This window comes from Patiria miniata, unplaced genomic scaffold (genome assembly GCF_015706575.1).
Source record: "Patiria miniata isolate m_02_andy unplaced genomic scaffold, ASM1570657v1 HiC_scaffold_1, whole genome shotgun sequence".
Taxonomy (NCBI): Eukaryota; Metazoa; Echinodermata; class Asteroidea; order Valvatida; family Asterinidae; genus Patiria; species Patiria miniata.
The window spans coordinates 10374475-10518653 of NW_024037047.1; the positions used below are offsets into that span (position 1 = coordinate 10374475).

At 39.4% G+C, this 144179-nt stretch overlaps 1 protein-coding gene and 3 long non-coding RNA genes across 5 annotated transcripts; 3 read left to right on the forward strand and 1 right to left on the reverse strand.

Annotated features, from left to right (window-relative positions):
* The first annotated feature begins 13904 nt into the window (after positions 1-13904).
* LOC119722942 (battenin-like) lies at positions 13905-111615 on the forward strand. Its single transcript, XM_038193361.1, has 12 exons — positions 13905-13968; positions 21296-21370; positions 26176-26228; positions 29166-29200; positions 56877-56983; positions 64065-64116; positions 65130-65284; positions 68354-68547; positions 87095-87211; positions 95765-95875; positions 109560-109725; positions 110751-111615. The coding sequence occupies exons 2-12, from the start codon at positions 21322-21324 to the stop codon at positions 110810-110812; spliced, it is 1101 nt and encodes a 366-aa protein (XP_038049289.1). The 5' UTR covers positions 13905-13968; positions 21296-21321; the 3' UTR covers positions 110813-111615.
* LOC119722958 lies at positions 77116-79223 on the forward strand. Its single transcript, XR_005270501.1, has 2 exons — positions 77116-77971; positions 78611-79223. It is a non-coding gene; the product is annotated as an uncharacterized LOC119722958 (long non-coding RNA).
* Positions 99656-104572, forward strand: LOC119722948. 2 transcript variants are annotated; one of them, XR_005270500.1, is made up of 2 exons: positions 99656-100533; positions 103041-104572. It is a non-coding gene; the product is annotated as an uncharacterized LOC119722948 (long non-coding RNA). The 2 variants fall into 2 exon arrangements; XR_005270499.1 differs by having other exon boundaries at positions 99656-100529.
* Positions 111616-120168: 8553 nt separating the features above from the next.
* Positions 120169-127517, reverse strand: LOC119722961. The gene is made up of 2 exons (XR_005270502.1): positions 127420-127517; positions 120169-122216 (listed from the first exon to the last, which is right to left on the reverse strand). It is a non-coding gene; the product is annotated as an uncharacterized LOC119722961 (long non-coding RNA).
* Positions 127518-144179: the final 16662 nt, after the last annotated feature.

Here is a 144179-nt window from a genome sequence, read left to right on the forward strand (position 1 = left end):
GCCAAATTTTTTCGAGGAAATTCGAAAAGTTTGACATAACTAGATAGTTATTGAAAAAAACAATTTGATAAGTTTGGTAGTAAAAAGAGACCTGTTTGTTCTTAGGGCATGCTCTGACAATGGGGGAACATTTGATCATAGTTCACCGGCGCTGCGCAGGCCGGGATATACCGCTAGGTAGCAATTCTTGATGTTTATTTCTCAATGTCATCATCTACTACATGTACAATTATTTACGGTACAATTTTTTACATAACAAAATAGAGATTCCTCCTTCAAATTGTGCTGTAGTAGATGGAAATTGCAATTGCCGATGACTTTTTCTGTTAGAGACCTGTGCAACCATGTATGATATGAATCTTATGATTGTTTTACAATTTGTCTTGCCGGTGATCTGCCGGTGTTTTATTTACAAAAATAAAATCAAAACTACCTATCCTTGAAATAGAAACTGGACTTAATTAGAAATTTAAAACCAAGACAATTTTTGGAAAAATATAAGGGCCCAAAAAACCTGGAAATTACATGCCAAAAAAAGAAATGCATCGAACGTGCCTCACCTCTCACATTACGATGTATGGTGTTAACACAAATTTCTTTTCTTACTACCTATAAAACTAACCATAAAACTACCGATTATGCATAATATTTTGCGCTTTTCATTACAACGTACAAGTTTACAAACTCTGTTTCATATCGTTGTACATGCCCTTTCGAACTAAATTTACTTTGTAAACTATAACAATGTAACTAAGAGGACAGTCTCTCGTTACGTTGTGAATCCACTGCTGTTCCAGAGGCTCACAGCGCAACATTAGGATTATGCGCATGCCGCAGTTTTTCCGGGCTGTGCCACAGAATGAGTATTCACGAACTCGTTCATAAAAACAAATCGCTGGGAACGGCCTTCCAAAAAAATGCTCATGATGCATGAAATATTTACGGAAACCATCAGAATTGTCCCAAAGTAGGTTCAAGAATAAATACCGGTAACTTGAGGCCAATTCTGGCATGACAGACGGGACAGATTTACACTACCTTTTTTGTCAAAGGCCTGCCACAACCAATATGTAAGGTGTAACCATCTAATTTATGTATAAAGTCAAAGTAAACACTCTACAGGGTGGATACAAACAAACGAAACCGAGATATTATTGCTACTTGGAACAGAAGTAGGGCACATGTGAATCAAAGGGAGATATCCTCTTTAGGGTTGAATCTCCTCTTTAAAGTACCGGTACGGTCAACTTAAGTTAAGACCTACCGTACATGTAGAACAAATTGCAATAGAAACCATTCACGACTTAACATAAATACACAAACAACATGTGAAAAATCTAATTGTTTCTGAAAAATCTAATTGTTTCTGTGGAGTGGAAGGGTGTTTTTTTTTCAAGCATTTTTTCAGATAAAAATTTTGGACATTTTGTCCTTGAACAATTCATCTGGTGACTTGGTGCGATTTACATGTCTATATACATGTAAGCTAATGTTTAGGATTCATGACCACAGGCGAGTGCTGCAGACGACTGTTTCAAATGATAAGTTTATACAGGGCACTACGGATGGAGTGGACAAATTTCCGCCTAAACTTTGCGCAATAAGTCCACAGACAAGATACAATTATTTGCAAACAGGGCTAGGGATGTCTAAACATCATTTTGATCATACACAGATGGAAAATGGTTGGACAGTGCATACATGGACCGTTTTAAAAGTAAAGCGAAAATCTTTAATAAAATATTATTGATTGAGCGCCTGAAAATGATGTGTTGGATTTGGTTTAGAAAATTCAGGAATTACTGTGCTCAGGTTGTGAAGCTTTATACAGTGCATTTTGTTAGTACAGTAAACTCCGGCTAAACTGACATCGTACAACTTGTCAAATCGCTCAAGTCGGCCGTCTGACTAAAGTCCCGATTGTCTGTAATGCATTTCCATTGAATTTTTTTATTTCTAAGTCGGCTTTTAGAAGTCGCCATTTCGCTCAAGTCGTCGTGTTACTCTTGGTCCCCTTTCCATTAAAAGCATTACAAAATCCTGTGTGTAAGTCGGCATTCAACAAATCACGCATTGGCATCGACTTCCTGTACTGCGGTTGGCAAAGTGTCGAGTGAAAAGTGGTTTCGCACGGCCCGTGATCGCTGCATGCATCGGTGTCGAAAAAGGGTGTCCTACTGCATACCACTACGCGACGCTATAGGATCTTTGCTGCATACATCGCATGTATGCATCGTGAGCATATCAATACCAGTACCCCCTCTAGGCTGGACGCATGCGCTCTGTCCATTTTGGGGGTTTTCTTATTGAATGACTACTGCATGCTATGCTGCAGTCAATGCGTGCGTGGTATATACCGGACCACGCACACATTTAATTTGTTACTGTGCACGTACATATGAATCGTGGTCTTCACTATCAATACCCCAAACGTGATGATACAATTCGAGGATTAATTTGCTGGATTCAACTCAAGCATTAAGGAGATAATCCAGGGTAAATCGAAGCCAATTAGTGCAATGAATCATGTGTCCAAAAGACCATTCATGTAAGTCAGCAAAATGACGACTTGTAGCATATATCAGCATTCGCGTAAGTCATCACAAATTCTCGGGTCCCGAGAGTGCCGGTTTAGCCAGAGTTTACTGTACATGAAAATATGAAACAAAACATCTCAAAACACTTGGATCACAAAGAAAAAAAGGTTAATGGGCGAGGTTGATGAGAAACAGATGTAGTTCTGTACATGAGCTTTCTATGTCTTTCATAAGTACGGTACAGTAACTTTTAACAGCTAAATTGAGAAGATCACGATTGAGGTACGAAAATTGATTGAGACATCTGCTTGTACAGTCAAGAGTGAAATGAACTACTCCAGAAAAGCATACTTGAGTGCCGACAAAACGATTCTTTGGATGGAACAGACCCCGCATTGTTATTACTTTTAAAAAAAAATGATCTCATTGGCACGGTTTCTCTCCCCCCCCCCCACCCCTCCCGCCTACGACTTTGATCTTGGAAATTTGTATTATTTGTAGACCTAATACACTTGTCACACTATATTTCTTTTCTCTAAAGTGCAGAATTCAGCTAAAAATTTATTTCACTGCAAAATTTTAATCCCGTTAATTTGCCAGGCTTTTGTAAGGTTTTTTTAGTAAACGTTCATTTTTTTGAACAATTTATATCTTATAAGATGGAATTTTGCGTCGGGGTGATATAAGTCAAATTAGGTTTTGCCCTTCACCGACGTTTTTAAACACTGTATACTCAGTGTGTTACCTCCCGAGTGAAAGTTGGAAAAAATCACTCGGGTGGGACTCGAACCCACGACCTCCTGCTTTCTAGTGCAGATGTCTTACCACTCGACCACCGAGCTAACGGGATCGGTTGGCCGGTTCGAATCTGATGTACATAGCAGCGGGTACCGCATAAACTATTATAAGATGGAATTTTGCGTCGGGGTGATATAAGTCAAATTAGGTTTTGCCCTTCACCGACGTTTTTAAACACTGTATACTCAGTGTGTTACCTCCCGAGTGAAAGTTGGAAAAAAATCACTCGGGTGGGACTCGAACCCACGACCTCCTGCTTTCTAGTGCAGATGTCTTACCACTCAACCACCGAGCTAACGGGATCGGTTGGCCGGTTCGAATCTGATGTACATAGCAGCGGGTACCGCATAAACTATTATAAGATGGAATTTTGCGTCGGGGTGATATAAGTCAAATTAGGTTTTGCCCTTCACCGACATTTTTAAACACTGTATACTCAGTGTGTTACCTCCCGAGTGAAAGTTGGAAAAAATCACTCGGGTGGGACTCGAACCCACGACCTCCTGCTTTCTAGTGCAGATGTCTTACCACTCGACCACCGAGCTAACGGGATCGGTTGGCCGGTTCGAATCTGATGTACATAGCAGCGGGTACCGCATAAACTATTATAAGATGGAATTTTGCGTCGGGGTGATATAAGTCAAATTAGGTTTTGCCCTTCACCGACGTTTTTAAACACTGTATACTCAGTGTGTTACCTCCCGAGTGAAAGTTGGAAAAAATCACTCGGGTGGGACTCGAACCCACGACCTCCTGCTTTCTAGTGCAGATGTCTTACCACTCGACCACCGAGCTAACGGGATCGGTTGGCCGGTTCGAATCTGATGTACATAGCAGCGGGTACCGCATAAACTATTATAAGATGGAATTTTGCGTCGGGGTGATATAAGTTACCTCCCGAGTGAAACTGAGTATACAGTGTTTAAAAACGTCGGTGAAGGGCAAAACCTAATTTGACTTATATCACCCCGACGCAAAATTCCATCTTATAATAGTTTATGCGGTACCCGCTGCTATGTACATCAGATTCGAACCGGCCAACCGATCCCGTTAGCTCGGTGGTCGAGTGGTAAGACATCTGCACTAGAAAGCAGGAGGTCGTGGGTTCGAGTCCCACCCGAGTGATTTTTTCCAACTTTCACTCGGGAGGTAACACACTGAGTATACAGTGTTTAAAAACGTCGGTGAAGGGCAAAACCTAATTTGACTTATATCACCCCGACGCAAAATTCCATCTTATAATAGTTTATGCGGTACCCGCTGCTATGTACATCAGATTCGAACCGGCCAACCGATCCCGTTAGCTCGGTGGTCGAGTGGTAAGACATCTGCACTAGAAAGTAGGAGGTCGTGGGTTCGAGTCCCACCCGAGTGATTTTTTCCAACTTTCACTCGGGAGGTAACACACTGAGTATACAGTGTTTAAAAACGTCGGTGAAGGGCAAAACCTAATTTGAATTTATATCTTATTTATAAGTTATGCCAATGACCTAAATTCAACACAAAAGGAACACACGAATCTCGGATTTCTGATATTTTCCCTAATATTTTAAATTGGACTCCGACCTATTGGCGTAAACACCTGAAATTTAAGTTTAAATGTATCTCTTTGTGTATATCATTTTCCACCCTTTATTCAAGTAGACCTGTTTATGCAAAGATTTTCTATGAAACAAAAGTTTTTGGGGGGCACAAAGTGATTTATTTTAACCAATAAATATTTCACGAAGCAAAAACATCTCAAATTTCTTGATTTTTTTTCAAGAAAATATCCTATTTTATTATGCGGTAGTGTAAATTACAATATATTTTAATAATTGGTGGACATAGAAAAGTCGTCTGCTGTGATCAGTCATGTCTCGCGAAGTCTCTGAACGGATTTTCTGACGAGTAACAGGCGCAAAAGAAAACATACGGCTGTTTATGTATGATGAAAAATTAGTAGTGAAAAAGTGAATAAAAACACTTTTCCACTCTTCTGATGAAATTTGATTTTCAGTATGTTAAATAGTGATATTTCCTTAGCGTGATAGCATTAAAATAAATTCTATTGCAATTTGTTCTAGGTCAGGCCCTGTTTTGTTCTAAATTGACCGGACTATTAAAATGACACCCTGATCATGTCCTTACATTCACGGTTGACTGAGTAGTGACCAATTTTATGAAAGGGTCAATTAAGAGAATTGTGCCACTTTTCAATTGTGGTTTTTGTGGTGTAATTTGTCACAGAGTGAAAGGCTATGGTTGCCAATCAAGGCAGGTGGGGGGAAAAAAAGAGATGTCACCATGAAAAGTGGCGCAATTCTCTTAATAGACCCTTTCATCAAATTGGTCACTGCTCAGTCAACCGTGAATGTAAGGACATGATCAGGGTGTCATTTTAAAGAGGAGATTCAACCCAAACAGAGATATCGCCCTTTGATTCACATGTGCCCTACTTCTGTTCCAATTATCAATAATATCTCAAATTCATTTTTTTTATCCACCTTGTATATTTCACATTAAAAAAACAATCCATCAAACTAGATGATTCAGTGGCTATATAGTGACAAAGTGAAATCAGTGTGACGGACAGGACGGAAACTGCACTCCATATTTTGAAAATGACTTTCGTTGGAAAAAGCTATCTGTTCCCCTGTGAAATTTATTGTTGTTTTTTTCTTTTAAAGTTAATAACTTTTATGCCAATAATCAGTGAACATTTTACTTAGTAATTCAACACATGGAACTGGAAACACCAGGCTCATTAATGTTGTGACAGACGGGACATTTTTATATGAACTGAATAAAGAAGGCACCAGCATTTATTATTTGTAAGGACATGTAATACAGGGTGGTTAAAAGAAAAAGGACACCCACATTTGACAGGAATTTTCACCTATTTTTAAAAATTATTTTTTAACTGTCGATTAGTAGCTATTAAAGTACTGGCCTTTAAGCAAATGTGACGAAAAAATTGTTCCATTTGCACATTTCATCGTTGAGCTATGCCAATTTGAACATTTCATGTGCGAAACCTGTTTGTCGAAGGAGGTATACATTCCCTTCGCTTGACTGAGCTCAGCTATTGGAGCTTTATTTGAAAAGACATGACATTTGATTGTTAAGTTATGTAATGTTATGCAACAATGAACTTAAGCCGACAGCTCATTGAGTAGATGATCTTAACACTGATTTGAATAATTGGACAGCTTCAATGAAAGTTACTAGGGCAAAATCTATTTTGGTGGGAAGGTTTTTTTTAATTTTTATGAACTACGAAAACTTCCAATTTACATTGAATAACCCGTGGACAAGGCTGAGTTTTGGTGACTTGTATTCAAATTAGCATAATATCACTATTTTTGCGACTTTTACTAAGCTTTTTTAACCCATACATGGTTAAAGGACTATATTTTACTATTGTGCGAAAATTTTTTTTACAAAAGTTCAATAAGTAGGTAAAAATTGCTGTCAAAAATGGGTGTCCTTTTTTTTAACCACCCTGTATTTAAAAAAAACCAGAAGAGTCTACAAAAAATGTATGTTTGAACTTTGTTTGAACCTGGAGTTGATTGAAAAAAGTGTGACAGACGGGACAAAAATACTTAACAAATGGGTAAAATGTGACAGACAGGACAGAGTTTGAGATGAAATATCAGATCAACTATACATCAAAGGATATTTTATTTTTTACTTTCCAGGTGAGGTCTTCTTGATAGAAGATAAGAATTCAAGTTTGAACCTAAAAGATATTTTCATTTAAAAAATACACAACTTGTTCATTTTTTTGTGTGACAGACGGGACATTGCAATGTCGTTTTTTTTCAAAATGGTGCAAGGCTGTGATGTTTCATCTTTTGGTTTAAAAATCTATAGTGGTGGATAGGGATGACATGAGACTTCATAGTCAACCAAAAACAACATATTTGAAGCATAAGAACTGTAACAGAGGGGAACTCAAATTTCCATCACAAAACAGAGGAAAATGCTACTTCTGTTTTTCGAAACTTCAATAAAAATATTTTTTTTCTACAATCAAGTAAGTTAAGCAAAGGCCAAAAAAAAAGTCTCTGGTTTTTGGTATGGAGCTTGCCCCAAAAGTTTTTTTTGTCCCCCCTACTTTTTTTTCTTCTTCAAATGACTGCTGATGTTGCAGATGATGCTTCAATCCCCTTAAAACTCTCAAAAATATCCTTCAGAGTGGAGCTTGAGGTGACCTCAGTAAGGCCATATGGCTTGAGAATTCTGCACCCACTTACGATCTCGACCGATACACGACCATCGCTCCGTCAGTCTGGCTTCCAGACGCACAATTACAAAATTACAACACCGTCTGCAAATGGTGCCCAACTAAATTTAGTGCCCAAAGAGGTAACATAAAGCTTATACTCGATCGTAACCCCATCTAAAAACACTTTAAAATTGTGCAGCAGCAGAATTCCAGTCAAACCAGTGACTTTAGCGGTTTTAAGACATCATCTTATATTGAAAAAAAAACTTACTAATTTTGCCGACGCGCACAGCTACGGCTACGCGGGTGCAGACCTGAAACTGGAGACTTTTTTGGGGCCTAATATTAAGACTGCCATGAAAACATCGATTAGACTTTACATTTTGTATTAACGGTGATTTCGAAAGAGAAAACCCCTAAACTCGCCAGCAAATGGATGTGATTTTCGCAAATCAACTGCATAGTATGTATGGGGTTCACAATTCAAACAAGTAGGCCTACCACGCCGACGCGGGATTGGCACGTGCCCCGCGTGTATACAATTCTCAGCGACAGGAATATACATAGTGCCTGCTATTTGGATTTGTGCACATATGGCGCCATTTGTTTACATTCAGTGTATGCATTTAAATAGCTTCGTATGTGGATCCATCGAAGGTTATTGTCTTAAGTCTTCCACAGTGGTATTCTCCTTTAAGTAGCCTTTCCAACGGTAGTTCATTTGATTTGGAGTTAACTTTCCAAGACGACAGAAAATCCCAAGAAACGTGAACATCATTTTCGTTCCGATTGAGACACTGATAAACGTCTCAATCAAAGGGAATTTTACGGAGGTGTTTTCCCATCAAGTGTCTTGCCAAAAAATTCACAGTCCTGTCTGATAATAAATTGTAGTCCTTTTTCTGTCGATTTATTGTTATGTCGAATATCAAAAACTTATTTGTAGCATAAAAAAGTGATTGAAAAGACGTCCTCCGGTGAGCTGTTTTTATGCAAAATGATACTGGATACAATTTAGCCGCAAGAGGGAGTTTTATACGAGCTAAAGCACGGGGAATTTTACGGAGGTGTTTTCCCATCAAGTGTCTTGCCAAAAAATTCACAGTCCTGTCTGATAATAAATTGTAGTCCTTTTTCTGTCGATTTATTGTTATGTCGAATATCAAAAACTTATTTGTAGCATAAAAAAGTGATTGAAAAGACGTCCTCCGGTGAGCTGTTTTTATGCAAAATGATACTGGATACAATTTAGCCGCAAGAGGGAGTTTTATACGAGCTAAAGCACGGACAAGCTAAAGCACGGACAAACCTAAGGTTGCCCTGAAAACAGCGGTGAACCAGGGTACTATTTTCCACTTTCGTCAACAAATGGACAATGATTGATAATGTTTGGACATATGCCTTGTCAGATCTAGAATAATAAGTATTATTAATAAATTAATTAATGGATTATTCTTAATAATCAAAAGAGACCTTGCAGCTAGGGGCCGAATTGTGTTTCTTTTTACAAATCAGTAAAAATATTAAAATTAATATAAATACATGTACATGAATTAAGACATTAAAAAAATGAAAATATAAATAAATGAAATGAAATTAATACACACACACAAATTACAACACTGATAGGAACAATGACAGGCAAATATATCAGGAATCAACATGGACAATGTACAAGCATTTACAAAGACAGCAAGACTAATTGCCAGGAATAAAAGAAAAAAGGTAGGCCCTATCTACTGATTATTTAAGATTGAAGTTAAAACGGGAATAGGACTGTTCTTGTAATAATATTAGCACATACCGGTAGTTTTAATTCTACCTGGATTTGTTTCTGATCTAGCTCAGACATTGATAAGTATGATATGTGATATATGATAATATTTTCATGAGTTGAAAGATTGAATGTACCATTCAACGAGGCGAAACCAAGTTGAATGGAACATTCCCTCTTTCAACGAATGAAAATATTCTCACCATTGCACGAATGCAAAACATTCATTATTTGTTTTATATAACATCCAAGTAGATCTTTGTCATTCGATTGGATAAAACTTTAAGAACAAACAAAACTCACAAAATTGAATCATATCCACTACTTTTTTCAGCTTGTTCAAGGCTAACAAAGGTTTAAAAGTCAAATCATTGACAATGATGACAATTTACATTGTAAGTTCTTAAAACAATGCAAGCAAATCATCAAGGCAACTGCATTAACTTCAAAGGCAAGTTTTGTACTGCTATAATGCATGATATGGTCTAAATAGCGCAACAATCGTATAGAGTACCCAAGTAAATAATAATAATACAGAAGTCTTATATAGCACATGTATGTACCAACAATTAGGTACTCAAGGCGCTGGAAATTATGTCTATTATTAGAGACAGGTAAATGAAGTACATGTACATGAGAATTATGAGAACAATTTTGTGTGTAAAAGACATTTAAGCGGGTGATTCGGCCATAAACCAACAGCCCGCGTACTCCATTCGTTTGCACTTCACTTCCCAGTTCTAAATGACGTCACACTTTGGTACGTCTTAGAGTGCGTGCGGCGTGCAATAGATCAAAAGGGATGGGACATAAATGCACGGTGAATGGAACCAAAAATGCACGGTTATGATGTAGGTCGTGCAATAGTTCGATTAATGTAACACCCAAGTAAATCCTTGTCATTTGATTGCAGGATTGAAGGTCACGTGGCATTCGTTAATTAATGATGATATGTGCAATTTATGTTGGTAAATATTATCACTCATGTTGAAACATGGTCATTTTATCTTCATCACGTTGAATTCCTCATTGGCACCCACATTGTCCGACCCATCTCAGCATTTTATGGCATGATTTTTTGGGGACTAAATTATCATAATTAGTATTTTTCTACCCAATAGGCATCAGAACTACTAAAAACTCTGACTAAAATTTGCATTTTGGATCTCCAATGGCAAGTACTCCAAGATAAAGGTTTTCATCTGACATAATTCTGATACTATTACAGTGCATACTGATCCCCTATCAGGAATGTGATGTTTCCTCTTAAGTCCAGCTGTAATTTTTTTTTTTAACTAATGCTGAGCCATCAGAACAAACCTCTCATGTTCTGAGAGTCTTCTAAAACTTAATGTTATCCAAATATTGAGTGGCTCAGCGTGGAATGGGAGGAATATTATCGCAAGGTAAAATCTGGACTTTTCCATTTCACGAGGCGAAGCCGAGTGAACTGGAAAAGTCCAGATTTTACCGAGCGATAATATTCCTCCCATTTCACAATTTAAAGCCACTCAATATTTGTTTTATATAACTGACATATAGATCCTTGTCATTTTATATATTTGAACTTTTTTTCAATACAAAATTGGAGGAAAATGTATTTCTCTCTTCCAAACCACCCCTTCACGAAAAATGTTTGAACCCAACGCTGTAGCGCTGGCTCTTTGTAACACGCTACGCGCAACGCTGAACGCGCTCACCAACATGCATTTGCACACAAATACCGCGTCATGATCCTAACTGTTGAATAGTATTTCCCATTCCCCATGGGCGGATAGTACTTTTTGAGCCGCGGCATGAATGGGAGCAATAACGAATGCCACGTGATGTGAGTTCCACCAATCAAATGACAAGGATCTGTATGTCGGTTATATAAATGCCACTATAGCACAGAATATTGGGTCCATGGGAAGGCCACACTATCAGAGACCATGATGTGGAGAGTGGGTTCCAGGGAATCCAGGGCATACCAATGTACTGGTAGCTTAGTGTCAAGTGCCTACATGTAATGCAAATTTTGCTTCTGTTCCAAATAAACATTTTAATTTCAATGTAGGGACATACAGGTGTCTTCCTTATTCCATTAAACATCATAAACACTTGATAAAATACTGTAATTAGTTTCAATTTAAAAATTATGCTGTCTCAAAGACCATTTCGCACTATAAACAGGATAAAATATGCTTAAAAGTATTTTTAATGCTTGAGGTTCTTTGGTTTAAGATGAACAGTTATCACCAAAATCAACATCATCAAGCAAAAGTCAGTTTGGGTATAGTTTAAGTGACTTGGGATAATAAACTTTGTTACTCACGTTACATTTTTTGTTACTCACGTTACCAAATTTAGTTGCCTTTTATTTTTAAATGTGTGTATTAGTGTCAACAATGTACTTATATTTATGTCTATGTTCATGCAAAGAATGATAATCCTAAATACCAAACTTTAATTCATTAGAAATGTTGGTGAGAATTTTTTTTTAAATCTTTTCGGTTACTCACGTTACATGGACCAAAAAAAGGTGTAAAATGCTACTTTTTGACATCTAAAAATGGATGACGGCTGTGAATTGACATATGTTTTAGAGATCAAGACTATCATACATGCTAGAAATAAGGTTATGATTGAAATATCTCTAATTGCCTTAATAGCAATCAATGTTTAGACTTTACCAATTTTTTTTTAGTTCTTTGTTGTAAAAAATATTGTTCACTTTACGATACGATTTCTCAAAAAATGCTTGATAAAATTTGGTTTCCTTTGTTAATTTCTCATACTTGAATGTATAATCTGTAATATAAATGTGAAACTGGGTTAAAAAATATAACCTTTTTTTTTCTTAGCCATATCCATCAAACCATGGAATTACCCTACTACTGAACCTGGGTAAAGTGGGAATTACGGGCAATTGTGATGTAATTTGCAATAGATACGGGCTGTAGAAATTACCGACTGCCAATATTCCCACATTGCGCTTCTACTGAACACGGGCAAGTGGGAATAATATTCATAGCTAGTTAGCCGCATTTCTACATTGCTCAAAGTAGGGCAAAGTAAAAAATCTTCAGTCTGTGACTGACAATATTTTCAAGGCTACAAACAGTTTAACGGATGAAAAGAGTAAGCAAAATAATACATTGAGGTGATTGACAATGCAAGTCTGTAGCTTTACAACAGAAGAAAGCAAGGTGCCAACATAAATTTTGTCATAGGCAACATTTGCGCACTCACTTAACCTGATTTAAAAAAATGAAATTTTGCATGAATTACAGTATTTTAGGCCAACATTTTAGCTTTTAACAGGGGTGTTCAATTATCAAAAATATTATCCCTCAGATTCTATGAGAAAGCTTCAAAGTAACATGCATGTGTAAGCATCATTCCCAATGTTACCAATGGGTAATTTTAACATCCCTTATCAGAGCACATTAAATTGACCAAAATTCCTACTGTCCGGGTTCGGTAGTAGCGCAATGTAGTCATATTACCCATGGGTAAATTCCACACCCCTTACCTATAAAAAGTACATCAAATTAACAAAATTCAGCGCTGGTATCAGCAATATGGCTGGAGTTAACCAGCGGCCGTTGTGAGTAACGTTGAGAATGTTGGTGTGCAAGACTGAACTTCTCCGTTTTTCTTAAGAATCATCAACCTTAAAGATATAGTCCATCATTTGTAATTTGTGCATTTTGTTCGTTTGAAGCAACAAAAGTGTTCAGCTCAGCTTCAGCTTCAGCTGTATATTCCGAGAAAAACAGCATTCTAGGATCTCAATTTCAAATCAAAAGTTGCTGAATCATGTTTTGAATTGTTTTGAATTGCAGCTATACGCGATGTCACGCACTGATCCGTCAAATTATAGCAACTGCATGCGCGTGTGCGTCGTGCAAATGCTTGCGCGCGCTTCGCCGAAAAACAAAAAGAACTACTAATTTAAATTTCCTATGGTGCGTCTTAAGACGCACCGCTGGAAAGGCCTTCTTTTGTTTATTACTTCAAAATGACAGCTTGCCAGAAAGAATAATTTCACAGGGAGTTTAATCCCCTTACTATCTTTCAACCAAGTATGTTTTTCAACAAAAATTATGCCAATTACTTTTCGGATGGCTGCAAATGATGGACTATAGCTTTAACTAAATTTCTATATTAATTAAGGCAAGTTTTTGTCTGTCACTTTCGATAGCCTGTGTGATGCAAATGAAATACGTCAGAAATGTCTGCATTGTGAAACGAGCAGTCTCTTGACATCAGAGCTTAACATGAACATTTTGGAGATTACTGGCGCATTGTAATCACTTGCTCCCGCTAATTTGAGCCCTGATACAGGTATAAAAAGTTGTTCTTAGGACATTATCTATCTTTATATTAACATGAAAATACATACTTGCATTGATGCACAGCTACATACCATTAACACATTAAAAAAAAAAAAATGCCGACCAACCCAACCGACCCTTTTTTTTGTTTTGCGATGTTACCGGAAACACAACAGGTTTTTTTGCCTTATGACTAAGTCACCTATAAATGTAAAATTGATGTTCATTTGAACTTTTATCTTCTTTTTTGGGGTTGCAGCTATAATGAAAGCAGTTTTGTGGCAACTGTATATGGAGCTGGAAATGGAGCAACAATAGTGGTCAAAAGTAAGTGATTATCAAGAACTATTGATAACCCTTTGCCTTAATATTTTGTTGCTTGTCCATTTATCAATCGTCCATTTTAATGCATCTACAGAACCATACTTCCTCTTTTCTCTTAGCAGTGCTACGTGACAGACATATATTTACGGAGCTCTTTGTTTGCTAATTCTACCGTAATTTTCGGAATATAAGCCGCACGGAGTATAAGCCGTAGCACGCAAAAATCTGCAAATTAAGATTTGAAGTCGGCGTATAAGCCGCACCAGTGTATAAGCCGCACCGACCGCAGCGATTTCAATTTTGTAAGGCCTCCAAATTCTTGTCAAAATGCTCTGAACCAGTTCCAGTTACACTATGAAACCTATAAAAAAGGGCCACAAAGTTATATCAAATCATTTACAGTCGATACTCTTACAAACAAATATGGAAATTGATGATGAGAAATAAAAAAGGGAATTGCTGCTGGCTGACCCATCCGGTCCCCGGCCCTAAACGTTAGTGCATGGCCCGACAGCCTGCGCCGACGAATGATAACATTTTCCCGCAGCACTTGAGAGAGTATGCAACCCACCGTGTGTCGTCTGACTGGAGCGCTACAAATCCTGCTTTGTGGCAACAGACGCTGATTTGTTTTGTCCCGTTTTTACAACAAAACGTATCAAATTGTTGTGATTACTAACGAGTAGTTTCATCAAAAATTCAAGTTTCGATCGTAACTTTCTTCGAAAACAGTAACCACGATGCTGAAATTTTTATGGACGAATCCATTAATTTTGTTAAGCGTGATTTAGCCCCTGTTTTGAGTTTTACATTGTTTCTTGAATACACTTCAGGAAAACAAATTAAATTGTGACATTGAACAACTGATTATCGAATAAAGAAATGTTTCGAACTCCATAAAAAGAATTTTTTTTTTTTTTCTTTTTTTAAACGGCGGAAATATTGGTAATTATTGTTCCCAAGAAAGTACACAACTTTATTACCACAAATGGTGTGGTCCATGGGGAATGCATGCAGCATGCATGCAGCACTTGTATCACGTACGGCCGATGTCGAAGCATGGTTGAAGAGACAGCTTTCACTCGCCGTACTTTTTACCGTTCGGTACATTTTCGTGGGACGTGCTTTTGCCGGCTTGTTAATGACTTTTTTAATTGATGATTCATTTCAGCAACAGATCTTTTCTTATACCAGTACATTAAAAATACATTTGAATATCATTTTTATTCTTCAAGTCTCGGCGTATAAGCCGCCCTGTGTATAAGCCGCAGTAAACATTTTCATGGACAAATTCAACGTATAAGCCGCGGCTTATATTCCGAAAATTACTGTAAGTCTTTCCTCAACCATTCAAAATAGCTAAGTTCATGATTTTTATTCAAGTACCAGTAGTTATCTGTTGTTGTTCTTACAAGTTCAGTGAGTTTTTGTAACTTTTTGGTCGTTTTTTGGTGATATTTCTTGGTTGTTACGTTTACCTTTCGGGAGTGAGTTCTCGCACAGCACAGATTGCCGGTTCCTCACTCCTGTTACATGGTCCTTACGAGACCGTGTCCATGAGGCTTCACACAGGTTGCAAGTATTTCACGCCATACCAAACTAGTGAGGCTTCGCACAGGCTGTACGTTGCATTGCTAAGCTTATTTACACGACCACTATTTACGTGAGGTTTCGCACAGGCTGCAAGTAGCTCACGTCGTACGGAGCAAGTGAGGCCTTTCACAGGCTGCCGGCTACTCACTATATACGCTCGTTCGTCATAACCGGGATTTCGCTATTATTTAACCAGCAGCTTTTCTTGTCTCACAGCTGTGTTGCTGTGTCAAACGAGTGAGACTTTGCATGGGACGAGCATCGCACTAGTTGCAAGCCGCTCACCCCTTACCTACACTACTAAGTTACCGACCCATCAGCATGATATTTTGCTACTTATCAAATCCCTCAAGCTGCACCGAACGTGTTTGGTGCTTTCACCTTCAAAACGAACACCGTTTTTTAACCAGCAGTTTTATTTTCACATTGGTGTATATTGATCAACGTGCGAGACTTCGCATTGACAGAAAGTTGTTAACTGCCACACCACAACTTACTGACCAGACAGCGTGATATTTCGCTGTTAGCAAAGCTGCACCGAATTTTGGGTGCTTTTGCCTACAAAATGAACACGTTATTTTTACTGGCAGTTTTGTGATCTCACAGCAGTGTATTGACCAATATACAAGTCAGAAACCTTGGCAGCCTTCTCCAAGCAGACTGCTGTGGCTGATCCAGGCTCGTCGTCTCCTTCTCAGCCCCGGCCAGAAACAAACCCTAACATACCCCACACAAATTTCTTCCGTCCTCCCAACGCACCAGTCGTGTTGGTGTTTGCCCATAGTTTTCTCGGCACTCCTACAGACTCGCCGTCTGAATCCCTTGCCCAGGACGTTTCCTCTCCTCTGTCACCTCGTTTGGCCGAACAAGAGGACACAACTATGCCAGCCTCCATGACCACGCTTTATCACCTAGTAGGAGACATGGTGCACGTATTGGGGTTCTGTGAGCCCCACTCCTACTACACAGCCGAGATCGTTAAAACGACTAACTGCTCTTGACTCACTAGTTACCCTCTATCCTATCCCTGGGGTTCCTGTTGATCAGGTTTGTTCTCGGCAGTTCTCAGTAAACTTACTCGAGTTTGCTGTCACGGCATCAGAGGCACGACGGGCAGCCATTCTTGATGCCGTATTTCTACCCTCTGATGGAACTCGCAAATGTCTCGAGTCCCTTCCTTCCAAGGGCGAGACCTCTTTGCCGGCTTTTTGTCAGACTGCTTCTGCTAAGATCACTTTGATGAAGGTTCGTCCAAAACTGTCTTCCCCTCTTCCAAAGCCGTCAAGCAGTGGTTTTCATTCCACTGCTCGTCACCCTGCAAATTCACGGGCCACCATCTGTCCTTCAGCAGCCTCTACCACCGCCTTTCAGCCACAGTTCGGCTGGCAGAAGTGAATATGCCCACAGACAACAACGTCCCCAACCCCCCTCACGGGACCTGTGAGAACCCGTTTGACCCATTTCGAACGGGTACTGGGACCAAATCACTTCAGTCTGGTGGGTACTCGACACCGTCTCACTCGGCTACTGCCTGGAGTTCACGAGTGCCCCCTTGTCAAACACTCTCACCTGCCACACTCATCTGCCAGACTCGGGGTCTTCACCAGAATTGTGAAGACACTGGCCAGTGCCCTCCATCGTCAAGGTTTATAGATAATAATAAACCTCAACGACAGATTTATCATCGACAAATAGCGGGCATTAACGGCTTACGCAGTCCGTCAGACCTGCTCAATCTCCAAAGGTCCTGGATTTTCCATCGATAAGTCCAAATCCCGTCCCAACGGCCCACTTTTTTCGGTGTCGTCCTCGATCTACATGTACAATGGGACACGGCTTACCCATAGAGCTATATTAAATTACTAGAGCGCTAACTCCTCATTCTTGCGCGAAGACGCTTTGAAGCCGCTCCGGGCACAGACAGTTTGAATTTATGTGCGTGTTTGAAGAACACTTTCAAAATAGATGGATTGAATTTTTAAAAGTGTACTCTACATGCAACGCGCAAGTAGAAGATACGCAAACAACTAAAGCACGTCATGACGGTTAAAAAACGTCACAGCGAAAAGCATCTACAGCGGAGGGACGCCCACACGTTGCGCTGTTTGCGTAGAGCAAAAAAAAAAACCCGCTCATTTTGCTGATCGTATGTTTTGGTTTCGGGCGTATCAGCTTCGATGACGCACTGGTATGGAATACAAATGCAGATATGCAAATAGCCGTACAAAAGCCGTACAAAATTTCGAGTTTTCCATAGGTGTGTGCACAAACATGGATGCGCCCATCAGGCGTTACTTTGTACGTGGAGTTAGTAATTTAATACAGTTCTATGGGCTTACCCGACGCAGGGGCTCTCCGCCAATGTTTATCAATGTGCCTCCCCCTTGGCCTACTGGCGAACCTCTTGCACTTGGTCCGCTAAGCTGCCTGTACATGCGCCTGCTTCAACTCTATTTTCTGGTCCCCTTCTGGGGCGCTTGTAGTGCGCTTGAATGGGCAGCACACACCATTTCTTTTGCTCCTACACTTTCTGGATTTCTGGTGGAAATAGTGCTTGTGGATTTGTGATTTTCCTTCAAAGTACTGGATATCATCCATAGACACCGCTGGAACATTTCGGCTGATCCTGGTTGTCAAGTAATGCAGTAATTTTGGATTTTCGATCCAGTTTGCTGGGAATGATGGCAAGTTGACTGTGCAGTTTTACATCACAAGCCATCCGTGGCTTTCTCTGGGCAACAGTCCTATTGTTTGCATTGTTCTCAGTACATAAAGATATAGTCCATCATTTGTAATTTGTGCATTTTGTTCGTTTGAAGCAACAAAAGTGTTCAAAATCTAATGAGGGATACTAAACAACTAACCTGATGAAGTTTCAGCTCAGCTTCAGCTGTATATTCCGAGAAAAACAGCATTCTAGGATCTCAATTTCAAATCATAAGTTGCTGAATCATGTTTTGAATTGGGCCTGAATTCAGCGTCCGAGACACGTTCTCACTGAGCTGATTGTAGCTATACGCGATGTCGCACACTGATCCGACGAATTATAGCAACCACGCCCGCGTGTGCGTCATGCCAATGCTTGCGCACGTTTCGCCGAATAACAAAACGAACTACTAATTTAAATTTTCCTACGGCGCGTCTTAAGACGCACCATTGGAAAGGCCTTCTTTCGTTGATTACTTCAAAATGACAGCTTGCCAGAAAGAATAATTTCACAGGGAGTTTAGTCCCCTTACTATCTTTCAACCAAGTATGTTTTTCAACAATAATTACGCCAGTTACTTTTCGGATGGCTGCAAATGATTAACACATTCCACCAGTCTTTATCATCTGGTTCCATTGTTTGCAACAAAGCCCTGGTGAGCCATTCAACAATGAGCCTAACAAGATTACAATTGCTCCAGCTGAGAGTTCCAATGGAAGTGAGACTGCCCACTGAGGTATGGCACAAAATAAAGGCCCTTGGTTTGCAATCAAAGCAACCCACAAGAAGAGGCAGAAGAGGGGGTAAACACCACCCAAGGCGATTCTTGCAGCCTAGTCAGAACATTTCACTAAAAGAACCCAATGTACATTCGATCCAACCCTTGCAGTCCATTCATCGAGCCATAAAATTCATCAACTCTAATTTTGTTTGTAAAGCGCATTGATCATTAATTTGCAAATGTGCTATATAAGCACCGGTATTATTATTTTTTCTTATTTTGACATGGTTCCATCCTGTTTCCCACGTGATACCGTATTCACAGAATACCCGGCCGCATCCCCGGTGGCGGATCCAACTGGACTAGATCAGTCAGGGTCTTTCCAGCCCATTCATCCGACCATGATGATCACGACAGATACGTCTCAGCTGGGTTGGGGCATGCGGATGGAATCTCACCAAATGGTTGGGCTCTGCACTTCAGCAAAGGCCACCCTCCACATCAATTTTATCAAAATGACAGCAGTCTTATCACCCTTCACCGCGTTTACAGCATGGTGCAGGGTCAATCTGTTGTCACCTGCGGTGACTGTTGTCCAACACAATGTGGCATTTACGGCATCGGTGTCGCCAGCATGCCATCTGTCTCAGAGAGATCCATCTGGTGGGCACGGAAAACACCACAGACGATGCACTCTCCCGGGACTGGATTCGCCCCATGGAATGAACCCTCCGAACCTTGGTCATGCAGACGATCTTATCACAATTTAACCGTCCGCATATCGATCTGTTCACAATATTACTCAACCACCAGCTCCTGGTGTACTGTTCAAGATCCCCGGAGCCAAGGGCGTGGCATGCTAACGCCCTCCCCTTTGCGTGGACCAACTTATTTGCCTACGCTTTTTCCTCGAATCTCCCTACTAACCTGAGTACTTGGGAAGATCGAGCAGGATCCCTGCAAGGCCCCTTGATTACCTCATTTTGGCTCCGACAGCCGTGGTTTTCATGACTTGTCCGCCTTGTCTACCATTCCTTTGCCTTCTCAAGAGGCTGCCTCCATTGCAGCCCATGGTTGGCGTCAGTCAACTCAAATTGTTTGCGACAGCCAATTATGTCATTTCTATAAATGGTCCGTACGGCGTACGGTAGATCCCTTGGCTACAACCAAAGTTGGCAATTATTTTTTTCTCTTCTACTAATCGGGTTCTTGTGGTTCTCATTGTCCAGAGCTATCGCTCTGCAATTGCAACTGTACATTGAGGTTTTGGGATGGTCCTTCTCCATCACAGAGGACAACCTCTGGTGTCCTGTCTGGACCCTCAAGTGGTAATATGTACCTCCATCAGACTGCACTGATCCGCGGTAACCACCAGGATCTGTTTATAACCACGGTTTTACTGCATCGCCCCTCAACCCATGATATAATCGCTCGCCGGGTTGTGACGGCCATACAACTCCCATCATCAGACTGGCCTATCCTGGACAGAGTACATGCTTACAAAATTCGCAGCATGGCGACCTCTTGGGCCATTTTTCAAAGGAGTACCCCTTGCAGATATCATGCAAGGGGCACGTTGGAAATCCTCCAACACCTTCATCTGCTGTTATGTCAGGAATGTGCTGCAAGTTGATGGCAGAACCGTGTGTAGTCCTCCCTACTGCCCCAGCGGCGCAACCGGATCTGGTTCCTCCTCCACTGGCGCCCGCTGTACCGACCAGTGACGGCTTACCTGATTATAGTAATAGCTGATTCCTCTGGTTTACTTTAGTGGGTTTAATCTTGTTGGCTTTGGGCTCAGGCTTCCATGCGGCCCACTTTCCACATCATACACTCTTGTGTCCTAATACAGTGCTACTCTGCATATGTAGTAATACTCTACGGGTAAGTAGAGCGTAGTAGAATCCCCCCCCCCCCCCCCCACCAAGCTGTGGGCCAGTTCTACTAGCGAATACTTACCCTAGAGTGCCCACCCCCTCCCCACTCTCATGTACGCGTTCACTTATGCACCTTACGCTCGAGAAAAGAGGAAGTATGGCGGGCGGGCCGCAAGGTACTGTGGGTAATAAATCTTAGTGAATGGCTAGCACCCTCTAGGGAATAATGCATATGTAGAAATACTCTACAGGTAATTATTCGGTAGTAGAATCGCCCCCCCCCCCCCCCCCTGGGGGGGGAATTTTGATGGTTGCCAAACTTTTCTGATCTGTCTATTTTGGGGGGAATTCACAAATGTGAAGAAGTTTGGAGCAATACATTTATTTGTACCGTTTGCTTGAATATTTGTTTGTTGTTCCTTCTTTTTGCAGATATAAATGCCTTTCTATTGTTCAACATGCCTTATGGTGCTCGATTCTTTGCAAACAGTGTCATTATGCTTTCAGGTAAGTGTAGTGTCAGGACTTGTACAAGTACATGATTTAATTATTCAAATCTGAATTCAAATTGTTTCCACATTTATCTGGTTTAATTGAATGACACATGATTACATGAGACACATACAGGCAAATGACATACATAGTGTAATGCACTGGTGTCTGATTTTAGGTCAAAAAGTCAAAAATTTACAAAATTCCAACAATTTTGTTCAACAATTTTTCATCATGTTTTGTGAAACACCCCTCTTTCCATGTCTATGGTATGAGCCTTGCCCGCATAGTGCTAAAATCTGATTATATGGAGATTGGTGTGTGTGGTGCGTACTGCGCGATATGACGCAGAACGCAGTGGTGTTTTACCGGGGTCTCGACCAATAGGAATGGGTAAACTGTTTCAGGTATTTATGAATTCTAACTAAAACAACGCAATATTTTAGGCTAACAGAATCAACTTAAAATGAAGGATATTCAAGTCATGTACATGTACATTAAAAAAACAATGACAACAAAATGTATGCTGCAAGTTGTCACCATTCGTGAATTCGGGAATGAACATTCAAAATCTGACTTTTCAGCCTGAAATAAATACATGAAATCAGAAAAAAATATGGACACAGAAAAACAATTTCAATTTTGTGACATTACTTGCTGAAATCTTCAGTTTTAGATTGTTTCAATAACATCTGGGTGACACATTTCACATTGTTGTCGTTGAATTACGAGCTTGTTCCCGGTCCTCACACCGTTCCTCACACCGTTCCAGTTATTATTTGGCTGGAAACAGTTTAGACAAGTACTCAAGGACTTGGAGGCCCAAAACTTGCAGTTAACATCGACGTCCAACATTGGCGAAAATGCTTTTTAGCATTTGGTTTGGCAATGATTCATGTTCTCTCAATCATCATCCATACCAAATCAGTCATTTTGACAGTTTTCCCGTCCAAGTGTTGTTGAGAAGCGATTTTGATAAAACACTCTAATTTTGAATGTTCACTTCGAATATGTATAAAATACATATTTTTTTGTGCTGTATTAAAAAGCAGCAGCAGTGTGGTGTGGCTGGGTTTGTTCTGGCACGTCAATAGGTCCTGCAAAGAGCTTCTAAAAGTGTGTGTTTATGTATCCAGATGATAACGTGTGAACGTCCGCAGCAACTTTAGTTGTTTTGACATTCCAATTTATTGGTTGACCTAATCCTCAGTTAGGCATGTGCAACACTACCAATGAGTGTATTTCATAGTCCTACATGTAAATTCACACTGCACTGGAACAGCTGCATTCTGTGCCACTCGTGCAGTACACGCAATGTGCACCCTAATCTCCATATAAGTAGTTTACGACTACTTGCGAGAGGCATATATACCATAACATAGCTAGTGGGGTGTTTGAACAAAGTTGTTGGAAATTAATAATTTTTGACTTTTTTTGACTGTTTGACTGAAAAGGTATTTTTGAATGGGAATAAATTAAATAAATTTAAGACCGGTTTTGAGTCTGGGGTCTGATAATGACCCTGGCCTTCAACTCTGTCTGTCTATCTGTCCGGCTATGCATTTCGCGTGCATTTTGTGTGCCGTAGAGAGTTGAAACTTCTCACACTGAGAGTTCACATCATCCACTCATTAATTAATTGGATGCTCGCACTTTACATTCTGAAGCATACAGAGATATGCACAGCCACTGATCAACTAAAATGTGCTGCCTGACACTGATAAACTACATTTAATTAGTGCTGACTGTGCAATGAAATGCAGACAAAATTGGGAAATTTTATTACCCAGATTCAGTACAGACATTCCTAGCAGCCACAACAATGCACAGATGATGCAAACAATTCATTTTATCACTGAAAGATAAGATACATTATTCTCCACAAACACACGGTTGAGTCCCAAACTCTATTTTATCAGCTGATGGTTGCTATGGTGTAGGAAAGTAAACAAAAGTAAACATATCGATTGGTCTAATTGCAGCTGGCCGCCCTTTGATGACATGAAGCCAAAAAACGATGTTCAAAGGCTTAAAAATTGGTACTTTTTCTAGGGTGATGCAAATGTAATAAGTTCACGCGCGTGCACAGACGTGCTACGTGCATATGGGGCAAGAAAAACCAGTTCGGCTTAGTTTTTTTAGACCGCCACATCAAAAATAAACCCCCTTCTCCCCTTCACCCTCCATGTTTTATGAATTTATAAATGGCAGGAATTGGCTGGGAGCAACTGGCAGTGCCTCAATTCAAACTAAATAAATAAGTTGGGTAAAAAGTTCTTAAGTAAGACTTTGAATTTGGACGTTAAATATTTACCAGGTTGTGTTTACTCTTTGTAAAAAAGTATGCCAAGCACCCATTTGTACTGATGGGCATGCCAACCGTCTCTACGAGTGGTGGGACAAATCGGCTACCTTTCCAATTTATTAAGTAATTATTGCATATATATTCGAGTCACGTGACAAAATTAAAAACACTTTGGCTAGCACCCGTTTATTCTGGTGGGGCTAGTGAATGGTTGGCAAGCGTGCCAAGGTTTTGGGCCCAGTGATGCCAAGCATGGCAAGGAGGGGCAAGCGTGCCCAGTTTAATGGCAAGCGTGCCAAAATGTTTAAGCAAATAACTTTAAGTAAATCAAAACTTAATTTTAATTGTTCCGTTATAGTTTATCAAGGTATTCACTGATATTTAATCAAGTTAAACATTGACCAAGGACAAATAAAATAGTAGCTCAAAAACTATGCCAAAAAGTCAAGTCATTGCTTCAATGTGTTGTTTTTTGAGTTGTCTGAGAATAATACTCAGATACTGCAAACAGTACTCAGATAATGTTTCAACAGCACATCTTCAAGAATGGTTCAACGTCACTTTTTTGGCACGGACATTCTTTTCAACAAAATGCTATTCTATCATTTAGTAAACAGTTGAAAGACTCTGTTCAGAATATCGATGCAGCAGCTGACAATTCAAAACCTAATCATTATTATTCCAGTGCCTTTTCAGAGTGCTTATATTTCACTTCCCTTGCATAGCATTGGCTTTATTCTAGTTGGAATTAAACTTTGTACATGTACATGTCAAAGAACAATGCAATATAATCCCCCCCCCCCAAAAAAAGGGACGTCTTGATGATATTATTTTTTTTCTCTTTTTATGACATCGTGAATATATTAATTTGGCAATTATTGTGTACATTATATGTCAACGAGACAATAAGTCATGATCACAATAAACTTTTATGACATTGCACTGAAATTGTGAAAAGGTGCATGTATACTGCAATTTAAAAGAAAACAACATGATCTTCACTTCCGGTGTTACTGGAAATGTAAAATAAAATCATTTAGTGGGCCTTTTCTTTGGTAACTGTGTGACATAAAATTGGGCTTGTCTGATTTTTGAAGCTTTACCCCTTATTAACTACATCTGACTATTACTTTCAATGATTCATCAGGTTAATACATTTTACTCCGTACCTCATTGTATATTTTTGACTTTCACAAATTGTGTCAAAATATTAGGAGGGGTCATTGATGTTTGGTCATGTGTGTGACATCAGACGTAAAAATGTTATCTGGCCCATACCAGAAATTCAAGCTTTTCTCCAAAGTTCTAAAGGCCCTATCACACTGTCAAGTTCAGGCATGGAGTTCGTACCGCGACCAAGAAACTTGAGTAAAATGCAATGGCAACGCAGATGACGGCGTGAGGACTCATTGATACTGGTTTGGGACTTCAGAGGGACTCCAAGGACTTCGCTGAACGCCAAACTGCCACGTTCATTTTGGAAATGCACAAAACAAACGCCACACCTCGGCGTTTTGACCAGAATGCGGTCAGGACTCTGCGCTAACTCCTCGCGAATGGCCGTGACGTACTGGCAATGCGCAGGCAGACAGAAACGACGTCGTGAGAACTCCACGGATGTGCGTGCATCAGGACAGTGCGTCACCTCCAAGTCTCCTGCGTCTTTGCTGTTCAAAATGTGAAGACTCAATGACAAATGCCCATTTTGGCCCAAGTTAATATACATGCCGCACTTCTGGCTGCTGACGTCACACGTACGTTTTAAGGTCGCATCGAGCGCGCGATAAGGACTCCAAGAACGTCGTACGAACTTATTGGACGCCATGAGCACACAGCGAAGAATGCAGGACGCTGCGCAGAATTCTAATTTGTCTTCAATGGAACCGCTTTAGTTTGGATCAGTCGTGTGTGTGACATTTTGTAATTTAAATTATGCAAATTTATGCACAGAAAGGCCAACGTATGAAACATCTTAAGAAATTTGCATCTTTACTTACATGTGCTAGCAACACTTTGGTGAACAGTAATCATTTGTATTATATGTGTACATCACATTAAAAAAAATCTCTTTTCCCCCAAAATTAAGTTGGTTTCAATTTCCGGAGAATTGCCCTAATCACTAAATCTCAAGAATGATTAATCTGATCGGGTTGAAACTTCACATCAGTTTTTACTAACAATCGCCATTTTGTAACAATAATGTCATGTCCATCATTGTTCTCTTGTTATGACATACTGAATGTATGTACATGTATAATGAGGAACATGTATTCTTGCATACACCATACATGCACATGTGTACCAAGAATGCAATGATGCTTGTATGGATAAGATCAGATCAAAATATTAGACCAAAAATGTGTGCGAGAACAAATAATAGTCATTCAAGACTGAATTGCATGCAAGACCAATATTGTATTCCTGTCTCTGAACATTCTGCAACAAGACAATTCAAACTGATATTGAGTATCCTCTTTATTTTTTTTTTTTTTTTTTTTTTTTTTTTGCACCACAGGAATATCTGGATTAGCGTTTTCCAAGTCATTTGCTCTTGCTATACTGTCCATTGTAAGTAATTCAGTGTTAAGGGGAACTGAATGTGATTATAAAGTCACTGTTTGGCAACCTGTTAGGGGAAATGGGTTGATTTTATCCCAAAACAATGATACATCAACATTTGGGATGATGCATTGTAATTTATGATTGCTGCTGTAAACATGTCAAGAAATGTGTTAATTGGTCAAAGTCATTGTGAATTTCATAGAAGCTCATTATAAAGTGAGTTTTATATTATGACAGTTATAAAAGTAACGTATCTATCACTTCACAGAACACATTGAACCGTACCGCACATAGGTACGGTACAATGTACTTCTCACACCAGCATGCAGTTTCTCTTTGCTCAAACTCTTTGCTTGATAAGCAATGCACAAAGAAGAAGGGAGCCTGTTGCTGGACATTACACCAAAAAAACCCAGTTGTTGCGTTGCCCTCATTTGAAAAATATCAGGAGGGTCGGTCAGTTGGGGATTGTTGTTTTTTTTGGGGGGGGAGGGTATTCATAGTTCACATATAGGCCTACCCTTCTATTCTATTCGGTTACCAGTTCCTCTCTACCAATGTACACGACACGTTAAGGCTACATGTACTGCACATGCCAACTATACTGAGTACAGTGTATGTATGTATACAATGTATGCAGTACATCTCACCACATGCCCCAAATGGTAAATTTGAACTGTGCTACCATTCAAGTATGTATGTTTTGTAACGAAATGCAAAATTATGGAATGGCAAAGAAACAGTAACTGTCAAGGTTAAAAAAAAAAAAAAAATTCTAATGAAAAAAATAATAAATCCATATTTTTGGGTCGGTCAGATGAGGGCAACACAATTTTGTTGGTTTTGGCCTTACATTCCTAAAACTCCCTCTAGCAGTACAGTACAAGGTATTTTCCCAGATACCCACTACCTGACCGGAAATTGCTGGTACCAGGTTGCATATATTGTGACATAACCATTCTGTGATTCAAGACAACTTTTTGATTAGTTGCTGATTGAAATTTAAAAATAAAAAGTGCTTAAATGCATCCAAAAATACTTGACGCGCAGTTGTTGTCTAAGGCACTTGATTAACCAATAAACTCTCAGACTTCAGTCCCTATCCTGAATCCTGATGATGACAGTGTCTATAATATCAGTAATGATTCAGCCTCATTTGGCCCCTGGCAGCATCAGCTGTCCATTCACTGAGGAGTTTCCCCTTGAAGATCATTGTTTCTTGTGACACCTCAGTTCAGAAGACTTTGGGGCCGTCCATAAAGTATGTACGCACGAAATGCCAACGTTTTAGACCCCCCCCCCCATCCCCTGTAGTATGGCGTACGCAGTGGTTCCAAACCCCCTCCCCCCTCTACGCACATTACATGTATATCACAAAGCATTACATATACGCTATGCTTGCCTGCTAATTGAAGCAGTGTTTTTATTTGCGATTGTGGGCATGGGTGGCTAGTGCGTAAAGCATTCGCCTCTCACCACTGTGGCCCTGGTTTGTTCCCGGCTAGGACCATTCGTAAGTAGAGTTGTGCGTTGGTTCTCTCCTGTGGCACAAGGGTTTTTTCTCTTGTTTCCTCCCTCTGAAAAAAAATCAAACAGTTTTGATCTCCGACTGTACTCTGTGATCATATATGGGTCGTATGGCTGGCTGCCAAAGGTGCCTTTACATGCCTGCGGCTCGACCATGTGGTAGCCGCATCCTTTGCATTTGCAATTCAGCTTCTCTGCTCGGAGTAAGGATAATCAGCCTCCCAAAGTATTATTATGTTTTTATGCCCCACGGCGAAGCCGAAGGGGCATACTGTTTCCGCCTTGTCCTTCCGTGGGTGGGTGGGTGGGTGTATGGGTGTGTGTGTGGGTGGGTGGGTGCGTGGGTGTGTGTGTGTGTCCGGACAAATCTTGTCGGCGCGATAACTTGAGAAATACTTAACATATGAACTTCAAATTTGGTTTGTGTATTGTTCTTAATAATCCTAAGAACCCTTTTGCATTTGGGGCCGAAAGGTCAAGGGTCAAGGTCACAGTGACTAAAACAAAAGAAATTTTGTCAGCCTATTGCATTTGGGGCCAAAAGGTCAAGGGTCAAGGTCACAGTGGTTAAAACAAAAGAAATTTTGTCAGCGCGATAACTTGAGAAATACTTTACATGTGAACTTCATATTTGGTTTGTGGATCGTTCTTGGTAATCCAAATAGGCCTTTCGCATTGGGGGTCGAAAGGTCAAGGGTCAAGGTCACAGTGGCTAAAACAATAAAAATCTTGTATTTATTCTGAGATCATAGGGATTAGGGATTAATTCATATAAAACCTACAGAAGACACTAATGCTGTCAATGAACGTTCCATGTGACCAAGGTACATAAGTTGATGTTAGAGTGGCGTTATGTCATGGGAACAGTCACAGTTGCGGGGCATTTGTGTTTGTAAACACACCTGACTTGTTTATTATTATTATTATGATAATTCCCTATGCCATGCCATGTAAAATAGGCTAGAATGTGAGAGGCCGGTCATCATGCTAAAAAGGTAATCTAAAAAGTAACTGTGTTACTGAACAATCTTGATGGAGAAAAGGGTTTTAAAACCTAACTTTGGATTCCACCAATACAGGCACTGACAATGGTATAAAAAATGATTGGGGGAAAAAAACATCATTGAAGACAGCAGAACGGCTGTAGATTCTTCTGAAAATGTTGCCTTTTTTTTTCCATCAGAGGTTAAATCAAGAATGACTAACTTCCTGCATGCTGTCTCCATACCATTGCTACATGTCAGAACTTTCCACCAATGAATGATGCTATTAATACGTTTAGCATGTGACAACCGCATTAGGGATCTTCTAAAACAAATTCAAGATATGCACACATCCATAAAGTACATTTCAACTGTCCTGTACATTTTACATGTAAATAGATTAACCTCAAGTTTTAAATGTCTCACTTGACAGGTACTTGTTGGTGCATCAAATGCTTTTGGAGAAAAGTAAGTTTTTGTTATTTTTCTTTATCATAAATGAATCAGGTTAACCGTTTGAGTACCACATTGTTTATTGACTAAGCTATCCCAATGGACCACGAGTCGACAAGTCACTTTTTCAACCTAGATTTTAACTTTCAAGGAATGATTGAAATCGAGAGTGTTGTGCATAAACTTTGTTTCTTGAACTTTACACTTTCGTGCAGTGTAAAACTCAAGGTCATATGAGCAAAATAAGCAAGTTAAGTTCAGTGGTTACTTTACCGGCTAAACTCTTCCCAGTATTAAAATTGACCAGGCCAATTTTCCCGAGATGGAAAGTCACATGCAAACAGTGTGAGTCGGTAAACCAATAATGTAGTACATTTGGGACATAGCATGAAGGTCACACTGCATAGGAACACCTCCCTTATGCTCCACGTGATTTTTTAGGTTATGATGTAGGCCGTGCAATGGTTCAATTAATGAATGCCGCGTGACCTACAAATCATCCAATCAAATGACAAGGATTTACTTGGGTGTTATATCATCACTGGTAGTAGAGAGCAGCATTCAATTTGTCATACTTAATGACAAACAAGGATGGGATCACAAATTTGTGAACAGTATCTTCCCAGCTCAATCAATTTAACCACAGTCTCGGTAAAAGTCAAATTCAAAGTAAAAGTACCAAGTGCTGACACTTATCAAGATTTACCCATTAAAGCTTTTTGCCATCTTCGCAGTTTAACTTTACAAGTAACAAATGTGGATATTGAAATTGAGAACGATCAAGGTGTTGTACGTAAGGTACAAGAAGTGTTATGATCGTAATCAATTGTGAAATTTCATTGGCTGAAAACTGTTCATGAAACACGTAAAACGTTCACGTAAAAGTGAATGTGTGACAACTAGGTAATGCTGTCTTCAGATATACAGTGGAACACCGCTATACCGAAAACCGCTATACCGAACATCATCCTTGGCTTCCGGTTTTTATGTTCAAAATGTACCAAACAAAAAAAAAACAGAATAACAAAAAGCCTACCGGTTATATTAAACGCTATTCGGGCCATTTTTAATTCCCGAATGTCAAACGACCCATGGTTACATCGTGTTTGAATGTTGAAGAGTGATAAGTGGCTATTATTTTCCCAAGGAATAGAAGGGAAAAGCCACCCGCTGCTGAAGTTTTGTGAAGACTCCGCGTGTGGGCGCAGGATGTGAGAAATGGCAGTTCACTATTGGTCAAAAGAGGGCGCTGCTGATGTGTGAAAACATGTACCACCATAGTAGGGGTTTATTTTTCCAAAGCTTAGATTTTGAAAACTAAAGGTTAAAAGGCTAAATCAATTAATAAGAAAAATAAATTATATGTCATTACATTGTTAATCCGACAAACATGCGAAAACTTAAATATATTAAATATAACAATATTTTTACTAGTCTCTTACGAAATTCTAAAAAGCAATATTATGTTTGTCAGTTTGAGAAGGAAAAGAACAATATTCATAACACGTGGAAGGTCATAAATTCAGTCCTTAATAATAAGTTATCCTCTCAACATATTAGTAGTATCATGTACGAAGGCAAGTTAATCAATGATTTTACTCATATTGCAAATTGCTTTAATGATTATTTTGTTAATTTAGGCCCTAATTTCGCTAAAACTATTCCAAGTTCACATGATTCATTTGTTGATTTTCTTAATGATCCGAACCCAAGGTCTTTGTTTTTACAACCAGTAGTTGAACAGGAAGTGATTGATATCGTCAACAACTTACAGAACAAAACAAGCTCTGGTCACGACCTTATAAATTCTTCTATTATTAAAAGCACTATAACTGCCATTAGTAGACCCATTATATATATCAATTATAGACCCATTTCTATTTTGACCTGTTTTCAAAGACTTTTTAAAAATGTGTTTATGTCCGTATTATTCAATTTCTTACTAAATGTAATATTTTAACCGACTGTCAATACGGATTTAGAAGTAATCATTCAACTACACATGCAATACTTGATTTTGTTGATAAAGTAACAACTGCTGTAGATAACTCTGAACACACTCTGGGGATATTCCTCGATCTTTCAAAAGCTTTTGATACCATTGATCATGACATTTTGCTATATAAGCTTTCTTATTATGGTGTTATGGAGGAGTAGCGTTAGAGTGGTTCAGAAGTTTCCTTTCAGACAGACAACAGTATGTTTCTATAGGCGGTTCAAATTCAACTTGTAAGGCCCTAAAATGTGGTGTTCCACAGGGGTCAATTTTGGGCCCATTGCTTTTTCTGATCTATATTAATGACTTTTGTAACCAGGTCGGGTTGTCGTTAACACTTTTACCCGACAGGTTCCCTACTCCATCATGCATCACATGTCATAACTTACAACTTACAGTGACATACAAGTAAATTACTTGTATGTCACTTTGTCAGCCATGAGCGTTACGTTATGATCGATCATCTTTTTGCCTAGCGTCCTCTTGCGGCGAACTAAACTTTTTTTAGCACAGCGCGCGCCTCCTAGAATTTTGCCCGCTACTTTTTCAACTATGAAATGGGCGTAGCGACCAGGCGAGTTTAACATTCCACGCGCTTTGTTCAAATTAGAAAGCTGGCATTCCGGGTGTTTCGTATAGTTTTCTTGTAGGGCTAGGTCCAAAATATTGTTGATTCCGTTCCAACTCTGCTTTGGGTTGACATCTATCTGCCTGGTTGCTCCTGCTTTGCGACCAGCATTTATAACGAGCATTACACTCTCCACTTTTACTGCAAATTGTGGGTGCGGCTCCCCGTCGTAGCAGCAAAATAATGTTATATTCGGCGTTGCCGGCACTGCAGTTTTCTGCACTATTTTCGTCTATTTTGCTGCCGATCTTCGATTTTAACATTGAGCACGGAGAGGAAGGCATGAACGCAGATCATCCCAAGTGGTGAGTAAATCCCAGGTGTGTTATTTAACTCTTTTATGCCTGAAGCTGTTTATGCCCGAATCTTTTTATGCAACAGTCATTTTTATGCAACATTTTGTTCACTGACTAATGTATTTATAAAAAAAAGTATTATTTGATTTAAAAATAAGGAAAACAGTGTTTCCCCAAATTAATTTGAATTTATTGTCTTCAACAATGTACTTTGATCTGAAAGTGTTCCCATAATTCATTAGTGATTTATTGTTTTTATGCATTTCAGATCCTTGGAGTGACAGTTCAGCTTATATACTTTCCCTTTTGACTGTCGTTCTTATATACCAAACAAAGTTCTTTTTATATCAAAGTTCTATATACCCAAAGTTCTTATATACTATCATTCAATTGTAAATACCTGATAATATGTATATATATATTGTCTCATTTTGTGTTGTAAATAAAATATTTTGATATTGTTGAGACAAACAGAAAACTTCGCTTCACCCAAATTATTTTAAATTAGTGGAACCACTCGGTTGGGAGGAGAGTGAGCCATTTAAATTAAAATATCGCTCTCCCAGGTTACACTTGGCGTAGTCGACAGGATTTTAACTTATTTATTTCACTCTCCCCGGTTACACTTTGTTAAATCATCTGATGTATTTTCATTTATTTTATTTGCTGATGACTCCAATTTATTTATCTCGAATAGCAATTTGACTACTCTCACTAACACAGTTAATTATGAGTTAAACTCTATCTGTAATTGGTTTGCAGTTAATAAGTTGTCACTTAACATTAAGAAAACCAACTATATGTTATTTAGTAAAACTTCCAGTAATCTCCCTTCCAACATATTAGTCCACTTCAGGGACTCCCTTACCTGTTATTGTTAAACCAACAATTGGCATATTTCTCTAAGCTTTAGGCTTTCACGCTAGATTTTAATACCACACAACACAGTGGTTTAAAACCATATGTGACCCAGACATCGGTATATTCCAGGACTTTAAACAGTCAAATGTCCTATGAAATACATCAAGCATGTTTAAATACCATATCTGGGTACAGAAAACTAGGCTGGCAATTATCTAAAAATGTAACCCACCGAAATTGTCAAATATTGGAGCTTAATTTCAAAAGAGGGCGCTAGTTATCAGTGCGCCCTCTTGTGACGATTTTTGCATTAACGTTAATTACACGTCGATCGCTTCTCATGACCGTGCATTTTTTATTTTGTTTATTTTAGATTTACTATGTTAAATAAAGATTAAACCAGCTTGCAAATGCAAGTTTTCAAGGTGAATACTTTATTATTTTTAAATTTATATTCCCTGTGATAAGGCTATTTATTTGCAAAATGTTATCATTAATCTTACTATTATTTCCTGTTGTATTTTACCGTGGAAATCCGAAAATGGTGTTCTTAAGTGGTGCAGCGGGTATTTGTGCCTTCTAGTTAAGAGAAAACCTGTAATTATTGAGACTTATTTGTAAAAACAGATAAAATCATATCTTGGACCGTACCACTGCTCTTACAAAAAATGGCTTTCCTCAATTCATCTAATATCCGGTGCCCGTTCTTCTGCTGCTGGCGCGGTCCCACTTCATCTAAAGGATTAATTCTCGGGCGATCAAGCTCAGCTTTGGTAACATCAGCTTCATCCCCTTTTGACATATATGTAATTGTGAAATCCATAGCCTCTGCAACAGTAATTGATAAAGTGTCGAGCATTTGTTTTTGAGACGGCTATTTTTAAAAACTTATAATATTGTTCATAAAAGAAAATGTGGTTGGTTTTTGAGAGAGTAGCTGCGGTGGTGATCTATTAAATTCGGCTCATATCTAATTCTCCCTAAGTTTTCTTAATCGCTTAGCAATGTTCAGTGTAATATGTAACTTTCTCCTGTGTCGGTTGTAGTCTACTATACGTTCTTATATCATCCGGCCTCTTGTTCCGGCTGACCCTTCTCTTTAGATATTTATTCCACGTCTCATTTAGAGGGTGGCGTATTTGTTTGTCCGATCTTCTTGTCCATTGCTAAATGGAACTGAAAAAAATGTGTGACCATGCACAATGTAGTGGAGGAGTCCTTATCATAAGAAGAAAATGGGGGACGTAAGGGCTTGGTTTCAGAAAAGTCATACAGAAAAATAAGAATAAAATTATCAGAAAACATTAGTGTTTACATTTAAGTCATTGTCGATACTTTACATCACAATGACAGCTCTGGTCAGGAATTGTGGCTGGACATTATTATCAACAAATTATTCTCAGACTGATATAAAACACACAACACACAATCATTTTTGTTTTTATGTAATTTGCCACAGCTATTTATTCAACACAACATTGCCAGATACCATGGGCAAACTGGCAAAGAAATACAATATAGTGGGATACACCAGATCCCCTGGGTTGACCAGACCCAGCCATGAAAAGGGCACACCAGGCCCACGAAATATAGGTCACACAAAATCCTGAAATTATGGCACACCAGGCCTATCATATATAGGTCACACCATACCTAGGTCACACAATATCCTGAAATTCGGGAAATTAAACCAGACCCTGGTACATAGGGCACCAGACCCAGCCATGAATAGGGCACACCAGGCCCACCATATATAAGTCACACCAGACCCTAATAAAGAGGGCACACCAGACCTAGTTACATAATGGAAGAAAATCTTGAATACAAATACCAAAATTGAACTATTAATAAACAATTCAGGCACAGGATGTTCCCCCGCTTAACGCAAGGAGCTACGGGAGGAATGGCCCCTAGTGAACCTCCAGGGAGCCATTACAGTGCCTGTCACAACAAATGTAAACTGTCATAGTATATTTACATTGTATGATAGGGCAATTAATAGTGAATGTAATAAAGTTATTGGCCGTTATGATAGGGCAATGAAAATGTTTAACCTGTGTCTGTCTAATTTCCACCAGAAAATCTTCCCCCGACTGAACCAACGGGAGGAATAATCACCTCTTGGTACACATCCAAGAAAGGCATAAGACGTTTATTCCTACTGCAACAGCAGAAAAGCTAAAAAAGATTTTTGTCCCACACGAGTACCCTACGACTGGAGGTGATGGGGTGGAGGTGGGCAATTTGAAAGAAAATTATACTCATTGTGCATCACACAATGGGCTGTGACAAAGTGAGCCTAAAGTTGCACTTTCTTTTCCCACCAAAGTCAACCAGTAATATAAGAAGCTGCCCCATTGGCTGAAAGTTTGATGTAACATGAGTTCTCATTGGTCTAATCCTTCTGTTTTGATTGGCTGACACAGTATGCATAAATTAACACAGGATCCTGTTTACAATCCTGTGTTTTTCACAAAAAGTAAAATGGCATTTTAAGTAGGAAATCCTAAACCAAATCTGAACATACATGCATGGAAAGAAAGCTGTTAAAAAGTACTTTACATACATGAGAAAAGTTCTCCACTTGAGAAGCTGATACTGTGCAGAATCTGTTATTTTCCATCCCATTTGTAATGTCATTTGTGCAAGTCAACATATTTACCCATCCTCACACTCTGTCCTTTACAGAATTGCTACAAATTTATTGATCTTTCAGTGAGGCAAAAACACACAGCTAAAGATACAATGGTTTTCTGTGTCACAAAGTGCAATGTCCTTTTATAAGTGGACCTTCACTCAAAGCTTAACACACACACACACAGCCTACAAGTAGAAATGCATATTCATGAAAAAGTTTGCCAACTCAGCAGCTGATTGGCTGCTCAAGATAGCTCACTATCCTGTGTTGCCACAAGGTTTGCAATGGCATTTTGTGCAGTAAATCTTTACGCAGATATATGCATGCATGCATGCATGCCTGCACAGTGTGTTTCCAAATAGTGGAATTCTACTGTGGGACTTCGATAGCAAAGATAATTAGTAAATCGTACATGTATGTAACACAGCTGATTTCTTATTGTGAATGGCATGTACACAGCAGTAGTAGGGAAGGTGGGGGAACCGGAGCAAAATGGAAAAAATCTGCGGCAAGCCTGGACACGCCGCTCTCGATTCTAAAAATAGTTGGGGAAAAATATAGGGGAATCCCCCGCGGCAAATTTTTTAGAAATCTGACGTCAGGTTCGGGAGCAAAATAGAAAAATGTGTGCCAAGTCAGGGCCTGTCGCTCTGGTGTTAAAAAATAAATCTGTCGTCGCTAAAATGAGGTGATGTCACCACCACGTGACCTTGAAACTCGAGACAAAAAAATTAGCTCCTCTACCTGTGAAAAGGTAGAGAAGCTGTTTTTATATAAAAAATGGAGAGTAATATGTTCAGACCGACGAGTACTTGAAAAATTAATAAAAAATAATATCGGTTTTTATTAAATATATCAATGACTTTTTTTCAGAGTGAAAACCTTGTGCTATCTGATCAAACAGATCAATGCGATCATCATATAATCATCGAGAATGGTTATTTAGTTTGTGAAACGTGCGGTGAAATAGTCTCACGTTACTTTGATTTTTCGGCAGAAAATGCGCAAGAAGATCGTATCAATTGGTCAATTTTAAAAAGAAACACTAGAAAAACTGTGGAGAAACTTATTTTGTCTGTGTCTCCAGAGCAAGACTCAGAAGATGTCCAAGAAACAATCAATAAATATAACGAGCTCGTTAATTACAAAACATTGAGGGGAAATGGTTGCGTCAAACGCTCGTTAATAGCCGCGAGTTTTCATCACGTCGTTGGATTAGACAAAGAACGAGTTAGAGATTTATTTAAAGTGACTCAAAATCAATTTAATAAGGCACTAAAAAGATACGATGACCACTACAATAAAGGCGGGGCCGAGGGCGTGACCCTAACAGGTGAAATAGAGGTATAACTCTTTACACCCGAATGCATTTATTTTAAAGTCTTTTTATATTAAAACTGAAACTAAAATAATGACTGCTTTTATGTTGTTAAAAAAGCAAATACAAACGATAGCCGATCAGGTAACGAAACAAGTAAATCAAAATGTAGCCAAGGCAACCGAGCCAAAGTGTCAAGCAGCATCACAAAGAAAGTTTTTAAACAGCACTAAACCCAGTGAACTGGAGGTCATAGTTAATAATACCAACGGGTTTTTAACCTTGTTTCCCGACTTAACCTCGGACTATAAATTGCCTCACGTTGAGACGGATGAGGATGTAGATCGTTGGAAATCACACCCCATGTCGTTTTATCAAAATCAGTTAAATTTTGCGATCTACTGCGCTACTACGGGGTGCGGTATTGGATTTGATCTTTTAAACTCGAGCAACCGTTACGTTCGGGCCATCTTTAACTTTCATTTATATTTTACGGTTAGAAAGATCCTGTACGACTTTGCCGCTCCTTTACCGGGAGATGACGCATTTAACGCTCTAGACAACAGTTATAATCACAGAGCATTTACCGATAACTGTTTGTTGTTTGGCATAGATCAAAACAAGTCTTTTAAACAGACGAGAGACACAAAATCTAACGGTTTGGGTACCTCGTACAGCTTTAATAAGGGCAAGTTTTTGGCGGTTGGCGAATACGATAGAGCATTACCAAACAAACCCAACGTTATTTACGGCGGCTACCACGGTCTAGATAGTCCTAAAAAGAGTGGAAGCAGTTACGTATCTTGGACGGTTATTTACATCGAACAAAATGAATCGGTACAAAAGGCTTGGTTAGATTTTATACCCGACAAAAGTTCGTTTACCCCCGCGGGAATCATAAAGATCAACGAATCGATCAGATCTTACGTGTACGCTTTACTCGGTGCGCAGGCTCAAACAAAAACGAGCGTATTATCACCGGGCACCGGATTAGACGCTCAGAGACAATTTAACGTCATCGTTGAAGATATCATCAATGCAGTAGACGACATGGAAACGAGTATCAATCAATTTCAAGACTCTTTGCAGTATGCCAAAACGCCTTTAAATTTTGTCGTGAAACCGGGGTTGTATTTAATTCCATCGGATATGAACTTGAGGGTTGGAACGCACGACGGCTATAACAACAATCTTCAAATCGCTACCCAGAGTATGAACACTGGTTTGGTGCCAGATTTAAACTCACAACCTCAACCGGACGACTCTTTTGATGACACCGATGACGTCGCGCCACCAACACCCCCAGAGCCTATGACGAACGATGTTGTATCACCAACACCAGCACCAACCGCGCCAACACCAACACCAGCACCAGCACCAACCGCGCCAACACCAACACCAGCACCAACCGCGCCAACACCAACACCAGCACCAGCACCAACACCATCGCCTACAGTTTTAACCCAAGAGCCCACGAAACTACGAGCTCACCAAGACGAAAAATTATCGTTGACGGTAGGAATATTAGCCATCGTTGGTATGGGTATTTTGGCTTACGAGGCAACGCGATAAGTCACACTCTAATCACACCAAAAAAAAGCCTTACCAACTTTGTGCTGGTAAGGCTTATTTTTTTGTTTAAACTTGATAACTATTACTACCATCGTTTTTGCAGGTACGCAAACACCAAGGCCCCCACACCCAAAAACAAAGCCCACACGTGTTCGGCCAACCACGATACGGACTTACTCAGCGCGTTAAATATCCAACTCAGTACGCTGCCTATGATACCTGGCAGAGCACCCAACGCGCTCACTTCGAGTTTTTTAAGAGCAGATGCAAAATTAGCGAGTTGTTTTGAAATCCACTCTTTGATACCGCCTTTTGGTGTTGGTGTTGGTGTTGGCGATGGCGCGGTTGGGGCACCCACACCTCTCACGCTAGCGACGATGCTACTCACTATGGTGCTGATGGCTAAACTAAAAGCGGCTAAAATACTCACTACGGTCACACCTTGTTCTCTAAACAGAGTTCTAATCTTTTCCGCCAGAGTCGTGTCGTCGCCTAATATTTTATTAATCGTTTCTTTGATTCTAGCGATCTGACTTTTGAGCCCTCGTTCGTTGGTTTTTGCGGCTTCTAATCTGGCGGATCTTTCAACGTTCAAGTTGCTCAATTTATCGTTTAACTCTCGTCGACCCTCCTCGCTGTGAGATTCGTCGAGTTCTTGTCTCGCGTCTGCTATCTCTCGGTCTAGTTCTGTGAGACGCGATAAATTAAGTTCTAGGTTACCTCTCAACGTCTGAAGAGTTTTGTCTAAACCCTGGAGTTCTCTGTAATTCCATCCTTCCGTTTGAGCGTCGGTGTCGCGTTGAAAATCTTCTATAATCTCGGTTACCTCATCGGTGATGCTTGGTAGTTCTGTCATGGGGATACTCTCGGGTTGTACTTGTTCGAGCGGGTTAAGTTTATAATCCTTAAAACCCAATCCTTTTCTAATGAAATCTCTACCTGGAAGATCTAACCTCTTTGCATTATTCTCTATACTCGGTAGACCCAAGAATTTTGTGGGGTTTCTTTTATCCGTTAACCTTACTAAGGCTTTATCAGTTGCTTGGAAAAATAACCCATCTTTATTGCCGACAAAATTTTCGTATCGCGGAGCTAATGGTCCGTCACCTCTGCTAAAATTCTTGTAAAAATCATCGACGCGATCACTTGTGACCATGCTTCTTCCTCGATATAAAACCTCATCTATGTCGGTAGTTGGGATGGGTGTATCAGGAGTATCAAAAGTATTGTCCCAATCCAGATCGGTCTCTGCTACATCATCATCATTGTTATCATCTGTTCTTTCATAGTCTGGATCGTAAAATCCTCCCTCATCCATTTATTTAATACTCCTATTTAAATTAAGCCGTTTTCATTATACTGCCCGGTGGTATACCCTGGGTCACCAACCAATTTTGCGTGGCCAGAGCTCCACTTATAATGCCCGTCAATTTAGCCGCATCTTCTACACTTAGTTTGCTTAAATCCGGCGCTATAGCCCCCCACATCGCCCAAGAGTTGTAGTCTGGTGAGCTCGTAGCTTCGTCCGATGTTACGTCCATTTTTGCTAATTTTAATTTCATCTGTCTATTGTGCTCGGCTAAAGCTTTACCCTGCTGAATTCGTTTAGGATTTTTAGTCTTGGTCACTCTCGTTACCGTCGGTGACGACGTTGTTTTTATCGGTTGGGGCGTCTCTGTCTCTGCTGGTTGAGCTGCAGGCGTTGCTGTCGCTGCTTTCTGATCTTCCATTTATTATATTAGGTTTATTAAATTTCAAACGTTTTGTTGTGATAATCGTAGCAACTAGGGGTGATATTAAAGTTCCGTACTTGTAACCAACGTCGCTCAACATACCAGCCATACTCGCGCTTATAATAGGATCAGAACTCAAGTCGTTGGTGAGTTCTTCTTCAGAATCTATAGTGACGTTATAGCCTAAAACTTGTACGGGTGTAACAACAGCTAACACTCTCGAAAGTAGACTTAAAGTGTATTTACCAACAGTTTGAACAATTTCATTTCCAAATTTAGTTTCGTACAGATGATATAATTTGTCGAGTTCTTTGCTGTCAAGAGCTTCGATATGTTTAACGGTGTATTCCTTTCCCAAGTACTTTCTAGAGTTTCCGGCTGCTATGACACCGCACAAACGATCTTTATGTTCTGCGTTGTGATCTTGTTTGTTGTTAAAGTAAGTTTTAGGTCCTCCATTTAATTAGAAACAAATTTAATTTTGTTGTAGCTTTTGCAACTTTGTTACAAAAGCAAAGGTATTCGTAGGTGTAAAACGATAGATTAATCGATATGACGATAATAGCCAAAAACTGCAAATACTCGAATATTGCTATCATTTACTTACAACAAAATGTATTTTGTTGACGTTTGTTGATTAACAAATTGTAATACATGTATAGCTTGTTAAATAGGTTGCTACTCACCTAGTTATTAATTGTTACTCACCTAGTTATTAATTGTTACTCACCTAGTTATTAATTGTTACTAACCTAGTTATTAATTGTTACTAACCTAGCTACTCAAATAGCTCGTAACTAACTGGAGGTTCGGTGTATACGACCAATTTACTATATTTCACATCTCTCAAACGTCGTTTTATATAATCTCGTTCTTCAATCGGTACGACGTCATTTTCGTCTAACGCTTGATCAAACGATGTTTTATCTTTGCAGTAAAATAACGCCAACCAAGCCGTGTTTTCTCTATAATCTTTTAAAACGCTGTTGTACTTTTGGGTCAGTAACCAACAGCTGTGATTTACGTGTCTTCCGCTAAATGCCATCTTGCTTAGCGCGCATGTCTTTTTACGATATTTAATCTCTTGATACGAAGAGCAATCGTCCACGATAAACAGCGTAGCAACACCTTCGAATATTTTCCTGTAAAAATCGATCGCTTCGTTGAGCGTCATCTTGTACAATTCTGGATCGCAGAGATATACCTCGGGATCTGCTTGAATCCACTTTCTTTCGATGTACGTTTTGTTTTTAAATATGGTAGGGCAAATGATGACTATCGCTTCAAATGTATTTTTATAGTCTGACTCTAACAGATCCAAAATCCATTTGGTTTTACCCGAATTTGTTTTGCCGACGATTAAAGCGCAATGCGGTTGTGTCATTTTAACTTAACAGAGATTTAAAATTTCCGTTCCAAAGCGTGTCCGATTTGTTGACGGATCTAACTTCTAGCGAGTGGATTTTATCAAACAGATATTGCATTAACCCCTTGTGTTTATTTCTGATGGTGATAGCTAGGTCTCTGTTGGTCACCACTTCGTATTCGAGAGACAAGTCTGAGATAGAATACATCGCCGCCGTATCTGAACTGTTGACTACTTTATCGTGATCGTTAAACTTTATCTCGTACATCAGAGGTTGTTTTAAACCGCTGGGGTAAAAAGGGTGATGCGAAGTCAGTATGTCAATGTCTAGGGGAATACAATATCTATTACCATAGGCATCCGCGACAGCTTGATCCTTACCGTTGTTGGCACCCGCGTTAGCATCATTTGCCCCCGTTCTTAGTTTAGACACGTTTTCTTTTTCTATGCCCGAGTACGCCATGTTTCGAGTTGCCGAGCTGTTGATCCAATTGTCTTTAAAGTTGTGATACACGTCGGCGTTACGATAACTTATAATTTCGTGACCTTGAAGTCTGACGCTGATGTCACTGACTAAATTTCTGGCCAAATTGCTAAAAATGGTTCTATTGTTGTCACCTCCACCTTCGAGTTCTAAACTAAAAGCTAGTTTACAAGTGCCGGGTACGATCACGTCGTCTACGCCCAATTGAGGAAACTTGACCCTCAGCGTTTGCCCCGCCGATATACCACTAGGATTGTGGGTAATGACCACCTCTTTTCTCTCGCCCTTGATAGATTTGGGTACTTTTAATAGCCTGCTGGGATTGAGCTTTTTTCCATACGCATTCATTTTATTTATACGAGTTTTAAATTTAAAGATATCTGTAAGCCAAGAAACCCACCAAAAGAGTTCCCCCCGCGATAAACACCAGTTCTCTTTCTATTTGTTGGTCGCTAGGCTCGTAAAAATCTTCTAGTTTGGGTTCGCGTTGCAGTCCTACGGGTAGTTCGGTAGATTGACCACTCACCTCGTTGTAGTAACGCAACGCTCGGTCTACGTTGGAAAATGTTTCTTTAGAAACATTTTGTTTTCTGATACGTTCGTTGAGAAAATCTAGATATTTCGTTCGTTCTCGTTGCCACTTATCTCTGGCGGCCGCGAGTTGTTCTATCGCTAAATCGTGTCTCTTACGCTCCTCGTCGCTCTGTTTCAGACTTGAAAAGAAAAAGTTTGAACCCATAAAAGCTAAAGCGTTGACGATCGCACCTCCTACCATCATAGCAACGCTAACCATATTATTATAAACGTCTTTTATATTAAATAATATGCAAACATTATCTAAACTGTATTACAGCCCGAGCGGTTATTGGAGAGGTGAAAGCGCCGTCGACCATTTATACGATAAAACCAAAATCGATAAAAAGGTAATCAGAGATTGGCTTAAAAAACAAGCGATCTGGCAAATTTATCTACCGGGTCCTGCGTATGTACCCAGGCCTACGAGTACTTCGCGAGAGTTTGAAACACCAAACGACTTTCACCAAATGGATGTGCTATACCTACCCTATGATAAAGTAAAACGCAAGACTTATAAATACGCTTTGACGGTTGTCGACGTTGCGAGTCGATACCACGAAGCAGAACCTTTGGTTTCTAAAACGGCGGATTCCACGCGGGATGCTATCGTCAAGATTTACGCGAGGTCGCCTTTGAGTTACCCTAAAACGTTGAGAGTAGATGCCGGTACCGAATTTAAAGGCGCGTTTAAAAAATGGATGGCTTCAAAAAACGTCGAGATTATTGTTGGCGAACCCCGGAAACCACCGATCGCAAGGTATCGTAGAAAGATTTAATCGAACGCTAGCCGAGAGACTGTTTGGTCATCAGTACGCTCAAGAAATGTTAAATCCCGAGAGTAGAAACACGCAATGGGTCGAGCGATTACCCAGCGTGATCAAGGCAATAAATGACGAAACGACAAGATTAATAGCTAAAGCACCGTCAGAGGCGGTTAAACTAGAACAGGTCCGGCAATCGCCGGCTAACCCCGTTAAAACAAAAGAGCAACAATTACCGCAAGACGCCATGGTTAGATATTTATATTACCCGGGCGAGCAAGAGGGTGGAACCTCGAGAAGAGCCGCGGATCCCATTTGGAGCGTAGACATCTTCAACGTGGAAAAAAGAACGAGTCAATTTAAAATGATTAACGGTAAAAAGTCACGACGGGTCCTACTCTTTATTACCTGCAAGACGGCCCAAAAAGGAGTTTTGTGAGACAAGAGCTTCAAGTCGTACCCGAGGACACGCAATTACCGCCTAATTAATATCTAGATTACGGTGACCATAAGCGAGCGTGTGTATTCCATCTGGTAAAATGTACCTCTTTGTGTCCAACGGACTCAACGATAGTTTATTTTGAGATACGGTGTAAAGGATGTGATTTTCCGATCGAATTTGAGTCATCGTTTCTGTTTTAGATTTATTTTTAAAGATGCAGTCGTAGTAGTGCCGGTGTTTTAATTTTTTGTCAGTGACCGATTTTGTGACCCCCTTGGCTTTTTTTAAGAGTGATGTTGTTGTCATCCGCTAAAATCGAGTACATCTTAGGTCTTACGCAAACTGCTTCTTGAATGACCTTACCTCAAAACTCGTCTTTAAATTTACCGATCACTTTCTTATTGGTTGGATCGTATAACTTGTGATCCAGATTGTAATTCGAAAAGTCGTAGTGTCGCCCGTGAGATTGCATGTCTTTGTATATGTCATCCGTGTAAACGACAATCAACAGACTGTCTGTATCCGTATACATCAACCTGATTTGATCTCCGTACTTGTCCTTCAATCGGTTGTAATAAAAATCGTACATCAGCGTCTTTGAGAGATCTAAGATGCTCACTCCGCAGTAAATGGGTTTGTTTAACACGGTTGTCGTTTTATATGTTTCGACAAATGACAGGTCACATTCTGGAAACGGCGTTGTTGTTTTATAGCTCGGTTTTTGAATTATTTTTTTGTATTTTTCTTGATCGCTCTCGTTATTGTCTCTCAGTAGATAACCGTCTATTCGATTTCTAACGTTTTCCATCGTCTTACCAAACACGCTGTTATTCATCAGTTTAAAAAAGTCTTTCTCAAAATCAGAGGTGGCTTTTGTTCGGAGTTGCGTGTTTTTGTCGATGTAAGATTTCATCCAAGGCGCTTGTTTAAATTTTAACACGCGATGCACCTTTTTTAGTTTCAAACCGAGATCGAGGTATGACTGCAACGTAACGTAGTGCAACACGTATTTTTGTTTTGGATTAAGCGTACACGTTAATTTTTGTACGTCGCTACTAGGTTCGGTATCCAATAATTCATTTTGATAATCAGACATCCAAGCTTAGGGTATGACCATATTTTCGGGTGCTAGGGGATAATCGTTATGCTTGGTGTGTAGATCGTGCGGGTAATCGAGGTCTACTTCAAAAAAGTAACCGGTGTTGGACGTTTTCTTAAGCGTTAATATTCTTTCTTCGGTAAACGGTTTCGAGGGTGTCCATTTAAAATCGTTGTACGGTAGATATTGACTCATAGCCCAACCGTACAGATTGTTGGCATCCAGATAAGCGATATAACTCGAGGGCTTGTTTGAATCGTAGTCATCGAGATATTGATTATTGGCTTTGTGATGTCTCATTCCACCCACGCTAGATATGCCTCCTCGTTTTGCTTTTTCAAAAAATAAATGTTTGTCTACGTCTTGCAACAGTTCGAGTTTAACTTCCGAGTGTTTCAATAGAGCATCCCACGACAATCCGGGTGCGGTGTAATAATTGGCTGGATCTAGCCCGTAGTTTGTAATGCACGTTCTTCTAAAGTTTTCAAATACGCCTGCAAGTAATAACGTATCGGTAGTCACGTACAAGTCGTGATATTCTCCTAGATTTTGTATATTAAACTCGTTCCACACGCGTTGAGCTCTGTCCGTAGTCTTGTTGCGATATATTTTCGTCTTTTAGTCTGCTGTAAAACTTGTCGATGGGTGGTAGGCTGGTCTCTTGAAACTTATCAAACGAGTTCATATATTCGTAGGGATAAATTCCTTTTTGTAATAACATGTCAGGATGTTTAAAATGCTTTTTGAGTAGATGAAACGACTCTTTTGGACAAGCTTTCACTAATTTATCCAACGACGATGCCATAAAACTAAACAAGTCTAAAAATCGTAGATTTCCTATCGAAAACGAAATATACTTTTCTGAATTTTTAGCGATCACTTGTATTTCTGTTTGGCTATCGTATTCTGTCATTCCCTGCATGATTAAATGCGCATCGTAATTTTGTAAATTGTGAAAAAAGACCGGTATCGGTGTACAACCGGGTTTAATTTGTAGTTTGAGGTTACAATAAGCGTGTGCGGCACCCCTATATTTACCAGTGACGTGACAGTGATCTCTCACCTTTCTAAATTTATTAATGTTCTTTTTGCAGTCGAGACATTTAGACTCGATAAATCCCTTACTATTTTTGTACTGATATTCTTTCTTTTGTTTTATCGTCTTGGGTTCTCTGGGTTTCTGGCACTGACAGTTGCTCGAGTAATTGGGATAAATTGGTTTTTCGCAAATGCAACACGCGTTTGTTTTATCATGATGGTCTTTAGCTCGCTCGTTAAATTTCATGGTTTGGGGTTTTTCAAATAGACAATTAATATCGCTTTGTAATTGTAACAACGTTGTTATAAATCTAGTTGAAGCGTCTTTACCTCTATAAGTCTCTTGATACACATTTTTACCGTCGCATTGGACGACAACTAGCGAATAACCGCTAGCTTTGTGAACGTTAATCTTTTTTGTGTTTGTCTCTTTGTCTGAGTGAGTAGGTTTAGATGTTAGTGCTTGTGTGGGTGTTGTTGTTGTTTGTAGTATAGATTCAAAGTCAGCATAAATGACAAATGGTGCTTTTTGTTTGTGTCTATAGTTTTTAAATTCTAATATCGGTACGTCTCTTTCGCCTGGTTGCCCGTCTATGTATTTTGGTTTACCCATAGGAAATACAATCTTTGATGGGTGTGCATCTATACCCTTACAATCGGCGATATGTCTGTCTAATTTGTTTTGATTGGTAAAATGACATAGACATCTTTGACAAAAATATTTCTTACATTTATGTTTCGTAACGTAGTACATCAACCTCGTAAAATATTTTATCAAACAATAGTGATGCTTGTCACCTTTAGAAATCAAAAGCAGATCAATCTCTCGTGACCCGTAGTTTTTAGACACGTATAATGGATATATTTCACCCTCATAACCGTATACGTTTATCGATAAATTATTTTGTCTTTCTATCTTGGGTATCTGATCGACCAGTGTCGGAAAGTCAACGCCTTTAAATTTGAGTCCGTCGTCTTTGATGAAAATCGACGGTCTGCTTTCGTTGATTTTATATTTAGGATTATTTCTTATTTGATTTTTTACTTTGTCCGTGTATAACCCCAAGGCAGATCTCAAACACCATCTCAAACACTCGTCGTCTTTGTTTTGTACGTTGATCATCGCCTGTTTAATTTTAAGATGTTCTGGTAGGTTTATGTAAGAACTACCTCTTGCTGGATTATATCTGTTGATGTTGATGTATAACGCGAGTATTGTATCGACTACCCAACCCGATCCTTGATTCGTATACCTTTCATCCTTTTTGAATAGCTCTTCGATCTCTTCTTTTAAAACCTGTTTTATTTGACTTTGATTTAAAACGGCTTTCGGCTTGCTATAATGAATAGCTTCGATCGTTTCGATGATATCGTTCGGTTTGATTTTTCGATACCTTATTTTTAGTACAAGCTCTACTTTTAAACCTCTGAGCTCTCTCAATTCAGACTTTATTTTATTGACTATTTGTTCCTTGTGTGAATCAAAAAACTTGATTAAATCATGGTTATAAAGTCTGGGGTTTAATTCCCAGTTTCTGTAGTAATTTCTAAACCTTCTCGTTTCTCTAAAAGCTGACTCTGTAAAGTATTCGGGTTGTCTGTATGTTTTAATTGCCGAGATTAGATCTTTTTTCAAAAATCGTCCTTTATAACCCGTCGGTACGTATTCTAGATTTTGTTCATCTACAATCTGTTTGAGCTCATGTAGTGTCTTTTTCCTCAAGTTTTTAAATTGACTTTCATAATTTTTTATCCCCTCGATGTAGACTTTACGAGTAAGAGAAACATTTTCATTGTGCGGTATATTATACCCCTGCACGTAATCACGCAGCGTGGCTTTGTTCCATTTAGAATATCCTTTGACGGTCGGTCTGAACATATTACTCTCCATTTTATTATAAGAAATATAATATTTTTTTTCTCATTTTTTTTGGAGGGCGATCAATTATTTTATAATCCATGAGAGCTTGACTGTAGTAAAAATTCCCAAGGTCACGTGTTGGTGACACACATTTTTCAAGGTCACATTGTTTACGCCAAATTTCTATCGTGCCTCAACACGTTTCAAGGCCACGTGGTTTACATCGAGTTTCAAGGTCACGTGGTGGTGACATCACCTCATTTTAGCGACGACAGATTTATTTTTTAACACCAGAGCGACAGGCCCTGACTTGGCACACATTTTTCTATTTTGCTCCCGAACCTGACGTCAGATTTCTAAAAAATTTGCCACGGGGGATTCCCCTATATTTTTCCCCAACTATTTTTAGAATCGAGAGCGGCGTGTCCAGGCTTGCCGCAGATTTTTTCCATTTTGCTCCGGTTCCCCCACCTTCCCTACTACTACAGCAGTTAATTAATTTGATGTGTGATATACAAGTGTGCTTCTGTGGCAATTTCCTAAGCATTTTGTCACACATGCGTAAGTAAAAAACACCAACTGAGAAATTCTGATAATAAAGCATTTGATCATTTATTCAAATGATAAAATGTCTTAGTGCTTGAAAGTATCTGGTTTCCGTGGGGAAAACACGTTTGGTTGGCTGAAATCACTAACACCAGGAACATGATGTTGTCGTTTGGCTGACCGCGCCCAGTACGTGTGGGCCTACACCAAAACATTGTGCAAAAAATAAAATCTTTTCATCTCTAATTCTATCTACATTTTCCATGAAAAAGAAAACCATTAACAGCTCAATTTCTTCAATAATGGTTAACTGTAAATCCCACACGAGCCCTAAGATTTGAACCTTCTTACACAAATTTCCGAGTGCCATCGACGACACCGAGCCCAACACAGCGATCACGCTAGACAAATTTCAACAATAATGTTCACTTTGTCGCCAGCGACAGTGTTTTACGCTAAATCTCAGCTGAGGACTGCTTACAAAGTTAATTTTCTTCGACACAACGATGCATTGCGCGACTTTTCCGGTTGATTATATTTGTAGCCAAATAATCAGAGTACCAATTTATGAAGAAAATAGACAATTTTACCCAGGCCGTTTATGGCCGATTGTAAAAATGTATCAGCAAACATAACTTGAGTTTGTTTTGCTTTTTTTTGATACTTCTCAATAATTTACCGTAAGTAGTCCCCGCAAATTTCTGCACTTTCTGAAACACTTTTCATAACAAATGTTATATTAGCTGAAAGGGTACTAAACAAGCTACAGGATGGTGCACAGTTTTCTATCTGAAGATGTAATTTCGGTATAGAAAAACAGGTTTTGTTATTGTTGCACTAATGTGCCTACTGTAATAAGACTAACCCTCTTAGTTTTGTGAAGTTATGTACTTGAGTGATATAAACGGTAAAGATGTTGGAAAAAATATTTTTATCTGCTATAAATTAACTCATTAGATACAACTAAACTAAATTAAGGCATAATATTGGGGATATTTTTTTTTTGAAATGTCTGGGTCTTAAACCACTGTGCACAAGGACGCCCTCCATCGCCCTCCATCGCCCTACGGCCAACTCGTCCTCTTTTCTCTAGCGTTCATGGAAGACGGACGTGTTTTCGAATCTCCTACGAATGTATCCTCTGCTAGAGTGTTTTTTTTTGTACATTTTGAAAGAAATTTGTGAGTTATTTCTTTCGTGAGTTATACTACAAGATTCAGTGCTTCTGGTAGAGTGCCAGGTTTTGTTTTTGTTACGTTTACAGGTTAGTGTACGGAGTACATTTGCAGTTGATTTGTTAATAAAGAAGTCAAACACGAGGTGTGTCGTTTTCTTCTTGTTTTATATACCGCATGGTGTGCTTGAGTTGTTTTGTATAATACGTTCAGAATAAAATAATACGTACAGAGTACGCTGGTTATCTGTTTATTAATAAAAGAAATACACAGGTGTGTCAGGTTTTCTTTGGGGTTGTTTTGTGAATCTACAGTTTATTTTCACGATAGTAATGGCGGACACACGACATGAGATGTCAATCCTCGTCTCGGATAATTTACCGACCTGTGGAGTGTGTCAGATAGGGACCCACGCCGGGTTTCGGCAGCGGTAGCGGTCCCCAGTACCGAACAACCCTCAGGGAATGAGGAAACTTTTCCCTCGAGACAAAAACGTGATCGCCGGGAACAGCCCCCAAGGAGGGAGGGTGATTCCTCGGTGGATTCGGATGAATCATCCTACCAATCCACGACCGACCAGCGATTGCGCGTGGTCATGAAGGATATGGTACGGGTGCTACATATACCGTCGAAGGACGAAGAAGAACCGGTAGAGGGTGCTAGACTATCGTTAAGCGCCGGACCGCGCCGGTCGAACCGAAGGAAGTTTTTCCGGTTCTTCCGATTGTTCGGCTGTGCGCCGATCGCATGAGCGCACTTTCGGAGGTTAAAAAAATACATCCATTCGTGCACCGTGAAACTCGCCCGTTCAGAGTACCTCAGGGGGATACATTTTTATCAGTGCCGCCCATGCCCGCTACGGTACGTGATAAAATCGCGGCGGATTCTGGTGGCCGAAGTTCGGTGAAATCACCTTTTCCATCAAAAAAAAAGAATGTTTTTGAAGAGTCATTACTGAAGATTGACACAGCTTCACGTGCAGGAATTCGAGTGGCATGTTTTCTACAACTCCTCTCAGAATACTTGGTGTGTTCTTGTGAGGCAGACTCGCCGGTGTCACCAGAGGCAACTGAGACAGCGTTTCGTTGCCTTGACGACGGGCTACGGCTGTGCATGGACCAGTTTATGCGGGTGTCCTTGATGACAATCAACGCCCGCCGAGCTAACGTGTTGGATACAATCTTTGTTCCCTCTGATGGTTTGAGGTCCAGCCTGGAATCTCTCCCCCGACTGAGTTCCGACTTGTTTGGAGGGAAATTCCAAGAGATCATGCAAGCTGAAGCGAAGCGGATAAAAGCTACGAACAAGATCAATCTCAATAGACAGCCTAGTCCGAAGGGCAGCTCTCGTCCGGCCAGAGGTGGCAGTGCAACGACTAGGGGCAAGACATTCCCCCGTAAACCGTTGAAGCCGTTTGCCTCCAACCCATCAGGCTCGTCTTACAAGGCCACTACAACACTGGGACAGAGTCAGGCCTTTGGGTCGCATACCCGGGGTAGAGTTGGCTTCACCCCCCGCTCCAAAGCTTCGCACGGAGGTTACTGGGCCGGCGGGTGGCGCCAGTGACGGCACCCTTCCCACGGCCCCCTATCCAGGGCCCGTAGGGGGTCGACTCATATGTTTCGCAAGGACTTGGGCCCTTTTGTGCAACGACGGGTGGGTACTCAAAACAGTAACTTGCAATTATGCGCTGCAGCACCTAGCAAAAAGGTGCTACATAATGGGTCTCATAATGTTCATATACTTCATTTACCTGGCTTTGGTTGCATTCTCCCCCAGCGCTTTGTATCCTCTGGCAAAAAGCGCTATATAAATACAGTAATTATTATTAACTTCCGGCTACAAAATAGAGTTCACGAGTACTCCACCGTCTGCATACCTACCGAGAGTAACACCAATTCCATCCGACAAGACCAAGCGTCACGCTCTGGAGTCAGAGATATCCGCCCTCTTAAAGAAAGGGGCAATACGCAGAGTGCCGACAGAGGATGCGGCTCGAGGATTTTTCTCGACATTCTTTCTAGCGCCAAAGAAAAAACCGGGAGAATGGCGACCGATTTTGAACCTTCGGCCCAAACGGTTCTGGATGGAGTCGCTGAGGACAGTTTTGGACCCATTCCAACTTGGGCGGTGTCGATCGATCTCAAAGACGCCTATCTACATGTACTGCTGTGGAACGAACATCGGGCATTCCTTCGTTTTCGTTACAGTCAGCGGACTTCGGCCTTTCCACTGCCCCGAGGGTATTCACGCGACTGGCGAAGGTCGTAGCTGGAATCCTCCGACAACGCCAGGTGCAAATCTTTGTTTACCTGGACGATTGGCTCATTGTGGGGGAGACAAAGGAGAAAACGAGTTGGGCACTCGAACTCACTTGCAACAACATTTCAGAGTTGGGGTTCCTGGTCAACGTCGAAAAATCCCAACCAAACCCAACGATGCACCCAGTTTTCTTAGGAGCAAAGTTGGACCTCCAGCGAGGGCTGGCTTTCCCGACCGAGGAAGGGGACGAGGAGTGAGTCCAAAATCTTGTGGACTGCATCGCCCTGTTCCAGACTGCCAGCGTGGCCCCGGCAATAGCCTGGCTTCGGCTATTGGGCCTAATGGCAAGCATGGTGGATGTGCTTCCATGATGCAGGATGCGGATGAGCCCACTACAATTACATCTACTTGCCCACTACCGACCGTGCATTCACCAAATCCAATGGCCAGTGCCAATCCCAAACATGATTCGCCCCCATCTGGACTGGTGGTCTCAGCGAACAAACGTCAAGGCGGGACTGATTTTTCCACGACCACAACCTTCTGTGACTCTGGTGACGGATGCCTCCAACACAGGTTGGGGGGCACATATTGGAATAGAATCAGCAGCAGGGTCTCGGTCCCAGGCGGACAGACAGTGCCACATCAATATCCTGGAACTGCTTGCGGAACTGCTTGCGGACGGGTGACAGGGGAAGTAGTCCACATAAAATCGGACAACTCAACCGTCGTGTCTTACATAAACCGCCAGGGCGGGACACGGTCCCCGCAGTTGTGCATGCACACGTGGGAGCTCCTGCTGTGGTGTCAAGCGAGACAGGTTACGCTTACAGCGGTCCACCTGGCGAGGAAACTGAATATCATGGCGGACGCTCTGTCCCGGGGGAAGGTCCTTCCAACGGAGTGGACTCTTCACCCGACAGTAGTTCAGTCGATCTTCCAAGTATTGGATCGTCCTCACATCAATCTTTTTGCATCGGCACTGAACCATCAGTTACCGGTGTATTGCGCACGCAACCAGGACCCAAAGGCATGGACTGCAGACGCGTTTTCCATCAGTTGGAAGGGCATGCTGGCATACGCTTTTCCACCAATCTCGCTCCTGCCAAGAGTATTGACAAAGGTCGAGACAGAGGAGTGCAGAGTCATTCTCATCACTCCCTTTTGGCCGCGCCAGCCTTGGTTTCAGAAAATCGTTAGGCTGTTGTGCAACCCACCGATAATTCTTCTGGGGCGACCAGACCTGCTGCGTCAGCCGCGGCCTCTGATTCCGCACCCAGGGATAGAGTCGCTTCACTTAACATCTTGGATGCTGTCGAGCAGTCACTGCGATCAGCAGGCCTTTCAGCAGACGCTGCCTCATTGGCAGCCCAAGGCCGCAGACTGTCTACCCGTCGAACTTACGACAGCCGATTACGACATTATCATAGGTGGTGTGAAGAACAAACTCATGATCCATGCACAACACCTTTAGCAGTGGTAGGAGACTTCCTTATGCACCTGTTCCATGAGGATATAACGGTATCCACTATTCGGGGCTACAGATCAGCCATAGCAGCTGTCCATAAGGGATTCCCGGATGGATCTACGGTGTCGGATAATGCTAGCCTGACTCAGCTCATGCGGGCGATGTTCGTTGAGAGGCCTCCAACTAAGAAGCTGGTTCCGTCTTGGGATCTGGCACAGGTCCTTCAGGTCTTGGCGGGACCGCCATATGAACCTATGTCCAACGCCTCTTTGTTCGACTTATCCGTCAAAACGGTCTTCCTGTTAGCCACGGCCACGGCTAGACGAAGAAGCGAGATTCATGCCCTTTCGGTGGAACCGGGGCATATCCGATGGGAACCCAACGGGGTACGACTGGTGCCTCGTCATGGGTTTTTAACAAAGAATCAATCTCCATCCTTCTTCCCCCCACCGATTTTTGTTCCGGATCTTAAAGGGTTTTCCTCCGTCCCACAAGATAAATTATGGTGTCCAGTTCGAGCACTGAAATGGTACTTGGCTCGAACAAAAACCTGAAGAGGAGAAACCACCCAACTATTCATTTCAACAAATAAACCACACGGGGCGGTGTCGGCAGACTCTATTTCCCGGTGGATTGTTACGGCTATCCAAGCGTCAGTCAAAGACTGGCCGAAGTCACCAACCAATCCGGTCAAAGCACATGACACGAGAGCCATGACAACGTCATGGGCTTACTTCAAGGGGGTCCCTATTGTGGACAGTTTACAGGCAGCCGCCTGGAAAACACCGTCAACTTTCACGGCCTGCTACCTGCGGGATGTTCTCCAAGCAGAAGGACGGACAGGCCGTACAGCCATCTCAGTAGGTGCAGCCAGGGGAGGTTCTACCCGGGAGTGATGGGATGTTCCCTCAGGGTCAGGAGAGAACACCAGTTACTGGTGAGTTCTGTAAGTTGCCATGTACACCACTGGTTAGGGAGAACGTGAAGGGACAAGGTTTAGGTTTCCCGAAGCGTGGTTTTTGGATAGGCTCGCTCTGAAGCCCACCATCCATTTTTCGGTGCTAGTCTATGCAAATTGTAGGTTTAACAGGTAAGGGAGTCCCTGAAGTGGACTCCCCCAAATCAAAGGTGATTTGGGAGTCCGCGAAGGGACGATACTTAACTGTTAAACCTCCCCCCCCCCCCTCCTTCCCCACGGTGGCTTGCCCTAAGGTTAGATACTAGAGAAAAGAGGACGAGTTGGCCGTAGGCGGGAGCGGGGGCGGGCGCCCTTGTGTGGTATTAAAATCTAGCGTGGAAGCCTAAGGCCTAGAGAAATATGCAAATTGTAGGTTTAACAGGTAAGTATCGTCCTTTCGCGGACTCCCAAATCACCTTTGATTTGGGGGAATTAATGACATGGTCACCGAAAAAGCTGATTGTCTTAAATTTCTTGGATTATAGATTCTAAATTAACATGGACTAATCATATAGATTATTTATGTAAAATCATGCATTGCGAGAAACAGGTGTTATCAACAAGATCAAATACTTTATCCCTCCCACAATTTTAGTTTCCCTGTATAATACATTAATATTGTCGTACCTCAGTAATGGTATTCTAGCTTGGGGAGCATGTTCCCTCGGTAATCTCAACAGGCTCTTCAAATAATTAATTTTACTGATTTCAATCTGCTTCTGGCACCTCACCATCTTCCATTCATTCAGTCTTTGTCCGGAATTTGGATGTTCATTCCCATTATACTCGTCAAGTCTCTAATTTTCATCTCCCATTGACTCGCACATCTTTAGCCAAAAATTCTATTAGATATGAGGGACCCAGGCTGTGGAACTCATTTACCGAGAACCTGAAAACATCTAAATATTTGTCTACTTTGAAACGGAAATATATATCGACCCTGTTGCATAATTATTTTTGTCGTGTGTAACCCATTAACTTCGAGATTGCTCATGCTACAAATCTTATCCTGCTTGTTAACTGGCATGTAAAGTTCGTGTATTGTCCTTGTCTATTGTTTATCCTGTGTTTTATGCATTAAAAGCAACTTTAAATGTGTATACAAGCGGCCAACGATTACAAGCTTAGCTTCTTAGTAGGTTCCTCTACAGTGTCACCATCTGTCTATAAAGTACCTTTTTGTATTAACTACTATAATTAAAAAATGTGACACTGTGGAAAATAAATGAACAATGAACAATGAACACAACAAAAAGTAAAAGGTAAAAAATAGAAAACATACCTTTATCCCAGCCATTCCTTTCCCTTTTGCAGACGCCTCTCTTCTTCTCAGTGATGTTTATATTTATTGTGTTGATTTTACTTTGCACACTTTACAACCATAAATTGCATAAATAAAGCCTTATAAATGAAAAAAAAATTATATAAACTTTCCAGCAATTTCTTAAAAACATATTACTTCAAATAAAATTAAAAAGTACAAAATGTACATTTTAAGAAACCTTTTTGCACATCGAAATTTCAAAAAAGGGAAAATAAATAAACACAACAAATCCAGTCAAAAGAGAGCGCACTTCAAGTAGGGCACACGAGGGAGCTATTTAAAGGGAATATACAACATTTGCAAACATCGAAAAATAAAACTACCAAGTTTTTGCAAAATACCTTAATAGGATGTTGGTAAATGACAGTCTAAAGCATCCTGTAAAATTATGGCACCTGGTATACTGTCATTTTCAAGAAAAGTGGTATTTTTGTATCAATTTCCAACGCTGATCGGCCGATCAGCGTTGGAAACAACTGGCTTTTTTTTCAAATACTGGTCCCAATTGACCATTGCACTTGATTGCAATCGATTACAAACCTATGAACGGGTACGAGCCAGCTAGACTGGTTCCCTGACCTTACAATTCCCAAATGTATGTAAACTGCTCTGTTTCTTCTTATATGGAGTCAGGGAACCAGACTACAGGAAAATGATCGTTTTTCTTGGTTTTTATAGCATTTTCGAACCCAAAACCTCCAAAAAGTTAGTGTAACTATATTTGCTTGATATTTCAAACCCCCCAATTCAATCCATTTCTGAAAATTACAGCAAAAGCAAATGATGTATATTCCCTTTAAACAGAAACGCCATTTAAGTACCGGCAGCTCAAAATTGCTACCTGTACACTGAATGATCATTATAAGGAACGTTTTCTGTGGATCCCGTGATGTTCATTATATAGCGGCATTCCACTGTATCACCCAAGACTATTGAACATTTTTGTCCCTGCTGCTTTGGACAACTCCGCTAGAATAGACCCTGTGTGCAAGTTACCTGGGGCGTGTGCACTTGTCAATGCAGACTTATCAAATGCACACGCCCATTTCAATAAAGACCAAAGCATTAGACTCTTTAACTAAAATGCATCGGTAGGGATGTCCAAAAAATATATATCAGTACTTACAAAAGACGAAAAAAATTACAAAAAGTCAAAAAACAATACAACCATGGTATAACAAAACAATCATTGGCTGTTGTGATAATAGACCATTATCAGGAGTTGACTTTTTAATTTCCATATACAAAATGAAAGAATTAATTCAGAACATGATTTTTTTTTTCTTTAGTGTTGCACTAGGCTATCTATCAAGGTTTGACAGCCACAATGTGACAGCTTGGGCCAGTGGCTATGGCTTAGCAGGGCTTCTGGGAGCGTTTTTGTATGTTCTTTTTGGTAAGTTTCTTCAAAATTAAAATGTATAAATTAATAAATACAGCAACATGTTCTGAAAGCAACTTGGAACTTCCTATCTTTTTCCAATGCCAAATATCTACAAGAATTAATAATAAACTAGAAATGTGTTTGTCACGTGGCTAAGCACTAGGCTTGAGCAGTTCCAATCTTCCTGGAGCCGGTTCCGGTTCCCAAAAAAGAGCCGGTTCCGAGTCGGAATCGGCTCCCGGAAAATTCAATGAACAACATAAGCTCTAGAAACTACATGTAAAGAATAACTGTGTCACCTTGTACATGTTATTCTACTATGTTTGTTTTCAAAAAGTTTCCTGTGAAACTGCGAGATTATTACTTTATTCTCTGTTCCTTTCCCATGATTTTATTTACCGCGGCGAACACCATCATCATGCCGCCGAGACTAAACGATTCACTGCACAGCACAAGCACACGCACTCGCTACGTATACACTGGTACCTTGCTTTCAATGAACATGGAACCCCGGTCGAGTGCTGGAATCCGTGTACAAATTTACCCTGGCTGATTCGAACGAGTCGTGGGCGGTTGGCTTTATTATCTAGCAGGTAAAGCAGCCTATTTTTCACCATGTGCGCCGATATCAGAAAGAAGTTTTAGAAATGAAGCATAGGAATCATTTTCATGCAACGGTAGATTCGAGACTCGTATGGAGCTGGGGATTTTTTACATGTACCCCGGCCCACTGCTCACGAAATCCAAATCTCAAAACTGTGCTGTACCCATTGGTGCACCAGTACACGAGTACGGGTCCGTGCGCAGAGCCGATTCCCGCGGCACTCATCGGAGCCGGGGACATCAGAGCCGATTCCAGCACTCAGAGCCGGTGTGACAAAAAAATTGACTTATGTGAACAACGGACTCCTTTTTTGTGATTATTCATTTTTCTAATTATCTATGCAGGAGCATGCGCAATACCACCATGGGGTCCGTATTTTATAAACCTAAATTCACGTTACACTGATTGTCCAAACAGACTAGTATTGGGCATGCATGCACGCCTCGTGGCCCGACCGCAAACATTGTAGGGCGGATTGTCTCCGATCTCCGGCGATGTATTTGGAGTCTGTGGTTTTTCCTCGCCGTTGTTTTGACTAGCAAGATTGAATGATGTCCCTGTGTTGAATTCCTACATGACATGTAGCCGATTCTTGGCTCTGGGTTTTGTGCACAGAGAATGGGTTATTTAATCTGGAACTGATTCTTTTGGAGCTGGAACCGAGAATAGCGGGTTCCCAGTTTTTGAAAAAAAATGGACTTGCGTTTCCAGTTCTCGTATTGGAACCGGGTAGAACCAGGGAACCGAGGGAACCGAGGGAACCTCGCAATACTACTAAGCACAGCAGTTTTGTTTGTCTTTGTGCCAAGATTCAGATTAATCTGAATCCAGGAAATGTATTGAAATTTTGTCAGTAAAAGAAAATATAAAATCTTTCAAAATGCATCAAAAATGATTTATAGATGCAGGTCTATGTGTGTGGCAAGTATAAATGCTGTCGGATTGAAGTGCCAGGCACTATGGACAGGTGTCTGAGAAAGAAACAAATCTTGATGAAGACTAATAGGCGAGCGGCGGAATCCAAATTTTGGTCGACTTAAATGCCCTAATATGTTTTCTTTCAGATTAGGCATGATGTGGAGTTTGGAAATTGGGAGAAATGTGGTTTTGGGGGCCATTTTGGTCTAAAAGTCACTGTTTTGGTCAAAAATATGATTTACAAATTTAGTATTACATATATCTGTGGGACCAGCCTGAACCATCGAGGCAAGTTTTAGACCAAATTGACGTTTTATAAATTCACGATTACCATATTAAGATTACAAATAACTATAGGCAGTATTGAGTGAAAATGTGCATTTTTCTCAAAATCGTGTTTCTAAGAGCAGCACTAAGGTAAAATGTTTGTTATTTGTCCATTGCCCAACACCACACACACCTACACCATACATCATTAGAAAGCCTAATATGTCTAATTTAAGACTAGGTACCGCCATGATGCGGAGCTACCTAATTGGAAAAATGTGTTTCACGGCCCATTTTGGTCTAAAAGTCTCATTTTTTGTCAAACATTTGATTTTTAAGATATTTGTGTTTTTTATATCTGGATCATCAGCTTCATCCATGAAGGCAATTTTTGGACAAAATTGAGTCTAATTTAAGACTAGGTACTGGCATGATGCAGAGCTACCTAATTGGGAAAAATATGTTTCACGACCCGTTTTGGTCTAAAAGTCTCATTTTTTGTCAAACATTTGATTTTTAAGATATTTGTGTTTTTTATATCTGGATCATCAGCCTCATCCACGAAGGCAATTTTTGGACAAAATTGAGTTGCTATAAGTCCATAATTACCCTTCTAAGATTACAAAATGTACAGTAACTATAGGCAGTATTGAGTGCAAATGTGCATTTTTTTCACAATCGTATTTCTAGAAAAACAACATGAAGGTAACGTTTTTGTTATTTACTAAACTTTTGTGCCTGTGTTCCGAGCTAAATAAAAATGTGAATATGGTTGATATATCATTTACATTCATAATTACTCTAGTGTGAAGCTGCAAAATTCGGCCAAGTGTATTTTCTGGCTAGTTTTGTGAACAAGTGGTTCGCAGACCGCATGTGATGAACCCGCTTACAATAAAGGAACACTCCATACAATTAAGTTACGTGAAAATCCATCACATTCTGTTGACAAAGAAAATTTGAAGCATATTTGAACAATGACCTAAAATGACCCCTGCATAACCTTTGACCTCAGTAATCCGATGAAGAATTGTGTCTTTATATCCAAGGGTCACTGTTTCCAAGTTGCATCAAAGCCATTAATAGCATGTAGAAGTTGACATCTTTTTAAAAACTGAACCAAAACTTTTTCGAATTGCATCATAATTGACCTCATTTGACCTGTGATCTATGACCTTTGACCTTAAATATATTCCACATTATCTTCATTACCCTTCACGCTCTGGTCATACGGCTTTTGCCACTAACTATTTTATTACTGCATTTATTGGCACCTTTTCCTCCTTTTCTGCCGGTTTGGAGAGATCTGCAAAGCACTTACACTGTACCCTTGGCCTTCAGAATATTCAAAACCTTCTTGCCAAATCCAAATGGGGAAGACTTTATATCCGATCAGTGAACAGCAGGAAGAATAAGGCAGAAGTTAGAATCCAGTGATTCCATTCTGGGAAAGTAGTTGGCTGCGAGAACCGTGTGTCCAGGGACTTGATGATTGAGGATGAAACATGCAGACACATTCTGGTATCATCTTCTTCTGTCTTGTGAACTAAACAGACCTGCCACATCTTCAACACTGCTACAAGTGATGGACTTTTTCAGATTTATATCAGAGAACCTCCAGCACTGATAAGAGTTCATGCCAGAAAAAAAATCATATTCTTGTCAAAATAATTTCACTCATCAGTTCCATCTCATGCCTAAATAAAACATTTGAGCAGTTCTACTTTTACTTTGCTTTTAGAAATACGATGTTGAGAAAACTACTTTGACTCAATAGTGCCTTCAGTTACTGTACATTTTGTAACCTTAAGATGCCTGTCATAAACATTTAGCTGTAAAACTTGCTTCCATAGATGGGACTTGCTCCATAGATGTCTACAATTATTAAGTCCAATGGCCAGAAAATAAACTCAGCCGTACTCAAGATATTGTGCAAATCATCTGTCATCCATTTTCACATTTACTTTGCTCACAAAAAGGCATGATTTTGCTAAATAACCAAATTTCACCAGTTGTGTTGCCTTTAGGAACACGATTTTGAAACAAAATGCACATTTTTACAAAATGTTGCCTATATATACCGTAAATTTTGTTATCTTAAAATGGTAATTGTGAATTAATGGAGCCTCAATTTGGTCTAAAACTTGCTTTCAAGGATAAGGATTTTTCCACAGATATACAAAAATACTAATGTCTTAAAGATCATATTGTGGACCAAAAATGAGTATTTTTTACCAAATAATGGCCCAATAATACATTCGACCGAACTTTGCAGCTTCACAGTATGTACCATTATTATGAATGAGAAAGATCTATCTACTATTTTCACATTCATAAAGTTCAAAAACGAGCATGAGTTCAGTAATAAAGCAAAAGTTTACCTTAATAGTGCTTTCAGAAACACAATTGTGAGAAAAGTGTACAATTCCACTCAATACTGCCTATAGTTACTGTACATTTTGAAATCCTGGTATGGTAATTGTGAATTTATGGAACATCAATTTGGTATAAAAATTGCCTTCGTGGATGAGCCTGGTCTTACAGATATAAAAAATAACAAAATCATATTTTGACCCAAAATGAGACTTTTAGACCAAAAAGGGTAAAAAAAATACACCACAGTCCTCCCAATTGGACAGCTCCACATCATACCTATTCTTAAAGCAGACATATTAAGCTTTCCAATGATGTATGGTGTAGGTGTGTGTGGTGTTGGGCAATGGACAAATAACAAACATTTGTGACCCGCTCTGCAAAAATGAGTCTGATGTCGCATAGCTTGAATTCCAGCTTTTACCACTTTTAAATGGAAACAGTGAAAATTTGCTCAAAATTTGGATTTTTTTGTTTTTGTTTTATTTTGGTTGTTTGATAGTTTTAGTTCAGATATCTTACACAGACATTTGAATATTGTAAGAAAAAGACTAACAAATTTATGATTTTTGGTGCTTTTCTTGGTTAGTTACAGTGTATTTGTAATTTTTAAACCCTTTTTTCTTCATTGAGACATTTCTTGCTTTGCAAAAACTTGACAGAATTAAAAAAGGCACAACAGTGCAACCAAATGTCCTAGAGAGGCCCATGATATACCAAATGAAAGCTTATTTCATTCCCATTTTATTAATGTAGTTAACTCAAAATTTCTGTTTTGCCACAACAGACTCATTTTTGTGGAGCGGGTCACATTTTACCTTAGTGTTGCTTTTAAAAAACACTATTTTGAGAAATATGCACATTTTCACTCAATACTGCCTATAGTTACTGTACATTTTGTAATCTTAATATGGGTAGTTGTGAATTTATTGAACGTCAATTTGGTCTAAAACTTTCCTCGATGGTTCGGGCTGGTCCCATAGGTATATAAAATACCAAATTTGTAAAATCATATTTTTTTTTAAATGTGACTTTTAGACCAAAATGAGCCATAAAAACACAATTCTCCCAGTTTTACAGCTCCACATCATGCCTAATCTGAAAGTAGACATGTTAAGCTTTCTAATGATGTATGATGTAGGTGTGTTTGGTGTTGGGCAATTGGCTAATAACCAAAATTGTACCTTCATGTTGCTCGTAGAAAAACGATTCTGAGAAAAGTGCACATTTTCACTCAATATTGCCAATAGTTACTGTATATTTTGTAATCTGTAGATGGCTATTTTGAAGTTATGGAACGTCGATTTGGTCTCAAACTTGCCTCGATGGTTGAGGCTGGTTTCACAGATATCAAAAATACCACATTTTGAAAATCATATTTTTGACCACAAATGTGACTTTTTAGACCCAAATGAGCCAAAAACACATTTCTCCCAATTTCCAAGCTCCACATCATGCCTTAGTAGACACATTAAGCTTTCTAATGATGTATGGTGTAGGTGTGTGTAGGCTGGGGCATTTAAACTCCTGAAATAAGCCTCTTTTCAAAGGTTCGCCCGCTCGCCTAAAAGGCAGCCAGTGATACTGATTAAAGGTAGAGTACATCATTTGTCATTTGTGCTTTTTTTGTAAGTAATCAAAATCTAAAGAAGGGTGCTTGACAACTTACCGGAAGAAGTTTTTGCTCCGTGAATGCTTTACATTCAAAGAAAAAAAATATTCTAGGATCTCAGTTTCAATTCAATGTTGCTTTGTCATGTTTTGAATGGCGCCCGAATTCAGCGTCCAGGACACATGCTCATTCAGCCAATTGCAGCTACATAATGTCACGCACTGAACCGACAAATTATAGCAACTGCGCATGCATCAACGCTTGCATGCACACATTCTCGGCTTCACTGAATTAAAAACAAACTAGTAATGAAATTTCCACCCAAAAAACATCTTTAGACGCATCTTTTGAATTGACCTTCTTGTATTTTTTTTTTTCAATACGACAGCATGCAAGAAAGAATAATTTCTTACGGAAATTATTAGTGCCATTACAATCTTTAAGGGGCCGTTCACAATTATCAACATTTTCACAAGTGTACAAAGAGTACACTTTTTCAAGACCCCCTCCCCCCTAAAAGTGTACGAAAAAAATGTTGATTTTTTTTTCACACAAGTCTATATATAGACACTTGCAAGGGTTTTTGTAACTTTTGTAGATCAAGTTTTTGGCCATGACATGTGACACCGGCCGTTAAAAACACGCAGTGGATACGGACTATACATGTACATACAAAGTACATTTTCATGTACGTGTGTAGGACAATGCCGCGCATGCTGTACACAATACGTTCATGGGATGCAATGCGGGGCCTGGCGCGGGGCGCGATCGGCTCGGCAAGTGCTCGATCGGCATCGATTGCGGCTGTCGGCTGTGGCGACGGGCGAGAAAACAGATCGACATTAAACAAAAAAAAAACCAGCGTTTATAGGCGGGCATTAACGGGCGAGAAAACATATCGACATTTACAAAAAAGAAAAAAGCGTACGGCGGCCATTAACCCCCTCCCCCCCAGCGTACGGTTTGTACGCTCGTGAAAATGTTGATAATTGTGAACGGCCCCTAAACCAAGTACGCTTTTCAACAATAATTTCTGCAGTTACTTTTTGGATAGCTGCAAATAATATACTCTTCCTTTAAAGAAAGGAGATTTTTATTTTTTGTTTTTACAATTAAAAAATGCATATTATTAGCATGATGTTTTTTAAATAAACGAAAATGCCTCGGGAAAACAGAACATTCCATGGATCACCTTTGGAGGCTAGTTTTACCACACCACTCGAAGCAGTCAATATTTAAATACTAGAAGCCTACCGTGTCCCAACAAGCACTTTAAAAATATTTTGAAGCCATTTAATAAATCATTTTTATTTCACTAGGTTGCTTTATTAATGGTGAGGAACATTCCCAAGATATGCGGAACCTGGATAAGTAAGTCACAGATTATTTATGGTCATTTTCTTAAATTTCTGATTTGAACTTTTGCGCCCATATGCTTGGTTGACATGACAGTGATGCAGATAATGCCTGTTCATCATGCAGCACAGTGTTTGCCTTATTAATGTAAAAAAAAAAAAAAAAAAAAAAAGTCTAAAGTCAATTACACATTTAAAAGTGCCAAAGTGTAGAGTTGGAAGAAAAACATGTACAAACCCTATGAAGAAAAAATGCACCTTTAATGTGAGTAACTTGACACCTGATGACGTCATCCTGACAAATCTTCGGCATACATCTAAGGGTGGTTGTGTATGAGTGTGCCAAGTTTGAAGTCGATCGGATTTACGAAAGTGCCAAGTGTATGGGTAGAAGAAAACCGTGGACAAAACCTACATTGAGGAGTCTGAAAAAGAAAAAAAAAAGGGAAAACAAATCTTAAACAAAAACAAGAGGTGTTTCAGAGTTGGTACTCTGAAACAGCTAAAAAAAATACTAATAATAACGAATTGTGTGACATCAAGTCCTCATCAAAGGGGCAATGTTGCTTTTCTTTGCAATAAAGACAAGGTCCAATCCTCAGACCTGCCAACTAATACAATTCTGCCGTATTTCGTACGGGAATTTGTTGAAAATACGACTGTACGTTTTTTCCCCATAAAATACGGGTTTTGACCAATTTGACACGCCTGGAAAAATTGGCTGAACCAACGTAAATTGCAAGCAGCCAAGCAACCGATGTATATACTGCATGCAAGAAATGAATCTGGTTTCGCTATTCCCACTGTACGATGTTTACATGGTATCACAAACTAGAACCAGTCCATTCCCAGAATGTGCCGATACTTCAAGCAGCGGCACCCCCTAGATATCTCAAACAAACTCGATAACTGCGATAACGGAAACATAATGACCAACACAAAAGAGGAGGTGGTCCCTCCCCTCTTGTTTCTAAGGGATTCAACATGTGATATGTAATGAATGAGATGGTTTTCTTGGCAATTATTCAGGTGGGCATTCATCAGTATTGTACCAGCAGTGGTTGTATACCTTGCAGTATCATTACGTCTAATCAAAGAGCGTGCTAAACCTGCTAAGCAAAGACAAATATGCAACAGATCCTCAGTTGATGACCAGACAACTCCACTGTTGATAAATACCACAGGTATGTCTTTCTGCATCACAAGTTAAAGTTACTTGGGATCATTTGTTTTGTGTGCTTGTTCCCCCTTTGAAGCACCAAAAATTGATCCAAATCTGAAGATGGGTGCATAACAACTAGCATGTGGAAGTTTTAACTCAATTCAATTTAATTCAGTTCAATAGCAACATTTATTTCCATACTTTCTACAAGCAGTTCAACTTAAGTTTGTCAATAAAACCAATATAAACCTTGGCTTGTAGAGAACAACTTTACACAGACACAGACACCCGGGACAGTTTACACAGACAATAGGAGTAAACACCAAAAAACAAACAAACAAAAACAAAACAAAAAACACGAGACCGGACACTGAAGATGGAGACAAAAAGAATAATTACAATGAGGATTAGATCAATAATAGAGATGACACCTTATATGAAAACCGTGTGACTAATGAAAGAGTGAAGCTAAGGAGTGTGACTAAGGAGGGAAAGCTATGTTTCATATTGTGATAGGAGCGCCCTTTTGTATAAGGATTAAAATGGCCCAAGGACAGCATTGTTCTACTGGGTTATTTCATTGTCAATGGTGTTCCACAAACAGCCACTATAGCTCAGTGTCAACTATACATTTTGGAGAAAACAGAGACAGCATTTGCAGACATTTTCGGGTCTTGTAACCGGATTCCTTTGCAAAAGCACATACAAAAGTGTGCCCATGTTTTAAAACCACCTTCAATTATTGTTTTCTTATAAACGATACCATTTCAGGTGAACTAATTTCACGGGGTACTTAGAACCATCCCTGTCTTCATTTTGAGGCAGATTTTCTCATGAAATCAGTAGCTGCTTTTCCACATTTTGACCAATGTTCCTACATGTCTTTTAACTCAAAAGACAGAATTTTGAAGAAAAAAAAATCACACATTATGAGGGAAATCAAATAATAAAAACCAGTTTGTTGTAACCAAATGTTCCTGAGGTTACCACAAACCAACTGGCCAGCCAACTCGGCAAGATCGATGGTTGAGTGGTAAGAAGTCTGCACTAGTAATCAGGAGGTCATGGGTTCGAGTCCTACCTGAGTGATTTTTTTCTCACAATTACTCGGGACAACACAGAGTATACAGTGTTTGTAAAATACATCAGTGAAGGGCAAAACCCAATATTTAAGTTCCTGCGGTTCTCTAACATTTTGCTGTCTACGTCACTCATCTTACCTGCAGAGCAATCTACTTCTTTGCATATTTCCCTAGACCAGTAGGTATTTACGCTAAGAGTTTACACAATAGTGCCCTCTGGTGCCCTACCCATAGTGCCCCGCAGCATGTATGCCACGTGAGCGTCCTCTTTTCTCTAAGCGGCAGGTCGGTTAGGACATGTTTATAATATGCTCGTATCATTACTCTTTTTTTTTTCTACTGCCCTTTATCGCTTAAGAGAAGTTTTTGATATAAGAGTTTGAAGATGAGTTGTAGTGTAGTGTAGTGTGGTAGTGAGATTATTTTAACTGGCCTGTCACAACTGGGAGAAGGGAATCTCCCCTGGGACAGACCAAGTTCTCGGGGGACTCTGCCGGTAATGCTGCGCCGTTATCGCTAGTGCTGCAGCTGAACCGCCGAACCGAACTAAAAGTAACAGAACTTGGCCTTCCGAACCGAACCGAATCCAAAAGTCTGTTCGGAAGAGTTCGGTAAAAAATTGTTGATGGCGCTAAGAATCCTAAGGCTTGCAATGAAAGGGCAAAATTAACGTGCACGGATGATTGAATTTACCATGTTGAAAAGTCTCAGCATTCATCTTCATTATTTACGATGTTCTAGACAGGCATACAAGAGAATAATGGGCCGATACACCTTGAAAAAATCGTACGTACCTGCAATTCTCTCAATGGAATGGGGCAGGAGACCATTTGCGGTGGAGGGTGCGCTTTCCTCGGCACAAGTTACCAGCATTTTCATTTTCTTTACCTTGTCAACATTTAAAAATACTTTTTATGGAGTCGGAATTCTTTCCCATGTTCAGTATAAGTTCTTAATTTTCACAATATATTTTTTTTTGTAAAGAATGTATACGAAAAACGATGTAATCTCCCAAAAGAGGGTGAAACACCCCTTTACAAAATTATTGGATCCGTCCACAGAATGAATATTCATGGGTGAATCGAAAAGGTTATGGTAGCTACTTGTCAGCTTGTTGATAAAATAATTATGATTTCAAAAGTTTGGCACAGTAAAAGGACCTGTTTGTTCTTAGATCAAAACTAATCAGCAATTATTGTCACGAAGCAAGTTTTTAGTGCTCTCAGGGCATGCTCGGACGGGACGGAACTCGTCGGGAAAACCGTCAGCATGTGTGCGGGGAAAATTTTATCATAGTTCCCGGGTCGGATAGGGCTGCGATGGGTAACACGGTAGCAATTTATGATGTTCATTTCTCAACGTCATCAACTAAAATTATAACGGTATTTTGTTTACACAACAAAAATAAGATTCCATCCGTCAACTTGTGTTGTAAAGCATGTGGAAATTGTTGTGCCTATTTCTGTCAGACGTGCGCGTTGCACACGTGTTTGTTCGAACAGGGGAACGGCCTATATGCTTTTCATTGTAGCCCAGTACATTGTACCATGGACATGTACATTACGCACTTCCAAAGCCGAACCGAACCAAAGTTCGGAGAAAAAAAATCGAACCACAACCGAACGGAAGCGAACCGAACTTTGAGGATCAGTTGCAGCACTTGTTACCGCGTCAGCAGCTCCGTTGGCCGAGTAGGGGACCTCAAACAGTCTCCATCTCCGGCCAGCTTAGTCGGAACAACCAAACAGAAAGGGCTGCTCTGGCAAAGTTATTAAATTACACTCCTGTGCCAGAGCCAAACCTAAGAAGGGTCGGCAAGGTAAACGTAGTCCAGACATGGGCTGCACTACACCCTCCATCCTATCACCGAACACGGGGCAGTGGGTTTGAATTACCCGTGTCCCCCAGCACAGTCGAGAACGCCACAGGGTGCCGCACAGTGGCGAACGCCACATGGTGCCGGGACTGACTTTTTTTACTCAATGTGTTATCGTTGTCTCTATTTTTAGATATTTTACGAGTGCAGCGAGAGGTGCTCAGTGAAACATCATCACACAGTCAAAGCAGCAGTCAAAGCAGCAGGGATGCATTGTTGACCACTGACAAAGATGAAGAAATCGTTTTACCTCTTTCAGCAAAAATCAAGGAATTTTTCCTGCAAATCAGAAGATGCTTCAGACTTGTTGCATGGTTAGCATTCAATGTAAGTATTACTACAAAAGGCTGTTATAAAAGCAGTTTGCAATTAACATGTCTATTTCACAAGTCACACCCAGAAAACAGTTTAAGGTTATTTTCTTAAATTTTGTTAGACCTAGTGAGCTACATGTAGGTTGGCATAAGCAACAAAAGTTATTATTGATGGGGCATGTGATTTTCCTTGTCAGTTTAATACATGTACTTCAAACAGTGTATTCATAAATACCTAAGACAGTTTACCATTCCTATTGGTCGAGAGCCCGTCATGTGGCCGGTCTTAAATGGATGATAAAGACATGGCTGGCTGTTCTTAATCACATGAAATTTGGACTCCTAAAAATCCAGTGCCTCTTACCGTTGTATTGGTTGAACGTTCACAATCCTCACGTAGGCATGCGCAATACTACCAGTGAGTCAGTATTTTATAGTCCTAAATTCACAACGCAATGCCCCAGGTGCATTCTGTGCGACATCGCGCTATACGCACGCGCCAATCTCCTTATAAGGTAAGGAGTTGTAGAGGAACATTCCATATTATAGTCTGAGGGGTGTTTCATAAAACATGAAGTAAAATTGTTGAACAAAATGGTTGGCAACGTCTAGTGTTTGGCTTGTTTTGATTTTTGGACCAAAAAGATTTTTTTTTTGGACCACAAATGTATTTATGAATGGGAATAAATATGTTTTTGGTCGGTATTAAACACTCTGTTTAAGACCGGACTCCAAAAACAGAGTGTTATATTACCTCCAAAACACACATTTATTCCCTTAATAAAACCTGAATCTCTGTAAGACATCTTCATTTTGTCACTATACAGTGCAATAGAAGGAGCTATCTTCAGATTTAATCTAAAGGCCATTCTCAGAAGGCAGAATATCAAATCAGGTTAAAAAGTGTATTTTGAGGTCAATTTCTTATGATAATGCCCTCTTTTATCTGATATATATGGTCTTTAAAGGGAAAATACAACATTTGCAAACATCAAAAAATAAAACTACCAAATCATTTTGAAATACCTTGCTGGACTGTTCGTGAATGACAGTGTAAAGCATCCTGTAAAATCATGGCACCTGGTATACTGTCATTTTCAAGAAAAGTGGTATTTTTGTATCAATTTCCAACGCTGGTCGGCCGATCAGCGTTGGAAAAAAACTGGCTTTTTTTTTCAAATACTGGCCCCAATTGACCATCGCACTTGTTTGCAATCGATTACACACCTATGAACGGGTACAAGCCAGCTAGACTGGTTCCCTGACCTTACAATTCCCCAATGTATGTAAACTGCTCTGTTTCTTCTTATATGGAGTCAGGGAACCAGACTACAGGAAAATGATTGTTTTTCTTGGTTTTTATAGCATTTTTGAACCCAAAACCTCAAAAAGTCAGTGTAACTATATTTGCTATATATTTCCAACCCCCCAATTCCATCCATTTCTGAAAATTACAGCAAAAGCAAATGATGTATATTCCCTTTAATGGGTTTGTATGAAGCCCGGGAAGGAACAGGGTGGAATTTTTTTTGGGATTTTGCTAATTCGTTCGCACGAATTGCTAATTCGTTCGCACAAATTGTTATTTCGTTTGCACAAATAGTTATTTCGTTCGCACGAATTGCTATTTCGTTTGCACGAATTAATAATTCGTTCCCACGAATTACTAACGCGTCCCGGATACACAAATTATAGTTGAGTATATATGGCCCCCCCCCCCCCCGATAACTTTCACCAATTTTTTGGGGTGCCTTTAACCCTATCATTACCACATTGTTTATTGACTTGGCTCTCCCCGGGACCAAATTGTTTGCTCAGTCATGCAGAAATCACTAGAGCGTGAACAAAATGACCACAAGTCCAAATCTCACCTTTTTCAACCCAGATTTTCACTGCAAAGGAGTGATTTAAATCATAGGTGTCGTGTGTAAAGTTTGTTCCTTGAACCTTACTCTTGTATGTGATGTAAAAATGAAGTCCATATGTGTAAATATAAGAAAGTTATGCCTTTTTGTTCATCTGGTCCCATTTATCAAACTGCAAGCCATTTCACCACATGACCAAATGGCACTCCATACCTCAATTTGTGCGTGGATACTTCTGAAGCACTTTTCTCATTTTTTTGTAATGGCTTCACTATGAATAAACTACACCATTAGAATGATCCGAAAATGCTCTTTCAGCTGATATATGGTTGATGCATGGACGGCCAAACATATCAACATGCCACCTTTCTGAAAAGTAGTGAATTTATCAGTGTTGAGGGTGTTCTGTGTGTGGTTTCCTGGTCGACTAAAGTCGCCCATGGGAACCAGCAGGGGGGTTCTTCTTGTCGACAAAAGTCGCCCATGGTAAGGAAAGGGATAAGGGTCTTCAAACACATTTTGGATGTTAACAGAAGAAGAAAAAAACGATGCGAAGGCTATATCCAAGATGGCGGCCAGTATGGCTGCCAAAATTGGTAAAAACAGGGGAAAAGGGTATATATCAACCAAATAATGTGATAAAACGTCGCATATCTGACGAAGTGACGAATGGGCCATTTTGGTGTTTTTTTATTTAGTTGAGTTTTAGGATTCAAAATATTTGAATTGTCATATTTTTAGGTTTTTAATTCATGAAAACACTTCATTTTTGTTGTTCCGAAACCCACTAAGTGACGAATCGGCACATGTTGAAAAAATTGTTTCTTGCACACTGACGAATAATTTATTCAACGCTTGGTATATCAGGACAGTGCACATCTATCATCTGATGAAGTTAGGAATAATCAGGTTATTGGTTACCCACAAACTCGTCTTAATAATTGAATGGCCCTTTAGGGAACCGGGGATCTTCTGTTTCGCGCGCTTTCCGTCAGCTTTCAAAACAAACTAACGGCACTGCAACATTATAATGATGACTAAAAAGAGATAACCGAAACTACTTCACCTTTATGTATTTTTATGTGTGTGGAGTTATAATTGTTAAAATGAACGGAGTACTAGGCTAGGTCTGCGCGGCGTATATATAAGCCTAAACAGACTGGGATTTATTTAAAACGTGCGATATATTTTCCTTCAAAACCAGCGTTTTATAGGAATTCCACAATAGGCCTACGGCATTTCGAGATATTCTCGAAGACGGAGTCCCTTCAAGCAGCAGCTAATTAGAGCAGATGACCGTATTGGAAAAAAACCCATACTGAAATGAAGTGGGTAAAAATAAGGATTATTAAATAAAAATATTATTTATTCAAAACATGTGCGGTACATTTTCTTTAAAAACTACGTTCTATGGGAGACCCGAAATACTGCATTTCAAGATATTCTTGAAAACGGAGCCCATTTAAGTGGCTAATTAGAGCAAAAAACCTCATTGGAATGAGCCTATACTGAAATAAAGTGTGCCCTGGAGAGTGATGATTAGGATCATAATAAAATAAAAATATGAACCATTTCAAACATGTGCGGTACACTTTCTTTAAAAGACGACGGTCTACAGGATACCAAAAACACTGCATTTCGAGATACAATAAAGTTTGTATTCTTGGAAACGGAGCCCTTTAAGCGGCTAATTATAGCAAAATGTCTAATGGTAATAAGCCTGCACTGCGATTATTATGCCTGGGAAGATAAAAAGTATGGGATTATGAAACAAAACTATGATTGTTTTTAAAACAATTGCTGTCTTTTAATGAATGAATGAATAAATAGTGTTGTTCGTTGTTAGTTTGCATTTACATATTTGTTTCCCTATTATTTTGTTGCGTCCATTCGAGATATTTTCCTTTATAATAACTTTTTGTATACCCCGCGGCGAAGCCAAAGGGGCATACTGTTTCCGCCTTGTCCTTCCGTGGGTGGGTGTGTGGGTGTGTACGTGAACTACATGTATATACACCCTGAGGACAGACAGACAAAGGAAGAACAACAGATTCTTTGTTGTCCTCGAGAGTTCATCTTTTGTTGAAATCGGTCCTTGGTCGTGCGTTTGTGTGCTTAGTCTATGGGAGAGTGTTATATTACAGGGACAAAGGAAAAGACAAAGCATTGTCCTCGAGAGTATAGTAAAACACGACTGGGTGTGTGAGTTTGTCTTACATTCACTATGTGGACTTGTGAACAAAAGACGTCCACATAAAGCAGGTTGTGTTGACGTTATGTGGACTAAGCCATGTCCACATAACATTTCGCCCTCTCTGGAAAACAGGTTTAGAGGCATTTTTGGGTTAAGTTTATCCGTGGCAAAATGAAGAGAAACACTAAAGGGAATCATAGAAAAAAAAATTGGGTTGAAAGAGTTTTCACAGTTAAAGTAAAGTTATTTTTTGTACCGAGTTTTCTTAACTACACGAAAACAAAGGAATGTCCACATAGCGTATGTAAAACAAACATGGGTGGGTGTGCGTGGGTGTGTGTGTGTGCGTGTACAAACACTGCCTTGTGGGGTACCGGAACAATGGGAGGTACCCCACAAGGAATGCCCACCGACTTGCGGGGTACCGTTTTGGTACCCCACAAGTTTTTCACGAAATAGATATATGGATTTTACTCAAAAACAAGGAATGTCCAAGGTGGGTTGATCCGTCGCAAATGGAAGAGTTTCTGAAAAGGGATATTAAGACTGAATTTCAGCCCAGGAAATTAACTATGGTCAAAATAAGAGCATTTTGACATAAGTGTGCGACCTTGCAAATTTTAGTACACGAGAACAAAGGAAGTACCCCACTTCTATGCCTATGTAAGCGCGAGTATGTAAACACTGGCAATTGTGGACGTAGGCCAAAAGAATTGGGGTGCAAACAATACGTCCACGATTGACCGAATGTCCACGATATCAAATCGTGTACAAAACCAATGAGAGCTGTCGCCAAAGAGTACAAACAAAGGAAAGAGGATTATGGACAATGGGGCGTCCACGATTGCTGGCATTTACACACATGTGTTCCTGTATTGTATTACGCTCGAGGACAGACAACAAAAGGAGCACAAAGGGGCCTTTCATCCTCGAACGACGGTGCCTATTGTCCTCGAATGAAGGATTGTGCGCTTAGTCTATGGGAAAGGTTTAGATCAGGGAACAAAGGAAAACACAAATCCTCGGGAAGCATAGCAAAAAACGACTGTGTGTGTGTGTTGCCGGACAAATCTTGTCAGCGCGATAACTTGAGAAATACTTAACATATGAACTTCAAATTTGGTTTGTGGATCGTTCTTGGTAATCCTAAGAAACTTATTGCATTGGGGGCTGAAAGGTCAAGGGTCAAGGTCACAGTGGCTAAAACAAAAGAAATCTTGTATTTATTCTGAGATAATAGGGATTAATTCATATAAAACCTACAGAAAACACTAATGATGTCAATGAACGTTCCATGTGACAATTACATGTACATGTAAGTTGATGTTAAAGAGTGGTGTTATGTCATGGGAACAGTCACGGTTGCAGGGCATTTGTGTTTGTAAACACACCTGACTTGTTTGTATATAATTACGCTACTTTATATAATAGCGAGTACTTGGATTTGAACGTGGGGTTCAAGCATTACCATATGGTTTTCCTTAGAAAATATAGAAAAAGTTTGTAAAACATAAACATTTCTTTGAAAATGTGCGTATTTAGCATTGTAAAGAAGTGACGAATATGCCATTGATTGGTGATGCGAAAACGCGTGCACAATCAAAATGTTATCTTAGACTTTTACTTGGCGAATAAGCACAATGACGTTTATTGCTATCTCGCGAAGTGACAAATAAGTTTCACAGCAAGAATTAGACAAACCTTTACTCTTTTGAGCAAAAAACAAAGTAATAGATGTACTTAAACAAACAACTAACTACCTTGCATTAATTAAGAATGTAAACAAGCGGAAAAGTGGCATCGAAAATGGACACGTAAAAAGTGTTAAACTTTAAACGTGTTTTTCTCAGAATGGTGTTTCCGCGCATTTGCGCGTATTCGTTGGTTCGTCAGATACGCGACGAAAAGCATAAATAAATTGGTTAGTTATATGTTTTAGACCCTCAGAAACTCATTTCTGGTATCCTTTTTTTCCTATCATGCTTCAAATCCAAGATGGCGGACATTTGAAGCATGATAGCCAAAAAAACGATACCAGAAATGAATTTGTGAGGGTACAAAACATATAACTAACAATTTCACTCATGATTTTATCATATTATTAGGCTGATATGTGACTTTTTCCATTTTTTACCAATATTTTTTACTGTTAACATCCAATATGTGTTTTAGGACCCTACAAGGCACCAAAAGAATTGGTGAAAGTTAGTTCTGGGGCCAGGTGGGGGGGGGGGGGGGGGGGTGCACGGGGGTTCAATCCCCATACATACTCAACTATAACTTGTGGATCTGGGAACGCGTTAGTAATTCTTGGAAACGAGTTGGTAATTCGTGCGAACGAAATAGCAATTCGTGCGAACGAAATAGCAATTCATGCGAACGAAATAAAAATTTGTGCAAACGAATTAGCAATTCGTGGGAACGAAATAGCAATTCGTGCGAACGAAATAACAATTCAAGCGAACGAATTAGCAATTCATGGGAACGAGTTAGCAATTCGTGGGAACGAGTTAGCAATTCGTGGGAACGAAATAGCAATTCGTGCGAATGAGTTAGCAATTCGTGCGAATGAGTTAGCAATTCGTGCGAACGTATTAGCAATTTGTGGGAACGAAATAGCAATTCGTGCGAACGAAAAACAATTCATGCGAACAAATTAGCAATTCGTGCAAACGAATTAGCAATTTGTGGGAACGAGTTAGCAATTCGTGCGAACGAGTTAGAAATTCATGAGAACGAATTAGGAAATTCCACTCTGTCCCTTCCCGGGCTTCATAGGTTTGGTTTTTCTTCTGATTTGTTCCGTTGTTCTTCTATCCCAAACCCATAGACTCTGTACATGTTTCATTTTCAGGGTCAGTTTTGGCAATAAACAGACTTTAATCTTGATGAAACTTGTCATACACTAAGACTCCATGGTAAGTCGTGCAGGGACAAGTGACGTCATGATGACATCATCACCTGTCATGTGACGTCATCTTAAAGGTACATTTTTCAACAGCCTGTAGAGTCAGCGCGCAGCGTGCTAGATGATAAGGCACACGGCAAAGTTTAATTTGCAACGAGTTGACGGTCTTTGACTCTTTGAGAATCCATGAGGTTTTTCAAGCGTCAGTAGTGCCCCTTGAAAATAGACGAGAAACCCATTTGCGAGGCAGTGAGTGGTAAGTGAGAATTTTTTTTTTTTAATAATACCATTTATTTTTATGATTATTTCGTTGTAAAGGTTATTAATTAGGCTAGTGAAATAAGGTATGGAATATAAACAGTTTGTTTTAACACAACTTGCATGTTTTGAGTGATCCGAACTGTTTCGAGATAACTTTGGACAAAATGTGTCCTTTGCTGGAATCTTGAAATGAAATAAGATTGTATCAGTGGTTCTTGTACATTTGCTTTACAGAGTTTGGGCCTAGTACTGTGAACCGATTTGTCATTTTTTTCCCCTTAGTCTTGTGCTGGCGCTTCCTCACATACATGCACATAGGCCTACACGTACATCAATGGAAATCATGTAGTTTAGGACACCTCTAATGTTTTACAAGTCCGTTCAAAAATCACAACCCTGCCCTCTTTCCACACAATTAAGCAAGCTGATATTCAACATGGTGTCTTAGCGATCTATTTAGATGATTCCAAACACATAAAGTGACTTTTCCCGCTTGTACCGCTGCCAAATGTTTAAGTATTAAGTTCCAAAACACAAAGTGTCTTTTCATTCTCTTATATGGGAACGGGGTCCTAAACTACACGACTACCACATCAAGTACACAAGACATACATGTACACATGTAGCCTACGTGTAATAAATGGTTGCACTTGCAGGTCAAGTTGGTCCATTTTAAAATCAGACGGTTAGTTTACAATGTAGGTTATCTGCATGAAACAGTTTTTGGGAGTCATGATACAATGTATGTTACAAACATTTCCCCCCCCCCCAAAAAAAAATTAACAATAAAAATATGGTTTATGTAAAAAAAATCTATGAATTTGTAAGGAAAACACTCATTGAGTTATTGGAGAGTCTGTCCTTTCCTTTTTTGTTGGTAACACTTTGAAGAGGACAAATGTTATTGTTATACCTCCATCTTGAATACTGTGTTAATTTTCATTGGCCTAGAGAACGATCACGCGTTAAGTTTATAAAAAGTCGTGGCACACTCCCTTTGGGATATCATGTACGTGATATCCCACAGGGGGTGTGCTATGACTTTGTACATATACGGCACGTACGGTGTGAAATGCTTGTTTCATTGGTACCCACACTATTTTTTCACACATGAGTGTGGGCAGCGAACTAGCAGACGATCAGCTGTTTCAAGCATGCGACATGCATGTGAGTTGCCGTTCGATTGTCGTGATTGTTGTATTTACTGCCGTTTGTTTTTGTGATTTTTACATCAAAATCCAATGAATCCAAGACAGAGGTATAACACAACAATTGTTGACTGCTGTGATGTGGGATATGGCGTTTTGAACACCCGAGGGACTTCGCCTCGGGTGCTATATATGCACCCTTTGGGTGTTCAAAACGTCATATCCCACATCACAGCAGTCAACAATTGTTAAGTATTCATGCCAGCTGAATGTAGAAGCCATTGAACCACAGTCTGGTAAATAAAGAGATCTTCCTCTGTTTTGATTTGCTTATGCACAAGTGTGTATTTTTCAGTGGCAATCAGCAGTGTCCTTGGAAAGTTGGGTTGTGCTATTAAAGCGTCCACAAGCGTCAACAAGTTGTACACATATTTTTAAGTTGAAAAAAAAGATGTTCACAGTTCTCAGTGGGCTCCTAATTAAATTTTTTTTTCCAACGTATAACAATATTTAAAATTATGTTTAAAAGTTTACCTTTAGGCAAAAAAGTGCAACAATGGTGCCGTTTTTTCAGCGAAACTGACCGCTATCCTGTTTTTCTGGGATATGTTATGTGCAAAACCATGTGCAAAACAAATTGCCGCCGAAAAAAAAGGACCGTAAATTGTTGAGCTAAAAGATCCTTTTTTTTTTGTGGGATTGTGAACGTGAATTTCTCCTATTTCTTACGTAATACAAGTATGAAAGTCTATTGAATATGATTATAGCTTTTTTGAAGCTCAAAAGTACATTTTGAGCTCGTTTATGTTTTGTTGGCACTAATCGTGTTTGTTGATGCTTGTTGACGCTTATTAGCATGACCGGACTGCTTAGTACTTACTGTACTAAGGAAACCAGGGTTTCGCGTGAAGATTTTTGGAGATTCGATTACCAGATTCCCGCCCCATTATCTCGACTTGTTTGTTCCAGAATTATTACAAAACCAGAGAGCACCATTTTGCGTCTCGCGAAACCTTGCTCAAGACATTTCACTTTTAGTGATGAGCCGCATCTTGTACAGGGTGAGTCAAAAAATGGTGATATTCTTTGAACGGATTGAGCAATTTCAGTAATTTTTTCATCTAAAAGTAGTTTCTGAAATTGGCTTTCCAGTCATTATTATTTTTGGTGCTACATATTTTTTAATTATGAAATATATTTTTTGGGGTTCTGTTTTTTTTTTTTAAACCCTGTACGTTCTCCATATTGACACGAATGACTTGTGGAAGGAGTTTTTACATCCTTCCTGAAGCTGCACAACAAACTGTTGCAGACAGCCAGAGACAAATACCCATGCATCAACCCAGATAAGATTTGATTTCCTGCTGTAAGATGGTGTTTTATGGATGCCTGGGATTCAGACTAAATTAAATGATTTAACACATGCTAGCTTGTGCCAATTTACAGACATGTAATCTATATGCATGCAAAATGTGGTTTATCTGAATTCTGTCAGTTGGGGGTTATATTTGACAAAGCTGGTTTTTCAAACATCAGTTTGGCCAAACCATCAGAATGACACACAATTTTCATTTTTTTGGTTAAAGGGAGAACAAAGCAGTCTTAATGATTGTATAGGATGTAAGACTATTAAAGTCAAGGAAGGTATATCACAACAATTTTTTTTTATGTATATAAATGTTGTTCTTTATTTTGTAAAGCTGATGACCAGGCGCAGATGCATCGAATGTCAGCCTGAACATGCTGAAGTGCCACCTCCGTGTGCTCCACTTGAAGTGGTAGACCCTCATCAACACCCTGAATCCCCCAGATGCCCCCGCCTTCAAAAATGCCACCTACTGCCAAGTCTCCAAAGGATTCTGCAAGCTTCATCAAGACAAGTGAGACGTCACAAGATGCCATCCAAGTCAGCCGTAAAGATGAAGCTGTCTCGATATAAAATATACTTGGATGGAGACGAGGAAGAAAATGATTTTTTTTTGTAGGTGTATTGGGTTTTCTCGAAAGGTGTTTCCCACCCATGCTCTTCCAATATCTCCTCAGTCAGTCTGCAGCAATTTCATACCTTACTTGCTTTCTCCTTCATCATTTCCAAGTGTTGCGTCTCTCCATCCACTCCAGCTACACACCAGAAAAGTCTAGGGAAAAAAATTAATCTCTGTGTGCATTTTACGCTTTTAAACAGTGTAGGCCTAGAGCAATTTCCTCTCACAATTTTTTGATGTTTTTAATACTTGTTTTTCAGTTGATTATAAAGAGGACATCTATGATTTCCCACTTTGTAAAATTCATTAAAAGTTATTGTGAAAGCAATGGTGGATCAAGAAATGGATATTACATGCTCTGTGGTGCGATCTGAGACAATTTCTGACCACTTTAACCGGTGTTGGAGGTCTCGAGGCCGGCCTCGGTCGATTTTCATGGCCTCGGCCTTGGCCTTGGCCCTCGGCCTCGGAACCTTCCGGCCTCAGCGAATCAGTCGAGGCCAGCTCAAACCTTCAAGAATCTGCTGCAATGGGTTCCGTGAAACGAAAGCATACGCACGAATGAACACTGGTAATGGTTGCATTGAACGTACTCACGTACGTAGCATCTTCGCCTAGCCTGTGCTGAGGTTCGCTCGTACTCCCCGCCCTGCAAACAGGACGCTGGGATACGCTGTTGAATTCACGCTCTTTTGGATAGATTTTACGTGACCTGTGACCTGCAACGTCATCACGGCCACGACTCGGCAAGGTTTAAAACAGTCGTTAAGACTGAGTCATCACTATTTTATTCCCATTCATAAAAGCTTTTTATTTCGCTGAAAATTGTAATGATGTTGGAAAATGTGTATAAGGTATCTGTTTTGAAAATTTTCAATTCTCGTCACTTGCTTTGGCTCCATTTCGAATTCACGATGGGTCAGATAGCCAAATTTGTCCACATGGTCTGCAATGAATCAGAAATCACATCCGGTATGGAATGTGCGCATTTCTAAGGGAAAGTTTTCGGATAGCATTTGCGCACACAGCTAACTGCGGTCTCAAACAGCTGCAGCCAGATGCTTTATACATAGGTCATAGGCCACTTCCTTCACAAGATTCTGTGAAGCTCATCAGCGTATCCCAGCATCCTGTTTGCAGCAAAGATCCTATAGCGCTATAGGATCTTTGCTTTGCAGGGCAGGGGGTACGAGCGAAGCGCTGTGGCAGTATAATATGCGGGGACAAAATCACATCCGAGGATCAGAACAGCCAATCACAGGGCGCCTCGATTATTTATGCCGAGTAGTACATATAACTACTGCTGGGTCAGTATTACATTCGACATACACAGTACAGTCCGTAGACCAAGGGCTGTTGGATGTTCTACTAAGGGAATAACAGTGTGAGGAGCCGGTCTTCACTGCGTGATAATGACCGGGTGTGGGGGTGACCGCTGTTAATGGACCGAGACGAAGTCGAGGTCCATTAACAGCGGTCACCCCCACACCCGGTCATTATCACGCAGTGAAGACCGGATCCTCACACTGTTATTCCCATTAATAAATACCTTTATAACGAAATAAACAGTTAAAATGCTCCAATTTTGTGACTTTTTTCCGGCGATATTTCCAGACTTTTTTGTGTTCATGTTCATGGGCCATATTTTAGCTTAACAGCTATAACGACGTAATCTCAACAGAAACTGCTGCCGTAGCGAAACAAATTACAACAATGTTTTCATATCTTTACCTGATGGAGGAAGCTGAAATCTTGTTTACACATTCCTTGTGTCCGGAATTACAAAGATGCTTGGTTTAGGAAAGGTAAATATGTCGGTGGGTGAAGTGTTTCAAAAGAAAATAAATCGTAGATCTACGCTTTCGTCGTAAACATCCTCAGTATATACTGCACTGCTGTACGATGTCGTTTCAAAACTTCCTTACGCGCGCGCACGCACGCATCCCTAGCAACTGTGTTGCGTACGCGCGCGTCAGTCTCACGCGATGGGGGTTGAGCGCATGTGCAGTGCTCAATTGTTAAAAGCTACCGCAGGACCGTTACTATATTTTGACCAATCATTGGCTTGCATGGGGCTTAACGGGGCTTGATCAATGCTGGTTCAGGGGCCATTTATTCGCTTGATCTTTGAAGCCGGTCCATTATCACCGTTAATGACCGGCCACGTGATCGAGTCTCGACCAATCAGAAACCATCAACTCTCCAAGGTATTTATTAATTGGCATTAATAATATGATACGGCCCTGTAATTGGCTGTTGTGAATGATCCTCGGATGCGATTTGGTCCCCCCCCCCTTATGATGCGCTGCAGGTGTGTACGTGTACATTAATGAACCAAGGATTTTTTTGTACACACCCGAAGTTGCACCAAAAATGTCTCTTTTTATCTTGTTCGGCTTGATTCTTTTTTCATTTTGCATGGATCCTCTGCTGCAATAAGGATAAATCTACAGTCATATAGGTGACTTTTTATTTGAACGATAATTGGAAACATCGGCAAAAAGCAAAAACCGCCGTCTGAGTCAGGGGCTTCGTTCCAGTGCTACTGGCCAATCTCCCCATGTCACGCCAATGATGTCATTGTGCAGTAATGCTGGAAATTTCAAGCTACACTTGTATGATGTGCGTCCCTGAACGAGTGAACGTCACAAGTGCAGTAGCCATTTGTGTTTTTTAACACTACTTTTCTTGTTATTATAATAATCAATTTCAACCACACATTAATTGAAACTAACCTATAGGAATCTGTTTCTACATGCACAAATTGAGAGTAATAACCCCCTTCAATTTCTGACTCTAGACAAAAAAGCGTTGTGTGTATATTTATTTTATTTTCTGGCCAAACTTGTCAAAGAATAAAAGGGAAAAGAAAACAGTTTCCACTTTTATCACTTCCAACCCAACAAAAGGAAAATCAATAGAAATATTCTTCCTAGCCTAGTAACAGAAAACAATCACAGTGATTTCAAACCCCAGCCCCAACTTTCCATTCCAGGCTCTAGAAATAGCATGGTGGACATTACATTTGTCCCACGAAAACAATAGAGCGAAAAAATACAAGAAAACAATGCCTGATTAATATTTGTGATTTGAAGTCTTTTAAAATGTCTTTCCGGACATTGTTTTACTTCCCTGTTCAAGAGGACAGGCAACCAGCTTATTATCTAGTCAGGCGCCTTTAGTCCGCATTTGCTTAATTTAATATAAGCCCGTGTGGAGCAAGGTACCTGACATTCAAAGGCACCCCAGTGCTGAGTGTCGCGGTGCGTGATTAGTCAAACTGCAACGTTGTTTGGGGATTTGACCAATGAGGACAGCGCATGCATGTCATACACGCACTTTCAGAAATTTTTCATGACCAGGTCATTTGGAATAGACATCATTTTTTTAGTGTTCCTGACTATTTCCAATAATCAAGAGAACCATCCTATATTGAAAGATCCTACGATGTCTGTCTGTCTGATGTCTGTGTGTCACGGAAGAGGCGGTCACACAATCGGAAGTGTGCGGTGACACATGATGTCTGATTTAAGATTCATGAGGAGTATGCTAGGCGCTGCACACATGATGTCTGATGAAAGATGCATCCAGTACATGTATACGCAGTGCTAAAATAGTATATGACCCCATTGGACCACCTTTGAAATCACAGTTTGGGACGTGAAAAAAAGATTTATTCTTTTTGCTTTGCCTTTTGGCAAATTTCTTTCTTTTAGACTTTCAATACTTAAAATATTACAACATTATCTCTTTGAAAACACTCTAAAACAAGTTCACACACGCTAGTACGCAAAACATAACGTTATGTATGATTATTTATGATGATTAAAAAAGGTCGCAAAACTGTACGTTGATCATACAATTATGAATAATGCATTTCAAAACATGACTATGTTACATTAGTTGAGAGCGCACTGTCAGCAGCGTTATGATGAATCATGGAGGTAGAATTAGTTTCGTTGATAAATTTGTCACGTTTTCTCTCAAAACAGTTGACTTCCCACTTCCGGTTTTCAAAAGCCGGTGCTCATTGCAAAGGTAGGCTCTCTGTAGCTGATGTGCTTCACGGGAATTCCGATATTTCGGGGGATTTATCAGAGACAGACAATAAACAAAATGTCTGTCTAGTCAGACAGTCAGATGATAGTGTAACGTCGGTGCCGGGCCACCGGCAGAGGGAGCCAGCACGGACCCAAGGTTCAACCGTAGCATCAGGACCCCTGCGCTTGGGCAGGGAGACCTGTTGCCAGACTGTGCCGACTCAGTAGTGTGACATTTTGTATAGCGTTCCTTTTTGTTGTGAGTTGTATAAAGAGAGAGCCTCCTGTAAAGAAAGTGGCAAGAATAAACGGCCTAGAGCCCCGAAACCCTGAAGAATAGTGTCTGTGGTTTCCTTCGTCTGACGTGTAAAAATGCAAGATCTGGTCGACGTTACAATAGTATCAAGTAACCCTGGCCGATTTACCCTAGATTTTGGTTATTTACGTACCTCAATCCTCATTTCTTTTTTCCACTGACAACTTTTTTTAAACCTGTAAACAATACAAACTTTACGACAGCACCCAGCTAGCGGGTGCCTCCTGCTAGTAGTTCTAAAATATAGGTAGTTTAATCATGTAGGTTGTTACCAAATTTTCAGCTCATTCTGCCCAACTTCGTTTAATATAGAAAAAGTATGTTTTTCACCAACCGTAAATTCACAACAATAATGGTCATATTCCCCCCCCCCATATTTAACTTAAAATCTGATTAATCTCATTCAACAATTAGGCTTTACCATTGTCAATCTTTCTTTCAATTAAAATCTTGATTTTGAGACATTTTATCAATAAATGATCAAATGCTTTATTCCCAGAATTTTTCTGTTGGTTAAATTACTCGTTTGAAATAATGCCTAGGAAATTGCCACATCAAATTAATTAACTGCTGCGTATACAGTTCACAATGAGAGATTAGCTGTGATGCATACAGTTTACTTCGGATCTTCGATATTGAAGTCTCATTGTAGAATTCTACTATTTGCAAACACTCATGCATGTGTGCGCATGCCTTTGTATACATGTGTAAAGATTCACTGCACAAAATTCCATTGCAAAGTTTGTACCAACACAGGATCCTGAGCTGTCATGAGCCGCCAATCAGCTGCTGAGGTGGCAAACTTTTTCATGAATATGCATTACCGGGTATGTAAGCTATGAGAATGAAGTTTCACTTCACAAAAGGACATTGCACTTTGTGACCTACAATCCTGGCCAAATCTCGCTGGGCCCCCGGCCCCCGGTCAATCTTGTCTCTCATTGCGCGGTCTGTGCTCCAGCTGGAGATAACAACATTGACACGGGGGAGTGGGGGACTGGGGGAGGGTGTGCTTGTCGTCACGTGTCCCAACCATTTTGGCCGGGATTGTAGAAAACTCTTGTATCTTTACTGTGTTGCTTTTGCCTAACTGAAAATCAATAATTTGGTGGCAGTACACTGTGAAGGTCTGTGTGTGTGTGGATGGGTAAAGGTTTTCTTGCACAAATGGCGTTACAAATCGGGTGGAAATTAGAAGATTCTGCACAGTATCAGCTCCTAATGTGGGAAACTTTTTCATGTCTGTATAGTACTTAAAAACACAGGATTGTAAACAGGATCCAGTGCTGTTTGCATACTGTGTCAGCCAATCAGCTTATAAGTTTTGACCAGTGACAACTTATGTTACATAAGACTTTCAGCCAATGGGGCAACTTCTTATTCTGCTGGCTGGTTTTAGTGGGTAAAGAAAGTGCAACTTAAGGCTCACTTTGTCACAGCCCAATGGGAGAAATTAACAATGGGAGAGATTTACTTTTAAATTGCCCACTTCCACCCCATCACCTTCATTCAAAGGGTTCTTGTGTGGGAGAATTTTTTTTTTTAGCTGTGCTGCTTTTTGCCAAAGGAATTAATGGGTCGTTTTTTACAAAACTAGTAAATGCTAGGAAGTTTAAGCAAAAAGTAAAAGCATTTACTTTGGAGTACAAGCATTAAGGAAAAGCAAATGCTTGATTTTGTATGAATAAAAGTTTTCCTTTCACTGTTCAGCATTTACTAGACAACAGGCAGCAAATGCTTCTTTCTGTTGGATTGTTTTCATGGACGAATGATTGCCAACAATAGGGTTTCTTTCGTGTGTACGAACTGCACACACACAGACACGGAGGGTTTAGTACATACATTTTGATCCTCAAATCCAGCAAAAATCATGACACTTTTCGGCAGTTCCAGAATGCAAAATGTATACTTTCATCGTTCATGAAAATTGTACAGGTGCACAGTGTCCTGTAGACATCACAATTGCATAAAAATCACACACGTGTTAAAGCGGGTAAAATCATACCAACATTCAATATACAAAGAGTTTTGTTTATTAAAATATAAAAAAAATATTAGTTTGCAAAGATTGGTGACCTAATAAACTAAACAAATGATTTCATTTTGTTCAGTCCCTAGGGTGCCGTTGGATAAAATTTATCTTTAATCATTCTATGCCGCACTGAATTTTACGCTAACACTCATATCGTGAACAAAATGCACAATTATCGTTTCTTCTAGTAATAAAATAAATAATAAAAAAGTATTTAAATTGCGCATAAATGTTAGTCAAAATACAGTGTATGGTATTATATGTAGTTTATTAACGTTTTTTTGTTAATTTTGGGGCGATTAATATTAATAAATGCAGCAGTTTTTGCGCAGAAGTATTTGCTTTATATTTTCAAGGCTGCCCCAACCCAGCCTTGAAAAATGACTAGTAAATTCTTGAAATCTGAAGCATTTACTCCTTTTTATTCATACGAAATGAAGTAAACACTTCTAGTCTAGCAAAAGCTAACAAGTAAAAAGTAAATACTTTTAGCTTTCAGCAAATGCTTTCTTGTAAAAGCATTTGCTTCATTTTTATTCATACAAATGCAAGTAAATGCTTAAAAATAGGTAGTAAAAGCAAATGCTAGTTTTTATACATACGACCCAATTGGGTCGTATTAATAAAAACTAGCAAATGCTAGGAAGCTTAAGCAAAAAGTAAAAGCATTTACTTTGGAGTAAAAGCATTAAGGAAAAGCAAATGCTTGATTCCACATGAATACAAGTTTTCCTTTACTGTTCAGCAATTACTAGACAACAGGTAGCAAATGCTTTTTACTGTTGGATTGTTTTCACGGATGAATGGTTGTCAACAATAGGGTCTCTTTTGTGTGTACGAACTGCCACACACAGGTAGGGTTTACACGTAGGGTAATAGTCCAAATCAAGGTGATGCACACAGTACATGTAGTATAAGTCGTATTGCAGGCAGCTGTGGGAGTCAGTTGGCTTGTAGAACATGGAGGTTACCAACCATTCACCATCAATCCGAAGTTGAATGTCGAGGAAGTAGAGTGTGGTCTCTGAGGTGAATTGCAGGGCAGGATGATATTTGCAAACAAATTCAATGAAGTTGTTAATTTCCTCCCTTGTGGATGATGTTACACCAACTATGTCATCTATGTACCTCCTGTAGAGCAGTTATACACCCAGTGGACAATTCACTTGTGTATCTACCAACGTTGTATATTGTATCTCCTGCCAACTATGCGGTTTCCACTACATCGGCGAAACAAAGCGTCGAAATAAGTGCTGATTTTTCAATCTGATCCTATCTCAATTGTCATTTGTTAGGAATGTAATGGATTTGGGGTGAGGGAAGTTTTTCTGTCTAATGTTTTAATCTTTATTTATTTTGTTCATTTTATTATTTTATTTTTGCAACAATAGTCATTTGTCCTTTTGGAAGTAATGGTATAGTCCTGAAAAGATCTGTTAGATTAACTTCTTAGATGTTAAGTTTGCTGCTTTTTGTGGTTGTCTCTGCCCTCTACTTGGTAGTCTTTCTTCTCAAATGCAAGTTTCGGCCCGTGTTCTTATTGTAGCTGTCAAAATATCAGTCGCCGTGGAAAAAATGAAAAAGCGGTACTTCCTTACAATTGGCCATAACTCAATCAATATTTACCTGATTGGAAAGACGTTTACGTTGTTGGAAAACTAATGGATTATACTCTCTAAATATGTATAGATATTTGCTGTGTATTTTTTTAAAATTAAAGTTGAGGGCTTGTTTTTGTGTGTGTGAGACACCCTGTATATGTGTGACTCTGGAAATATTTAGTTTTTGTTTCTTTGCTGCTTGTTTTACAGTTGGCTGTTGTACAATTTAGCAGTTACACAATAAGAGTGGCAGCTGCCAAGGCAAGGCCAAAACATGATACCGCCTCATGTCCAGAGCTGTATGCATCATTACAACTCTGCTTTCAGGTAAGATTTAAATAGGAACTCAATATAACAAAATACCTTTGTACTACAAGATCCTGTCTACAATTGGGCTTTATTGTGTTGTCTTTGTATCATGTTATCTTACCCTATTTTAGGATGAAGCTGGTCAGATTTGGGCGATGCACTGCCAAAAATATATTTCTTATTTTGAGAAAAAAAAACTTAAAACAAGTTATTTTTTCTAGGGAGTGACACAAGAAAAAATTTCTAAAAGGCCAATTCTTGTTTTAAGAAACTTTTTATCTGTTTTTTTTCCTAATGTTCTTGATTTAAGATAAAAAAAAATTCTTAACTTTTGTCAAAATAAGAAAAAAAAATTCTAAACTTTTCTCAGTTATGTTTCTTATTTTAAGAAAAACTGCAAGAATTTTTTTCTTCTTGTTACAATTTCCTAGGGAGTGACACAAGAAAACCTCTTTCCTTTTCTTGAATCAAGAATATAACCCCTTGATATTGCAAAAAACAAATCTAGTTTATTTTCTTGTTTCTTTCTTAACTTTTGTCAAATTAAGAATTTTTTTTTTCTAAACTTTTCTCAGTATGTTTCTTATTTTAAGAAAAACTTTCTTGTTACCATTTTCTAGGATTAGGAATGACACAAGAAAGCCTTTTTCCTTTTCTTGAATCAAGACAATTAACTCCTAGTTGGAATTGTAATCTTGGTTTTTTTTTCTTGTTTCTGCTGAGGTTTTCTCGGATTCCATAAGAAAAGACATCATAAATCTTAGTACAAATTAATGAGAATTGTTTTCCTTCTACAAGAAAACAATTTAGCAAGCTAACTTCAAGGCAATGGTATGCATTCATCCATAACAGCAATGGATGCCATGAAGACATTGTGTTCATATTTAACAAATAAAATCCTTTGTTTCAGGCTTACCTTTTTTTAATCACCCTGTATAGTTTGCTCATTTCAATAATAGTATTTTCACCCAACAACTTTATTTAAAAATTTTGTCACTGTCATAACTATTTTTATTGGTGTTTGAACTTCAAACCTTACTTTAATTTGAGCATAATCTCCAAACTTAGATTTACTTCTCAGGCAGAGCCTAATCTCCAAACTCAGATTAACTTCTAACAATTCTAAAAATCAATTTTCATATCAGTGACTTCCACTTTATGTGTTACTTTCTATAAAAGAAAAGGAATTGCTATCTCACTCACGCTGCGTGGGTTATGTGTGCAATGTTCAATACATGTATTACACGTGTATTTACATGCACATAACTTTGCAACTACCGATCTGAAACTTACACAACTTTCAATCTTTTCAGTCCTTAAACATCTTCAACAATAAAGTTCATACAAATAGCCATCCTAAATCTATGTTAATTAAGTTGAAACATGAAATAAAACTAACATTTGAACATACCTGTGGCAGAAAAAAAATGATGGAAATGATAAGTGAATGTTCAGGCCTAACAGCTGAAACAATACACTTTTAAATTTCAGTTGGCCACTCCCCCAACAGCGCCCTCTGGTGTTATGGCCAAAGTCATACAATTTTAATTTCATTCAAGGAAAGTTTTCTTAAAATGAGAAATAATTTTTTTTTGTATTACAATGCATCAACAAAGAACACTTGGCAAGAATAATTTTCTTGAAGTGTAGCATTTTTTTGGATACAAGAATTGTTTTTATTAAAATAGGAAATATTTTCTTAAAATAGGAAAATAGATGGCAAATATGAGAAAAACACAGTTCGCAGTTCTTGAACAAATTTCTCATATAAGAAATTGTCTTAAAATTAGAAAATTTTCTTGTAATGAGAATAATATTGAGAAAAAAATCTTATAAGAAGATATAATTTCTTCAAGTATATTTTATTAAATATTTTAAGAAGGATTTTCTTGCCCGTTTTCTTTTTTCTTACAAATTATCTTAAATCTAGAATAGTTTTCTAATTTCAAGAAAAGTGTTCCTAAGTAAGAAATAATTTTTGGCAGTGTGCTTTTCATGTTAAAAGATGTGCAACATCAATATATTACTTACAGGGGATGAGAAAAGCACAAAGACAAAGATAACTAGAGGTTGTAGGAACAACTACACGGTGTTGGGCCATGGATTACCGCAAACTTTGCCACACACATCAACTCAAAATATGCATGTTTAAATCCATGTTTGACTTTTCAACATGCCGCCAGAGGGCACTCTAACATTTGATGACGTCACCTGTAAAATTGTTGTACAGTACTGCCTAGGCAGACACTCGAATCATTGAAAGCAAGTTCGCATCTTCTGCCAATTTCAATTAATAAGGCACTTCCGGTTTTGACCGAAAGGAAGGGTCACATGATTTTGCACTTAAAACCAAAAATGAAGACCCTGCAATATTTTATTGATATAAGATTTGAGGCTTTGCATGGTGGGGTATCGGTATCGTTTCGGTTTGCGGTAACACCATGTGGTAATAACTACTGCTTAGAAGATATTAGTTCTGAAAAGAACTTGTCCTGCTTATTATCAACTTTGCTAAGTAGTTTTTTGTCCTGCTGTAAGTTCTAAACGAACTTGTCTTTGGTCTCAACGATTTCGACTAGCCTGCTCTAGTCATCGTCAGGAGACCGACTATTTTATTTGATTGCCATAAAAAACAAAATAATAAAATACTGAATATTTTATTGATTGCCATAAAAAACAAAATCAAATCTGTAGCAGTTGATTTCATATTGATTTTCAAAGATTAAATATGGAAATATTTATTTGCTTGTAATATGACACTTGATGACGTCATTGTGACATCATCGCCAGAAACCTCCAGAGCTATATTTACTCTGCTATATATAGCCACATCTTGATTATATCTCTCAAGGTTGATTTTTTAGCAATTGTTTAAGGTTTAAAGGCCTTTTTTTTATAACTTCCGGTCTGATGACGTCATCCATTTTTTTTCGCGCACAGGTCTTTTCTGCATTAAGTTCATCATGTATGTTAGGTTTGAAGCGATCACCGCAAATTTCGTCACATACATCAAATGATAATGCGTTTTCAACGTTTTTTAAATTGCCGCTAGAGGGCGCTCTAACATTTGATGACATCAAGTGTAATATGTTTGTACAGTACTGCCTTGGCAGACACTCGAATCGTTGAAAGCAAGTTCGCATCTTCTGCCAATTTCAAATAATAAGGCACTTCCGGTTTCGACCGGAAGGAAGGGTCACGTGATTTTGCACTAAATACCAAAACTGAAGACCCTGCAATATTGTATCGATTGCCATAAAGAACAAAATCAAATCTGTAGCAGTTGATTTTACATTGCTTTTCAAAGATTAAATCTAGAAATCTTTGATTGCTTGTAATATGATACTTGATGACGTCATTGTGACGTCATTACCAGAAACCTCAAGAGCTATAGTTACTGTGCTGTATACAGCCAAATCTTGATTATATCTATCACGGTATATTTTCTAGCAATTTTTTAAGGTTTAAAGGTCTTTTTATTGTAACTTCCGGTTTGATGACGTAATCAATTTTTTTTTTCGCGCACAGGTGTTGTCTGCATTATGGTCATCATGAACATTAATTTTGAAGCGCCACAGACATCAAGTGAAAATGCGTTTTTGATGTTTTTTAACCTGCCGCTAGAGGGCGCTCCAACACTTCATGGCATCACCCATTATTTTTTTTGAATGGTCAATTCAGGCAGACACTTAAATCGTTAAAAGCAAGTTCATATCTTTTTCCACTTTCAAATTATTAGGCACTTCCAGTTTCGACCGGAAGGAAGGGTCACATGATTTTACGCGCACAGGATAAAATGAAGATCATGTATTACCATGTCGATTCCCGCAAATTTCAGGTTCCGGTCTCTCACGGTTGATTTTATATGGAATTTCAAAGATTAAATTTATTAAACTTTCGAGTGACGTCACGTGACCCATGATGACGTCATGATGACGTAATTACAAAAAAGACCATCTGCGGTGGATTGGGCATTCATGTATTGACAAATGAAGTTCATATATGTTTCCATTTCTCCAAACAGTTCCGGAAACGAATTCCTGAGAATATGCTGAGAAGAATACAAACACTAAAATCTTACAAAAACAATAGGTATTGGGCTCAAGGCCCAACACCTAACTAGAACTATGTCTGTTCAATGAACAGAATATAGGGTTTTTCCGTATTATGTTTTTATGAGTTGATGTTTTGTTTTGTCCTTATGCAGTCAGGTAAATTATATGCAAGAACATAGTTCCATGGCTATAAGTTCCACATATAGGGCTTTAAAATATGCACCTTTAAGATGATGTCTCATGCCCCATAATGCCGTCATAATGACGCCACCCCATTTTTTCCCCCTGCAACACGTCCCTGTCTACATGTCCATACCAAGTTCCAACCCAATCAGACCTACGTTTCTTTAGATATAATCTTAAATTATACACCTTTAAGATGACGTCCATGACCTATGATGACGTCGTCATGATGTCACTTGTCTGGGACCACCTTAACCTTAGGGGCTTTTGTCTGTGCCTAGTTGAAAGTCAATCTGACTGCATTTCATGTTATATTGAGCTAGCACCAAAAATGTAAAATGTTTAAAAATTAATACAAGATCAGATGATGACTTCATCATGACATCACCTTGGATTTTTGCACTATATACCTACCCACCAAGTTTCAAGACGATCGGACATTCCCTTATGTGTGTTTTAAAACTCACAATTTTGATGACGTCATCATGACGTCACACATTTGTCACAGTTTTGTGACAAATGTGTGACTTTTAACCGTGAGATATGGCTAAAAGGTCCCAAAATGACAATATTCTTATCAAATCGAATGATGACATCATCATGACGTCACCTCATTTTTTATCTTTAACACATCCCGGTCTATATACCCACATACCAAGTTTCAACCCAATCGCACTTACTGTTCTGTAAATATAGGCCTTCAAAATATGCACGTTTGTAATGACGTCACGTGACCATTGATGACGTAATCATGACGTCACTCTTCGGGACACAACTTTTTGCCAAAAGAACAATGCATATTTCAAGGTGCTGCGGCGCATATATTGCAGCCACTGCAAGAAACACCGGGGCAAACCCTTCTCTAAGCAATGTATTACTGGGTTCTTTACACAACACACGGGACCTAAGGCTTTACGTCCCATCCGAAGGACGAATCAATAATGGTAAAGTGCCTTGTTCAAGAGCACAAGCATGCATGGTCCAACGGTCAGGATTCGAACCCATGTACCACAGCACACGAATCGAACACTGTAACCATATTGGACCACAGCACCCCACATAGGTAGGCCTAACCCCCCCCCCCCAAAAAAAAAAGCAACCGAAGTTTCCAATACTGCCTTGAAAGCATTTCAGACAGCCAAAACCTGTCCAGCTGAAGCTACTTTGTTATAGTACACCCAAATGCGGAAAGCTCACTTTGCATCATGACTGATGCGTCCAGTGTTGTAATTGGAGGAGCATTCCACCAGTGTATTCATAAGGTTTTGATGCCCATTGCCTCCTTTTAAAACGTTTACAGCCGGCAGAAACTAAATACGGTAGATTTGGTCCCGAGTTGTTAGCGTTATATTTGTCTGTTCGTCATTGTAGACATATGTTAGAATTTCGAGATGTTTGCATCTTAACCGATCATTAACCCCTCACATATGCTTTTACAGCGAAGCCTGATCGTTATTCACCTGGGGAGATCCGTCACTTAGATTATATGTCACAGTTCAGCACAGATATACTACGCTATGTGAAAGGCAGTGAAAATGCTGCAGCAGATGCATTTTCCAGACTCCATATTGATATTATGGCTCCCGCAATCACATCAGTTACTACAGTGGATTTTGACGCAATTGCTTTAAACAGAAGACCGATGAAGACCTAGTAAAGCTACATACATCGTTGAATCTTCAATTTCAAGAAATGCCACTTTTCACCACCCACGGTAGTATTACATGTGACATATCCACTGGTCAGTCACGTCCATACACACCTCCTGAATTTTGGCATAATTCTATTCATGGTACATCTCACCCAGGAATAAGAGCTACTCAACGTTCAATCACACAAAGATTCATATGGCCATCCAATTAACAAAGATATTTGATCATCAACCAGAAAGTGCATAAAGTGTCAACATGTTAAGGTACAGCGTCACTCTGTGACACCTCTCTATCTCTTGTAGCAACACTGAATCAATTGTCAAGGTCCATGTCTGACAGCCACGGTGTCGTGATCAGGTCACAGCTGGCCAGACGAACGATAGATGCAACCGTCCAGTTTTCTGTTTGGGCACTCGTTGACAATGTGCCTTGCGCTCTGATCAGTAGTCCCCCCCCCCCCAAGTCACACTCAGGCGTTCGCTTCATATGCCACTTGTGTAGCATGTGGCTTGTACGCCCGTGGTTATTCTGGGAAGGTTACAGCCAGCTAGTACTTCAGAAGGTGACCGGAGTTCTTTGAGGGCATAATTATCAGCAGCAGCTTTGATGCTCTCTTTAACCATGTCCACATTAACCCTTACTCTCTGAGGGTAGTTTACTGCATGTCAGTTGGTTATGCCAATGCCCTCCAGCTGCAGTTTATTGGCAGATAGTTTGTCTTAACAGTGAAGGCTCCAATTGGCAGGAGTTGGAGGCCCTGGAGGGTGCCTGATACTGACCAGCTGGGGGCACTCACTTTGTTATCAGAGGACTCTCATTGTTCTCTGTGGCATGTATTGGAGTGCCTGTCCAGTTACCCTTGAAATGACATGGCAGATATTGGAGGGCCATGCAAAAAACATAGGAGATTTTCTTGAGGCACATATTGGCATGCGTTGGAGGGTCTAGTAGGGTAAGGGTTAATATAGTTTGTCCATTACCACCATCTCATGGATTTACCTACATGCTTACATGTGTGGATCAAATTACTCGATGGCAACAAGCAGTACCTATTACTACTGATATTACTGCTGAAACAGTCAGGCCCACAGACAAAAACAGAGGCCTAGAATTTTCACTTCAGGGAAGCAGACGTTGTGCGTAGTTCACCACGAATCTGCCTCTTTGCACGTTACATGTACCGTCCACCTGTGAGTGGCAAGAAGTTTGCGTAATCCATTGGCCAATAAATTATTCAAATATGCTCCATTGAGTAACTGGAAACTTCCAAGCCAAATGCTAAATGGGCCGTGACGCTCAGCGAGTTGAGGGAGGTTACTCAGGACCGTGTAAGATTTTAACTGAGGTCCTTCCATACTTTACACACAAGTAACAATCAATACATTTAGTCGCACTCTGCATAATCGTATAATGGCCCGCTCAACGTTGATTGGGTGAATATGTGATTTTCACCTTTTTTTTTTATGATTGACATCTTTAAAATTACAATTTCGAGTGCATCGGGCCCAAATCCAAAGCCTGTTTGTTTGGGTTTTTTTCAGTTGTGTAATTTGAACTCCAAGGAAGTAATTAATATAATGGGAGGGGCTATGGAGCGCTATTATAAGCTTACGTTGTTGGCTTTACCACCATGTAATGTAACTCAAATTCACTTTTTTTGTGTGACACTTAGACCTACTTGATGCAAATGCTCAGTCCCATGGGACCCTTGCGCTCCCCTGTTGTAGACAACCTTTTGTGACATAATATCCTTTTTTTGTGGAGTTGGTCAAATATGATCAGTGGTATCATCAGACTGGGTTTTATTTTTGACTTTATGGAATCAGTAAGCACTTTAAAGGCAAATTCATTAGTACTATGACCCAAAAGTTTTTCCTCGAAGTATTCAAGAAAAAAAATGGTAGACTTTTCTTGTTACATTAATACTGCAATACCAACTAATGTTCATGGTAATTACAAGAATTTTATGAGTTAGAAATTGAGAATGATCTGTATTGATTTTCCTTTACAAAATATTGAACGAATGATCCTGTATGCCTTTAAGCCCACCTAACTTGAATGCCACACAACAAGAATTTAAAACTCCATTTTTTTTTATTTAAAGGGAATATACAACATTTGCAAACATCGAAAAATAAAACTACCAAGTTTTTGCGAAATACCTTAACAGGATGTTGGTAAATGACAGTCTAAAGCATCCTGTAAAATTATGGCACCTGGTATACTGTCATTTTCAAGAAAAGTGGTATTTTTGTATCAATTTCCAACGCTGATCGGCCGATCAGCGTTGGAAACAACTGGCTTTTTTTCAAATACTGGCCCCAATTGACCATTGCACTTGTTTGCAATCGATTACAAACCTATGAACGGGTACGAGCAAGCTAGACTGGTTCCCTGACCTTACAATTCCCCAATGTATGTAAACTGCTCTGTTTCTTCTTATATGGAGTCAGGGAACCAGACTACAGGAAAATGATCGTTTTTCTTGGTTTTTATAGCATTTTCGAACCCAAAATCTCCAAAAAGTCAGTGTAACTATATTTGCTTTATATTTCCAACCCCCCAATTCCATCCATTTCTGAAAATTACAGCAAAAGCAAATGATGTATATTCCCTTTAAGTAATGTTTTTGAAATAATACACTTGAAGTTATTACTGAATACGACTTTTGTTTATCACAGGCTGGTGTCTTTGCTTCACAATCTTCACTTCCTATTTTGAAGATCAGACGAGTAGGTCTGCTGACCGCTGTGCTAACAATTAACATGCTACTATGGCTCATAAATGAAGGGGTAAGTCAATAGCCGTTACAGATTTGTGTCATAAGAAATGCAATGAAGTGACTAGCAAATTGCCATATGGGCTTAGTCTTGGTAATGGACCAACTTGGAAAAGTTGTTGTTTTAATATGTACACAATATGCAAGTAGAAAAAGTGAGGATTACCTCTGTTTTTCCTTATTCCCTTATTGGCTGTTTCAGCATAGTTGTTGGAAAAGCCTTTGTTTTTCTGGCCCCCGACTTTGGCACTTTTTAAAATCCGATGTACCTCTAACTTGGCACACTGGTAAACCACCATCTAAAGGCATGCCACGAATCATGTGGTTGCCCTAGCGTATCTTCTGGTTCTTTTCAGAACCACACATACTCACAAAAGAGACTACCAGTAGGTGTAAGGGGAGGGTACCAGACTTTACCATAGGTGTGGGTAGTGGTACAAGACCAATATTTTGAAATATAGACCCTTTTTTGGACCCGCAATGGAGGACACCAGGCCAAAACATCACTCTCCCATCAGACAAAACCCTCAGGAGAGGGGTACGGCGCCAATCCCCAAATATCTCTCGTATTGAAGATCTCTCTCACTGGCCGATGTGTCTAATTGCTTATAAATCCAAAAGTCTGACCTCTTAAAAAAAATAAAAAAAAAAAATTGATATAAGGCCAAAAAAAAAAATAAGTCGGTCTCTGGTCAGCGCGCGCGTCGATTTTAATCATGCGCGTCGATCTTTTTTTTTCCCAAAATGTTCCGCGGTAGCTCCAACAGCGCCCTCTATTTCCGCACCTCCTCAATTTTTTTTTTTACCAAAGAGCACCAAGGAATGGGAAATTGCACCAAGGCAAATGATCGAAAGCACCAAGGCAAATTATGGAGGACACCAATGTACATGAGGACACCAAAAAAGCAAAATAGTACCCACCTTGTCTGTACAATCCAAGCTTGAAGAAAAAAAAAAAAAAAAAAAAAAAAAAAAAGCCGCGTGGCCGCGTCAATTCCGGAACTTTGGTCTGACCAGAGACCGAATATTTTTTTTTTTTTGCCTAAATGATGAATACGTTCAAGCCAATCGTTAAAGGGTTTTCTAGATGGAATAAAGCCACGCTGCGTGATTACGTCCAGCGATATAAAATACCGTACAATCGAAATGCTTATCTTTCTCGAAAAGTCTACATCGACGGGGTAAAAAACTACGAAGCTCAATTTAAAAACTTGAGGAAAAAGACACTACATGAGCTCAAACAGATTGTAGACGATTACGATCTAGAATTTACACCGACGGGTTATAATGGTCGATTTTTGAAAAAAGATTTACTCTCAGCGATTCAAAATTCTAGGCAACCTGAATATTTTCAAGAGGCTAAGTTTAGAGCGACGAGGAGATTCAGAAACAACTTTAGAAACTGTGAACTGATTCCTAGACTTTTTAACGACGATTTAGTCAGATTTTTTGATACGCACAAAGATCAAATTGTAAATAAAATTTGTCGGAATTGAGAGAGTTAAGAGGTTTAAAAGTAGAACTTGTGATCAAAATAAGATACGAAAAAACCAAACCGGATGGTACGATCGAAACGATTGAAGCTATTCATTTTAACGATCAGAGAGTCGTTTTAAATCAAAGTCAAATAAAACAGGTTTTAAAAGAAGACATCGACCAGCTATTTAGAAAGGATGAAAGGTATACGAATCAAGGATCGGGTTGGGTTTTAAAAAAGATAATGGCGTTGTACATCAACATCAACAGGTTTAATCCCGTGAGGGGTAGTTCTTACATAGACCTACCAAAATGTATCAAACAGAAAACGGCAATGATAAACATTAAAAACAAAGACGACGAGTGTTTGAGATGGTGTTTGAGAGCGGCTCTTGGCTTGTATACGGATAAAGTAAAATATGAAATAAAAAACGATCCTAAATATAAAATTCATAAAGAAGAACCGGTTGTATAAACCAAAGACGACGGACTCAAATTTAAAGGCGTAGACTTTCCAACACCGATCGACCAGATACCAAAGATAGAAAGACAAAATAATTTAACGATAAACGTATACGGTTATGAGGGGGAAATATATCCATTTTATTTCGAAATCTCGTGAGAGATTCCGTGAGATCCCGCCACGCGGATGCGCAGTCATTACGCCACAGCGCGCGATAGCGGAAACCGCTGTCATTTTCTTCACGGAGTGAAATAATTATTTGTATCAAATACTTCACTTCGTTTTTTGTCCTTTCTTAATCTTCGACGGAAGAATTGTGATCCATGGTAACCATGGACAAAAATAAGGAAAAAACTGACGGCAAAAAGACGCCGAACAAGGCAGCGGTGTGCTCACCGACTGCTGCTTGTGCAACGGAATGCAGGTCAACTCGTACGCGAGCCAACTCGTACACGACCAACTCGTACGCGGGTCAACTCGTACGCGGACCAACTCGTACGCGGACCAACTCGTACGCGGGCCAACTCGTACGCGGGCCAACTCGTACGCGAGCCAACTCGTACGCGAGCCAACTCGTACGCGAGCCAACTCGTACGCGTGAGTATAGACAAGCAGCCGTAGCACAAGGGATTTTACTGAAACCGTAGGTTCGGGTGTGTTGGAAATTAGGGTCGGTCAGTTGTCCGGCACATTCTTTTTTCCTTAAGTCAAGGGGATTATTTTGTGTTACTGAGTAGTCCCAAATTCCCAATTAGTTCATCATTAGTTCATGGTTGGAAGTGCATGCCGCGGCATTGCACTACCCATCGATCGCAATTAAAATGGATCATGTTTTTTTTTTAATTTATCATTGAAACTTTTGAACCTGAACATAGTTGCATTAATGGAATTTAAAATTGTTGAAAATACATATGGCTACAATCACAGTCATTCAGTCATACAATCAGACCACTGTGATAAATCGTTAACTTTGGCGTGTGTTTTGGGGTATAAACTTCAAGTTGGCGATCGTCCGCGTACGAGTTGGTTTGCGTACGAGTTGGCCCGCGTACGAGTTGGCCCGCGTACGAGTTGTCCTGCGTACGAGTTGCCTGGCGTACGAGTTGCCTGGCGTACGAGTTGTCTCGCGTACGAGTTGACCAATCCGCGTACGAGTTGTCTCACGTACGAGTTGGTTCGCGTACGAGTTGTCCTGTTTCGGTGCAACGACACCGTGCAGCAGTACGGGCATGACCACGAGTACTGCAACAAGCACGCCTGCATGTACAACTGCACCGACCGTGACAAAGTCGCGCTCAAAACCGAAAGACAGTGCGAGTAACTCGGACTCTTCTCAGCCAAAAAAGGCCTCACAACATCCTCGGAAGACCAAGGATGATACTGGTATGTCAACCAGACTCACATGCCTTGAGGAATTACTGGCAAAACAAGCCACCGAGAGTCACAATTTCCAGGCGATGATCATGGGTGTCATGGCGAATTTTAACATGGCGGCCGGCGCTTACTCCGACATGTCTGAGTGCGGCGGTGACGATGATCATGCAAGTACTTATTCAGCCTTTGCGGCCGTGAATATTAACTCAAATGTCGATTTTTGGAACAGTCTGAGGACATGAACACATCACCAACTGGCCAAAATATGGTTTCCCCTGTGGACATGGTGGACACAGACTCGGAGCATAATGCTAGGCCGAGTAGTGCTACTGCTACCACCAGCAGTGCAGAAACGAGTATGAGCACTAGTGACAGTACTACACAGGGGTGTAAAAACTCAGCTTTAAAGCTGATTTCAGCTTTTTTTGTTTTGGATTTCAGCTTTTTCCCCCTCACTTGCTGTGTACAAAAGTATTGGAAATTTCCAAAGTTCAGCTTTTTTACACTTTTTTTTCAGCTGTTTTCAGCTATTTTGATCAGTGGTCACTCACACCCCTGACTACAAAAGCCAAAGGTTTTGCAGCGAAATTTACTGCTCCTTCTGTAGTGGATAACCCCATCAAAGAGGATGTAGCGAATAGTCTGAACTTCCTTATGAGGGAAAAGCTCGAGGAGAAAAGCCTCACCGACACAGCTGAAAAATATCAGTGTCCTAGTAACTGCGACGCTCTTACTGTACCAAAGGTTAATCCTCAAATATGGGACAACATATCAGCTAAAACCCGCTCCAGGCATTTGAAACTGCAGAGAGTGCAGAAGCCACTCATCAAAGGGATTACAGCCCTGGCTCAATCTTGTACTGGCACACTGACTGCCGAACAGGAGGATGGCTACGCATTGCTGGCATCAGCCAATGTTGAACTTAACAGTTTGCGAAAAGAGCTCATCCGACCTGACATGAACCAAAAATATGCTCACTTATGCAAGCCGTCCACAAAAGTGACCCAATTGCTATTTGGTGATGACTTGGGGAAACAGCTAGGTTAAAGAACTCCAAGAGGAGCAGAAAGCCACACTTGGCGTGATGCGCTTCACACGACAACAACGAGGGGGGGGGGGGGTTCAACCCTACCATCCCTACAGCACTGAAAACAGACGCTTTCAGGCTGCAGGCTAGAAAACCAGTGGCAGTGCCACGTGCCAGTGCCCCCTTTTTTTAGGGGGAAACCGTCAAACCGTTGCACCGTCGTCCATTCGGACCTGCGGCTCACAATCAGCGAAGGACCCGGTCAGTCCCGAACCTCAAACATGTAAAGAAGACGTCCTAAGTGACATAAGACCTACTGCAATGGAGGTAGGTACGTATATTGTTGATGTACCCTAACGTGGCGCGGCCCCTAACGTGGCGCACTTTGATTTTTCGCCTGTAGCGCCTAGCTAGAGCAAAATTTTTAACTGAAATTTCACAGAGAGTGAAATTTCATCAAGTTCTAAACACTCCCGTTCATAAATCGCGAGTTTATTTACCCGTTACAAAGTTAAAAGAAAAAATCATTTTGGCGTGATTTTCCGATTTTATTTTCAAGTGCAAAGTGAACCCTTTGAAAATGCCCCGAAAAATAAGAAAATAATTTTCTGACAAACATCTGGCTGGGTTTGTAAGTAAAGATAATAATGATTTATCAGAATTTTTATCAAGTTTACAGAAATTCTTAAATGTTAATTTGGAATTTTCTGAGATTTATTCAAGTGCGCCACGTTAGGGAACACTCCGCCAATTTGTGCCCAATTTCCGGACGCGACCGTCTTTGCATGTCGGATTACATTTTATGAAACCGAAATTGTTCACAGAGGTTAAATAGCAAGCATTAATAAGGTAAAAGTACCAGTATTTCACTGCATGAATTTGAGGTTTATCAACAAAGAGGTTTGGCAACACTACACGAGGAAAGTTGGATAAGCTTCGAAGTGCGCCACGTTAGGGAACACGACTATACAGGCCAAAATTCTGAATGGATTAGGGGCCGTTTGGGGCTATATAGCAGTGAATGGGAAAAACTTACTTCAGACAAAGTTATCCTGCAAGCAATTAAAGGGTATCATTTGGAGTTTTTGGGAATTTATTATTTTCCTCAACAACTTTACACTCCACCTCCGTACAAACTAACATTGGAAGAACAATTCAGTGTTAATGAGGAAAATAGCAAGCTTATCAAGAAGGGTGTCATTGAACCCACTTGCTATGAAGATGGACAGTTTGTGTCCAATATTTTTACCCGCAAGAAAAAAGATGGCGGAGTGAGAATCATACTGGATCTCTCAAACCTCAACAAGACTATTGTGTATAGACACTTCAAAATGGATACATTTGATAACAGCAAAGAACCTCAGAACAAGAAACTGCTATATGGCCTCATTGGATCTCAAAGATGCGTACTATTCAATACCCATTTCTCTAGAATGCGGGAAATATCTAAAGTTCATGTGGGACAATAAGCTCTATCAATATAGGGTTCTGCCAAATGGATTGAGTTCTGGGCCACGTTTGTTCACCAAAATCATGAAACCCCCATTTGCTACACTGCGGGGCATGGGACATACTATTACCGGTTACATTGATGATACTTGAATTGTTGCACCATCATTGAGTGAGGCCGAGCGATCTGTGCAACTTACTGCCCAAATCCTGCAAAACTTATTTTAAGTTTTTAGGTTTTATTATTCATCCGGTCAAATCAATGTTCACGCCCTGTCAGGAGATTGAATATTAGGGATTTATTATTAATTCCAAAGAAATGACAGTACGCCTCCCTGACTCAAAGAAACAAGATATCAAGGCTCATGCCTGTCTGCTCTACAGGCCAAAAAGCTTACCATTCGGCATGTGGCCACACTTGTAGGCAAGGTGGTTGCCTCTTTTCCCGGGGTACAATATGGGCCGTTACATTACCGCACTTTGGAAAGGAAAAAAAAAACAGCCCTCGGAGAGAATTTTTGCCATTTTGATAGACAGATGTGTTTGTCAGGCACGGCTCATGAGGAGTTGCATTGGTGGCTTCAGAATGTTGACAGTTCATTTTCCACCATTTCCAGAGGTAAACCTGATTTAGAGTCTGATGGGTCTACCCATACTGGGGGACGTTGGAAGGCCAGTGAAAGTCTGAAATCAGAGGACGTTCACTTATAACTATCTTGAACTTCTTGCAGCATTTTTTGCTCTGAAATCTTTCTGTGGGAAAAAGCAAAACTTGCACGTGAGGTTGAACATTGATAACACAACAGCTGTTGCCTACATAGCACACATGGGCGGCTCCAAGTCTGACAGTTGCAATTTACTGGCAATACAGTTATGGAACTGGTGTATAGACAGGGGTATTTGGGTATCTGCTGCCCATTTACCTGGGGGTACAGAACACTATAGCAGATAGAAAATCTCGAGAGTTCCAGGATGAAAAAGAATGGATGCTAAATGGGGAGCTTTTTAATCAGTTGTGGGAACGGGAAAGACCAGAGATTGATCTCTTTGCTTCCCGCCTAAATTCACAGCTTTCGGGATTGATATCATGGAATTGATGGAAACCAGACCCAGAAGCAGAGGCAGTTGATGCATTTTCTGTAAGCTGGGAGTCCCTAAAGTTCTATGCGTTCCCTCCTTTCTGTCTAATAGGCAGATGCCTTAACAAAATTGCTGCGGATAACGCGGAAGGGTTCATGATAGTTCCCAAATGGCCTACCCAGCCCTGGTTTTCGCAACTGCTAAATATGCTGATTGAGCCGCCAGTGCTATTACCAAAGTCACACAATCTCCTCATACAGCCAGTGACTGCAACCCAATTAACCATAACCTCCACCTCCTTTGTTGCAGACTGTCCGGCGATCCTTCGAAGGCAGAGGAATTCAAGAGGCAGCTACCAACATCATCATGTCATCCTGGCGACAATCCACCCAGAAACAGTACAGTGGGTACATCAAACGCTGGATTGACTTTTGCAGTAAGAGGGCGACAAATCCTATGCACAACAAATTGCCGTCCACATTGTTACATATTTAACTGAACTTTTTAATGTTGGGCTTAGTTACAACTCGTTAAATGTTGCACGTAGTGCTCTTTCATCGTTCGTTGTTTTAGAGGGTTATTCTGCTGTTGGAAATCACCCCTTGATCAGCCGTTTTCTTAAAGGTGCATACACACAAAGGCCCCCTGCACCAAGATACAGTTCAATTTGGGATGTTCCAGTTGTATTTGACTATCTGCGCCGACTGTCTCCAGCCGGCACACTGTCCCTCAAAGACCTGACCCTCAAGTTGGCAATGCTGATTGCCTTGGTGACAGCACAGAGAACACAGACTCTGCACAAACTGCGTCTGGACATGATGCAGCTTAAACACGACGTGGTTATCTTCACCATTGCCGACCTGTTAAAGCAAAGTCGCCCTGGCAATACTGGACTGGTGGTCACCTTGAAAGCATATCCACCAGACAGGCGTTTGTGTGTTCACACCTACCTAAAACAGTATCTTGCTCGGACTGAACACCTACGACGCAAGGAACATACCACAGAGCAACAGCTTTTCATCAGTTTCAAACTCCCCCATGCTGCTGTTAGCAAGGACACCGTTGCTTGGTGGTTGAACACAGTGCTGCTCCAAGCAGGAGTCGATACATCACAATTCAAGGCGCACTCGACACGAGCAGCGGCAACGTCAGCTGCTCATAAATTGGGAGTGCCAATTTCAGACATTTTGAAAACTGCAGGGTGGGCGACAGAAACCACCTTTCAAAAGTACTATAACACTCCAAAAATGGCACACAGCCTGCTTTCCAGTTACGATCCAACTTAAGAGGAAAGTCATGCATTCGTGCTGGCTTGAATACAGTCATGAGTTTTATTAACAGTTGTTTTTGAACAAGTTTGTTGTTTTTCTAAAAATTTACAAAAGGGAGACCCCAATGGTGAGCTGTTGTGCTCACATTTTCAGATAATATGGAGTTTTCAGGTATTTGCCAAGTTTATTAACATAAGACACATACAGTGTACATGTATGTCAATTTGTCTTGCCTCTTGCCCAGGATAGGCAATAAATAATTGAGGAATGTGTACCAACATAGTGTTTCCCTGAACATGAAGGTTTGAGTGCAGTGAAATTAAAGAAGTAAAACAGCACTATAACACAGCTTTGGTTTCATTGCAGTTTTGTTTATTACATTTATGTGTACACATCAAGACCATTCATGTTAAACACCCTTTGTTTATCATTTATGTGGGCAAGATATTTGACCAGATGCTTTAAAGTCTCACGGAATCTCTCGCGAGATTTCGAAATAAAATGAAGGGATTAAATGAGAACTTACCCTTACTCCCACCCTTTTTCAATAAACAGGATCAGTTCTCTATATTTATACCTTACCATGGGATTCGGTTTTTATTTGATCTCATATCCTTATGCTTTTAATAATGACTGCGCATGCGCGTGGCGGGATCTCACGTAATCTCATATAACCAGGATTAAATTTCAAACGGGAAAGTTCTCATTTAATCCCTTCATTATACGTGTCTAAAAACTACAGCGAAGAGTCACGACCTATCGATCTGTTTTTGTTTTCTGAGGCAACAAGCATCACTACTGCTGGATAAATAATTTGTCGAGATTGGTTTACAACATTACAAAACATAAAAGTAAGAAACGTTTTTGTCGAAAGTGCCTGTGCCATCATAGAACGCAAGTTTAATTAGATAGACACATGACCGCGATTGTAATGGCATAAATTCACATCCGTCAAAGATTGTATTTCCTACCGCTAAGCGAAAATACGTAAAAAGAGAGTGGGTAGTCGACGAAAACGATCTGCCAATATTAGAATTTAAAAACTACAGGTTTAAAAAAAAAGCACCATTTGTAGTTTACGCCGACTTTGAATCGATATTAGAAAAAAACTCGGACGATAAAAAGGACAACACGCAAAAGACAAACATTCACAAAGCAAGCGGTTACACTCGTTGGTAGTAGTTAGATGCGACGGCACCAATGCGTATCAAGATACTTATAGAGGTAAAGATGCTGCATCAAAGTTTGTAAATAAAATGTTAAAAATACAAAGCGACATAAATTGTATATTTAAAAAAACCCAACCCATGAAATTTAACGAGCGAGCTAAAGAACATCATAATAAAACAAACGCGTGTTGGATTTACGAAACACCAATTTATCCCAATTACTCGAGCAACTGTCAGTGCCAAGAAACCCCCCCCCAAAAAAAAAAAAAACCAGAAAAACGAATCAGTACGAAAACAAAAATGGATTTATCGAGTCTAAATGTCTCGACTGTAAAAAGAGAATCAACAAATTTAGAAAGGTGAGAGATCACTGTCACGTCACGGGTAGATATAGAGGTGCCGCGCACGCCTACTGCAATCTAATAATTACAAGTTAAACCAGGTTTTACCCCCATACCGGCCGACTTTCACAATCTACAAAATTACGACGCTCACTTGATCATGCAGAGTATTTCAGAGTACGATGATGAAAAGGAAATACAAGTTATCGCTCAAAATTCGGAAAAGTATATTTCGTTTTCGATCGGAAATATGCGATTTTTAGACTCGTTTAATTTTGTGGCGTCTTCGTTGGATAGATTATCTAAAGCTTGTCCAAGAGAGTCGTTTAAACTACTCAGAGAACATTTTAATCGTCAAAACACCGACTCGTTGTTATTGGATACAAAGATTTTAAATGGTACACCACAACACAATTTACCGCGGAAAAAATATTATCTCTCAGGAAAACGTCAAACACTGGTTACTGTTTTGAAGTAGATTAAGAATACCCAGACGATCTTCACGATCTGCACACCGATTACCCGCTAGCGCCAGAAAATATCGTCATACCAAAAGAATGGATGTCTGATTATCCAAACGATTTATTGGATACCGAACCTAGTAGCAACGTGCAAAAATTAACGTGTACCCTTAATCCTAAACAAAAATATGTTTTGCACTACGTTACGTTGTAGTTGTATCTGAAACTCGATTTGAAACTTAAAAAGGTGCATCGAGCGCTACAATTTAAGCAAATGCCTTGGATGGCAACTTACATCGACAAAAACACGCAACTCAGAACAAAAGCGACCTCTGATTTTGAGAAAGACTGTTAAAACAGTCTTTCTGTTCATCAACTTGATGAACAACAGCGTGTTTGGTAAGACGATGTTTGGTAAGACGATGTTTGGTAAAACAGCGTGTTTGGTAAGACGATTAGTTTAACCGCCTGTGACGGTGCTTTAGCTAATAATCTTGTAGTTTCGTCGTTTATTGCCTGGATCACGCCGGGTAATCGCTCGACCCATTGCGTGTTTCTACTCTCGGGATTAAACATTTCTTGAGCGTACTGATGACCAAACAGTCTCTCGGCTAGCGTTCGATTAAATCTTTCTACGATAACCTGCGATCGGTGGTTTCCGGGTTCGCCTACGATAATCTCGACGTTTTTTTTAGGTCATCAATTGTTTAAAAGCGTCTTTAAATTCGGTGTCTACTCTCAACGTTTTAGGATGGGGATGCTCACGTGGGTGCAACAACGGTAAAGATGAAGCTTTCGCGAATGCCTGTGGTAACAGATATTGTATTCCCCTGGACATTGACATACTGACTTCACATCACCCTTTTTACTCCAGCGGTTTAAACCAACCTCTGACGTACGAGAGAAAGTTTAACGATCACGAAAAAGTCGTCAACAGTACAAATACGTCGGCGATGTATTTTATCTCAGATTTGACTCTCGAATACGAAGTGGTGACCAACAGAGACCTAGCTATCGCCGTCAAAAATAAATACCGGGGTTAAATGCAATACCTGTTTGATAAAATCCACTCGCTGGAAGTTAGATCCGTCAACAAATTGGACACGCTTTAAAAATAAGGCAAAAATGCTCTTATAACGTTTAATCGTTATAAGAGCCTTTTGCTGTGAGATTAAAACTTTTGTTTATTGCTTGTTTGATTTTCTTTAAACGTTTTGCAGGCTAACACGCAATTAATTTTAACGTGCCCGATCGAGTTATTTAAACGCTCAATCGTTCCCATATCACCGCCATAACGATCGTATTGTAAAACGACTCGGCAATCATCGTAATAACAATGTTTGTAGTCTTCAGTAAGACCTCTTAAAAAGTCAGTATCGATAAAGAGGTCTGGATTAAATAAATTTTTATTTTTATCGTAGCGGCGGCAACTCCTGATCCATCTCGAAATAGTGAAGTCTACAGCCTTACCATCATCACTCTTACATTCTCGACATTGCCCTTGGATGCGATTGTGGCAACATACACTAGAACCGCCGCAATCTTTACATCTGTTATGTTGACGACCGTGTGTACAGATACAAGAACCACCGCAATCTTTACATAAGCTGCGTATTTTACCGTGTGTACAGATACTAGAACCACCGCAATCTTTACAATAGTAGCGTTGATGTCCATGTGGACAGATACCAGAACCGCTGCAATCTTTACATATGTCGCGTCGGCGACCGTGTAGACATTGTCGTTGTTGTTTCATTTTACTTCTACACTCAGCGCAGATTTTGTATTTTTCACGGTTTGGTTTGATGCTTAGATCGTCACTTTTACAAACTTTACAAACGTTTGATTGCGAATAATAATGCGAATAATTTTTGGTTTATTTCATCCCTACACGCGATACAAGTCTTATAACTTTCACCATTTGATTTCATACCAAATTGATTAAGCTTGCATGTTTTATGACATTAAACACAAACGTTTAATATTTTCATTGTTTCTATTTATTATATGATAATAAAATAATTTTAAAAAATCTTTTTCTTTTAGCACCTTTTAGCAGGTTTTTAAACAAATGTAACCTAGCTCGTCAACAAATATGACCTAGCTCGTCAACAAAATACAAATGTATTGCTGTAAGTAAATGATAGCAATATTCGAGTATTTACAATTTCTGGCTATTATAATTTTCTCGATTAATCTACAACTTTGTTGCTTCAGCGACACTAAAATTAAACTCCTTTCTAATTAGATTGGAGGACCAAAAACTTGCATTAACGAACGAACAAGATCAAAACACAGAACACAAAGATCGTTTTTGCGGTGTCGTAGCAGCCGGAAACTCATGAAAGTACTTGGGAAAGGAATATACCGTTAAACATACCGAAGCTCTTGACAGTAAAGAAATCGAGAAGCTGTACCATCTGTACGAAACTAAATTTGGAAATGAAACTGTTCAAACTGTTTGTAAATATACTTTTTTATTTTCGAGAGTGTTATCCATTGTTACACCCGTACAAGTTTTAGTTCTCAATAACATGATTTGGCGTAGACGAGACGAAATCTAATACTCCTGGTCAAAAAGTATGCTCATTGTTTGAATTTGTTTGGACTAAATTTGAAATTGTTTGACATAAGACGAAATTAAACATTGGAAAATGTATTAAATCGATGTTGCCGGACAAAGGACGAAATTAAAACATTGGAAAATGTACTAAATCGATGTTGCCGGACGAATTGAATATAAGAATCGGTGAATTCGAACGAAAAATGTTTTTATAAAGCACGCGTATCCACCATTATTGGTGCTCAAGCTGCTACATCGTTAACCCTGCTTATTGGGCCAATGAAACATTCCAAATACCATCTCGCTCCCTGGGGAGTATACAGCTTGATGCTGCCATTTCGGCCAAAAGCAACTAAAACAATCACAATAACCATCTCTGCCTTCACAGGTACCCATTTACTCCTGGGTGGAGAGAAGCAATGAGTGACAAAGTGTCGTGCCTAAGGGCACACACACCACAAACCCACTAGGTGAAAATTGTTTCCTGGTTCCATTGGGTTGAAACTTGGTATGTACCTAAAACGGGATGTGTTATATTACATTGTATATGAAAGTTTAAGTGACGTCATCGTGTGTCATGTGATGTCACGTTGAAGATGCATAATTTGAAGCCCTATGAAAATGGCATCATGTATTATTGTATGACACCACCCTCAATTGTACACATCCCAATATCTAATGCAATGGATGAAACTTGTACTTGTAACTGTACGTGCCAGATATCACCAAAAACAATTGCTGAGACAGCCCTGTGTTAGTTCACTAACATTAGAAAAATATCAATTAAATATTCAAATAGCCCAGACATAATTGAATTCATAAACAAAAACATACAGTTGTCCTTGACAATCTGTGAATGACCCTCTTTGGACAGAAATAACCTAGCTTGTAGGGATTAGGGCAGCGGTGTTGCATGAATGCATAAATTCTGTCCATACTTACATGGTATGGTAATAGCTCTATTGATGAATATTAATTCAATAGATGTACTTAACCATTGGGTTCTTATTTTGGTTTCCCCAGTTCAAATTTCTCCCAGTTGCACTATTGCCAGCGTTAATGGTAGTAGCTGGTTGTCTGAGAGGAGCAGTGTATGTGAATGTGTTCTACATGATAAGGACGGATAGACGGTTTCCAGATAAAGACAGAGAGATGTCAGCAAATGTTGCCGGCATATTTTTGACAATAGGTATGTATAACATGTATTATTCATTCACAATTAAGGAAACTCAAATGTCAAACATAAGTGAACTCGTTGTGGTTTGTTGTTTGGGAAAGTTTAGTCTTGCCTGGAAGGGGATGTTTGATATTTGTATATCTAGGACAAGCCCAGTGACGGAATGCTTGGTTTAATCCTCACATGTGTATGCACGTGCCCACAGCCCACAGATACAATGAAACTGCTGACTTTTTTTATCATCATTAGGTCATTTAAAAAAAGTGACCCCCCCCAATAAAAATATGTGTATGTGGTTCCTTTTGTTGGCGTGGCCATAATTCGGCTATCAATCATTATCTGACGTATCAATCATTGTCTGACGTTAGTGAAAGCCTCATGTCAGCCTATGTGCATCATCAATTGAAATTTCTTTGGTATTAATCATTTGAGTACGTCAACATAATATTATAATGTAAGTACTCAGACACGAACAGTGCTCAAACAAAATGTCCATCATTCAGTTTTACTGCTCGAAATTTGCCAGGTTAGAGTGATAAAACATTAAAAATTAAAGGCACTTATTTCCATAAAAACAATACGTGGGACATTTTAAAAACATTTTAACATAGCAAATCGTTTTCTACGCATTTGTTTTGACCTAGAGACGTTGATTAGAAATTGATTTCCGAGGCCGCACGATACCCCTTTTTCCGGCTGAACTATATACGACGATCCAGGTAGTGAGGCAAAGCATTTGATTTGTTCTTTTGGGAACTGTGATTCCTCATGAACGATGCAAGTTGCGACAATTGTCCAGGGAGAACCCAAACATTCCTGGAGCTCGAAAAACGCCCTACCATTTATCACAGAGCTGCCCAGCAAAGAAATTTACCGGGCAGGACGCTGGCGAGACATGTAAAGGCTAATTGTGTCAACTCATAGGGCATGATTGCGCCATCAAGCCAAATTAGGAATGTAAATTTTTCACACGACTGTTTTTTTGTCGCCAATTATTTGAAACAAACAATTCTGTTGTTTATTCTTCCTTATTACAGGGTTGTCATTGAGCTGCATCTTACAGACGATTTTATTCAACACAGTACTGTTGCCATATTGATGGAAGGACGCGTTTATCCGACGATTGCTACCACGGAGGATTTTTAGAGTGCAATGACTATTGTTTTGTAATTTGGTCACAATTTTCACGAAGGAATGGGCATATCAAAATTGAGAATTTGAGTATTTTTTGCCTATTGTGTTTAAAAACATGGTCAACATTAATGACGCCAGAAAAAGGCATCTCGATGATTGCATCTTCACGAAGAGATGCAAACACGCCTGCCCCTTAAAAATGTACAAAAGTACGGGAAAGGCGTAAAATTAGGTCAACTGAGATTTTCGTTTCTACTAGCTGACGGGCATCTTTACTAATTTATTTTGGCTAATAAACCACCTGTGTCAATTAAAATTACTGGGTTTCAATTAAAGTTGGCCTATCAAAGAATTATGTCAAGGTTTCCTTATTGATAAAGTTGTTGCAAAGTAGTAGTTTTTGCAGTTTTGAAAACGGAGATACTTTTATACGTTATTTTACGTCAAATGTTACAAATCTGTAAAACTAAGTACAGTAATTATGTTTAGAATATTATTGAAATGTAGAAGACTCCGTATCGTTCAAAAACTGTGCAAATGCATTCTCGTTTTTTATTCAACGTTCAGCCAATTTTGCAATGTACATTTTTTGACTTGCGTGCTTGTTGGGTTCGAAGTGTATATAAGTGAAACAACTGTTCATTAAAGCCTGAAATGTCTTTGAAACTTCAAACAAACAAAAAGTGGTTTTCAGATCTTAAGCGGACCGTAAATGACGGCTTCAATCTAAATAAAAAGAATAATAAATGAAAAAAAAATCTTTCCCAATGTTTTGTTGTTTGGTACTCCCGTTGTTTTTCAATTGATTGAATAATTTAAAACATATATATAAATTGAAGAATTTTTGTAATACACTTTAACGAAATTCAGAATTTTTTTCAAGTTCAAGTTCATCACCAAGTCTTAACGGTGATTTTTTTTTTAAATTGTGCATTTCTGAAGATTTTTTTATAACACATCACGAAATTCTGAACGATTTGTTTAAATTTATTCAAGTTCAAGTTCATCACCAGTTCTTGACGGTGATTTTTTTTTTAATTGTATGTGCATTTATGAATATTTTCATCAGGAATTTTCCTCCGATTTTTTTTTTTCAAGTTCAAGTTCATCAAGTCTTAACGATGATTTTTTTTTAAATTGTGCATTTCTGAAGATTTTTTATATACATCACAAAATTCTGAACGATTTGTTTAAATTTATTCAAGTTCAAGTTCATCACCAGTTCTTGACGGTGATTTTTTTTTAATTGTATGTGCATTTTTGAATATTTTTTCATCAGGAATTTTCCTCCGATTTTTTTTTTTTTCAAGTTCAAGTTCATCAAGTCTTAACGATGATTTTTTTTAAATTGTGCATTTCTGAAGATTTTTTATATACATCACAAAATTCTGAACGATTTGTTTAAATTTATTCAAGTTCAAGTTCATCACCAGTTCTTGACGGTGATTTTTTTAATTGTATGTGCATTTTTGAATATTTTTTTTCATCAGGAATTTTTCTCAGATTTTTTTTTTTTTTTTTTTTTAATTTCTGAAGAAAATTCGAAATTTTGGCGGATTTTTTTGTGTGTAATCCCCTATAGCTACGGTTGATTTTAACATAGACTACTGTTTTCGAGGTGTATGAGGCGTAGGGTATCACATCCTGACCGTCGTTATTATAGCGCAATCTCATTGCCTGAACCTCGCACAAGAAACATCCAAGCAACTTACCCATTTCTGCCTCAATCGTCTCGAATTCTGTCAGATTTGGTTACATTCCTCAAGTTCAAGTTCAGAAAATATTCTCTAAATTTTTGAAGAAAATTCGAAATTTAAGCAGATTTTTTGTGTGTTATCCCCTATAGCTACGGTTGATTTTAGATAGACTACTGTTTTCGAGGTGTATGAGGCGTAGGGTATCACATCCTGACCGTCGTTATTATAGCGCAATCTCATTGCCTGAACCTCGCACAAGAAACATCCAAGCAACTTACCCATTTCTTCCTCAATCGTCTCGAATTCTGTCAGATTTGGTTACATTCCTCAAGTTCAAGTTCAGAAAATATTCTCTAAATTTTTGAAGAAAATTCGAAATTTAAGCAGATTTGTTCTGTGTTATCCCCTATAGCTACGGTTGGTTTTAACATAGACTACTGTTTTCGAGGTGTATGAGGCGTAGGGTATCACATCCTGAACCGTCGTTATTATAGCGCAATCTCATTGCCTGAACCTCGCACAAGAAACATCCAAGCAACTTACCCATTTCTGCCTCAATCGTCTCGAATTCTGTCAGATTTGGTTACATTCTTCAAATTCAAGTTCAGAAAATATTCTCTAAATTTTTGAAGAAAATTCGAAATTTAAGCAGATTTTTTGTGTGTTATCCCCTATAGCTACGGTTGATTTTAGATAGACTACTGTTTTCGAGGTGTATGAGGCGTAGGGTATCACATCCTGACCGTCGTTATTATAGCGCAATCTCATTGCCTGAACCTCGCACAAGAAACATCCAAGCAACTTACCCATTTCTGCCTCAATCGTCTCGAATTCTGTCAGATTTGGTTACATTCCTCAAGTTCAAGTTCAGAAAATATTCTCTACATTTTTGAAGAAAATTCGAAATTTAAGCAGATTTTTTGTGTGTTATCCCCTATAGCTACGGTTGATTTTAGATAGACTACTGTTTTCGAGGTGTATGAGGCGTAGGGTATCACATCCTGACCGTCGTTATTATAGCGCAATCTCATTGCCTGAACCTCGCACAAGAAACATCCAAGCAACTTACCCATTTCTTCCTCAATCGTCTCGAATTCTGTCAGATTTGGTTACATTCCTCAAGTTCAAGTTCAGAAAATATTCTCTAAATTTTTGAAGAAAATTCGAAATTTAAGCAGATTTTTTGTGTGTAATCCCCTATAGCTGCGGTTGGTTTTAACATAGACTACTGTTTTCGAGGTGTATGAGGCGTAGGGTATCACATCCTGAACCGTCGTTATTATAGCGCAATCTCATTGCCTGAACCTCGCACAAGAAACATCCAAGCAACTTACCCATTTCTTCCTCAATCGTCTCGAATTCTGTCAGATTTGGTTACATTCCTCAAGTTCAAGTTCAGAAAATATTCTCTAAATTTTTGAAGAAAATTCGAAATTTAAGCAGATTTTTTGTGTGTAATCCCCTATAGCTGCGGTTGGTTTTAACATAGACTACTGTTTTCGAGGTGTATGAGGCGTAGGGTATCACATCCTGAACCGTCGTTATTATAGCGCAATCTCATTGCCTGAACCTCGCACAAGAAACATCCAAGCAACTTACCCATTTCTGCCTCAATCGTCTCGAATTCTGTCAGATTTGGTTACATTCTTCAAATTCAAGTTCAGAAAATATTCTCTAAATTTTTGAAGAAAATTCGAAATTTAAGCAGATTTGTTCTGTGTTATCCCCTATAGCTACGGTTGGTTTTAGAAGGCTACTGTTTTCGAGGTGTATGAGGCGTAGGGTATCACATCCTGACCGTCGTTATTATAGCGCAATCTCGTTGCCTGAACCTCGCACAAGAAACATCCAAGCAACGATCCATTACTGCCTCAATCGTCTCGAATTCTGTCAGATTTGGTTACATTCTTCAAATTCAAGTTCAGAAAAATTCTCTAAATTTTTGAAGAAAATTCGAAATTTAAGCATATTTGTTTTGTGTTATCCTCTATAGCTACGGTTGATTTTAGAAGGCTACTGTTTTCGAGGTGTATGAGGCGTAGGGTATCACATCCTGACCGTCGTTATTATAGCGCAATCTCGTTGCCTGAACCTCGCACAAGAAACATCCAAGCAACTTACCCATTTCTGCCTCAATCGTCACGAATTCTGTCAGATTTGGTTACATTTCTCAAGTTCAAGTTCAGAAAATATTCTCTAAATTTTTAAAGAAAATTCGAAATTTAAGCAGATTTTTTGTGTGTTATCCCCTATAGCTACGGTTGATTTTAGATAGTCTACTGTTTTCGAGGTGTATGAGGTGTAGGGTATCACATCCTGACCGTCGTTATTATAGCGCAATCTCGTTGCCTGAACCTCGCACAAGAAACATCCAAGCAACGATCCATATCTGCCTCAATCGTCTCGAATTCTGTCAGATTTGGTTACATTCTTCAAATTCAAGTTCAGAAAATATTCTCTAAATTTTTGAAGAAAATTCGAAATTTAAGCAGATTTGTTTTGTGTTATCCTCTATAGCTACGGTTGATTTTAGAAGGCCACTGTTTTCGAGGTGTATGAGGCGTAGGGTATCACATCCTGACCGTCGTTATTATAGCGCAATCTCGTTGCCTGAACCTCACACAAGAAACATCCAAGCAACGATCCATTTCTGCTGATACGCTTTCCGTGTTGTCGCAGCTCTGTTTCACGTGCTTCGGATGTGAAATGCGTGCAGAAATGTAGCCAGAGCCCAGCATTTAAGCATTAATGACGCTCGTTCCGTTGAATACTCGAACCCCGTAGTCTAGGTAAAACCAACTGCAGCTATAGGCGATAACATAAATAAAAAAGAATCCTCTAAAATTTCGAATTTTCTTAAGAAATGATAGACAATAATTGTTTGAACTTGAACTTAAATTTTTTTAACAAATCTGAACGAATTAGAGACGATTGAGGCAGAAATGGATGGTCGCTTCTCCTGTGCTTCTCCTGTGCGAGGAGCAAGTTATGAGATTGCGCTATGATACCAATGGTTAGGATGTGATACCTTACGCCTCATAAACATCGATAAACAGTTAGTCATGTAAAACTAATCGCAGCTATAGGAATTACAGAAGAAAAAAAATCCGCTGAATTTTCGAATTTTCTTCAGAAATTTAGAAGAAAAAAAATTGAACTTGAACTTGAATTTTTTTTAAAAATCTGAACGAATTAGAGACGATTGAGGCAGAAATGGATGGTTGCTCTCCTGTGCGAGGAGCAAGTTATGAGATTGCGCTATGATAACAATGGTTAAGATGTGATACTTTACGCCTCATAAATATCGAAAACAGTAGTCTATGTAAAACTAATCGCAGCTATAGGAATTACCGAAGAAAAAAAATCCGCTGAAATTTCGAATTTTCTTAAGAAATTTAGAAAAAAAATTTGAACTTGAACTTGAAATTTTTTTAACAAATCTGACCGAATTCGAGACAATTGAGGCTGAAATGGATCGTAGCTTGAAACAGCTATAGCGATTACAAAAACAATCCGGTAAAATTTCGCATTTTCTTTAGATTTTGAAAAAAAAAATTTTTTTTTTTGAACTTGAACTTAAAAACATTTAACATCCGGCAGAATTTCGTAAAAAAACTCTTCTGGAATCCAAAAGTTAATAAAAGAAATAAGCTGTTAGGACCTGGTCACGAACTTGAACTTGACAAAATCTAAAATCTGAAAAATTCGTAATGTTTAAACAAAACTCTTCACAATTTCACATTAAAGTTTTTAAAAACATTCACGGGTCATCGGGTCAACCTTGTGTATAAATTCGTATTTTTTACGAATCAGAAAGAATATTGTAAAAAAAATCTTCAAAAATCAAAAGTTAATCAAATAAAGATACGTTTGAACTCGATGGTAATGAACTTGGAAAAAAAGAATTTTTAAATTCAGGCAAAAACTTATTAAAAAAAATACACGGCTTAGACGGCTGGTAATATACATGACTGGGAAAAAATTTAAACACAACCATGAGCACAGATTTAGGATTCACTGATTCTTCTTTTAATTTAGTTAAAAGCCATTATTTATGGTCGTTTACATTTCACAAGTTCTATGTATGGTAATAGAGTAACTGAGCCAATCCCTCAGAGCGCTAGAAAAATATCACGTACAATGCACACTGGAAATGTATTTTATATGTCATGTAATATAATTTTGCAACAATACATCTTTTAAGTTACGTTATTGCATGTAACATAAATTCATACAAATTAATTTCATAACTACTTCATCAGCTACATGGTATCATACAGGAGTCATGCTCATACATATGAATATAACACTGATCAATATGTCACAACAAAAAGTACATATCAAAGTTTTGAATTGAAGGTAATTATTACTTCATACGAAAATTATCAATTTTAATTCACATGTGGTACGGGTTTTGCGTTTCATGGCTTCACACGTTGTCAAAGGGAACGAAGGTAAAACAACAAGTTGGTCGTACCAAAGAAGCTAATTCAGAAATGAACTACTTTCCACTTTGATACCCTACTTGTACTTTTAATGGATGACAGAGCGGCAACGATTTTCAAACAGTGAAGGTTATACAAAAGTTGAAATCATTCATGATTTTAAGGGTGCAGGCTGTTTTTACATGTTCTTTTCATACAACTTATTGTAGGGAAATGCAACTGAATACATCTAACAATTACAGGAGGAACGGTTAGCAGGGAAGTAAATATCTACAACAATGGGCGGTATGGAAAATACATGTACTTAAATGATACAAAATACTAATAAACTTTACTTGAAATGAAGCTAAACGTACCACGAAATTGAAGCTACACGTTGAGCACAAAATTAACAAGATACATTACTTAAAAGAAAATGTGTATCGCTTAATAGAGGGTGTGATAAAAAAAAATCCAAATAATTACCGGTTGGTACAGGGTGAATATAAAAAGCGGAACCCAAACCCTAAAAAAAAAATTTCATATTTAAAAAAAAATATGCAGAACCAAAAATAAAAATAAGATAGTTTAATATGAGCAAAAAATTCGTTCAAAGAATATCACCATTTAAACGCAGGTGTAAACCTGTCTCGTAAAAAAAAAAAACACCGAATTTATTGCGTGTTTTGACTGTTTGGAACAAAGAAAAGACAGAATACTTGTTTCAACAACTGTAGAACACACTATCTTTTTAAAGACGGGCCTCCAAACGGATTTACTCCAAACTTTTAAACTAAGGTTTTATCGTTTTTTTCTTAAGGCAATTGTGGCGACGGTTATTAAAATCGCATTTTTTTTGGACGAGACGTGTTTTAGGGTCATTGTGTTTAAAATAGTGATATTCTTTGAACGGATTGAGCAATTTCAGTATTCTATTCATCTAAAAGCAGCTTATGAAATTGGCTATCCAATCAATATTTTTGATGCTACATATTTTAAAATATGAAATTTAATTTTTTACTCAAATTTGTAATTTTGTTATTTTTCGAAGTTCGGAGGGAACAACATTGCACTGTCCAAACAATGCATCGCAACTGTTGCAATACGTTTTAAAACGGAGGCCCCACAGACTTTCCAGAAGGATGTGCATTTGTCAGCACTGACGCCATTGAATCAGTGGTACTGTTAACAATTAGATTATTGAAAAGGTTTGCTTGGATTATCTTATTTTAAAATAATGCACCCTGTCTTACACGTGACCGACATACGATCCCTGTATACATTTTGATACATGTCCAAAAACAAGGCCATTATTATTAAGAGTACAATATACATTTAATAACTATGTTATACATTGTAACATTAAATTCCAAGTTAATTTTGACATTTTACAACTACGGTTAATTTTTTTTGTGTACATGTACATTTCAATGGAATGTTGCTTCTACCATTCAGGAAAAAAAACCTACATCGACAATATAACTTCAAAAAAACTATCAATACACCTGTCTTCCGTGCAAAAAAAAAACTAAATAATCAGATATCTATCCAAAAAGAAGATGACAAAATAAGTGTTTTAAAGTCATATAGCTCTCGCTTTAAAGATAGTACCAATGACACATTTCCTGTGAAATTTTCTTTCTGAAATGCTGCTTTATCAAATCAATGATGCTCAGTCATCGGTGACTAAAGTCATAGTAGCACTTAGTAAGGCGCAATTCCTTCGCCCAATGGTTCACCAAAGCCTACCGTGGAGGTTCACACAAGCGACTCGCCGCGCGTGGTGTACCCACTACCTTCTTCCTCATTTCATGACAGCGTGCAGGTCCTTTAGATCTGCAGCGAGCCTTCAGTACGGAGGAGGGAGGGGTGCTCTACAGGTATTTCGCTAGTATTCTCCTTAGAGATTTCCAATACGCTGTTTAGGCAATGTTATCGCGTGACAACGCCCTTGAAAAAGACCCACGATGTGACCACGTATACTGACTCACTTTGTGACCATGTACATTTTATTCATCACACACCTGGTCAATTGTTTCGACACTGATTGGACGGCAGCAACATACAATCCAGCGTCTGTACACTTCACTTAGATTGGTTACAGTTTTGCTGCAACCAGTTCAAGTCGTTCACATTTGGACCAACTTCTTATATCCTCCGGAGCAGTGACTACTTCTTGTTTTTCGGAGTGTGTTCCTAGAACAAAGAATGTTCAATGTTCAAATCAGTTTACAAGTGGCGTGTCTCTGGATAAACATCCTGAGGAGCTTTGGCATCAAAATTTGGTTGTTAAGACGCCATACTTGTCGATTTGCTTGGTTTACAGTTGCCATGACTGGATCCAGAGATTTCCGTCGAATTTGGCCGTTTTGCAATGTTATTATAGTTGCAGCGTCTTTCGTTGGATAAATGTCCACCACAAAGGATGACATCAATCCTCTAGGCTTACGCAGAAAAGAACGGACGCTGAAAGAACTGTAGTCTACTTAGAATGCGCCTCAAATCTCGGAAACCTTTCTGCAGGCCCTTCAGGGGGGCCGATTTCACGAAACGCTAAGACATCCGCTAGGATCCATCGCAGAGCTGGGACTCGTCTTTAGTCCTCAGATGAGAAGGAAGACAAGACAAGTTTCGTGAGATCGGCCGAAGAAGACTTGGCTTGATTAATGCCGTCCACGCAGGAAAGGAGACCTCGTGATGGCTTCTGCATGGCGATGTTGTGCTAAACTTTCCTGTCCGTAGCCAACCTTGCTGCTGTTATTTCTTTGGATTGATCTTGCAGTCAAGCCATCGTTTTGGTGGACGGCCTCTGGGTCTAATCTCCTTTGACATTGCCTTCTAGTACCATTTTGGGGGTATCTTTGTGAGTTGCATTCTTTAACGTGGCCGTAAGCACAACTAGTTCCAGAAGGAACTTGAACTACGCTGTGAGCTCGCCATTTACTCTGCGATGGCTTGTCAAGTGCATGCAACATTCATATCAGCTTGCTTTTGGTATCCAAAGAAGGCCATTGGCCTTCCATAGGCCCCTCTGCCAAACCAAATCAAATGCTTTTTGGAAGTCGATGTGGCAGCAATAGAGGTTCCTGTGTTTTTCCAGGTATTTCTCACTTAGATAACTAAAAGTGAAAATTTGGTCAGTAGTAGCCCTCCCTGTTCCAATCCTTTAGGATCAAAGTCCAAAATGTCTGGGTATATACCAATGTCACCTTGTCCAGGTGCTTAAAAAAGATGTCCAAGGTTTTCAAACTCCCGCGAAAAAAAAGCACCTTTAACACAACAGTATGACTGGTTTATCTTTCAGCAACACTCGACCATTCATTCAACCCAGTTACAAGCTGATCATCACCTTTGTGACCTTCTTTCGTTATGAGCAGCTTTCTGCCACATTCTCACTATTCGACAAGGATTTAATGTGGCTTCCTAGCCCGACAGGGAGGCATACAAGGTCATGTTTCTTTGAAACAATTTGGGAATTTAATGCCAATTGACAGGATTTGAGACACCTATAGCTACAAGTACATCCGACCGACTACTGAGCGATTTGATTAAAATATTCAGATTTAAGATGTTCCGCCATATTCCACCTTCTTTGATGAGTGACAAAAAGTCGATTGAAAAACATGTTGATTCTTCTCAGACCTGATCTGTAAGTACAGCAATGCGTTAGGTAGGATTGAATCCTTGCTTCCAAAATTATTGTGTTTGGAACACCTGCGATCGGCGACAATCCACATTAAGTTTTGGAGACGGCCCCACGGCCGTAATGGGAAAACGTAATGTTCGTCATCTTAAACCTGGAGTAAACTTTCTTGTCTGGAAAAAAAATAGAGACAAAAACCAAAATTGATTTTGGTGGTACCGCAAAATTGAGTGAAAGTGTTCCGAGGAGTGGCTTGTCATTTATCAGCCCTTCCATGGTCAAGTCTGTATGGGGCGTCCGAGGGAACTGGGCAAGTCGCCCCATGCTTGGTGCAATATTGGAAAGAGTGCCCAGTTAGTGGCGACATGACTCAGTGGTGGGGTTCGTGATGTTGTACCTTACAAGCTTACAATGAAGTCGGCAGCGGAAATAAACTCAGCTCGTTCGTTTCGGCGTATTATTTTTCATTTGGAGTAGCGTTCCTTGCTTGCTTTGGCGACAGGTTCCGAAGGGACTCGGATGAGGGCTGGGGCATTCCGAAATAATTCTGACGAAGAATATTGCAAATCATCGGTAAACCGACAAAAATTAACACGCCGTCAACCCGCGGGGATAAAGTAAGAAAATTCCCCTTCCAACGTCGTCTGTATTCGTCACAGACAGCAAATTGTTGGGCATTAGGGGAAGAAGCTGGGCCTCATTGATTAGAGGCATCGGAGGGTAAGTATGTAGCTTAACGTAACTTTTGAGGAATTACATGTGAGTACACCGCAGAGCATGCATAGTTGGTAAGACTGTGTGTGAGAACTCCAAGCGAATCTCCAGATAAATATGCATTGGTAGTTGTTCTACGGGCAAGTAGAGTGCAAGTAACTGAGTTATTGCTTCATGACGGTTAAAAAAACGTCACGGCAAAAAGCATCTCCAGCGGATACGCACACGCGTTGCACCGTTTGTTCAGAGCAAAATGAAACGCTCGTTTGCTGATCGTTCGGTAACCTGTATATACTGCAAACGCAGTTATGTAAACAGCTGTACAAAATTCGAGTTTTCTATAGGTTTGTGCACAAACACTGAGACGCCCAGCAGGCATCACTTTGTACATGTGTCAGCGCTCTAGTATTTAATATAGCTCTATGAGTGCAAGTAGACTTGGGAGGGTCGAAAACTCACCGTGCCTTTACATGTAATTGCACTTATCACCAAATGTTACAATAACTTTATGAACACGCACAAAGTTAATTATTCAACCCCGAAAAAAGAGAGCTTTTGGAGGTCCGGGAAGACATTTTAACTTAACATACAAGTATACTTTGTTTTCTACAAACACCCTTATAATTTACATTACATTGTCATGATTGAATAACCCTAGTAACAATCAACAAAGAAACAAGCAGAATGTGATACGAAACCACAACACTGCTCAAGGAGAGTGAAGAAATTGGCGTCGACGTCCTGCCATCCTTGCTTCCAATTCCTTTCGTGTATGACTGTCTGCACTTCTAGCTGCGGCAATGTAGGAAAACACACACAACATGGCATATCCAATGTCATGTGCCATATTAGACTGAAACTTATGACGAACTGTTTCCTTGAGTTTCGGGTCTGTGAAACAAAATTGTTGGCACACGTTCTTGATTTTCGTACGTGTATTGCAAACCATTATGAACTACACTCAACCAAAAAAGAAAAAACAAATCTTAATACTGTTTGTCTCACTCAAAAACTACTGGGCACATCTTGCGACTAACGACTGATCAGTACAGCAATTCCATAGCAATTCAGTCATACCCCTTGTTAGACCCAAAAACTAATGTGTACAAAATTATGCAATTTATGACAAATGGTACTGAAAAAAAAGGTACACTTTTTTTGTATACGTGCAGGGTGCGTGTTGAACCCCAGCTTTGCACGTATTAGAAAGTGCAACTGTTTTCGGTATCATTTGTCATGAATTGCCACTGTTTTGGCTCAAATAAAGGGTATTGGCTAGATTGCTAAGGAAATTCTGTACCGATTAGTCGCTATTTGAGCGAGAGGTGCTTTTTGAGTGAAACAAAAAGTGGAAGGTTGAGTGCAGTTCTTTATTACACTAAAAAAAATCTAGCAGGAAGATAGGGTTTCCATGCACCCCTGGATACATTTTTCCAACATACGATTATGGAGTTTAGTAAATGATTTTTGATGTAAGCAAGATAAAATCTCATACCATTGGGTTTTATTTGGCGGCCATCTTGGGCTTCGACGAAAATCTGTTATTTTGAACTAGGCATTATACGAAGCCCAATTAAGGTGTAGGCTTAGTCTTGTAGCTGGAAATGCTGAGTGCGGATGTGAATAATCATGCCAGTATGGTGCGGCCATCCCTTCCCTTTTACTCACTGACTTCGCACCAGAAAACTGTTGAGGAGGCGGAAGATGAAAAGTGGAAGAGCATCAAGGGAGATTGGTTATGACGAGTTTTTTTTAATTTTTTAAGATTACGACTAAGACGTTCAGTATGACGATGAAATGTCATTGATGACCACTTCTCTAGCTTCTCATGTCGCTGAAGAAGACAAGTGTATTAGAACAATTTCTTGTTCGTAATCAATCTCTAATACTCATCATAATCAATCTATTGATGCTCTTCCACTATTCCTTTCCACTGGAATAGTACTACTACTATGGCAAACACTACGTCATAGCTGACGATGGTTGTAGCACAACCAAAGAAGTTTAGCTATCACGCACATTCTATTATGAATTGCAAAGACCCACTCTTGAGTGGCAGTCTCTATCACAGCGAGTGCAGGTCAAGGATGAGGGCGCCTGAGATGAACATACCCGCCTTTTGTGTGGCTCCCTTTGTCAGTCAGGAAGATTTCTAGCATCGTCGGCCAACCTCGACACCTTCCTGCACGCGGCCTATTCCTATCGATCATTTTAGGCGCCGACCATCCTCTTGACATAGCCCAAGCTATTAAAGACGTCTCCATGCCTAGGTAAGCAAACGTGCATGCTCTAAAACCTCCGTGTTGGTCACTTAATCCTGCCAGCTTATGCAGAGCATGCGTCTGAGGCATCGGAAGTGGAAGCTGTTTAGTCTCTTCTCCCTGACCGGCATAGGGTGTTTAGGTTTCACAGCCGAGTGCCCTGAGAACACAGGCCTGGTACACTTGCATCTTGGTGTGCACAGTCACGTGATGCTTGGCTATTCTGCTGTTGAGCTCTGTGTCAAGAGACAGTGTGTTGGAGATGGCTGATACGAGGTAGGTCAAGGTATCTACCCCCTAAAGAACGTGTCCGTTGGTGGTGATGGCAGTCTACAATGTTCTGGGTCATGATATTGGTCTTTATCATGTTGATGGTCGGCCCAAAATTGATTGCAGGCGCGGGACAATCGATGAGCCGCTGGAGTGGGGCTTTATTGTGGGACGCCAACCAATGCATCATCAACTTGGGTATGCAAACTGGTGCAGCCTCCAAAAGCGTAGGTACTAGGCACATTATAAGAAGAGCATACCAAAGAGAGTGGGAGCCAACACGTACGCAGCCCTATTTTACTTTACTTCTCAATGGGAAGGTATCTTATGTTACACCGTTGAAGTTCACGCCCTCGTGGAAGGATGGTATCATGCCCATCCCTAGGGTGGCAGCCGATCCCCTGCAGCAGTTTGAAGAGCCCACTAACTGCTGACCAGTTCCTAAACCTTTTGTCAGGTCTATGAAAGCAGTATAGAGTGGCATTTGCTGCTCCTGAAACTTCTCCTGCAACTGGCGAAGTGAGAATATATCCACAGTGGGTCTGCCCGCTCTAATGCCACACTGCTACTCCTGGTTGACACGTGACGTGAGGCTCTGTAGACGGGTCAGGACAATGCGTGAGAAGACCTTTCCGACTAAGCTGAGCTGAGAGATTCTGCGATAGGTTTTACAATCGCAGCTATTGCCCTTCTTTCTGTACAAAGTGACGTTGTTTGCATCACGCATATCCCTGTGGAATGTTGCCCTTTTCCCAGCAGAGGCAGAGGAGTTCATGAAGGCGACGCAGCAGCACTGGTTATTAGGACTTCAGGGAAGGATACCGTCAGGGTAGGATACCGTCAACAAGCAAGGCAGCCTGTGGCTTTTCTGAACTCTTCCAGTTGTGAGGGCAGTGTGGATGTCTAGCCTCTCCCATGACTGGCAGGTCTTGGATGGCTTCTTTTGGCTATTTGTCACTGATTCTATTTCTTCCAAGTTTGACTCGGCGTCCTTACGTCCTTCTCTTCCTGTTTGAAGAAGTGGGCGAGGTTTAGACCATCGACCAAGTGGGGCCAATCAGATTCCTGTAAAGTGTCATCACCGCCTGTAGGTTCTGCCAGAGCCACATCAAGACTGTCGACAAAGTGCCGAGTCCTCTCTGGGTACGAGCTTCGCTTTGCTGGCTACGAGGCAGTCTGAGTGGTTCCACTCCTGATTTTCAATTGATTCCCGACACCCAAATTACTCCGAAAAACGTGTTCATTTGTCATTAAATTTTGTCATTCTTAGATCCCCGTTACAAAACTCATGTCAATAATCGATTTTCGTCGAAATCCAAGATGGCCGCCAAATGAACCCCATGAAACAACATATGATCTGGGGAACAAAAAAGTTCTATTTCAGGATACCTTTTGGATTACAAAAAAGTAGGTTTAGAAAATATGTCCAGGGGTACATGGGAACCCTACAGTCCTCCCCAACTAATATGCAATAACAGTTGGCCAACATAAATGCTTGCAAACAAATGAGACAACAATGTACACAAATGAGACAACAATGTACACAACAATAGGGAAAAAATGATGTCACAGGCAAAAAGGGATGGGTTTTGTTTTCTTTGTTCTGTTTTGGATTTTGGATGGGGGGTTTAAGTCCTGCCTAATTCGATACAGAATTTGAAACGGAATAGGCAAAAGGACAAGTTTTTCCACTTTCGAATCTCAATTAATTACTTAAACACGTACACACAAGTGTGCATCTGCCTACAACTCCAAGGCATTTGCAAAGCACAAGAGTGAAACCTGGTGTCCGGAGTTATGTATCTTGTAGTTCAAAATTACTTACGGCGCCTTGATCAGAAATTTTAAAAGACCATATCGAATGGCAGCTCAAGCCCCACAAGTGTTCTAACAAATAACGGAGTGGATGATTAAACCAACCAACAATCAATTCATTAACAGCCACTAATCTATGTAGTTTAGCAGCCAGACCCTTGCATTTACAATCTTTTTCTACAGCCACCTTCAGCAGATATCATGCCACCAAGGAAGTTAGTTGATGTACCTGGCCATATCAACGAGGAGTAGATCTTCAGCTTCCGTCTAGCCAATCACCAGCTTAGTTTTGGGAACACTGAAACACAGGTGCAGGGCTCCATTTTACTTTCTTTTTACTCTACCCGTATGTTCTCTCATGTTGAGCACGGATGAGGCAAATAAAGTGCAGTAGCATGAGCATATAATACAGTCTGCTGAGCTTTCACATCGACAGACCATCAGTCCAATTGTCCAGTGCTCGTATCATAATGTAGTCAGGATAAAGGTTTAAGATAGATGTAGATAGATACAACCTTGCCTCACACCCTGACTGATGTCCACCGTAAAGATGATTAGCTGGATTTAATGACAAGGGATTTCAATTTCTTTCAGGGCAAGTCCACAAAGTAATTGAGCTGCACAAAGTTAAAAGCTTTGCTGTGGTCAATGAAACACAGCCAAAGGTTCCTTCTACATTCATGGCATTACTCCATGATGTGACAAAAACTTGCAATGTGTTCCATGGCCTCTTCGGAAATCCAGCTTGTTCCGTAGGAAAATGTGATCTCAGCCTGTCACTGATGATGTGCATTTACATCTTACTTACATGGGGCATTAAGGCAATGGTCCTGCTGGTCTTACATTTGGTTATATTTCCTTTGTTTGGCAAAGAGCTGAAACCGCTTTTTTTCCCCAGTCCTTTGGCAACGGTTAAAAGCGCCGAATTGTTACACAATTTTTGCAGCATCTTCGTCTAATTTCTTCAGGAACTCCATAGGGATGTCAATCAAAGCCAGAACCTCTTTAAGGCACAGAAACAGAAAGAAACAGAAGTGGTTTTATCTTAAATTCAAACCTCATCTCCCAATTGTGAAGTCTACAGTTGTGCACTGGCTGATGTATGTAATGACTTGCCCTGGCACAGTCACAGATGTTTCATTGCACAACTCCACACAGGTGACATCATGGCGTCAGCAGCAGCACCAGTCATTCTGCAGTACCAGCCAAATGGGCTTTGGAGGATACGTTTAAAAGAGAGGTCTCTCTGCAAGGCACCCAACTTCAAATTCAGCAAAGTTTGGCACAAGCTGCAAGCCTTTAAGTATACACTAATAAGCCTGATAATACAAAATTATGTAAAGAACTTACCTAAAATATATTAAGATTCCTACTATATTACTGGAGGAACGAATCATGCTGCTCTCCCTGTGTGAACTCGGGAGCTGACCCACTCAAATGGTTCCTCCGCAATTTAACACAGTTTAGTGGACATTCATTTGCATTGTAACGATGGTGGACAATACCATTTTCTTGGAAGGGCAGTGCAAGCTGTTTCACAGGGTCATATATAAAAACAGCACAATACTAATCCATTATCACAACAATCCACAAAGAAAAAATAGTGGAAGCCAAAATAGCAGCTGTGCTATGCTTCAATTTCCAGTTAATTTTTGTTTTTAATTCAGAAAAGCTTTCTAAAAGATTGCACAAACCACATGTGTGAATATGGAACCAAAATGAGATAAGTAATCAGCTCCAGTACTTACCATACTCCGCAAGCATAAAAATATCCTTCTTGGTTTTGTACTCTTTGATATCTTTCAGCTCTATGAACCACTGGAGAGAAGAAGAAAAAACAAAAACAAAGGGAGAACAACCTTGATGAGACATTTTGCTAACGCAGTATACAAACTTTCACGGAAATGGTAACCCCTCTAAATTTATTATTGACATGTTTAAGGCTACAAATATGAAGTTAAAACCAACCCTTTAAAGTTACCGAGGCAAGATTTAACTTTCCAAAAATCTTAAACACGCTCTATTTTAGACGCAAGTCGTTATTTAACCATTTCTTCTGGCTAGGCGAGTCAATTCAGGTTCTTGCACGCAATGCCGAGTGTAAAGATCTATCTCACTTACTGCTTTACTTCGTCCAGTTTCATTTCCCCTCACTTTTCGTTATACAGCGTGTGTCAATGAAAACGCAGGATTAGAAACAAAAATATTAAGAATATAAACCACCCCTATTCATCATAATGTTAACCCTCTTTTCAAAGTACCTTTCCTTCTCTTCACTATGCTTTTTATCCCATCTCATTTGGACAATCCTGTCCAGAGATAGAGTACATTGAAGAAGGGTTATAAATTCCAAGCTGGTCTGATTTGTGAAATCACACATACCTAATCACACATACCTAATGATAATGAAAGGTTTGAATTCAGTACAGGTGAAACGAGTATTTGTGGATCACAAAGAAGGACATGTGTGGCAGGATTAGGCTTACATAATCCTTTAGTCCACAATCAATGTTATTAGTCAATAATTCATGATGCTTTGAAACAATGATAGTCCAGTTATTAAATTTAAGTGATACTTATCATCAGTTGTTTCAAAGAAAATTTTGTTCTGGTTTAATTGTCTTCAATGAATACCTGCATAACTGGTCGTTGTGTTAAGGTCATTGAATCAGACCAACCCGCTTCAGAAGGGCTTCACAAAACTTGTCATAACTTTTGAACCAAAAGTCCAAATTCCACCAAACAAAACTCTTGTCAAAGATGAAATTATGGACAATCAAATCCTTATCAAATTAGGCACACCAGTAGCATAATTTTCTCAGAAAAAAAATCGCTTTGAATCCTGCGTTTTTATTGACACACGCTGTAGTTGTTTTCTCTCTCTTGTGTGTATTCTTTTATTTACAGACATCTTGGACCTAACTGCTTGCCTGTGACATGCAAGGACATTGGTCCAGATATCGCCCCTTCACTTCAGCAAGCAATGAGGGGTTCTATAAGCAAATATTACTTTGAAGCATCGATTTTTGGTAGAGTGAAATCTTCCACTCTTTAATGATTAACCCAGTAGATGATAATCTGCTGGGTACCAGTAAATCATGACCAGTTCCAGTATTTATTTTATCATCTATCAGCCTTTCATCTCCAGTACGACACCGAAAATTTAGGCTTGTTGAATATTGGGGAGCAAAAGACGACTGTTCTCTTCAATTCAGAACGGATTGGTAATTGTTGAAAGTGCACATTGTTATTTACAAACCCGCCCAATAACCAGATGCCCTGGGGCCTGATCTAGAACAAATTGCAATATATTTTATTTTAATATTATCACGCTATGGAAACATCAATATTTAATGTACTGAAAATCTAATTTCATCAAAGGAGTGGAAAAGTGCTTTTATTCACTTTTTCGCTACTAATTTGTCATCACCCGTCGTATGGAGGGTGTCATGTTTTCTTTTGCGTCCGTTACCCGTCAGAAAATCCTTTCACATCACGTATGAGACTTTGCGAGACACGACTGATCACAGCAGATGACTTTTCTATGTCCACCTATTATTACAATTTATACTTTACACTGTCGCCAAATACTATAGGATAATTACTTGAAAAAAATCAAGAAATTGAAGAAAAAAAATTCTGCCGAATTATTTGTTGGTTAAAATAAATTACTTTTTGCTCAATAAACCATTTATTTCATGGAAAATCTTTGCATAAACAGGTCTACTTGAAATGAGGCCGGGAAATGATATACACTCTCAATTTAAAATGTAAGTGTCTACGCCAATAGGCTGGGGTCGAAATTTAAATATTAGGGAAAACATCCGAAATCCCAGATTTGTGTGTTCGTTTTGTGTTGAATTAGGTTACTGGCATAACTTAGAAATAACCTATAAATTAAAAATTAATGAACACAAATTAACTGGATTAAATCTTTAGCTGATTTCTGGGCTTTAGAGAAAAGAAATTACGCAGTGTGACAAGTGTATAACCTCTTAAAATAACATACGTGCCCCAGATCAAAGCCTTAGGCCGGGAGGGGGGGGGGGGGGGGGGGGGGTTGTGGACCATGCCATTGATATCATTTTTAAAAGTAATAACAACGCGAGGTCTTTTCCATCCAAAGAATCATTTCTTTCGTCGGGACTCAAGTATGCTTTTCTGGAGTAGTGCATTCCACTCTTGAACTGTCAAGAAGCTGATTATCTCAATCAATTTTCATACCTCGATCACGGTCTTCACAATTTAGCTGTTTAAATTACAAAATGTAATTAATGAAAAAAATGTGTGACGTACATGCAAAGCTCATGTACAGAATTACATCTGTTTCTCATCAACCTCACAGAATTCTTTGTTCTAATTGTGACCAAAGTGTTTTGAGATGTTTTGTTTCATATTTTCATGTACTAACAAATGTACTGTAAGCATCACAACCTGAACCCAGTACTTCCTGAAATGCTCTTAACCAAATCCAACTAGCCTAAATCCAATAAATCATTTTCAGGCGCTCAAATCAATAATCTTTAAATAAAGATTTTTCGGCTTTACTTTGAAAATGGTTCATGCATGCACTGTTTTTTAGACTTCCCGTGGTCATGAATCCTAAACATTAGCTTATATATAGGAATGCAAATCGAAGCAAGTCACCAGACAAACTGTTCGAGGACAAAATGTCCCAAATTTTAATCTCAAAAATATGCTTGAAAACACCTTTCCACTCCCTAGAAACAATAAGATTTTTAACATGTTGTTTGTATTTTATTTGAAGTTGTTTGACGCTTGAATGGTTTCTATTGCAATTTGTTCTAGGTTTTAACTTAAATTGACCGGACTCTTCCCAAAATCAAAATCGGATTTTTAAAGAAGGAAAATAGCTTTTCTCGCCGTCTCTTGTAGACCTATAATTTTCCACGTACCATTTGGACAAAATGTATTCATATGGCTGGTGTCAATATACATTTTGTCCCCCCAAAAGTGGGCCTAAATATTTTTGAAATAAAAGTACAATTTGAAAATGTTAATTGCGCAGATACTCCTAATCGTTACCTTAAACCCACAAGTAATATTTATTTCCCTTACACCTTTCTGTACAATGGTCAATTAATCACAACAAAGTAAACATCTTGAAATTGTCTTTCCTCTGTTGGCATACATAACGCTGAATTTTAAGAATTGTAAGAAGAAACTAGAGCTGTATGTCTGTTTGCAAACAGAACACAGGGCTTTTTCGCATTTTACAAATATTTGTTTCGTTTGTCCTTTTGCAGTCAGTTTGCTTCATGCAGTTAAAGGTTGTTCAAAACGCTTAGAATAATTCGTAAAGTATAATTTTATCAAATGATGTCACTTGCCCTGCAATGACGTCATCCTTAAGACCCTTCTCAATGCACACTTTGTCATTGTGATTTTGGTTTGAACCAAGTTGAATGTCAATCCGATGAAAGAAAGTGTGTAATTTGTGGAAGCAGAATTAAATTATAAATATCTAAAAATTATAAAAAACACACGATGACGTCATCGTGACGTCACTTTAAACTTTGTATACTAGTACCATTATTTACCTACCCACTAAGTTTTATGACAGTCAGACCTTTCCTTATATGTATTTTGAAAAATCACATTTTTATGACGTCATAATGATGTCAGATATTTTGTTCAAAATGTTGTGCAAATACCTTTTACCTAACAGACCAAATACACAAAGAATTTTGAATTTTGCATGTTACGTTCATGAGATATGGCTAAAAGGTCAAAAACTTCAAATATTCATATAAAATCTCCGGATGACGTCATCATGGCGTCACTTAATTTTTTTTTTTACCTATAACACATCCCGGTCTAGCCACATACCAAGTTTCAACCCAATCAGACTTACAGTTCTGTAGATATAGGACTTCATAATATGCACGTCAATTTTCAAAAATCAATAAAAAAAATTAGGTGATGACGTCATCATGACGTCATAGTCTTGGCATAATTTTTGTATGAGGGTCTTCCTTGGCTGTAACATTGATGACGATTCCAGATCGCCAAGTTATAGAAATGGTGGCTTGAAAACGTGTACAAAGTCAATGGGCTAACACGTGTACAAAGTTAACGGGCTAAAAAAAATCCCACTGCAGAAAAATTGCACCTTTAAATTTGTAAATTGCCTTTGAACTGAAACATTTTTATGAAATATGACTTGATATTCTGACCCTTAGGAATATGTTCAATCGAATGACAGTGCGAAAAAAAGTACGATTTCTATTTCCTTCTCATAGTAATTCTCGGCTGAAGTTCAGAACTACTCAGTAAGATATCAGTGTTGTATAGGAAAAGACTTGTGGAAAATCCCACTGCAGAAAAACTGCACCTTTAAATACGTAACATAGGGCTTTTCGGCATTCTGATTTTTTATTATACGTCCCTGACTATGCGCATGCATGAACATAAAATCTGTCAAAGTTAGCCGAAAATCGGCTAAAACGGTCACTGTGATGTGGACAGGATTTGACCTCGGCAACACGTGCTCTGCAGGCTGACTGACATAGGATGTATGTGCGTAACGTACATGTATGTACATATAGACGTTCTGTGCATGTTTTAGAGCAGAGGTGTTGTTAACCTGTAGTTTTAAGCGTGCGCAGGGCATGTCCGAGTTCGCTTATTGCCTCGAAGCTTTGAAATGTTTTAGACCTACCCTTAAATCGACAATTAAAGTAAAAACTAACATAAAAACTGCCATGGTTGATTTTTCAGGAATTTTCAAATGAAAAAGGGTCTTTTTATTATAACTTCCGGTCCGATGACGTCATTCGCCTAAAACTTCGCACACGTCTTAAGCGGATCAAGGTCATCATATACACCAATATTTAGGCGATTCCGACAAACTTCGCCACAGACATCTATTCAAAATACATTTTTGCAAAGTTTCAACCTGTCGTTAGAGGGCGCTCGAAGATTGCATGACGTCATTGGTAGATGATTTGAAGAATACTTTTAGCCAAGAGACTAACACCGTTAAAAGCAAGTTCATATCTATTACCATTTTCAAATAATAAGCCACTTCCGGTTTTGGCCTTTTTCGACCGGAAGCAAGGGTCACGTGATTTCACGCACACTGAATGAAATAAAGACCTCAACCTACTCTACCACTTGCCGGTAACAGAATGCTGCGGACGCGTACGGTTGATTTCTTATGCATTTTTAAATATTAAAAGTGTCACAATTTAATTGCCTATAAATACACACCGGATGACGTCATCATGACGTCATCATTACACAATGTTGTTTGAATTAGGGTCTTTGCTTGGACAAAGATTGGTGCAAATGAATGACTGGCAAAAAGTCAAAAATGCCCTTTGAAAATCGACATTTTTTTCTAAATTTCTGTGTACAAAGTCTATGGGAAAAATTAAATATTCAAAAATCTATAATAAATTAGTCGATGACGTCACCATGACGTCAATCTTCGGGACACATCTTTGCTATAGGGACTATGCTTATGCAAACTTAGAATGATGTATGACAAAGATTAATGCCAAAAGTGGAGGCCAGAAAAAACGTGCACAAAGTCTATGGGGTTTAGGCGACAAAAAGAAGAAAGAAGATGAAAAAAAACTAGAAATGTGTTTGTGGACAAACACAAGCTGTTTCGGATATTTAAAATACTCCGTGCACATGATGAACACTTGATGAAGTCACTTCGAATGTCATCTGCCAAGTGAAAAGTCAATCAGACATATAGAGCCAAAGTATGATTTGAAGAAAAACGTGTACAAAACCTACGGGGAAAAATGCATCTTTAATGTGAAGTAACCTTACACCTGATGATGTCACGATCACGAATTTCTTCTAGGACCATCTGTGGGTGGTGGTCTAAGTGTGTACCAAGTCTAACGTGGATCGGATTTACAAAAGTGCCAAAGTAGAATGTTTTAAAACGTGTACAAACCCTATGGGGAAAATGCATCTTTAATGTGACGTAACCCAACACCTGATGACGTCACGATCACAATTTTCTTCTAGGACCATCTGTGGGTGGTGGTCTAAGTATGTATCAAGTCTGAGGTCGATCGGATTTACAAAAGTGCCAAAGTGGAGTGTTTTATAACGTGTACAAACCCTATGGGGAAAATTCATCTTTAATGTGACGTAACCCAACACCTGATGACGTCACGATCACAAATTTCTTCTAGGACCATCTGTGGGTGGTGGTCTAGGTATGTATCAAGTCTGAGGTCGATCGGATTTACGAAGAGGCCAAAGTGGAGTGTTTTAAAACGTGTACAAAACATATGGGGAAAAATGCATCTTTAATGTGACGTAACCAAACACCTGATGGCGTCACGATCACAAATTTCTTCTAGGACCATCTGTGGGTGGTTGTCTAAGTGTGTATCAAGTATAAAATCGATCAAATTTACGAAAGTGCCAAAAAGTGAAGTGTTTTAAAACGTGTACAAAACCTATGGGGAAAATGTGCATCTTTAATGTGAACTAACGTGACACCTGATGACGTCATGATCACGAATTTCTTCAAGGACCATTTGTGGGTGATGGTCTAAGTGTGTACCAAGTGTAACGTCGATCAGATTTACGAAAGTGCCGAAATGGAGCGTTTTAAAACATGTACAAACCCTATGGGGAAATAAGCATCTTTAATGTGACGAAACCTGACTCTTGATGACGTCACGATCACGAATTTCTTCTTGGCCCATTTGTGGGTGGTAGTCTAATTATAATTTAAGTTTAAAGTCGATCGGATTTACGAAGATACCAAACTGGAGTGTTTTAAAACGTGTACAAAACATATGGGGAAAAATGCATCTTTAATGTGACGTAACATGACACCTGATGACGTCACGATCACAAATTTCTTCTAGGACCATCTGTGGGTGGTGTTCTAAGTATGTACCAAGTCTGAAATCAATCGGATTTATAAAAGTGGCAAAGTGGACTGCCAGAAGAAACGTGTGTTAAACCTACGGGAAAAAGTCTGAAAAAGGAGAAAAAAAAAAAACTAGAAATGTGTTTGTGGACAAACACAAGCTGTTTCGACTGTTACATTATTTGACAAGGACATGAGATTATGAATATTAGTGCATGCAAAGTTTCAACCGAATCGGACGAATAGTTGCGGAGATAAAGGGCTTTAAAAGAAGCAAGGTTAGGGCGCCCTCACATGACGACCACAGAAGTGATACTGTCGCCGCCGATATTTTCACATTAACACTTCCCAATATGAGGGCATTCAAAGTTTCAACGCAATGGGACCCATGCTTACAAAGATATACGGCTGCAAATGATGCTATGTTAGGGCGCCCTCACATGACGACCGATGACGTCACCTTGACTTAACCTATATTCTGGTGTATAACGGATTCAAGTTTGTGTGAATGCAAAGCTTCAACCAAATCGGATGCATACTCGTGGGGATATGGAAATTCTGCAAAGTTAGGGCGCCCTCACATGACAGCTAATGACGTCGCGATGACGTCACCTATATTGCCACACGAAACACACCCCAATGTGAGGGCATGCAAAGTTTCAACGCAATCGGACCCATACTTGCAAAGTTACAGGGCTGCAACAAATGCAAAAGTTAGGGCGCCCTCACATGACACCTGATGACGTCAACATGACGAAAACCTTATAGGACCATCTGCGGTTGGTGATATGCGTGTCTGCCAAGTCTGAAGTCAATCAGATCTATGAAAGTGCCAAAATGTACTGATTGAAGGAAAACGTGTACAAAACCTATGGCGTAAAAATGCATCTTTAATGCTACGTAACCTGACACCTCATGATGCTATGATGACGAATTTCTTCTAGGACCATCTGTGGGTAGTGGTCTAAGTGTGTGCCAAGTATATAGTCGATCAAATTTACGAAAGTGCCAAAGTGGAGCGTTTCAAAACGTGTACAAAACCTATGGGGAAAATGTGCATCTTTAATGTGAAGTAACGCGACACCTAACGATGTCACGATCACGAATTTCTTCGAGGACCATCTGTGGATGATGGTCTAAGATTGTACCAAGTGTAACGTCGATCGGATTTACGAAAGTGCCGAAATAGAGCGTTTTAAAACATGTACAAACCCTATGGGAAAAAAATGCATCTTTAATGTGACGTAACCTGACACTTGATGACGTCACGATCACGAATTTCATCTAGGACCATCTGTGGGTGGTGGTCTAAGTATAAATCAAGTCTTAAAGGGAAAATACAACATTTGCAAACATCAAAAAAATAAAACTACCAAATCATTTTGAAATACCTTGCTGGACTGTTAGTGAATGACAGTGTAAAGCATCCTGTAAAATCGTGGCACCTGGTATACTGTCATTTTCAAGAAAAGGGTATTTTTGTATCAATTTCCAACGCTGATCGGCCGATCAGCGTTGGAAAAAACTGGCTTTTTTTTTTTAAATACTGGCCCCAATTGACCATCGCACTTGTTTGCAATCGATTACAAACCTATGAACGGGTACGAGCCAGCTAGACTGGTTCCCTGACCTTACAATTCCCCAATGTATGTAAACCACACTGTTTCTTCTTATATGGAGTCAGGGAACCAGACTACAGGAAAATGATTGTTTTTCTAGGTTTTATAGCATTTTCGAACCCAAAACCTCAAAATTGTGAGTGTAACTATATTTGCTATATATTTCCAACCCCCCAATTCCATCCATTTCTGAAAATTACAGCAAAAGCAAATGATGTATATTCCCTTTAAGTCGATCGGATTTTCGAAGATGCCAAACTGGAGTGTTTTAAAACGTGTACAAAACATATGGGGAAAAATGCATCTTTAATGTCACGTAACCTGACACCTGATGACGTCACGATCACAAATTTCTTCTAGGACCATCTGTGGGTGGTGTTCTAAGTATGTACCAAGTCTGAAATCAATCGGATTCAAAAAAGTGCCAAAGTGGCCTGGTAGAATAAACGTGTGTTAAACCTATGGAAAAAAAGGCTGAAAAAGGAGAAAAAAAAGAAAAAACTAGAGATCTATGTCTGTTTGCAACAGAACATAGGGCTTTTCCGCATTATGATTTTTTTTATCAATAATACGCCCTGACTATACATGAACATAAAATCTGTCAAAGTTAGCCGAAAATCGGCTAAAACGGTCACTGTGGACAGGATTTGACCTCAGCAACACGTGCGCCGCGGGCGGACTGACATACGCGATGTACAACGTACGCGCATGTACATGTACATTGTGGACGTCCAATGCATGTTTTAAAGCAGAGGTATTGTCAACCTGAGTTTTAAGCGTGCGCAGGGCATGTCCGAGTTCGCTTATCGCCTCGAAACTTTGAAATGTTTTAGACCTACCCTTAAATCGACAAATAAAGTAAAAACTAATATAAAAACTGCCATGGTTGATTTTTCGGGAATTTTCAAATGAAAAAGAGTCTTTTTATTATAACTTCCGGTCTGATGACGTCATTCGCCTTAAACTTCGCACACGTCTTAAGTGGGTCAAGGTCATTATATACACTAATATTTAGGCGATTCCAACAACCTTCGCCACCGACATCTATTTAAAATACATTTTTAAAAATTTTCAACCTGTCGCTAGAGGGCGCTCGAAGATTGCATGACGTCATCGATAGATGATTTGAAGAATACTATCAGCCAAGTGACTAACACTGTTAAAAGCAAGTTCATATCTATTACCGCTTTTAAAAAATAAGCCACTTCCGGTATTGGCCTTTTTCGACCGGAAGCAAGGGTCACGTGATTTCACTCACACTCAATGAAATAAAGATCTAAACCTACTCTACCACTTGCTGGCAACAGAATGCTGCAGACGCGTACGGTTGATTTCTTATGCATTTTTAAATATTAAAAGTGTCACAACTGAATTGCCTATAAATAAACACCGGATGACGTCATCATGACGTCATCATTACACAATGTTGTTTGAATTAGGGTCTTTGCTTGGACAAAGAGTGATCTAAATGAATTACTCGCAAACAGTCGAAAATGCCCTTTGAAAATCGACAATTGTTTCTTAATTTTTGTGTACAAAGTCTATGGGAAAAATTAAATATTCAAAAATCTATTATAAATTAGTCGATGACGTCACCATGACGTCACTCTTCGGGGCACATCTCTGCTATAAGGACTATGACTATGCTTAATTTGAATGATGTATGACAAAGATTAATACCAAAAGTGGCACTGAGAAAAACGTGTACAAAGTCTATGGGATTTAGGCGACAAAAAGAAGAAGAAGAAGAAGAAGAAAGAAAAACTAGAGGTCTATGTCTGTTTGCAACAGAACATAGGGCTTTTCGGCATTATGTTTTTTTTTTCAAATTGAGGTCATGTTTTTTTTATTTTGTGCAAAATTGTGCGCATTTACGTTTTGTCTAACAAACCTCATTCAAATGGAAATTTGATTTTGGCATATTGCATTTGTCATATATAAAATATATATATATAATCACAAGATGACGTCATTATGACGTCAGCTCAATATTTATTTGTAACACATCCCGGCCTGCCCCCATACCAAGTTTCAACCCAATCTAAATCACTGTTGATGAGATATAGGGGCTTAAAATATACAAACGATGACGTCACATGTCTAATGAATACGTCATTGTAACAATATTCGGCAGTGCTCATTATTTTATTACGGTTTTAGTCTGTACAAAGTTTGAAAACAATCGGATTAATGAAAGTGTTAAATTTTGTAAGCAGATATTGTGTACTAGTGTTATTATCTACCCACCCACCAAGTTTCATGACGATTGGAAATTATCTTATATGTGTTTCAAAAAAGCGCATGTTTGATGACGTCATCATGACGTCAAACATTTTTCAAAATTTTGTACATATACCTATTGCCTAACAAACATAATACAAAAAGAATTTTAAATGTAACATATTGGGTTCGTGATATATGGCTTAAAGGTCCAAAACTTCAGAAATCTATATAAAATCACACGATGACGTCATGATGACGTCACCTCAATATTTATTTGTAACACATCCCGGCCTACCCGCATACCAAGTTTTAACCCAATCGGATGTACTGTTCATGAGATATAGGGGCTTAAAATATACAAGTTAACAATGACGTCACGTGTCTAATGATGACGTCATCGTAACAATACTTGGCAGTGCTCATTATTTTATTGTGGTTTTAGTCTGTACCAAGTTTGAAAACAATCGGATTAATGAAAGTGTTAAACTTTGTAAGAAGAATAAAATTGGCAATATTGAAAAAAATCGTAAAAAAATCTACCGATGACGTCATCGTGACGTCATTTAAGCTGTTATGTACTAGTGTTATTATCTACCCACCCACCAAGTTTCATGACGATCGGACATTATCTTATATGTGTTTCAAAAATGCGCAAGTTTGATGACGTCATCATGACGTCACACATTTTTCAAAATTTTGTACATATACCTATTGCCTAACAAACCTAATACAAAAAGAATTTTAAATTTAGCATATTGGGTTCGTGATATATGGCTTAAAGGTCCAAAACTTCAGAAATCTATATAAAATCACACGATGACGTCATGATGACGTCACCTCAATATTTATTTGTAACACATCCCGGCCTACCCCCATACCAAGTTTCAACCCAATCTGACGTACTGTTCATGAGATATAGGGGCTTAAAATATACAAGTTAACAATGACGTCACATGTCAAATGATGACGTCATCGTAACAATACTTGGCAGTGCTCATTATTTTATAGTGGTTCTAGTCTGTACCAAGTTTGAAAAAAATCGGATTAATAAAAGTATTAAATTTTGTAAGCAGAATAAAATTGGTAATATTAAACAAATCTTTGAAAATCGACCGATGACGTCATCGTGACGTCATTCAAGATTGTGTGTACTAGTGTTATTATCTACCCACCCACCAAGTTTCAAGACGATCGGACATTCCCTTATATGTGTTTCAAAAAATCGCACTTTTGCTGACGTCATTATGACGTCACACATTTTTCCAAAATTTGTGCATATATCTATTGCCCAGCGAACCTAATACAAAAAGAATTTTGAATTTATCATATTGTGTTAGTGAGATATGGCTTAAAGGTCCAAAACTTCAGAAATCTATATAAAATTACACGATGACGTCATGATGACGTCACCTCAATTTTCGTCTATAACACATCCCGGTCTGCCTACATACCGAATTTCAACCCAATCGGACTGACAGTTCTATAGATGTAGGACTTTGTAATATGCACATGCATGATGACGTCATGTGACCCAGGATGACGTCATCATGACGTCGCTCGTCCGCACACATCTATGCTGTATGGACTATGTCTATGCAAACTTTGAACGATATGCAACAAAGTTTAAGGGCAAAAGTGGCGTGTAGAATAAACGTGTACAAAGTCTATGGGGTTTTGGGGAAAAAAGAAGAAGAGGAAGAAGAAGAAGAAGAAGAAGAAGAAGAAGAAGATAGAAAAAAAATCAGAACAAAAAGAAAGGCTTTTCCGCAACAATGCGGAAAAGCCAAAAAGAAAAAAAAAAATCTTAACGAAAACAAGAGCTGTACACCGAAACAGCTAAAAAAAAAAAAAAAAATCTTAACGAAAACAAGAGCTGTTTCGGTGTGTACACCGAAACAGCTAAAAATGAGAACAGAAAGAATGGCTTTTTCGCAAAATTGCGAAAAAGCCAAAGAGGGTCTTGAATAGTTTACAAATCCTCAAAATTGTTCATCTGAAGATGTCATTTTGTTTCTGTTGGGAAAGAATCAGCAATCACATGCTCTGTTCATAGAAATAGCCCTTGAACAATGGATACCAAAAAGTATATTAAAATAAATCAAATTAGGTTTTAACCCTTCACCGATGTATAAACACTGTATACTTAGTGTGTTACCTCCCGAGTGAAAGTTGGAAAAAATCATATGTTGATAAAACTGAAATTCATCAAGTACTATGTTGGTCGGCGAGCACGTAATTGAAATCAACAGTCGTCGGGTTCTTCATGCCAAGTTTGTAAAACATTGATCTCCATAGTCTGTGTATATGGAGATCAATGTTGTAAAAGCAGAAAAATCGTGACGTAATAAACATGACTTGTTTAAACAACGGCTGTTTACTGCTGCCCCACGTGTGCCAGCAGTGAAAACATCAACATTTTTTCAAAGACTCACAAAGATTAACATTCCTGTTTATCGCTTTTTTTTATGAGTAAATTGAACAAGGAAATGGTGACCTCAAAGCTGTTCTTCCGTATCAATTTGAGCCCGAACTGCTCGAAGAAGAGACCAGCGAAAACACGAATACTGCAACTGGTCCAGCTGAAAATGTTGGACAACACTGCACCGATGTCAGTGGTAGGTCTACGATGTTTTACCGTAAAAAAAAAAAAAAAAACGTTTTATCCAAGGACTCAAAGTATTATTTTCAATATCAAATTTTTGATGAGCATCAAAAGTCCTACCGTAATTTTCTTCATGATTTACAAGCAATTCCCATGTTATTTTGGTAAATATTCAGTCCAAAGAGACGACATACATGACATATCGTCAGGCTGTTTTCAAAATATGCGTACGGACGAACCACGGCAGTGGATTTGGTCGACCGTGTCACAGACTAATGTTGTACGGTTAGCAACGTCGCAGGCCTCGGTCAAGTCCCTCGCGTTGCCTGGTGCTTTTTTCTGTATACGTTTGCCACACAAACAATAGTCCTTTTCCCTTTTGTAACCAGTTGTTTTAACATCGTGATTCAATAATTATATTAAATATTTTGAAGTCACTCGAAAATTTTGAAATTGTTTACTTTATTGTTTGCAAAAAAATGTAAACAAGGCCAGGAGACCACACAAAGTTTCACCTCGACCCGTAAATGTGGCTACATCATAGATATAGAATAAAAAGACTAGATTGGCAGCGCGTCTACACGCGCCCATTCACAGTGCGATAAATCTCTGCCATTTTTGTTGTCTCTCGTGGACGCGCAACAAATTTACGTAAAGTAATGGAGCTAAATGTATCTTTCCTCCAGCACGTGACCTAGCTCAACACGCCCGAGCTAGAAATGCGCACCGAGTATTTACGCGCTGCGCTCACGCACGCTATCACGTTGGCGTGCCGCTTTTCGTTTTGGCTACAAGATAATCAGTTTATTTTCTGCAAAGTAAACCTTCCACTACTATATAGTCCCGAAATTTATCGAGCACTACATTTATATTCAGCACCAGTGGCATAGAATTGTCATTTGATCAAAAGAAATTCGAGGGAAAAGTGGAGCTCTGCCACACAAAAAAATAACAGGAACAAAGAAAGAATGCCGTATTACGGACCCCACTTTTTTTTAAAATAAAATAAGCAAACTGTAGAAATTAAACGGGTCTACGGTTTCTCCAAGATTGGCCATCGACAAGTGGTCCAACACAGTTTTCCCTATAAATCATTAACGAATCATATCTCAGTTATTTCTTGTCTGATTTAAAAAATTCTAACGGCATTGTACAAAGAAATAACTGAACTTGGAAGCTGTACGAAACATACATGTAGCTCTCCTACATACACTTTGAAAAAAAATGGTGTGTGGTTCCGTCGCGTCTGCGACCCGTTTCGTGGATGGGGCCGGGTGGGGGAGGCCGAGCTGGGGCGGCCGGGGCTGGCCGGAGAATATGGCTCATCACACGGTCGCTTATACTGTCGCGATGGGCGTCAGTACGGCACCACCCATTGTTTTTCTGTACAGTCGTGTAGCAATTCCAAATTCTCTCTTGAGCAAAGAAGACAGTACAAAAAATTCTTGCCGTACAAAATGTACAAGTGCCTGTATCAGCACTCTATCCATCAATTTGGATAAAAGTAAAATCTGATTTTGTGTTTCAGACAAATTAATAAATGGCGCCGGGACGGAAAAATTGAAAATTTATTACAAAAAAAGTGGTGTGATTACAGCCAGCCACCGACACAATTAATGGGCATAGGTTTGCCTTGGCTTAGCCTTGTCTGATGCGTTCGCTATCCGTACACATAATCAACAACGAATTATTTTAAATTTCAAAACTTTTACCGGCGTCAAAATCTCGTTCCCGCGGTATGCAATGCGCCTGTGAATTTCCACTGAAATCAAGTTGACTTTCATTTGACCCCACACATAAAATATGCATGACATGTAGAGAGAAATTATGTCTTTGAAAATAATTGGATATAATAAGTACAACTAATGACATATTGGGGGAGAAATTTCAGGTTAACAAAAATTCTAATGTACATTTTACAGGGAAACATTGGCTGGGCTTGCAATATACATAAACATCATGGTATGATTTCCGAATGTAATCACATTGAAGTTGTTGGTGGGATACTGAGCATGCATATGTAATATCACCCTGAAATAATACACACGCTAAAAAAACAAACACACACACACAAGTATTGGAAATACATTAAAAGAAATAGTGAAAAATAAACACATCAGCACAAAATAACACATTAGCACAAAATAACACATAAGCACAAAATGAACAATATCAGATAACTTTGTACCATTAGCAAGCGCATTATTCTATAAAGCTACAGAAAGTGTTGTACAGAAGGCGCATGTCTTAGAAAGTCATTTCAATCCATTGCTCTGTCTGACTTGCGCTACACTGTGTTATAATAGACGGGGACTGTTGGTTCCATGGAGGCATGACAGTGCACCTTTCCTTGCATGATATTTTCATTAATCTAATACGCTGTGTTAAATTTGAAATGTCCTATAGCTACATTTTGCCATTCGTTTTGTTTTTTGATCTCTATTAACCATTTTTGTTCTGCAATAACCTCATTGTCAATGAAATGTCTTTGATTAATAGGTTGAACAATAAACAAATACTCTTGCCACTGAAACGTGAGGTTTTATTTTATAAATTGACAGCAGTATGGATATTTCTTTATCCATTTTCTTGGTTTTAAATTATGGAAGTCAAATGCAGTATGATGTATACATGACCTAATCTGAAAGCAACCACAAGGGTCTCATAACAGATTAGTTTTCATGAAATATAACCTGGTTAAGGACAGAGGTTGTTATTATACATCTACCCTCTACTCACCGCTGTTCCAGAGGCTCACAGCGCGACATTAGGTTTATGCGCTTGCGCCAGTTTTTCCGGGCTGTGATGTAAAATGAATATTCATGAGCTCTTTCGTAAAAACAAATCGCTGAGAACGGCCTTCCAAAAAACTGCTCATAATGCACAAAATAGTTACTGAAGCCATAAGATTTGTCCCAAAGTAGGTTAAAAAATGAATAAATTTAGCATCTTCATCAAAGATTCTAAATGCGACGTCGCTATTTTCACGAAATAAGAAAAAAAAAGGCCTCTTTTGCTGAACGAAAGCAACAACCAGGGTAAAAAAGGGTCCTAAATAAAGCTTTCTTTCTGCAATCAGGTAAGTAAAGTTAATATTAAGACTGCCATGATAACATCAATGAGACTTTGTATATTCTACTATGGTTTGCAACATACCGACCTCCTGACAGTCTACCTAAGCATTGTCTGACC

What these genes read in the sequence shown, in the direction of transcription:
- LOC119722942 (XM_038193361.1), top strand. Translation starts at nt 21,322, where the DNA reads ATGCCTTATGGTGCTCGATTCTTTGCAAACAGTGTCATTATGCTTTCA. An exon ending in ACTGTTGATAAATACCACAG is followed by an intron (nt 65,285 to 68,353) that starts GTATGTCTTTCT and finishes CTCTATTTTTAG; the next exon opens with ATATTTTACGAGTGCAGCGA. An exon ending in TTGCATGGTTAGCATTCAAT is followed by an intron (nt 68,548 to 87,094) that starts GTAAGTATTACT and finishes CTTGTTTTACAG; the next exon opens with TTGGCTGTTGTACAATTTAG.